At 47.1% G+C, this 105,566-nt stretch overlaps 6 protein-coding genes across 11 annotated transcripts; 3 read left to right on the plus strand and 3 right to left on the minus strand.

Moving 5' to 3' along the window:
- The first annotated feature begins 5,053 nt into the window (after nt 1-5,053).
- Nucleotides 5,054-17,146, plus strand: IL2RB (interleukin 2 receptor subunit beta). The gene is made up of 9 exons (XM_054167940.1): nt 5,054-5,171; nt 5,503-5,625; nt 7,087-7,196; nt 9,390-9,498; nt 10,103-10,251; nt 10,603-10,774; nt 12,864-12,960; nt 14,760-14,844; nt 16,160-17,146. The coding sequence occupies exons 1-9, from the start codon at nt 5,090-5,092 to the stop codon at nt 16,985-16,987; spliced, it is 1,755 nt and encodes a 584-aa protein (XP_054023915.1). The 5' UTR covers nt 5,054-5,089; the 3' UTR covers nt 16,988-17,146.
- Nucleotides 17,147-21,940: 4,794 nt separating this feature from the next.
- On the plus strand, nt 21,941-42,873 carry TMPRSS6 (transmembrane serine protease 6). The gene is made up of 18 exons (XM_054167638.1): nt 21,941-22,061; nt 23,638-23,794; nt 24,374-24,516; nt 24,711-24,778; nt 26,229-26,413; nt 29,707-29,748; nt 30,675-30,879; nt 31,200-31,336; nt 31,917-32,029; nt 32,467-32,576; nt 33,232-33,377; nt 34,570-34,668; nt 37,268-37,381; nt 37,636-37,752; nt 38,515-38,683; nt 39,048-39,319; nt 40,490-40,626; nt 41,464-42,873. The coding sequence occupies exons 2-18, from the start codon at nt 23,638-23,640 to the stop codon at nt 41,620-41,622; spliced, it is 2,373 nt and encodes a 790-aa protein (XP_054023613.1). The 5' UTR covers nt 21,941-22,061; the 3' UTR covers nt 41,623-42,873.
- KCTD17 (potassium channel tetramerization domain containing 17) lies at nt 42,865-51,650 on the minus strand. Of its 5 annotated transcripts, XM_054167634.1 has the most exons (8): nt 51,418-51,650; nt 50,696-50,804; nt 48,476-48,567; nt 47,482-47,577; nt 46,994-47,119; nt 45,239-45,305; nt 44,701-44,773; nt 42,865-43,744 (listed from the first exon to the last, which is right to left on the minus strand). In XM_054167634.1, exons 1-8 carry the CDS (start codon nt 51,622-51,624, stop codon nt 43,723-43,725), a joined length of 792 nt encoding a protein of 263 aa, XP_054023609.1. In that variant the 5' UTR covers nt 51,625-51,650; the 3' UTR covers nt 42,865-43,722. The 5 variants fall into 5 exon arrangements, 3 of the variants coding, with proteins under 3 accessions (XP_054023609.1, XP_054023611.1, XP_054023610.1); XR_008462604.1 differs by lacking the exon at nt 44,701-44,773 and having other exon boundaries at nt 45,167-45,305; XM_054167635.1 differs by lacking the exon at nt 45,239-45,305 and having other exon boundaries at nt 43,646-43,744.
- A 5,429-nt stretch (nt 51,651-57,079) lies between these two features.
- Nucleotides 57,080-61,415, minus strand: MPST (mercaptopyruvate sulfurtransferase). 2 transcript variants are annotated; one of them, XM_054167632.1, is made up of 3 exons: nt 60,867-61,415; nt 58,720-59,372; nt 57,080-58,130 (listed from the first exon to the last, which is right to left on the minus strand). In XM_054167632.1, the coding sequence occupies exons 1-3, from the start codon at nt 60,878-60,880 to the stop codon at nt 57,832-57,834; spliced, it is 966 nt and encodes a 321-aa protein (XP_054023607.1). In that variant the 5' UTR covers nt 60,881-61,415; the 3' UTR covers nt 57,080-57,831. The 2 variants fall into 2 exon arrangements, with proteins under 2 accessions (XP_054023607.1, XP_054023608.1); XM_054167633.1 differs by lacking the exon at nt 60,867-61,415 and adding an exon at nt 59,907-60,036.
- Nucleotides 60,093-70,200, plus strand: LOC104302113 (thiosulfate sulfurtransferase). Its single transcript, XM_009902588.2, has 2 exons — nt 60,093-60,727; nt 69,831-70,200. The coding sequence occupies exons 1-2, from the start codon at nt 60,142-60,144 to the stop codon at nt 70,127-70,129; spliced, it is 885 nt and encodes a 294-aa protein (XP_009900890.2). The 5' UTR covers nt 60,093-60,141; the 3' UTR covers nt 70,130-70,200.
- Nucleotides 70,201-90,507: 20,307 nt separating this feature from the next.
- Nucleotides 90,508-103,145, minus strand: CSF2RB (colony stimulating factor 2 receptor subunit beta). The gene is made up of 13 exons (XM_009902589.2): nt 103,071-103,145; nt 101,288-101,417; nt 97,785-97,972; nt 97,318-97,466; nt 96,687-96,858; nt 96,458-96,590; nt 96,194-96,354; nt 95,151-95,293; nt 94,873-95,047; nt 93,675-93,765; nt 93,325-93,394; nt 92,128-92,231; nt 90,508-91,844 (listed from the first exon to the last, which is right to left on the minus strand). Exons 1-13 carry the CDS (start codon nt 103,132-103,134, stop codon nt 90,653-90,655), a joined length of 2,772 nt encoding a protein of 923 aa, XP_009900891.2. The 5' UTR covers nt 103,135-103,145; the 3' UTR covers nt 90,508-90,652.
- Nucleotides 103,146-105,566: the final 2,421 nt, after the last annotated feature.

The following is a 105,566-nucleotide window of genomic DNA, read 5'->3' on the forward strand; positions in this document are numbered from 1 at the left end:
AACAGCTTTAACCAAACCTCCAGCACCACACATTTGCTGCTTTGACACTGAACAGCAATGGTGACCAGCGAGCTTGTCTCAGTCACCAGTATGGGGACAGGAAGGTAATCACAAGAGCACTTCGCATGTGTTGCTGACGATGTGGTTTTGTTTGGCTTCTCACATTACCAGTGGCACCATTCCTAACAATGGCAGTGTGAAGGAGATAAGAAGTGCCAAATTCTCAGTAGTATGACATCTCTGACAGACAAGGCTGAATCTTGTGCTGCTGGCCATTGTGTTTAGAATCATAGACTCAGAGCCATGGAGTCACAGAATCTTAGAACGATTTGGGTTGGAAGAGATTTTTAAAGGTCATCTAGCCCACACCCCTTGCAGTCCCCTTGCAGGGATATCTTTACCTAGAGCAGGTTGCTCAGAGCCCCATCCAGACTAACCTTGAATGTTTCCAGATGGGACATCTACTACCTCTCTGGGCAGCATGTGCAGTGTTTCACCACCCCCAGGATAAAAAAATTTCTTCCTTATATCTAGTCTCAATCTACCCTTTTCTAGTTTTAAACCATTACCCCTTGTCCTGTCACAACATGCCCCCTGCTATGACAGATCACAGCTGTCTTTGTTACAGGCCCCTTTAAGGCTGCAGGAAGAGCTCCTTGGAGCCTTCTCTTCTCCAGGCTAAACTAGCCCAAATCTCTCAGCATTTCTTCAAAGGAGAGGTGTTTCAGCTACTATTTGCCTCTATCAGATGGGGTCTGGATACAATCATTGTATCAAGAGGGGATTGGACATGGCATTTTGTGCCATGGTCTAGTAGTCATGAGGTCTTGGGTAACAGGTTGGACTTGATGATCTTTGAGGTCTTTTCCAGCCTTGCTGATTCTATGATTCTATGATCATGACTGTATAGGAAAGCCTTTTTTATTGATGCCACACAGTTGTTGCTTTTGTAAACTTTAAACTGTTTCCAGTGGAAATTGAGCCTGCTCAGGCAGTCTGTGTCTCCATGCATCAATGTCTGCCTGTCTGTCAGCTGATCAGACCACTCCCTCTGCCTCCACAACTTTGGAAAAGTCAACCAGTTCCAGTCACAAAGAAGTATATCCCTTCCTTCTGTCAAGCAAAGGAGACCTAGCTCTCCATTAGGACCTTCACTGGGAAAGCCTTCAATGCAGCATTAGTCTTTAATAGATATCTAATAAACCTACCTGAGAATTTATTGTAGAGACCCAGATCTAGAGGGGAAAAAATCACCACCACCACCAAAACAAACAAAACCCACCAAAACAGCCTCTGGTGAATTGCTGACCAGATAACTCAGTGGTTTTAACTACAGCAGATGCTCTTCTTCTCTAGGGGCTAACTCCATGTTAAGTTTTTCCTCTTACACTATTTCAGATACCACAGTGTGCAACCAACCTCTCCTGAGTCTTACACATTAAAAAAGAGATAGATAAAAAGGGGGAGGGGGGGGGAGAGGGAAGCAGGGAGAAAGGGAAAAGAAAGAGAAATGAAAAGAAGAAGAAGAAAAGAATCAGTGGGGTTTGTTTTCCTTGATAAGCTGAACAATATAAAATGAGTGCTTTGTGCTCCTGCTTTCCCAAAGCGTTCTCTGGTCTGATGGAAGGTGCAGATTTCTCAGCCTGAAAGACAAGCAGGAAAAATTATAGCTGTCAGGAGTTGCATTGCAACTGCAGAGCTGTGATACCAAGAACTTGCTCACAGAGCACTTCATTGCTTCAGCTGAGGACTTCTGTGCCAGAGTATGCTGCACCTGGGAAAGGTGGTCCATGCCCGCATGATACATGCTATTACAGCTCCACCCTGGTGGGAACCTTCAAAGTGCAACTATCACAGCCAGTGATTACCACAGCAGGAGAGCACGCAGCCCATCACCTCCCCTGCTTCAGTTCAACAGAGGCTGGCTGGTCGGATTCCCCAGTTTCCTTCACAAAGGGTGGCTACAATAGAAGTCTTCAGATGGCTACCAATAACAGCCCTCAGACTCCTCCTGATCCATGTCATACATGGTGAAGAAAGAGGTGCTGCACTCCAGGCTGCCAGCTAAGTGAGTGTTTGATGCTGGATCAGCTGCAATGCTCTCACAAAAATGGCCATGAAGATCCACAATTGCAACCTTCTCCACAATTGCTCCACCCATGCCTCCAGATCACTGTTTTGCTCCAATGTTAATTCTTTTTGAGGTCCATATCTTCTGAAATCCAGTTCCTGGGCTGGGCTGACTTTGACTTAAACTTCATCCTCCTTTTACACTCTTTTCCACTACCTGAAACTGAGATCTCTTCGTTGTTAGAGAAGGGCCAGTCCCCTGGAGTCCTCTAAAAGAAGCTGCCTGGAATGTTGAGATTAACCTCCGGCAAATTTTGGTCAACAAAATCTGTTTGCCAGACCTGATCTTGGACTTTGAGCTGCTGTAGGAGAGAAAGAACACAGAGCATGGTGACCACTGTGTAAAAAGAGATTCTCATCATCTGGCCCCACACCAGCGGCCATCTTCGTGCAGCCCCTACCAGACAGGAAGCACAATGTACTGCACTTCAGAGAATTGTATTTGTGTATGGAAAAAGAGAGGTGTGTGGGCACATGCATGCATGTGCCTGCCTGTCTGTGGACCAGGCAACCACCAGGCTGTGGATTTGTGTCTGTGTGTCTGGCTTGGCTTGGGACGTGAAGGCAAAGTGTGCTGGGGAATACATTTGCCCTTGTTGAAAGGACCTTCTGAAACGAAGGGTCCTCTGCAGGACCTGTGAGAGGTTATCCATCTGTGAAGGTGAAGGCATATGAAGCGTTGGGAGAAGCTGAACCTGTTTTTTGTATCATTGCCTGGCCTTTTGCATGGACAAGCTATGCCAAACGGGCACTGCAACTGCTGCAGGGTGGTGTTGCCTGTCTGAAATAGATGTAAGGTTTAGCTCAGAGTGGGTGATTCTGTCTTCTGCAGAGCAAGTGGGGTGCTTGTCTGGGTAGATAGGCCATGGGATGGGTGTTCCTGTGGTGTCACTCCATTTCCAAGCATGAGGGTTGTGCCTCAAGCTTGCTCACGCTCGGCACTGCCCTCATTCCACTCCCGCTCTAACCCAGAATGGATCCTCTGAAACTGGGGCACTGATGAGGAGGCTGGTTTCATTCTGGTGGTGCTTAGGTCAATGACCTGAGTTATTCTGCACAAAGTGGTCCACAGTATTTCCACTGCAGACTGACTCCTACCCCTAGTTTCAAAGTAATCTGAGCACAAGTGCAGACCCTGAGAACAATATAAATGATCTGTGTGGGTGTACAGAAGAGAAGACTATGGACCCACTGTCCTAAGAGGACAGGTCCTTCTCTCTCTCTCTTTTGCTTCCAAGCAATAGCCACAAACTGATCCCAGTATATCTGAGCACTGCAAGATAACACCTGATCCCTCCACCCTTGTTTCTGCACCTATTGCTTTACCAGCAGGAAGTAGGACGTGGTTTGGGGCTTTTTATTCTCGGCCTCGCTAGCCCTTTCGATACTTCTGGGCCTCGTCTCAGTCTGACAAGGCAAGCAAGCAGCAGCTTCCTGTGCAAAGGTGAGAGGGAGAAGACAGAGACCAAGCACGTAGGAGAGGAACGGCTCCACAGCAGAACTGTTGGGCTGGAGGCACCTTTCTTCTTGTGCCAGCAGCGCTGGCTGACACTTGGACATGCTCTGAGCCGGGATATCCACCTCCAGCCCTCTCCCTTTCTCCCTTCCCCATCCAGCACCTGCTTCTATCCAGCCCCTCAACCTGGTCTCCAGGGACTCCCTTCATCTGGACCATTCAGTGCCTGGAGCTGGAAGGTAAAGTGGTGATGCCAGCTCTCTCCTGCACGGGGGTGGCTGATCTGAAAAGCATACTGGAAGGAGTTTCAGTCTGACAAACTGAATCTCACCGCTGGGAAGGGCTGAGCATGTATTTATCTCTCTGTCTCTCCACAGTCCTCTCAAATCATACTCCACATCTCACAACCACACCGCCTGCTTTCTTTCCCTTTCTCTCTCCTCTTTGTCTGTTAATGCATTGTCGTCATGTTTTCCTTCATCTGAACCTAATCTTTTATCACAACGGGAACTGACAATATGCCTCATGCCAGCCCTTTCTAAAGCTTCTCTTCTTGCACCCCTGGCAGTCTCAGCAAGGTCCACTGGGACTTTGCCTCGTTTTGCTCAGCCCTGCCTGTGCTCCAGACTTGCTAAGAGGTGAGGATGATCCCTTCTACTGTTGCCAGAGGCACACCTCAAGGTACAGGCATCTAGGTGGAGAGGGGGGAGAGGGGGAGGCTTGGATGAGAAGCCCACAAGCCCACTCTGTCTAATGTGGAGCATGGCTCTTCGGGCTTAATATGATAAGGAGTCTCCCTGGGTGCCACAGGTAGATAAGGGGTGCTGCAGAATTTCCTAGTTACAAAGTCTAAATTTTCTGCTACATCTAAAAGCAGAGCAGGCTGTAGTTGTTGAGGGTGGTGCATGGTTTGTGTGATATTTTGTGATATAGTAAATTCTCGACTTTCCAGAACCTGGGAAACTCCTTCTCCCTGGTTTCCCCTTCTGTCCCATACAAGCCACTCAAAATCTACCTCCTAAGCCATGAGCTCTGCAACTGCCTTTTGTTAGTTGCAGACAGAAACCCCCCTTACTCAGCAAGCGCCTAGTTATTTCAGCCCTAAGGCTTACCAAAAGAAGAAGCTCTTCAAAGCACAAGAGACCAAGGCAGCACTCTCTACCTGAGTCAGCAAGCAGCCTGAACCAACACACACACGATGCTGTGCACCCATACATCCACTTCCAGAAGGCATTACTCCTGCAAACAGACGATCCGTGCTGCACAGAGAATGGTTTCAGTGCTGAGCAAAGCACACAAGGCAGAAAAGCAGTGAAGTGCTGAGGGGCAAGCACAGACCCTGGAGTGGAAGCGGGATGAACTTCTGAGCCTGGAAGATTGTCACTGCCTTTGAGCTCTGCCCTAGGACAGCGGATACCTCCCCTGAGATGACACCTTCCTAATTTGCATTGCTGAGTTATATTGGGGGGGCTTCTTCTCTTTTTCAGTGTGCCACCAGCACAGATGAAGCCTTCTTTGCTGTCTCTGTGTTACCTCTGGCTGTTCAGCATCACACCTCTCTCACAAGCATCAGACTCAGCACAAGGTAAGAAATTATTCCCTTCACCAATGCCACCTGGGTGAGCAGGGAGAGGAGTTCAGATAAAAGACTCTGTGTGCCATGGTGCACTGCTGTGCAGTGTTCATGTTGTAACATACAGCCAGAGGACACTGCAATAGCTACAGATCTCTTATGAGCACATCGATCTCCAAGGACATAGAGAAGTGAGTGTCTCTGCCTTTCCACTTGGAGGAAATGACTCCAAGAGGAGTCTATCTGTAATTTGTGATGAGGCAGAACTGTTCAGGGTGGTGGCTGATGGCAAGTATCATTATTAATTCAGCCACACTGTTGTCCATCTCTTCTCTTCTGGCAGGTGTCTCCAGCCTGACTTGCTGGTATGACTCACGGGCAGCTCTGTTCTGTGACTGGAAGCCAAGCAGGGACCTGGTTGAAGCACCATGTCAACTGGAGATTGTATCCAAGTTCAATTTATGTGGCAGGTGGGTGACTGGAGAGGTTGAGGAATGCCAATGCTTTGAATAAAAACTGTCCTGGAAAGTTTGCCACCTAACAAAGATGCAGGTGTTCCCTCCCCAGGCCAGATGTACAGCAGTCACAGAGCCGAAGGTCTTTGCCTTGTATGCTGTCTCTGACCCCGTGTTGGCTGAGATGCTGGCCACTGTTTCAATCTGTCATCTGACAGTTTCAAAGTGCCTAGCACAGCTCATCTTCCAGCTCTAAGGCTTTGCCTTAATTTTAAAAAAAAAAAAAATCTCTTCCTTGGTAGCCACCCTCTGGACTGAGATATTTGCAATGGAAAAGGAGGATGCTTAGAGGTGGGGGTGGAGGAAGGTGGAATTAAAGTTATACAGAGGCTAGGATCAGCTGGGATGTTGCACCCTGCACGACCATAAATGAAGGAAAGTATTGTTTGTCTTATGTTCCCTGGACATTTAATCTCTCTTAGTTCATGACGCTTGCCTTTCCCACACATCTCCCAGCAGAGGGGTAGGTGCGTGGCTGGCACTGCAGTGAGGACTGACTAAGTCTCTGTGGTCTCTGTGTGTGACATCCCCAGCTAACAGTTACCACCCTAACCCAGGGCTTCCCTGGGTGCCTGTCACAAGAAGAAGGGGTGGGTTGCTTGTGACTGCCATAGAGACACCTCCAAGGGGGGGTCAGATGGGCAAACAGGTTCAGAGGCCTGGTGCGTGGACCTAGGGAGCCAAAACATATATGTTGCTTCATGGATGTAAATCACAGAGCCTGGGGCTTGAATTTGGTGTGAGTTTGGAACTGTGCCTTTGTCTGTCCAGGGGTCTAGGACATCACCTCTCAAGGCTGGAGCAGACAGCTCAGTCTGAAACACCCTCACCTACAACCCCATGGATACTCTCTCACACTGTCACCCCTGTGCCATAGTCCAGCTTCTGCTGTCCAGCCACCCTTGTCAGAGTAGAAGAGGTCTTGGCACAGTGCTGCCAAGTGTAACATATGGTCTTGGTTGACTGGGATGTGACCTGGTTCAGAATACACATCCCTCTCAGTATCTGAGATCTTACAGGACTGTCAGAGGCTTGAAGGAAACTTGTAAAACCCAGAGGGGCTGAAAGAGACACCTGTCTTCCAGGCTCATGTTGGTGCACTTGTGGGCAGCAGGTGTGCTTGGGCTCTGCACAACCCTCTGATATCAACAGGAAGAAGAGGTAGCAAGAGGGTTTTGTGAAGACTTGAAAACTGGAAACCTACTGTTATCTTTGGCTTGAAATTACTGGGATGCATTGACTCTCCACTTATGAGCACATCCCATTTGGAGAGAAAGTGAGATTACATCCTTCTTGTAACCTGCTCAGCAAATCTGTTAGGATGCAAAATACTTTGAAAGGCCTTTGGTGGTGTATAAATTATGACTAAATACAAAACAGCCTCCCCAGCTCACTGAGTTCTCCTGCTTAAGACAGGTTTTCTCCCTTACTTGAAGAACTCAAGGAGCACTGTGAATTACCCAAGGCAGAACGCACAACAGGACTGAGGAGATGCATCAAGACCTTCAGCAAAAACAGTAACGTGAGTAAATCATCTGGAATGTTCTGGCTAGTGACAAGGTGGTAAGGATTTGTATGTGGATTTTGGGGGTACAAACAGCATGACGCTCAGGAGCAGGATAAAAACCCCAACCTTAACCCCTGACTCCAGTTACAGAGCTGGGCTTGATGTTGTGTGTTGTTGATACACATCACCTCTGTGGGTTCCCCTGCAGGGAGGACTTGCTTCGTTGTGGTCTGGGCCATGTTGACCAGACACACGTAAAAGGGGTGCAGGTCAGATGGATCATATGCAGTATCCCATAACTCAGTTACCTGTATTTGGCCTTAATCCCTTCCTCTGAGGAGGGATGGACATCACCACCAGCTCTGAGATCACCTCTTGGCTTCATTTTTCTTGAAGAGAGCAGTACCATTTTCCAGATCATTAACTACTGTGAGGTTTGGTTAGATGTGTCAAATGCAAGATGCAACAGCAACACAACCCTGGAGCTAATGGTGATACAAACCCTTTAGCTATGATTCTTTATTTGAATCATTCCTTGTATAGACTCACTACATATTTCACAGAATTGTAGAATCATTCAGGTTGGAAAAGACCCTTGAGATCACCAGGTCCAATCATTAACCCTACCCCACCAAGTTCACCGCTAAACTATGTTGATAAATGCCACATCTAGAAGACCTTTAAACACATTCAGAGATGTTGGAAGGGACCCTTCATGGTCATCTTGTCCAACCCTCCTGCAGTGAGCAGGGACATCCCCAACTAGATCAGGCTGCTCAGGGATTCATCAAGTTTAATCTGGACTGTCTCCAGGGGTAGGGCCTCCACTACCTCCCTGGGCAGCCTGTTCCATTGCTTGACTATTCTTTCAGACAAAGAAAATTTCTTAATATCTAGTCTAAACCTCCCCTGGTGCAGCTTGAGGCTGTTCCCTCTTATTATATCACTAATTAGAATTATAGAATCATAGAATTGTTAGAGTTGGAAGGCACCTCAAGGATCATCTAGTTCCAACCCCTCTGCCATGGGCAGGGGCACCTCACACTAGATCAGGTTGCTCAGGGCCACATCCAGCCTGGCTGCAAAAACCGCCAGGGATGAGGCTTCCACCACCTCCCTGGGCAACCTGTTCCAGTGAGAACTACCTGTGAGAAGAGACCAGCACCTACCTATTTTGTTTGTTCAGGTAGTTGTAGAAGGTGATAAAGTCTCTCCTCAGCCTCCTCTTCCTCAAATGAGACAGCCCCAATTCCCTCAGCTGCTCTTCATAGGACTTATTCTCTAGGTCTTTCACTAGCTTAGTTGTTTAGTCCTTTGGTCATATCCAGGGTTACTACAGTCCTTGTGCTTCCAGAAAAAAAAACCCTCACCCAAATATGAGCTAATTCTCCTTATTGATTAAGTCACAACCAGCTCTAATGACAGAAAAGCTTTCTTACATTTGCACATCAAGTGCAGAGACAAATTGCAGGGTTGGTAAATGGCTCCGATGTCTTTTCATTCTAATCAGGCTAATTTCCCTATTGCATATTTAATACTGCATGATGCAGGTGTCCTTTTAATAGCATTGCATTTCAAGAGTTGCATTTAATACTATCATCATCTCAGTCTTGCTAGTGAACACAGAGTACTTTGGTAGAAAGGGTTTGACTCAACAAATGTCACCCATAGAAAGCATGGGTAATACTTTCCTGCTTAGACAGCACATACAGCAATCCTAGAAAGCAAGCAAGCATGTCACAATATTTTGTGTCCTTCTTGCCAATGAACAACCATTCCAAGCACATGAAGTGTAAATCTAGAGCAGGGTAGATTTAGGATGGGCATTAGGAGGAAGTTCTTTATAATGACAATGGTGAAATACTAGAACAGGGTGCCAAGAGAGGTGGTAAAGGCTCCATCACTGAAGATGTGAAAGATTAGACTTGATGGAGCCCTGAGCAACCTGATCTAGTTGGGGAGCTAGCTGCTCACTGCAGGGGGTTTGGACAAGATGACCTTCAAGTGTGCCTTCCAACGTGATACATTCTATGATTCTATGAAATCTTTGGTTCCTCGCTCACCAGTGAGGCCTCTGCTTTTCAGCCACAAACGTTACCCATCCTTATTTTCATGTATTCTTGAACCTCTTATACATAGGCAATGTTTAGAAATCTGAATGTTTACTGATGGGGCTGCAGTGTCACTGATGGTAAACTTTCCTTGCAGACTCAATGCTTCACTGCCGCCGACCGTCTTACCATGTCTGTCCACTGCCAGACAGGAGAGGATCAGTCTATAGCTGTGCAAATAGAAGATTTCAGACCACTTGCAAACAGTGAGTACTCAGCTGGCTTGAAGTCTCTGAAGCTTCCCCACAAAAGATAGGTCATTTTTCCTCCCCACACAGTCTGTGTAACTCTGTCCCTTGTGGCTGTAGCTCTCTGAAAGAGCAGTTGGGAAGCAGCTGTCTCCCACAAATGCTCCATTCCTGTCCCTAGAATTGCCTTGTGGATCACCCCTATGAGACAGGATGCATGGACATGTTTGATTGCACTGATTGTGGAAGCCATTCTCACAGGCTCACAGCAGGGGCTGCCTTTAATGTAGAGTGGAGACAATAGGCCTTTTGCTGTCAGCAACAGTGGGGAAGAAGGAGGAACAGTGACAGGGAGCTCACAACCATCTTGTGTGGCTGTGGCTGACTGGAATCCGAGAGCACAGTCAGGACACCACTGCTGCAGTGAGCTTTGCAGTGGAGTCCTGTGATGGACAGACATCCCTGGAGGTGTTCAAGAGGGGACTGGACATGGCACTTGGCTCCATGGTTTAGTCATGAGGTCTGTGACAGGTTGGACTTGATGATCTTTGAGGTCTCTTCCAACCTTGGTGATTCTGTGACACTGCGGAGAGTACCAGTCCCGCTCCTTCTCTCTTTCCAGTAAAACTGAGGCCTCCAGGAAATCTTCATCTGGTTAGCAGAAATGAAAACACCTACAACCTAACATGGAGCCTGAACATTTCTTCTCACTATTTGGAGGGGGAGAGGGAATATCAAGTGCGGTACCGAACCACGAGTCAGTCCTGGGAGGTGAGTACAGAGGTTGGTATTGGGACCTGTCACCATATGAACCTGGTCTTCTTTACCTCACCCAGAACTTTTGCTTTCACAAAGAAACCCACATAGCTCCAAGACAGACCTGAAAGGGATAAAGTAAAATAAAATGAAATAAAATCATTTTAAAAAATTACTAAAACCAAACCAACACCAAAAAAAACCCCAACAAAGCAAAGAAGAGTTTTCCACCAGGGTGGACGAGCAGTGCACGAGCTGTAAGAATCTGAGTAAAGTCCTCTCTTAGGACAAGAACCTTGGGAGAGATGGGTATGTGTGGCTGTAAGCCAGGTTATTGACGATGCTTTAATTGTGCCTTACTCCCAGGAGGCCAGGAACTTCACCATTTTACAGGACCAGATGTGGGTGGTGTTTGAGAGCCTCTCACCCAACTCCAAATATGAGGCAGCTGTTCGTGCAAGGCCAAGTGCCTCAAGTACCTGCAAAGGCGTCTGGAGTGACTGGAGTGAGACAATACTGTGGAGCACGCATGCTGAAGGTAAACATCAAAGTCGGGCAGTTTGACTTGGAGGGGAGGGAAAACAGCATAACAGAGCCACAGCAGGCTGAGAAGCTGGAGTAAGATGGGTAGAGAGGATTATGCTGACCAAAGAGCAATAGAAAGGCTGGAAACAACCCGTCCTTCCTAATACATTAGGTCAGGCTAGCTCATCATGGCTTAAGGGCAAAGGCTCCTGACCTTAACGCAGGCTTTCTCACTTCAAGAAGTCAGGCAAAATCCACAAGATGTAAATCAGGGACTGCTTTCCCGGAGCAGTAAGGCCAAGTGTTTGGCCTGCCGAAGCAGTGGCCAGGACTGGCATTTTGCCAGGTGTTAATGTGACCCATTAAGGAACTTAAATCCAGCTTTCTAAAATGACCCAGTCCATCCAAGTCATTGATCGGTGAAATGTAGTGAAACAGAGTACTCAGCTCCTGAACCAAAGGACACCTGAGCCTAGGAAGCAAAGTCTCACTGAGAATGGAAAAGACTTACATGCATGTTAAGTCCTTCCCAAAAGGGTCTGCTGAGACTTCCATCAGTCATTGCTGTGAAGCACAGCGTGGGGGACTCCTCCAGCCTTGAAAGATGGGCGCCCTGAGCAAGTCTGTTCAGTGAGTCATTGGTTGTGGCCCCTGTCATTTCTTTTCTGAAAAATAAGCAGATAGAGGTTGTTCCTTCTTGTGTCACCCCCTCTCTGCCCCTGCTCAGCCCCTCCCTGTTGTGCCTGGTGCTGGTATAAACAGAGGAGCTATGTTTAGAAAGGGCACTGTGTTGCTGTGGCGATCAAATTTTGACAGCATGTGATGTCAATGAATAGGATACAGCCGCAACCAGTTGTCATAGCAACCAAGGCCCAAAGATAACCAGGGTACCAGAGGCAGAAGAGACAAACTGATCTGAGCAGCCTCTCAAGGACAGGCAAAGAAAGAATGTCCTAAAAATGTATCCTCTGTCTTTTATTTCATTCTGCTCCCTCACAACTACTCCAAAGAGGCTCTGCAGGCCCAGACCAAGGGACGCTAGGGAGGGAGGGAGGTGAAGGAGCAGGCAGAGGAGACAAGACCAAGCAAATGAATGCTAGGGAGATGTATATGAAAGAGACTAAGAAAAGTTTGAGATGATGCCAGACAAGCCTGAGGAGTACTGGCAGCACTGGCAATGTGGAAAGTCAGTCTTTTTTCCCTGACCCTACCTTCCAAGTACTTCAATATGGTAGAAAGCTGTTACTCTCCTAGCCTCTTAAAACTTCCCTACACCTCTCCAAAGAAAGAAGCCAGCCCCTTGATTCCTAACCTTCTCCATCCTTGGTCCTCCTCAGAGACCCAGGAATCCTATGTCTCTCCAGATGACTCATAATGCTGTTTCAAGCCCCCCAGTTCCACTTAAGCTGAATTTAGGACTCCTTGCTTTCCTTCGCAACAAGACAGGTTGCTAAACACTTTAACCAGTAGGCTGTGGTACTTCATCTGTGGCAACCTCCAGCTGTGGTGCAGTTGTGAACAGGGAGTTCAAGCTGTTCAGCACAAAACATCTACTGAGCAATGTCAAGTAGACTCTGAAACTTGTATCGTCTCAAAGGCATCCTAAGCGACACAGCAGAACAAGAGGACACAGTCTCAAGCTGCACCAAGGGAGGATTAGGCTGGATGTTAGGAAGAAGTTCTTCACAGAAAGAGTGATTGGCCGTTGGGCTGCCTGGGGAGGTGGTGGAGTCACCATCACTGGAGGTGTTTAGGAAGAGACTGGATGGGGCTCTTGGTGCCATGGTTTAGTTGATTAGATAGTGTTGGGTGATGGTAGGTTGGACTCGATGGTCTTTTCCAACCTGGTTAATTCTATTCTATTCCATTCCATTCCATTCCATTCCCTGACCTGTATGATTAATAACAATAAAATACAATTATCTTGTGCTATGTTCTCTGTTTGTAATATATCATTGCATTATAATACTGCAATATCATATAAAATTATAATAAAGGCCCATTTTGCTCACCTTTAACAGCCATGGAAGGGCTGCAGCTCCTGCCTACAGAACCCTGGCTAAATTTTCACAGCAACTCCCTTGTTCTCTTTCATCTTGTAGAAACATCCAGGACAGTCCTGCCAGTTCTTGTAGTGAGCACCTGCATCTTTGTGGTCATTGGGACTGCCTTCCTCATTAACTTACGGACCCTGAAATGGTAAATGAGAATCAAGTTTTCCTTCCTTTTCCTCTCCTGTATCCTGTGTGTCTTCTCAAACCTGGGTAATTTTTTGCTTGGCATTATTCAGGGTAAAAAGTCACTTTAAAACATGATTTATAGCTCAATCTCTTGACATTTTTCTGGGGGGACATATCACCCCCCCAAGATGATGTGGTTTCACCACCATCATCACATTGTGCCTTGCTCCTGTGACCTGGGGCCATACCTTGGCTGAATTAAAACCAGCTGCCTCAATAGTTCTGTTGCCCAGGGGTTAAATTGGTGTTCCCTGGCACGGATGCACCAAAATTTCCTCTCCAGCAGCATGCCACTGGGTTGAGCACTCTCTCAGTAGAGAGGAACAAGGAAGCCTAGGTACCACTATGTTCTCATTTAAACACTTCAGCAAGGGCTCAGATGATATTTGGTCTGTAGGCAAAATTCCTGAGTGAGAAGCACAATTCTTCCTCTCCCTGGTCTGTGCACTCCTAAAGTGTCTCATCACATGCTGGTAAACATCTATATGATGCTTTAAAGACCTCTTCACCAGCTTTTCTACCCAGACACTACTTCTACTCAGGACTAAAAGTGTCTCACAATGTTACCCTGTGCAGTAATAGAGGGTGACCTTCCATCATGGCAAGGTTAGGAATGGCCACAGGTTTTCTCATCTCAGGACAGGAAGAAGGAGGCAGAGTGCTGAGGTTTGTGACAGGGGGCCAGGAGAGATATTCTCAGGAAAGAGGCAGCAGAGGCTGGATGGCTTCTCTGTAAGCAAAGAAGGAGAAGTATGTTGAAGATAGATACCAGAGAGGTACTGAGAAAGTCACTGGTCACTGTTTTTTACCTTGAGTCATAACCTAAAGGTAAGGAAGTGCTAGCTATGTGGCACAGAGAGAGATGAAAAAGACTCCTTTCTCCATGGAGTATAATTAACCTAGGGGAACTGGATGGAGGATAATGCTGAGGTAAGATCCAAGGAAGGATTAGACATGCATGAATAAAAATAGCATCTGCAGTGAGGTAAGGTAGTTTATATGCAAGAACTAGCAAATTCTGATGCTTCAGAGAGTACATGCATTGCCTCCAGAGGTCATGAGGGTCTTTCCTCAGAGCATCCCACAGCAAAGCTTCAGAAAAGAGCTGACAGGATCAGCCAATGTCTCTGAGGGACTGAGAAGCAGGTTAGATAACTTCATTCTGCCTCAGGATGACAACACACTGGTTCCAGTTAAGTGAAGGCCTCAAGACTGCAAGGCATACTTGGGTGCCTTGCACAGCCAGTGTGTCCTAGCTATACCATGCAGCATCTTGCTAACAGGGCAGCCTTGCCAGTGATGATCCCACTCAGGCCATGTGGTCCTCTGAGTCCCCATGGTGGCAACAAAAAAAGCTTGGACAGCTCACAGCAGCTGCAGCTTAGAAGCAAGGGAGACCTGCCCAGCTTGCCATCAGGACAGGGGCTTAAGGAGGTAGGTGGAGAGGTTGAGGTGACCAGCCAAGGCAGGGAAGAAACCAGTGAGCTGTTGATTGTGCTTCCCTAGGGAAGAAGCTGAGGGCAGTGTGTTTTCCAATGCCACAGTTAACCACTTAATCTCTCTGTGTCTCATCCCTCAGTGACTGTATTTCAGTAGCTCACTTAAGAGCAAGGAGATGGCTCAGACTTGTTCCTATTTTACCTTTCCCCCACATCAGGGTAGCATAAGCTGTGGTGCTCTTTCCTACCTCCACCACAGTTACAGAGGGGTCAAGATCAGGTCCTGCTTTATTCCTCCTTCTTGTTCTCTTTTCTCAAGGTTTAAGAAGATCCTGAAAATTCACATCCCAGACCCTGAGAAGTTCTTTCCCCCACTCATTTCGGTTCATGGAGGTGACATTCAGGTATGGGACTGGGGATGGGGCCATGCAATTCTGAGGGAGAAATGAGGGGAGGCAGAGTCTGGCTGCACATGTGTGGGATGGACAGCCAGTTGTCAGACCAACATGTGCCTGTAGCATCAGCTGCTCAGTTTTTCTCTGTTCAAGTTTTATTTTCTGACCTTCTAAAGCCTGGCACTCGGCTAAGAGTTCTCTAATTACAGAACTGAGAAATGGCAAACCACTAAAACCTCAGCACCCTGCTTCCCTGATGGGAAGCCTGAGAGAAAAGAAGGGACTTCTGAGAGAGAGCTTGACCTCTCAGATCCCCTTTCTACACTACCTTGGTCCCTACCAGGCTTCCCTGGGCTGCTCAGCATTTCCTTTGATTCCCTATTGCACTCCCATCCTCCTGGCTGCGAGCCTTTCCTCCCCTCCTAATGTGAATTGTCATTACGCTGGATGGTACTTATCTGTCTTCTGCATTCCTGTTGTCTCTTTCCCTTCTTTCTCCACCCTCACTCTCTCCCTTCTCCTAATCTCTCTGTGCATATGGGTAGCTGCAAGGAGACAATTACCATTCTGTGCAGTATTAAAGGCAGTGTCAAATCCAAGCCGTGGGAGGTGATGCCAAGGGGCAAAAAAACTGCAGAGGGTCCAGAGGACGGCAAAGCTTTGGAAAATCCCGAGTGTAAAAAGCCTCAGAAAGCTTATAATTACAGGGAGAGAGTGCAGAATAAGGGGGCAGGGGGGTGCAGCAGACACTGAAGATACTTTCTCAGTGCAGAAATAGAAAAAGAAGTTGCTTTAGTGGCCATAAAGGCAATTGACTGTTATCAAAACCAGGTTGCTTCAATGGATAATAATGCACTGCAGCATGTCAGTCAGAGAGAGCAAGGAAATCTAGGCTCAAGGGGGCTGGAAGAGCACTTTAGATGAGAAATCTGCTGAGGGCCATGTACCAGATACTGGTTCAGCACCTAGGAATAGATTGCATGAGACACATCTCAGTACTGCTTTCAACGTTTCCACCTTCACTTCATCTTACAGTCTTCCAATACTTTGCTTCCTTTCACTTTATCCCTCCATCTTCCATTCCACCCCCAAAAAATCTCAAAGCATAGGTTTGCAAGATCTGCTCCTTATTTCAAAGTGACAGAAAGACACAGTCTCTCTGAAAATCCTGCAGATGAGACATCATGAATGTGAGTTTTCCTCCCCACAGTCTCCAGGAGCTCTTGCTTGGAGAGAGAAAAGGTCACACAACTGCCGTGAGTGCCCAGGAGAAGAAACCTTTGGTTCCTCACTGAGTCTCTGTCCTGTGTTTCTTCCCCATCAGAAATGGCTCTCCTCCCCATTCTCCACATCTTCCTACTGTGTGAACAGCACAACCCCAGAGATCTCCATGCTGGAGGTGATACAGAAGACTGACCAGGAATCCCAGTTTCTACTTTGCAAGGGAACCTTGGCTCCTGATCCTCCCAAAGAAACCAGTGGGCACTCTGTATCCAGCTGCTTCACCAACCAAGGCTACTTCTTCTTCCATCTTCCCAACTCCTTTGAGATTGAGCCCTGTCAGGTCTACTTCACCTATGAGCCTTTCACCCAGGAGGGTAGTGGCAGCGAGGATGGCCAGTCTTACCGTGCTCTCCCCTCCCCAGACCTCTGCACACTGGCAGAGGACATGCCTGTGTTGTCCCAAGACTTTCTTCACTGTATCAAGGCAAGCCAGGGCTTCCAAAACAGCTCCTTTGTGAATGAGACAGAAGGTGAAGCCCAGGGGGACACGGTTATGTCTGTAGCTCTCCGTTCAAGTGAAGGCACCTTACCAACAGCAGCTCTGAAACAGGATGAGGTGGTGATGGACAAAGCAGCTTTACAACCTGATGAGTCCCTGTGCCAGCTGGACACTGAATTTCCTGACCCACCAGACCTGCAGGACAGTGATACTATTGACGTAGCAGAGAGGAGTAGGGAGGCAGGCCCTCCAGCTGACTCCTGTACACCAGCAGCACATGCTACCTCTTCTTTCTCTCAGCCTCAACCTCTAAAGCAAAGCCAGGATGAGGATCCATGCAGAACAACCGTCTCTAGCCAAGTCCCAAACACTGGTGCCTACCTTTCTCTGAGGGACCTCCAAAGCCAGTACAGCCATCACTCTGTCTAGGATTCCCCTGGAGGAAACCCACAGGTAGAAAAGGCCTTCTCTGCAGGGTCAGTTAGATGGAGAGATTTTCTATTCAGGACATGAATGACTTCTGCATCAAAGCCATTGGGATTGTTCTTAAATGAGGCTGAAGAACGTGGTGACTGTAGAGGGCTGCAAAACCAGCAAAGCTATAGGAGGGACAAGGTATAAATTCATGGATGGATACATGGGTAGCAGTAGTTCCCAAGGTAAAGAGCTGGTGAAACAGATCACTGGAAATGAGAAGATATTTTGCATAGATAACCAGGCTAGTAGAAAGTAAAGCAACACATGGAGAATGATAAAGCCACATTAAGGATGTTCAGTGGCTACACAGCTAATGGAGACATAGAAGCCTGGCATACAGGCCAGCAAGAACTCACCTTCCCACCTGAACTTGTTTCTTCTATTACTGTATATATGATGGCACAGAAACCACTTCCCACACTGCTCAAGTGCCATCCCAAACCTCACCAGCATTTTCTTTCCTCTCCAGCTCCCAGCAGGAACTGGTGCAAGCACTTCCATGCTCTGCATCTTGGTGCAAAATAGCACTCAGCTTTGAGGCTCAGCAGGCACATGATCCATTTGCCTCATCCCAGCCTGAAAACCTCTAGTGGGAGGGAGAAATGCATGAAGAAGTGGCTATGAGATTTTGTACAAGACACAGGAACACTGCCAGGGCCAGTAATGAAATGGACAAAAAAGATCTCCTTCTGACTGACCAAGGGTGTAATTTTTTTCTGTGATGTCTCCACTTCATGTTTTAATCAGAGATTACACTCTAGGCTTCTTGGTCCAGCTTTAAACCCAAGCCTCTAAGGTCAGCTCAGAGCCACAAGTGTGTCAGCTGTATAAGCAGTGAGGAGTCAAAAAGAAATCCCCATTACCAGGTTAAAAATACTGGGGAAATCCCCTCCCCTCCCCCTTTTCTCCTCCAGGTCTGATGATGGCAGTGAACAGCAGCCACACAATTTCCCATTCTTGCTGCAATATTTTTCATGAAATCGAAAGTCTCTCTCTGCCCTGCTGGCAAAACACAGCTCTCTGACTATGATAAGATAAGTTCATCCCACATCCTCTATTAGAGGAAAACACCTCAACTGTGCTGCCCATTCCTTCCATTGCTCAAGGGAAACCATTGCCTAATTAGTGGCAAAGATGTGGTGAACGAGCCCAGAAACCTAACCTACGAACCAGCAGCTGTCCTGAAGGGAAACCCTCAATCCATTCACAAAGAATGGGGATAGCAAAGACAACTTATTTTGGGGTGGTGTTTTTTCCTCCTTTTCCCTCTGCATTTGCTGATCTGGGTTGAGAAAGAGCAACAGACCACAGAAGAAAAGTGGCGAGGCTGAGGATGAGCTGTTCTGGTTACAGCCAGCCCTGCATTCGACATCTGTACTGTCTGTCTGCTCTCTTGCTATGTTTCTGGGCTATTCAGCAGTGGGGAAATACCAGCCCTGTGTTAAAGATCTTTCCTCTAAGAGTTTTTATATCAAGGATATCAAGCTTGTAGGCATTTCTTTCACCCCTGTATCACCCAGAACGAATTCTTCTCTACCTCTGTCTGTACATGCATTGAGCTTCCCCTGTGTCCCCATCCCAGCCTATCACCTGACCTCACACTATGAAGCCTGAATGTTGTTATGGATCTCAGCTAGGGAGTCACCCATGGGCTTGGATTTCACCTCAAAAGAGCTGCTCAAAGGACTTGAGCCTGCCTGCAGCTGAGATGTCTGGGCAAGGTATACCTCTTCTCTCATCGGCTTCTTCACCATCTACACCAAACACAGACTGCTGTGTTGTCTCCAGGAGACAGCAGCTGAAGAAGATGCTAGCTTCCCAGATAAGGAAGCACAAGGCTTGCCCAGCTGTTTGCAGTACTTTGACAATCTTCCTGGATGAGCTTCAAAAAGAGACACTGAATCCCTTGCCACTGATGGGCAATTTGCTCTCACATGGGCCAAGGAACCTGGCTGTACTGGTGGCTCTCCTGACCCAATGTAGATCATCATAAGCTTTTCAATTATTCTTGCTGCTAACATCAGTACAAAGGAAAAACTTTGCCTCTCTGTAAATAAAAGAAGTAGTAAAGAACCCACAGATTTTTTTCTGTTCTTTTGGGTGGAGGGGAAGGATTAATAGCTTTTATATACACAGTACATGGCAAATCTTTTCTCAGACCAATATACCTTCAGCTTCCATTCCTATTCCCTTACCCAAAGGGATTCAGCCACCTAAACCAGAAAACAGAGCTGGAGGTGATCCTGCTGCATGGCCCTGAAGCCCATCTTGCTGGCTCAGTATTTTCCCTCCTTTTGGTGAAAATGCTGACAGCTTTCAAGCTGGCAAGCTGAGAGCAGTGAGAGCTATGCTGGGTGTGAATGTGTGACACAGTGTGGCAGGAAGTGCTCAACATCAGATCTGCTGATAACTGGACCTTTCTTCCAGGAAGGCAAGAACATGTGGTCTCATACGTGAGTAACCCAGGTTGTGAATGGGTCCTGGGTCCTCAAGAGCTCTCTGGAAATGCAACATGTGGACCAGCCCCTTCTCAAGCCAGTGTGAAGGCAGGGTGTGTGGTTTGCAAAACCACAGAAAGATGCTATGAGAGAGTCCATCAGTACCAGAGGTAAACTGATGCTGAACATCAGCACCGTATGGAAAATACTGAGCTAACAGATGCAAGTCCTCCCTTTATCTTAACCCCAAAGACAGCAAAGATAGCTGTCACATCTCTCATCTCCCTCCTTAAAAGATAACCTTGTTCATTATAGGAAACATCACACTCAGTCCCCTCTCACACCCCTTCCTATTTGCTTTTTTCACTGCAGAGAAGCAGTAAGTAAAGGGTACTTGCAGTAAAGGAATTCCTCTGAAGTAAAATCTGATCAAGGTTTTGGCTCCTTGGTTGGTTCAAAAGCCTGTGGTGATAGATGTGGTATGCTTACTTAGATAGATCAGATTGAGATTCTGTACTTTTTATTCTGCTGTAAACATCAGAGAGTGGGGATGCTTCTTTCCAGAAAAGTTGGATGCTAAAAAAGTAAGGTCTCTGGCCCTGGGAAATACCCTCAGCTGAGTTCTGACCCACAGTGGCAAGCCCTTGGAAAAGCCTTAGACAAACACATATATCATAGAATCATAGAATCAATAAGGTTGGAAGAGACCTCAAAGATCATCAAGTCCAAAGATCACCACAGACCTCATGACTACTAAACCATGGCACCAAGTGCCACATCCAATCCCTTTTTGAACACCTCCAGGGACGGTGACTCCACCACCTCCCTGGGCAGCACATTCCAACAGCTAACAACTCTCTCTGTGAAGAACTTTCTCCTCACCTCGAGTCTAAACCTCCCCTGGCACAGTTTGAGACTGTGTCCTCTTGTTCTGGTGCTGATTGCCTGGGAGAAGAGACCAACCCCCTCCTGGCTACAACCTCCCTTCACGTAGTTGTAGAGAGCAATAAGGTCTCCCCTGAGCCTCCTCTTCTCCAGGCTAAACAACCCCAGCTCTCCTCATAGGGCTGTGCTCAAGGCCTCTCCCCAGCCTCGTTGCCCTTCTCTGGACACATTCAAGTCTCTCAATGTCTTTCTTAAACTGAGGGGCTCAGAACTGGACACAGTACTCAAGGTGTGGCCTAACCAGTGCTGAGTACAGGGCACAATGACTTCCCTGCTCCTGTTGCCCACACTATTCCTGATGCAGGCCAGGATGCCATTGGCCTTTTTGGCCACCTGGGCACACTGCTGGCTCACGTTCATCTGGCTGTCAATCAGTACCCCCAGGCCCCTCTCTATCTGGCTGCTCTCCAGCCACTCTGACCCCAGCCCGTAGCGCTGCATGGGAATGTTGTGGCCAAAGTGCCTAAAGATGCAGCTAGTCCCCAGTTACCTGGGGGAAAGTTTGGAGGAAAGTAGCTTTTAAAAGTGAAATCTGATCTCTTAAATCTTTCAAGCAGTTCTGAAAGCATTTCTTGTTGTCATTGCATGCCTCAGTTTCTCACATCTACAGTAATGTGTTAGGTGGGATAACAGCCCTGACACATTCCCAAACACCGCAGCTTTTCATCCACACCCGACATTTATCCACTGGAATCCACCATGAGACAACTACAGCAATGGCTTTTGGTCTTCATAGAGTCCAAGACTAAATCTGAACCAGAGGTAGAGCTGAAAACAGCCATCCCTGCCCAGCTGCCAAAATGAGCCCAAAAAAGCTCCAGGCCAAATAAGCTCCACCCCAGGTGAATGTCACTGGCTGGAGCTCAGTCCCAGGTCAAGAGTCGTTCATGTTGCCACCCTCTCCACCCATTTATTGACAGAATAACTCTGTTTGCTCTGCTCTAGCTGGAGTGTGGCTGCTTTTTGTGGAAAACAAAGGGGCACATACAGAGCTGGGGGGCTGTAAGCTGAAGATGGTGGAAGCAAGGTAGGTGAGGAGGACCTGGGCCCAGAAGAAAAGCAGATGCTGCAGGGAGGAGAGAGTGGTGATGCAACAGAGTACAGGGAGCCCAGTGTCACTAGCAAGAAGTTCAAGAAGACCAGAGGGAGTCTTGCAGACTGGGACTGAGGGACACTCTGCTTTGCTTTTATCTGCATGACTACGGTAGCAACTGGAACTGCTGTTTACTGCCCTTCCCACCTTCAAGCAATCTACCTCTGCCAGCCAACATCTGCTCCATCCCTGTGCTGAGGAGCACACACTCTGTGTTTTGCCTCTTCCTCCAATGGGACCAAGGAAGGTAGCTAAGAAATACAGCAGTTGCTCAGCAACTCCCCTTTCCCTGAGGAGGACAACGTAAGCTATCTGCACCAGCTTCCTGTGTGTGTTGCTCTTCTCTGCACAGATGGAGGTGCACCTTCTATGACTTTTCCAGGCTCCTCCACTCAGCCTGTGGATCTTCTGCCCCTGCAAGCATCTGAAACCTCCATTTCAGAAAAGAACAGGGTGAGCTGACCCATTGCAGCAGGACACTGCAGGACAAAGGCCAAGCTGAAGGGAGATGGCAGCAGGTTATTGATTGCTGAGGAGACCTTGAGCTTGGGTAAATAGATGTCCTCCTCTCTACCCCCTCCATGTACGTGTGAGCTGGCTTGCCTAGGGGGGTGTGGGCCAGGCCTCACAGGCATCAGCAGGCTTCAAAGGTAGGTCTGCAGCCCTAGGGGAGATGCTGGTGCCTACCATCAAAACTTCTAACAAAGTGGCTCTTCTGCATCTGCTTTGTGCCCTCTTCCACCCATTCCTGTGTCTGCAGTTCTTTGCTTGTGCTTGCTGTTTCAGAAGGGATGTTGTGATAGCAGAGAGGTGCCATTGCTCTCCTGAACTGCCCAGCTTGGGCTGCTGGAGAGGACATCCTCCCCAGGATTTGCAAAAGAAGGTGATCCAGGAGAAGCAAGGGAGAGCAGTTTGTGCTGAGCCTGTTTGTGCCACATACCTCTCTGGAGGGGTGAATTAGAGCAAGCAATTGTATGGTCCAAGTGTTGATGTTCACAAAGATGAATTCGATTTCCAGAGCCAGTTACCTCATGCTCTGTTCTGCAAAGTTGTTTCCATGTTGCAGGGCAGCCTGGAGGGCTTGGGGCTCAGTAACTAGGGGAAAGCAAGGAGACCTCTGTTGTGTGAACACTCCATGGCATTCATGCAGGCTAAAATATGCATGAGGCCAGCCATCTCTTCCCATATCTGCAGCAAGTCCCTCACACATGTTCATGCCCTCACAAGCATATGCACCACTGGGGCTGAAGATGCCTCACAGAGACATGGCATGGGCATTCCCCAAGACCTCTGTGGCCTCCCAGATGCATTCACATCCCTTTCCTCTCCAGTCACAGAAACACAGAGAGAGTTTGGGGGCAGCCATGCACTAGAGGATGGCAGAGAAAAAGAGAAGGAAGGTGGGTGAGATAACTAAGGTTAATGTGTCTCTTTGGGGCAGTGGCATTTCTTGCCCACAGAGTCTGGGGCTGACAGAAGAGAAGCAGTCAGGAGGAAGCAAAAGAAACAGCCTGGGGAAGACAAGGGTTGAAGGAAGACAGAAGGTGTCCCTTGGCACAAAGCAAAGGATGGCAGAGGGCTGAACATTATTCAGGTGCTCCTTCCTCACTAGCTCAGTTAGTGAGTCAGTGCCAGCATGAGCTTAGCCCAGGAACATATGGTCTCAGGGGAATGGCAAGGTTTTCCCACTTTTAGGGACCTCAGGTGCGGTGCAACTTCACACTCGCAGGCTGTGGCTGGTTTGTGCAACTTCTGTGTGTATTTGAGGTCATTTGCATTGATTTCTAGGTCAATAAAATACCAGTTTAAAAGCTGTTCCCAGCCTGGGAGAACAACCAGATAAATTAATTATTGTACTCACTTGGGGGTTTGGTAGAAGCAAAACCCAGGGAATGGTTTTGAAAACTGAGGGGTTGCCAGGAGGCATAGACAGGACAGCGTCCTGGAAGCATGTCTCACATTGCAGTAGGGGTTTTACTCACATGTGCACTGAGCAAAGTCTTTGGTGGTGAGCAGACGGACCTGTAGATCTTGGGAGAGGAGCACAGAGATGGCAGAACACCTCCAGAGCCAGATGTAAAAGGGTGCAGAAATCCCAGCCTGACCATGGTGTGCTATATCACTAGATGCCCCTGATGGAGGCCGAGGAACAGGAGGAAGATTCCAGCTCCCTCTCAAAGGACGGATCAGAGACTAACTCACGAGACTGCCTCCGCTATGTGTCCCTTGGGATAGCCTTTCTGTTGCTGGCTGGAGCTGCTGCAGCAACCTGGTATTTCCTAGGTAAAAATTCAACAGCTTTAGACCCCATGCAGGAGATAGATGTGTGTGCTCAAAGCACAATTACCAACTCTGAGTGATCTTTCCAGACTCGTTCATAGGTGTAAACCCCTCTCTCTCTGTCAGCAAGGTGATCCAGAGAAGGGCAACAAAGCTGGGGAGGGGTTTGGAGCACAATGAGGAGAGACTGAGGGAGCTGGGGTTGCTTAGCCTGGAGAAGAGGAAGCTCAGAGGAGACCTTATTGCTCTCTACAACTACCTGAAGGGAGGTTGTAGCCAGGTCGGGGTTGGGCTCTTCTTCCGGGCGGCCAGCACCAGAACAAGAGGACACAGTCTCAAGCTGCACCAGGGAAGGTTTAGGCTGGATGTTAGGAAGAAGTTCTTCATAGAAAGAGTGATTGGCCATTGGAATGGGCTGCCCAGGGAGGTGGTGGAGTCACTGTCACTGGAGGTGTTTAGGAAGAGATTGGATGGGGTTCTTGGTGCTATGGTTTAGTTGATTAGATGGTGTTGGGTGATAGGTTGGACTTGATCTCGAAGGTCTTTTCCAACCTGGTTACTTCTATTCTATTCTGTTGGCAGACTACAGACCATGGCACCTGGAACCAGCCATCCTGCAGTTTTACTGTGGCAGCCTCCAGGTCCTTAACCGCCGATACTTCCCGGACCTTGGGCGGCTGGAGTCCAGAGCCTTCTGGTTGGAGTCAGCGAAGCTCCAGAACATGGTGAGGGCAATTTCATGACCAGAGCTGGCCTTGAGGCAGTTCAGTCAGTAGAAAGAACATGAGGTTAGTTACCCCCATCCAAGTGACAGACTTGATGGGGCTGTACAGCAAAAGGGATGAAAAATAAGGGTGGCCATAGGTCCTTTGCCACTGTAACAGTACACAATAGTTATTGGATGACGTTCTCGTTGCAGCTGAAGGAACTGATTCGTGCCACAGAGCTGGGTCGATACTACAACTCGAGCACAGTGTATGCCTTTGGGTGAGTAGCACCCACAGCATATTTGCTTGTTTGTGTGTGAAAGCTTCCAGTCAATTGTACTCTGGCTTCACTGAAATCTGGCCATAACAAGCTGCTGGGCAGACCAGATCTAGAATGGTTCCATCATAGGATAGGGTAGGATAGGATAGGATTAACCAGGTTGGAAAAGACCTTTGAGATCATTGAGTCCAACCTATCATCCAACACCATCTAATCAACTAAACCATGGCACCAAGCACCCCATCCAGTCTCTTCCTAAACACCTCCAGTGATGGTGACTCCATCACCTCCCTGGTCAGCCTATTCCAATGGCCAATCACTCTTTCTATGTTCCTAACATCCAGCCTAAACCTCCCCTGGCACAGCCTGAGACTGTGTCCTCTTGTTCTGGTGACAGATCTGAGGAATATTTTGACATTCATCTTTACCTATGGTCATGATGAAAAGCCAAAACTGAGACATTTTTCAGACAAGCTAAAGTTTAAGAAAGGAGGGGGCGGGGGGGGTGGGGGGGGGGAAGGAATCACTGGGAAGAATGAGGAAAGAAAAAAGTCTTGGCATTCTCAGTAGAAACTAAGCAGCTGGACATTAATTTCTCTAATTCAAGAAAGTCATTTTATGGACTGATATTCTAGGCACCAGAAGGGAGAGGCCAGAATACATCATGGAAAAGGTATTCCAGCCCAGCGGCACGGTCCATCTGGGAACAGGGCAACAGTATGGGACAGATGGACTGCAGCTTGGCAGGGCAATACACTAGATCAAGGAAGCAGGAAAAACTTCCAAACTAACATCTACATTTTCTTCTGATTTATTTATCATTTTTAATGGGAAACTACACCCCTACATTTGTCCTAAGCTAAGGAAAATCCCAATTTTCAACTGGGGAGAGAGAAGTTTCACTTGCAATTCTTCCTCCAGCCTGTAACTGAACAAAGGTTTGTTTCAACATCTCTTCCCCCTCCCTCAGCCAATTTTCTCTGCCAGCTGGTTGGACAGAGCTTGCCCAGTCACAGCCTCCTGCAGCTTGAGCCTGCCCAGCATTAATGGCTTGTGGTAAGGTACTGAGTCATAAATCATTGAGTTGTCACCACTGGGAGGTGAGACAATGAAGTCTTGAGGGTTTCTTTTCAGCCCTGGGTCAGTAGTAACTAAAGGTCATTTCTACCTGAAATAAGACTGCTCATTAGACCAGTCTTGATTAATTATCACATTAATGTGACTACATATGGCCATCACTGAAACCAGATGGTATAAAATGGCTTCCTTCCCCCCCCAAAGACTGAGCATTCACTAGCAGCATGGACACAGCAGCTCTCCTACCCCTCTTAGAGCAATTCCTCCAGCTCACAGCAGCGAGCTGAAAAGTCCACACAGATATGCTTGTGGAAGAATAGTGTGGGGTTAATCTCTGGGGTTTGCTAGGTTTAACATGCTATTTCTCTGCTAGGGAGGGAGCTCTGACCTTCTTCTTCTGGTTTGCCCTCCAAATCCCTGAGAGCCAGCAGAAGGAGGTGACTGCTGAGAGGGTAAACACAACGCTCCACCAAGAGCTCTCCACCAGATTTAACAGCTCAGGCAGCCTGTCCTACCAGACGGAGTACAGAGTCAACCCAGACTCACTGATCCTGCTGGGTAAGTACCAGCTGCTCACCTCTGGCCTAAGCAGTCTGAAATACTCCAAGATTCACAAGGTGATGAAGGGAAGTTAGGAAAAAATGTCAGAAGTCACTACTGAGGGGGATAGGAGAAACCTGAAGAGACTGGGGGGAAAGTGAGGACCAGGGGATACAATGAGATATATTTCTACCTGATAGAGGAGAACAGAGGTCTGGTTGACAAAACAAAGCATCCTTCCTTCGAAAAAGTAAAGATTATTTTGATATCTAGCTGACAATAACCACCAAGGTAACTTTTTTTTCTCCCATCAGCTTTGGCTCTGTGGAGTAAGATCTTACACAAGTCATGACTTTGATCAGCTCAGCTCAAAAATAGCAAGCAATCAGGTTTCCTACTTTCCTTTGGGAGATTACACCAGGCTACTTGATTGAGAGAAGAACAAAGGCAGCATACCTGGGTCACCACTAGTCTTCCTCTGAGACAAGGCAACTGAAGTAGCCACTTGAGTTCTTGATATAGGATTTCAAAGATGATTAATTTTTGTCCACAGCAAAGATCCCAGCCTGTTTAAAAAGCCACCCCTACAGAACTGCTCTGGAAAAATCTGTGAATCTGTAAGCCAGACTTTAGATGAAGGGCTTGGGATATGTCTCTATTCAATAGAATAGAATAGAATAGAATAGAATAGAATAGAATAGAATAGAATAGAATAGAAGAGTAGACCAGGTTGGAAGAGACCTTCAAGATCATCACATCCAACCCATCATCCAACACCACCTAACTAAACCAAGCACCCTATCAAGTCTCCTCCTAAACACCTCCAATGATGGTGACTCCACCACCTCCCTGGGCAGCACATTCCAATGGCCAATCACTCTCTCTATGAAGAATTTCTTCCTAACCTCCAATCTAAACCTCCCCTGGCACAGCTTGAGACTGTGTCCTCTTGTTCTGGTGCTGGTTGCCTGGGAGAAGAGACCAGCCCCCTCCTGGCTGCAACCTCCCTTCAGGTAGTTGTAAAGAGCAATAAGGTCTCCCCTGAGCCTCCTCTTCTCCAGGCTAAGCAACCCCAGCTCCCTCAGCCTCTCCTCATAGGGCTGTGCTCCAAGCCCCTCCCCAGCTTTGTTGTCTTTCTCTGGACATATTCCAGCAACTCAACATCTTTCCTAAACTGAGAGGCCCAGAACTGGGCACAGGACTCAAGGTGTGGCCTAACCAGTGCAGTGTACAGGGGCAGAATGACCTCCCTGCATCCAAGTCCAATGGAACTGGTATTTGGTCTTTATGAGACTTAAGTTCTCAGCCAGATCTGATCCCTCTTACAGAGCCCCCAAACCTCACAGGTTTTCAGAACACATTGTGTTTCTTCTCTTCCCTTGGGCCTCTCATTTCCAAGTTTCTTCTTCCCAGGAAAAGTTACATCCGCAAGGCTTTTTTTCCCCAGACACATTATCTTGCATTTTTCCAGGGTGAAATATTTTAATTCTTTTAATCTTTTCCCTCCACATCTCTTTGGTTTTGAGGTTCATTTTTGGGAGTCTCTGAAGAAAATTTGATCTCCCTTTTTTTCCCCACTCCCTCATCCAGACCCTCATGTTAAGATCTTATTTCTGGAGCATCTCTTGAAGACATCTCTTCCCACGATTGCCATTAGTCACTTACTTCTACTTATGATTTGTTTCCAGCATAGCAAACATTTTGCTGAGCCAATTTATGTTAACTTTCTTAAGATATCATAAGATAATGTGTGAAATGCTTCCAAGTCAGCCCATCCAGCATTTTTCCTTCATTTATTCATTTCATAACATAACTCATAAACAAATCAAACCGACGGTGCCATTCTTTTCGCCGGTCCCAGTTCACTCTTACTCCCTTCGCATCTGTTTCACTGTTTTATTCATTTCAGCAGACCACATTTCTTTCTATTTTGGAATTAGCATACCAATCATAGTCTCTCCAGCTCCTGCTTTCCCTAGTCCTTTCCTCTCCAGTCAGAAGCATGGCCCTAGCAACTCAGGCAAAAGCCAAAAATCTCTTACGCTGTTTGGCCAGGGTGACCGCAAGGCAGTCACTTAACCTCTGGCTTCATTTGCTCTGTAAAATTGGAGTAGAAACTTAGCTAGCTAATAGCAGGTAATTAGCACTTCATTGCTTTCTGGCAGACTCATTTGCTGACCTCCTTAGCTCTAAAGCTCTAGGTTTCCCTGCCACCTGCTTTAAGACACAGAGTTGGAAACCCTTGACTAGCACAGGAACCTCTCCAACCTCTCCAGCACTTGATTTCTGCTAACAGCTGCTCTCACACAAAGACACTAGAGTCCCCTTACCCCCAAAGTGTTTAAAGACTTCCCTCTCCTTACAAGAACTCAGGTCTAGTACTTCAGAGAAAACATTACTTGATGGGAGCTCAGCATACATCCTTCCCTACAGCACAAACTTCTTCAGGAGCCTGCCTTATGCCTGCAGGATCATCTTTTCCACATCTGTTTTTGCCATGACAAAATTGCTCAGCTCTCCCCACAGAATTGCAGGCTCTGCTTAGGATCTACAAAAGACCAAAGCCCTGACCTAGGCAAGCCCCCAACAGCAATTCTCACACCCAACTGACCTCAGGGTGCCTTTTGTTTTGGCAGTTATTCCCAGTAGCACCTGATCTCTGGCCGCTTCCAGTTCAGCTGGGAGGCTGGAGCAAAGCCCAGCTCTCCTATTGTCCACCCTGTGACTCTGTTTTGCACAGATTTGTAGTCCTTGCATTCTCTGCATCTCCCTTCTCCACAGGTGAACTCTATTAGGATGTTTAGTAGCTCATCAACCAGTGGTCATCAAGAAGCCGTTCTCCACCCTCAGTAACTCACTTTTCAGTGAGAGAGAGAAGGGGAGGGGTGAGGACTCCTAGAAGTGGGGTTGTGCCCTGTGGTGTGGCTGGCAGAGGAGCAAGATGGCTGCCTGGAGCAATGCCCAGCCCTCCTGGAAAGGAGAAGTGGTCCTGGAATAGCACACACACACAAAAAAAATGAGCAACAGGAAAAAATTAAAAGGCACAAAAGCCTGTGGTGGGCTGGAAGGCAAGAACTTGGGCTCTTGTATTTGGAGTGGAGACCAGAGAAATTTCTCAGGCTGATGGGGTGCAGAAGGCATGGCTGAAACAAGTCCCTGGGGACAGTCAAAGTACCTGGAGTATGCCCTACAGTGAAGCTGTGAGCCATTTGTGAAGGAAATAAGGGAGTCCCCCCCCTGCCAAGCTAGCTCTCAGGCACTATCAGTTTATCTTTTTGTTTATCTTCCTTTATATATTTTCTTTCTAACAGAATCCAGTGTGAAAGACATAGTAGTGCTGAAATCCACTCTGGGTAGGCTATCTTTTCCTTTCCTTTTGAGTTTATGACTTTGTGGGAGGGATTTTTACAGGGGGCAGAAAGCTTGTTGGTTTCCTGGAGTGGAAGTTGCTGGGAAAGGCAGATGAGAAGAGCAGCAAGGGAAGACCAGAGCTGCTGCTTGGCCAGATCCGAACTACGTGATCCAGTTACATGCTGGATGGCTCTGAGCATCTTCACCCCTCTGGCCCAGCAGCACAGCACTGTGCAGAGATACCAGCTCCCAGGGGCAGTGCAGCCATGGTAGTCTTCCCCCTGACCTAATGAATCCTGTGGAACAGCTCTGTGTGCTGGCACAATGGTGCTAGTTCCAGGCCCCATTCAATTCTTCTGAGTGGGGTGGGGGGTTCCCTGCTTGGCTCTGCACTGGATGTGCCGTCAGTCATTTGGGAGTCTGTTGCCTTGGCAATGTTTGAAGATGCTTTTAGTTATTTCAGGCAGTGTTACAGCTTGCATTAGATATACTATTAGAAACTCACAATTAAGCTTTTACTCTGGGAGCCTGCTGAAACTTGGAAATCAAACGAGGAGGATGTAAAGCCAGGACGAATATGGAAGTGAGAGGAGAAAGAGGTGAAAAAGAAAATAAAGCCAATGGAAGATAGCTGTGCTGTGCTGATATTTTAAGGCTGAAGTAGTATTAGCTTAACCAAGGAAGAGGGAACAGCTCTTACAGAGAGAAACTGGGGTGATGGTATGAGGGGACTGGTGCCACCACAACATACATGGAAGTGAACTGAGATCACTGGGATGAGTCAGTCTTACTCTGAAATAGGACTCCACTGATGTCCCAAGTGACAATCCTATATCTTAATTTCCCTTACAACCACCCCTAAGCCTCCCTCTGCCTCCACTTACATCACCCTGAGGTTTAAATTCCTTTTTCTGTCCTCTGGATTCAGGTTGCTACAGGTACAGCTATGTCCAGGAGGATGACGTCCTAAGGTTGGAGGGTCCTGACTACCTGGCATCCAGTTGTCTTTGGCACCTGCACAGCCCGGAGGGCTACATGATCAAGCTGCACCTGGAGTGGACTCTCACAGACTGCAGGGATCGCCTGGCTATGTATGACACAGCCGGGCCCCTGGAGAAACACCTCATCACCTCGTAAGTAGCTCCTGAGCAGAGCAAGCATGGCAGGGAAGCTGGGCAGGATGGCACAGCACACCACAGCAGGGGAAGGTGTTAGACTACACCAGAGGAAATTCTCTTTGATGCACAACCTGCCTCTTAGCTGAAGTCACTGATGTGGGACATCACATGGGCAGCTGTGCAGTCTGAGACTACAGCAGCAAGAGCTGTCTCTGATGCATTTGATTCAGCAGGCGTGTGCTGTGGATAACAGAGATTTCCACTGTCTTTTTTTTTCCTCCTTCTCTTTTGTTTGCTCATTTCTTACTTCACTCACATCCTTTTGTCTCCCCAAGGGTCTACGGCTGCAGCCGGCAGGAACCTGTTGTGGAAGTGCTTTCCTCTGGCCCTGTCATGTCTGTTGTGTGGAAGAAAGCCATGTACAGCTACTATGACCCCTTCATCCTCTCAGTGCAAGCAGTGCCCCTCAAAGGTGAGGAAAGCTGTTTGTGGGTTGCCATGGATACAGGAAAAAGATAGGTTATCTCCTACAACATCACATCTCCTAGAGGTGCTCCACCCACAGCAGGGGCAGAATTCACTCTCGATTGCAAGGGCAGAGATGGTCAGTAAAAACAGATTGGATGTTGCTCCCTCACCTGTGCATCTGGCTCAAGTCTTTACAGTCTTCTCAGTTTGGAGAGCAGAGCATGAATGACCACAATATTTTAAGAGAAGACCACAGTACTTTAAGAGAAGACCAAACTTTCACATAAGGACAGACCAGATATGGCCTGGACATCACATCCAGATGCACTTGCAGACATATTCAATTCAAGACTCTGAGGCAGCAATATACATTAGCACTGCCCTTCTCCAGACAAGAGGAAAAGGCTAAAAGTCTTGCCAGATTAAAATGGCCCCATGAAGAGGGATGGTGGAACATCCCAGTTACCTTCAACATAAGGTCTTAGACCCCCTTTTTCCCTCTCTTACAACAGGATGAGCACATGTCATGCCCAGGCTGAGGTTGAGCTGACAGGTAGCAGGGCTTTCAATGTCTCTATTTACAGCCTGTGAAGTGAACATAACTCTGCAGGAGAGGCTGGAGATGCAGGGGAAGATTGGCACCCCACACTACCCCAGTTACTACTCACCCAATACACAGTGCACCTGGCACATGACGGTAAGGACCAGCTCCCACAAGAGCATCCACCCCGTCCCTGAAACCCCTGTGGTGCTCCCCACATCAGGAAGGGGTGCAGCCAGTGCTCTCAGTCAGATCACTGTGAGCAGCAAGCTCAGGGTGGCAGCCTGCCTAGCCTCCACATAATGTGTGTTTCTGAAGGAGAAGGAGTCTAATATTGCATGCTGGCACAGAGGTGCCATAGCTGAAGATGAACCTGAAATCTGATCTTCAGGGAATTTCTTCAAGGCAGAACCAGATTGCTTGAAATTGCCAGGACACCCTGGGCTGCAGCATGGCCCAGTTTATGGGCTGCTTCCTTCTGGCCTGCAATGAGTTAATTGTCAGCTCTATCCTGAACATTTCATGCCATACTGAGTGGGCTGCAGCACTCATAGGAGTCATCTACACTCTGCTCTGGACCTCCTTGCCTGCAGGTCCCATCCCTCAGCTATGGGGTCACCCTGTGGTTCGATGCCTACTCACTCAGCAGACAGAAACAGGACCTGCCCTGTACCCAAGGCCAGTGGATAATTCAGAACAGAAGGTGTGTGCCAGGGTCCTGTTTCTGTCTCTCACTTTTCACATTGGATTAAACTGGGATTAAACCTCTGTGAATTCCCCACTGACTTCAGACACCTGGTCTGAGGAAGAAGAGCTTATCACCACCCTCAGTGGCCACTGTTTATGCTGGTGCCTCAGGCTTTTCTACTTCTTTTCAGCCTCTCTTGCTCATAGGCTCCCCAGTGTGTCTATTTCTTACAGGTTTGCTCTGAGCTACCAGCCTGCCTTCTCTGTCTTGCTGTCTGTATCATTCTTCCTAGTTTCCTCCTGTGTGTGTAACCTTGGTGTCCTCCCACGTCTCCTGGGTTTGCAAACCTGCCTGTCACAACCTCTGCAATATTACCTCTGTGAGCCTTTGCCTCGCATACACCTCCGTACAGATCTTCCACCTAGCTCCATATCTCCTGCTTTGACTTCAGCTATTTCCTACTGTGAGACTTCCCAAAATTAGCCATTCACATGTAGCTAGGTCTGCTGCCCACCCCTGCCCTGGTGCTGTTGCCATTTTGCCCTCCCAGCCTCCCCCCCAACACCTAGTTTGTGTGGCTCACTTCCCAGCCAGCCCCACTGAGCCTCCTTGTCCCACTTTGCTGTCCTCCTTCCCTGCCTAAGAAATCCTGCCTGGGTTTGCTTCTCAGGTTGTGTGGCCTCCGGACCCTGCAAGACTACGCTGAGCGGATCCCAGTCACATCCTCTGCTGACATCACCATCACCTTCACCTCACAGATCTCCTTAACTGGCCCTGGTGTTCAGGCAGCTTACAGCCTGTACAACCAATCTGACCGTAAGTTCAGGCTTCTCCCTGCTCCTTAGCAGAGTGGTGGCTACCAGCAGACCCCATGTTTGTGTTAGGAGAAACACCAGACATCCTGTGAGCCCTGTGCCGTCTGCCCATGAGGCACATTCTCACAACCCAGTGATGCACACACCACTGGTGTCCCAAAAAGAAGAGGCACTTTATAGAATTATAGAATGGGACCTCCAAAGGTCATCTAGTCAAACTCCCCTGAAGTCAGCAGGGAGATCCTCTACTAGAACAGGCTGCTCAGAGCCCTGTTGAGCCTGACCTTGAATATCTGCAGGGATAGGGCCTCAACTACCTCCCTGGGCAACCTGTTGCAGCGCTCCACCACCCTCATTGTGCAGAACTTGTTCCTAACATCCAATCTGAATCTAGTCTGCTCTCATTTCAAACCATTGCCCCTCATCCTGTCACTGCAGGTCTTTGCAAACAGTCCCTCTCCAGCCTTCTCGCAGGCTCCCTTCAGGTACCAGAAGGCTGCTATTAAGGCTCCCTGGAGCCTTCTCTTCTCACTTTCCTGCAAAGTCACTTCTGTATATGTGGCCCTGCCTCATATTGCCAGAGTATCCACACCTCAAAAATTAAGGTCAGAGAGCTGTCTACACTCTCACCCCCATCATGGACTGGCCTTGGGAATTCAGCAAGAGAACATCTCCAGCTTGAAGTGCCTTTTATTTTGGTTATAAGAGCTCTTGCAGAGAGCTGTTTCCTGCTCACCTCAGCATCCGTGCAAGTGAGAGACAACCAAAACCACACAGAAATGCACCTATGCAAATGCATGCCCACAGTCTGTCTTTCCAAGGTTTCTCCCTCTCCCTCCTATAGGGTGCCTGTAACACACCAGTCCCTGAATGCCTGCACCTGACAGCATGTCTCTAGCACCAAACCCTTCAAGGCCCTGACCAAGGCTTAATAACTCCAAAGCTTTCCCACAGAATTCAGCAGCCATGAAACTGTGCTGGTATAGCATGCTAGGTGGGTGGTTGTCCTGCCTCTTGCCCATGGGTACAAGAGGAAGCAGGGGGAAGAGCCCTCTCCTTGCCTGGCTCCCTTTGCTGCAGCACCCATGGTCAGGAAGGTGTGCAGCTCCACACTCCACTTTCAAGCCACAGTACTCCTCTGCAAGGAGGTTTCCAAGTCGTTGAGGACTAACTACTCCCTGGTGTTTTCACAGCTTGCCCTGGGGAGTTCCTGTGTTCTGTAAATGGTTTGTGTGTTCCAGCCTGTGATGGGATCAAAGATTGCCCCAATGGACTGGATGAGAGAAATTGTGGTGAGTGATTTCTTCTCCGTGCTGGTCCCTGGACTCAGCAGGACACAGCCCCTTGCTTATTCAAAGGTAGGGCGCAATGGAGAGGATTCAGTTGGCCTAGGTACTACCTTGTACCTGTTTAGAGCCTAAACCTCTGCATCCTTAAAAGACTTATACCATTGTCATTTGGTTTTAGCCTGCTTTGAATGGAGCAGAGCACTTCTTGTTCCTGACAGCACAGTCTTATTAGGGGAATCCCTACTACACTGGCACCAAGCATTGCAGGCATCCTCAAACAAGTCCCCTGCCCAGCCTGTTCCCCATCTTGCCCTGCTTTCCCCCCACCCAGGCCCGATGGCCAGCCTCAGCCCTGGCCTACAGCCCCCTCTGCTGTTATACCATCCAGCATCCCCCTCCCTCCCCACACTTGCCTGAGCACACCCCTTGCTCTGGTCTCTCTCCTTCCCCCCTGTCCCCCCGACCATTTCTGACACTTGATCTGTAGAGATCCTCACCCATACATTGCACCACATTTTTGGAGCATGGAAATCCTTGATCAGCCATCAGGTCTTTATGCCAACGGCAGTTAGTGCTGATGCAGACACCATTTCTGGCATCCCAGAGCTCCTGAAAAGCCCCATTCTCAGGCTCAGGCATGGCAACTAATTAATCTGTTCTCCCATTCCTAGTGTGAGTAGGGGGCTCATCACATTGCTGTCACCACTGACTTTTCATTAGTTGTCCCCTACAGCTGTTTTTTCACAGACAGAAAGATCCCTCAAGCACTGGGGACAGTAGCCAGTTCTGAAAGATTCAGAGGAAGGTATGGCAAAGTCTAAGTAAAAGAAGGAGAAATCTTTCTCAAGGAAGGTTTAATACAGTGTAGAAACGTGAGAGCTCTCACAGGATTGGTAAGGTTGGGGTTTGTATTCATAGAATCATAGAATCATTTAGATTGGAAAAGACTCCTGGGATCATCAGGTCCAATTATTAACCCTACTCTACAAAGTTCACTCCTAAACTATATCCCTGAGCACCACATCTATCACAGTATCACTAAGGTTGGAAGAGACCTTGAGGATCATAGAGCCCAACCTGTCACCACGGACCTCATCTAAATGACCTCTAAACACATCCAGGGATGACAACTCAACCACTTCCCTGGGCAGCCTCTCCAATGTCTGACTACTCTTTCTGTGATTTTTGTTTCCTAATGTCCAGTCTAAACCTACCCTGTTGCAGTTTGAGGTCATTCCCTCTTGTTCTATTGCTAACTACCTGTGAGAAGAGACCACCACCAGCCTCTCTACACCGTCCTTCCAGGCAGTTGTTGACAGCAATGAGGTCTCCCCTCAGCCTCCTCCTTTTCAAACTAAACAGCCCCAGCTCCTTCAGTCATTCCTCATAAGATTTTGCTGTCCAGGCCCTTCACCAGTTTGTTGCCCTCCTCTGCACTCTCTCCAGCACCTCCACATCTCTCTCGTACTGAGGTGACCAAACCTGGGCACAATACTTGAGGTGTGGCCTCACCAGTGCCAAGTACAGGGGGACAAGGTCTTGCTGACTGTGTGCTCTGTCCCATCACCCAGCTGTCTGACCTGAGGGCTTGCTTGCTTCCCTCATGCAGTCATGGCCACATAAGCATCTTTATGAATATTTCATCCTTTCTTGCATCTTGTTAGCTTCTTGGTCCTGGATGTATCTTGTGTTCCACAGGTTAGCACAGACCAAGACTAAACAAAAGAAATATTTGTTTCAAACACCCCTCTAGGCTTGACAAATAAAATAGAAACATCATTATTTCCTTCCTTTCTTGTCTTCTTGCTACTGTTGCATCTCTGCTTATTCATTCCATGTCTGAATGGAACAGTCCCTGTCCCATAGCATGTGTTCCACATCCAAAATCAGCTTTCACAGGGTCTCAGAGCTTCATGTGCCTTAGTCATCTGGAAGCCTCATGCTTACTAAGAAATTACAGTTGTTGCAGTAAGAAAATGCCCAGGAGGTACTGGCCCACCATGTTTGGTGCTGGACATAGGTAAACACAAACACAGACAAAGTTCCTGTTGTGAAAATGTGTAACCAGAAGTTAGACTGTGTGATGGGTAGGCACCTTAGGCCCCTCACGAGCAGCTCTCAGAGCTAAAGGACACTGAGAAATCCATTGCTCTTCAGGACTCGCCTATCAGAGACCAAGAGAAGAGCTACTCTACATGGGAACACGACCCATGAGCTGAGGGTGACAGCAAGGCAGGAGGAACAGCAACCTCACAGGACAGGATGCTGAACAAGGCAAGCTGGCCAGGTCTGCTGACAGGAACCCAAGGTCTGCCAAGGGTCCAGTGATCTCGAGGCAAGTCTACAGCCATGAGGCAGATCAGAGGTCAAGCCAAGAAGTCAAGGAAAGCTAGGTCAGCATCAACAAAGTATAAGACAGGGTGCAGGCATACCCACAACACAAATCAGGCAGAGACTACACAGCTGCACCATACCAGAGCTGGGCTTGAGCACAACTTATGAGATGGGGGAAGAGGTTACAGCTGGCACCCCTAGAACCTTCCCCCCACACCTATTGCCTTGTCTTCCCTGCCTAATTCCTGGGTGCTTCCCTCCCATGCAGTGTGCCCTGCGAAGTTCCAGTGCCATGAGGACAGCACTTGCATCGAGTTCAGCAGGGTCTGCAACCAGCAGCTGGACTGTGTCAATGGGAGTGATGAGGAGCAGTGCAGTGAAGGTAGAGAGGGGACAGGGCTGGGCTGCAAATACCTTCCCCGGTGCCTGAGCCAAGGCTGCCAGCAGCATACTTCCCTCTGGGTGCCTGACCTGCTCACAACATTTTGGTTGGTTTGCAGATGTCAAAGCTTGCTCAGGGAATTCCCTGTAATCATTTATGGAGTTCCCCCCAAGCTCCCTGTTGCCTTTTCCCCCACCCTACTCAAAGGACTTCAGGCAACAACTGCAACCTACTGCTTCCTTCCCTCTTTGCAGTGGTGCCCTGTGGTCCTTTCACCTACCGCTGTGAAGATGGCACTTGTGTGAAGAAACCCAACCCCCTGTGTGACACCACGGCAGACTGCAAGGACCTGTCCGACGAGAAGTACTGTGGTGAGGAAATGCTGGGCTGCACCTCAGCCAGGCAGGTTCAGGATGCCACATAGCTGCAAGTCATACCTTTTCCTCCTTGCCACCCCAGCCTAAGCACCCACCCTCCCTTGTTTCACCACCCTAACCCAGCCTCTCAGCAGCAGTGACACTGATCCATCCTGCAGAGGCAGCAGCAGCGAGCCCCCTCTCTGTGCTGAGCCATGAGCAGGCATTTGCTCTTTGGACAGCTGCTCCCCATCTCCTTCAGGCAGAGGCATGAGGCCAGATACCATCTCACAGGCCAGGTCCCACACACAGGCTGCCTGTCAGATCACTCTGTTGGCTTATGTGAAGTAATGCCATTCTACAAGGCTCCAGCCAGGGAAATCACTTGTGCCTGTGCGGTCACTGGCAGGGAGAGAGCTTGTGGTTTGATTTTCCTGCTTGGCTTTTCTGGAACCTCAGCGGGCAGTGAAAGGGAATGACTGTGAGGGTTCCCTGACATAGCAGCAGGTAACACAGACAGCAGGCTGCCCCAAAGCCATCCCCAGGCTGCAGCTGGAGGTGGGGTAAGGCTGTGCAGGCATCAGCAGGGAAGCGTGGTGGGAGGAAACCCTCACTAGACCTGCCCGGGACAGCACCTAAAGCATCTGCTGACTGGGTAAAGCAGTCAGGGATTAGAGGTCAAAGTCTTCAGCCAATTAAATAGGAAAGGAAGGGCAGGCACAGTATATCATGTTCTCTTCCTCCCTTGAAGTTCCTGCTGTGTCTGCTCCTCCTCAGACTGCGGGCTGCAAGCCCCTCTCAGCAGGATCGTGGGCGGTGCCAATTCTGTGGAAGGGGAATGGCCGTGGCAGGCCAGCCTGCAGGTCCGGGGGCGCCACATCTGCGGGGGCACGCTCGTTGCTGACCGCTGGGTGGTCTCAGCCGCACACTGCTTCCAGGATGACAGGTAAAGGGAGAGGGGAGGCAGATTTGCATTGCTGTCCGTGTTATTCGTGATGGGAGGATCACGGAGGGCAGCAGCATCTGGAGAGGGCAGCTCTGCCGTTCTTCTCTGTGGCAGGAAGCTGGAAAGAGGGGTATGGACACATGCATGAGTATTTGGGTGCACCTGTGGGGGAAAAGAGGCACCCAAGAGCCATCCCACCTAATTTCTTGACATCAGTAGCCAAATAAAGAGAGAGGCCCCTTCAAGGGAGATTGTCACCCATACCTGAATACTGAATACCAGAGACCTCTCAAAAGACTGCAACAGAAACAGGCTTTACCCACCTGGCCATGTGATGAGCTGTCTTCTCTGGTGTGTGCTACAGGCTGGCCTCTGCCTCTATCTGGACTGTGTACTTGGGCAAATACTTTCAGAATGCCACCAGCCACACAGAGGTGTCCTTCAAGGTGATCCGCCTCTTCCTTCACCCTTATTACGAGGAGGACAGCCATGATTACGACGTGGCGCTGCTCCAGCTGGACCATCCTGTGATCATCTCACCCTTAATCCAGCCCATCTGCTTGCCTGCTCCGTCTCATCTCTTCGAGCCTGGCCTTCACTGCTGGATCACTGGCTGGGGAGCCCTCAAGGAAGGCGGTAGGTGCAAGGTCTTTGCTGGTGGCCTGCTGTAGCAGAGCCAAGGCAGAAACATATGTTCAGAGGTGGGGTAGGCAGAATAGGTTTCTATTCACCCCAATGCATTGTGCTTCCTCTGCTCCCTTTGATTTTGGTTCACAGTTTGGCCAAAGCTACCTGTTGAGTGCCTTGAAGCCTCATTTGGAGAGGCAGGCATGGAAGTCTGGCAATCTATATGAGGACAGCATTTGTTCCTTCATCCAGAGACTAGAATAGCCCTTCAGGAGTTAGAGGTCTGTCTAGTGGCTATTTGCCCATGATAACAGTGTGGAGCAGCCACAGCCCCAAAGCCCAGCTGCATGCTTACAAGATATGTGGGATCCTGTGAGGTCATTTCACTGAACAGAAAAAGGGGAGATCAAAAACCTGCTCTTCATCAAACCGAGAATGGACCTCCTGGAGACACCTATTAGTGATCCCTCCAGGAACATTTTCCCTATGTCAAAGAACCTAGGACCTGGGGCCCCCAGAAACACCTGTATTATTAAATTCAGTGAGAGCAGTGCAGGGTCACCTGAGGATCACACTGTGTAATTGTTGGCATGCACTCTGGTACCACTTAACCATTTTGACCACATACCTCCCATGTACTGCTGGGGGACAGCACAGGCCAAGACCTGCTCCCACGGGGTAGCATGGATGAGTCCATTATGTTTTGTGAGGAAGAATCTAGCTGCATGTTCCTTTGTGTTCCCTCCCCATAAGGACAGCAACATGGATCCAAGCTGGTAGTGCCTGTGACAGGAATATGGATGTGCTCATCCATGTCAGCTTAGTTGCCTTCACTAATGAAAACAGACACTCCTTGTTTGCATACTTAAGTAGAAGACCTTAATGTTCATTTCAGTCAGGAGTAAACCCAAAACTCTGACATCCCAGAGGTTTCCCTAAATCACAATCCCCCATGATATACCCCTGGAGGGAAAGGGACAGAAAGGGAAAGTTACTTCTTCCATGCAGATGAAGACTCTGCTGAAAGCCAGAGACTGTGATGCCAGTGAAGAGCAGAACAGACATTCAGATACCAGCTTTCAGCATGTAGCAAGATGGGCATGGTCCAGGGGATCATGGTAAATGATGGGAAGCTTCACCATTGCTCACCTGCACTACTTTTGGTGCTCTACCCCTCAGGGCACATCAGCAACATTCTGCAGAAGGTGGATGTGCAGCTCATCCAGCAAGACATCTGCAACGAGGCCTATCACTACATGATTTCTCCCAGGATGCTGTGTGCTGGGTACCAAATGGGCAAGAAAGATGCCTGCCAGGTGACAGAGGAGTTGTGGGATCAGGGCTGACTACCAGAGGTGGGGTGTGTCCTAGTTTCCCAGATGAACTATAGGCTGACACAAGGGTGAAAAGACCATAAAATGCTTAACTCCCTTAACAATTCTTCTGCTAACAGCAGCTCTCAGGACTATTTCTTCACAGTGTTTTTGCCTTAAACAGCATCCAACTACATTTAAAGCTCTCCTATTCTCATGTCAGTCCATTCTCCACTCTACCTCCCTCTTTCAAGTCACATGTTTACATTAGTCTCTTACCCCCTCAGCCTCTTCAGCATCTGTCACAGACAACAACCTGCTTATTTCCTTATTACTATCAGTCTCAAGGAATTCCTCTGTCTCCCATCCCTCCAAGTATCCCGTTAAATTTCACCAGCTTTCTTGCCCTCCACATATTTGGAAAGGCCACACTGAGAGGAAGAAAGTAGTAAAGCTGTCAGCTTCTTGGGACCTGATTAAGGGGGAGGAGTTTGCATGATGAAGGAATGCAACAATGGGTCAGATGTTTTTGCTGGAAATGGGTTTTGACATCTGCCTAAGGAAAAAAGAATGCCCCAGGAATGAGTCGAGGGGATACAGGAATCCTCATACAGAGGGACTAAAAGCCAGTGTGATCCAACAAGAGAAGCTGGTGGATCATCAATGCATTTGTGCTTTTATTGCTTGAGCCTCTTGATGCAAGTTGCTAAGCAACTTCAGTTCCTGTAAATTCAGTGGATGTCTGCCGGGTTGGACTAGATGACCTTTAAAGGTTCCTTCCAACACACAGCATTCTGTGATTATGTGATCATCACCCCTTTTCTCTCTCCTTTTCTCTAGGGCGATTCTGGAGGTCCTCTGGCCTGCAAGGAGCCCAGTGGCAGGTGGTTTCTGGCAGGTTTGGTCAGCTGGGGAATGGGATGTGCACGTCCCAATCACTATGGAGTATACACCAGGATCACTCAAGTGCTGGGCTGGATGAACCAAACCATGAGCTGAGAAAAGTGCATCTCTGCCTCTCCCCATCAGACCTACACTCACATGGCACTCATTCCTCATCTTGCTCACTTGCCTCTCAGAGACAAGAGTTTCTGTGTGGGATGTTACCAGACTCAAGATGCTCTTCTGAGCATGGTAAAACAAAACAAAACCAAACCAACCCAGAAATCTACAAAGGTGCTGTGGGGATTACAGAGAGAAGCAGGCAGACCCTCTTCCTCCTCAGTGCTTTCCAGGGAGCATCCCAAGGTGGTTTTAGGCCATCCATCCATCCAAAAGAGGTGTTGAAGGGGGCAGGGAATGGACAATAACATAATACCCAACAATGGTCCCAAGTTGATGGTTTCTGAGAAAAGGAATGAGGGGACTTGAACTTTCCATGAACCATGTGATTCAGCCACAATCCTGCGCTGGAACATTTGCTGAAAGAAAATGTGACTGATGTAGTTAGAGATTCCAGTAACTGCGAAATCAATCTGCCTCCCTCTTCCTTCCTGCTGCTCGTCCTTCTTCCCCCTTCCCCTCCCATCACTCCTCCTCTTCCATCTCCCTAATTGCTTTTCTTAGCTGGCTTGTGCTGCTCAGTGTGCTGCTCAGCTCAGCCAGGCAACTCTTCACGTCTCACTGACTCCCAGGCATGAGTCCAGCATCACACCCCCAGGCGCGTGTCCTGCCTCCCAGCTGCAGCAGCACCCAGCCTCCACTGAGCCCAGCCTCCACTGCTGCACTTTCCTCAGGGAAAGGCCCCAGCCCTCAATATAAACATCTGAGCAGCCTCCCATCCCCTTCCTTCAGCCCTTCTAAATACCTTTAGTATGAGTGTGTCTCAATTGCTTACATCTCCTAACTCAGATGATCCAGGAGGTGGAAGAGAAGGCTTGAGGGCACAGTGCTTAAACAGTGACTGCTCTGGGTCTGGTTGTTTTTTACTGAAGACATCCATGTATGTATATACCATGGGCCACTCTTTGGAATTAGAAATAAAATTAATCTGAAAGGGGTTTTGGCTCTAGTTTGCCTTTCTCTGTGAAAAATTATCTGGGAGTTTTTATCATTTTGACCAAACAAAAGTTTCCACAGCCCTGCCCCACCTCTCAGCTGGCCCTCAGGAGCAATGGGGTCAACAGATTACCTAGATAGGTCCTCACTTATTGTTATCATTTAGGAATGCAGATACCAGTAAGCAAACCTGCTCTGTAGCCCAGCTGCCTGCAGTGGAGATGCAGCACAGCTGCAGAAAGAAGTTCCTCAAGCCTCTAAAAGACAGGCACAACACAAGCAGCTACTGGTGGCTCCACGTGATGAATCCAAACTCCTCTTCAGCTCCCACCCCCTTCTACCAGCACCAAATTTCTGCCACTTGAAATGAGAGGCTGCAAGGAGGAACAGACTGTGAATTTTATTGAGAAGTTACAACCCAGTGTCCTCAGACACAGCAGTGAAGCAAGTGCCCTGCTCCCCAAGACAAGGGTCTTCTGCTGGTACCTGACACGACAGCAGGTGCCAGCATGTTCCTGGTACCAGGGCTGCATTTGTGTGTCCTCCTCACCCTGCCGACGCAGGGCTGCTCAGGGGGACAAGAAGGCTGGCACCAAGGAGCATGATAGCCAGCACAGGGACACCTCACCAGCAGTGCAGGCTGCCCAGAAGTGGGCAGAGGCTCTGCACTTCCCCTCTGACCACAAGACCAGACCAGCTGCCTCCAACAGCCGAAGGGCCAAGGACTGTTCCTTCCGCAGCAGGCGCTGCCTGCCAGGGCCCCAGTCGCACCCAGGGCGCTGAGGAAGGGACCGCAGGCTGCAGTGGCTGATCACAGATGTCCCCAGCAGGGGCCACTGTGACATTAAGGAAAGCCAGCGTGCTAGGAACGGGAAGGGCCTGTCAGCTCCAGCACCTGCGGTAGCTTAGGGACTCCACGGAGCATCTGCTCTCCTCCAGACCTCCGAGGTGGGTCTGTTAAAAAACAGTGGCTGCATCTGAAAAGTGAGGGGGGGCTGGAGGGTGCTACTGTGGTGCAAGGGGCTGCCATACACTGCAGTACAAAAATAAAGATATAAAGAAGAAACAAAAAGGCTGAAGCAGAGTGTCACAAGCACATCCTCAGACCTCTGGCTTGCAACAGCTGGAGAAGGAAAGAGAAAAATAAAATGAGCAGCAGGGGGGGAAATAGTGATTGAGCATAGAGGGGAGAGTGAGAAATGACAGAGGAAATGAGAACTTAAGAAAAATAAGAGGGATGAGGAGTAGGGGTGGGACAAAAGAGAAAAGAGAAGGAAAAGTCCACATGATTAACATACATTGACTTTTAAGAGAATAACACTCAAGCTCCACAGCCATGGACAAGGAGACTCTCAAGCAGAGGGAGAGAGAAATGTCAGCCAGCTAACAAGTGCCCTCCACCAGGACAGAGGGTTGCACTGAGCATCTCTGGTTTAACAAAGCCCCACAGTTTTCCAGTATGAGAGAGGAAGCTTCCTTCTAAAGCTTCCTGTAGGAAAAAGCCCCCCAGCCTCCTGCAGGATGACCAGGCACTCTCTCTGAGCAGTAAGCAGAGCACGGTGGCTCATTTCACACACAGCTGTGAGGACATCTGGAGCAGGCACCAGCCACTTCTGCTTTCAGTGACTTCACCACCCTCTTCTGCTTTCAGTGACTTCACCACCCTCTCCCATTGTGCTCTCACCTTGGCAGAGGCAGTGGGAGAAAAGCCCAGGGAAGAGAGAGCAAGAATGCAAAAATAACAGGCTGCCTTCTGCAACCTGCTCCCAGGATGACAGGCAAAAGAGCTGTGGACACCAGTCTGGAGAAGGGATGTGGTATGTGTGTCAGGCAGACACGTGGCAGACGCCCCCTCCTTCCCCATGCCACCCCTGCCTACTTTGCATTCATTTTCACCCCTCTTCATTTCTCCCAGCTGCACTCTCCCTTCTGCTGCCAGAGCCTCTGGTCCAGAGCCATAGGGCCTGCTTGGCAGGTAAAGGCACACACACAGGATGAGAATTGGAAAAGCCACCTCAGGGATGAGTCAACCTCCCCCTCCCTCTTCCCCTGCCCAAGCTCTACAAACCAAGACCATACCCACAAGAGGAAAGTGAGTCACTCATGCAGAGCTCAGGCTGGCAGGAGCTGAGAGTGCAGACAGGTAACATACCTGCAGAGGAGGAAAAGTGAGGAGTGCAGAGAGACAGGGACCATTCTGAGCCCTGATGGGCAGAGCAGAGGAAAGGGTGCTGGAAGCTGGGGTGTGGGGCAGGGTGGGAGGGAGGCGACAGTGCTGGAGGGAGGTGGCAGCGCTGGGATGGACATGGAGGGGAGCAGGAGGGAGGGTCTGGAGGAAGAAAGATTTTAGTGCAACCCCAAGCAGACAAACCGTCTGCAAATAAAAACATAACCATAAATAAACCAAACCGTTTAAATACAAAGCGGCAGCCATGGCAACAGCTCTCCCCTGTTGGATTTATCTCCAGAGAGACTCCTGCAGAGGACTGCCCCCACATCCCACACCTGTCCTAGTCCTTCCCTGCTGCTAACTGGGAGCTCTCACCAGAAAGGTGGTTGGGTCTATGCTTGGGGGGGACGAGGTATTTTTATCATTTTCCTCAAGGATTTGCTGCACCTTTCTCCTCCGCTTCTGCTTCGTCCTCCACCTCCTGCTCTTCCTCCTCCAGGTCCTCCTCTGTGCTCTGTGGCCCAGCATGCAGGACAAAGGGAAGAAAGAGTGGAGATACTTGCAAGATGAGTGTGGTAGTTTTAGGCTATGCCTTTAAAATTTAGCTGCAGATTTCGAGCAGGAAAGTAGAAAAATAGAAATCAATCAATCACTGCTGGGTGTAGAAAGGAAAACAAAAAGATTATTCCAAACAAATTCATTGGATAAATGTCTGGGATAAGAGAAGCTGTATCATAACAATTCTTCACATTCCCATTTCCTTTTCTCTTCTCTTCTGATCTTGGCTGGTTTGCTTTGCTCAGGAGAGGGTAGCATGCTTCTGGCTGGCCTTGGGATAAGTCTAACCCACTGCTTTCTCTCAACTCCTTTCTCTCTCTTGGGGCAGGGGGGTTTGGAGTGGGGCAGTGGAACAAGCTTCTCTGGTCTTCTGACCAGGGGATTTTCTTGCTGTTTGCTAATTGTAAATATCTGTATAATATTGTAAATACTGTGTATTTTGTACCTATTCATTGCATTCCATTGTAGAGTGTAGGTTTTGCTTGTAAAGACAGCTACATCTGCTTCTGAGTTGTTCTGGGCCACTCAATTTAAGATGGACATTGAGACTCTTGAACATGTCCAGAGAAGGGCAACGAGGCTGGGGAGAGGCCTTGAGCACAAGCCCTACGAGGAGAGGCTGAGGGAGCTGGGGTTGCTTAGCCTGGAGAAGAGGAGGCTCAGGGGAGACTTTGTTGCTCTCTACAACTACCTGAAGGGAGGTTGTAGTCAGGAGGGGGTTGGTCTCTTCTTCCAGGCAATCAGCACCAGAACAAGAGGACACAGATTCAAGCTGCACCAGGAGAAGTTTAGGCTTGACGTGAGGAGAAAGTTCTTCCCAGAGAGAGTTGTCAGCCATTGGAATGTGCTGCCCAGGGAGGTGGTGGAGTCACCATCCCTGGAGGTGTTCAAGAGGGGATTGGACATGGCACTTGGTGCCACAGTTTAGTAGTCATGAGGTCTGTGGTGCCAGGTTGGACTTGATGATCTTTGAGGTCTCTTCCAACCTTATTGATTCTATGAAAAGTTAATGCTGGGGGGAAACTTCAACCACCACATTACAATGAGCCATGGAAGTTCTTTCTGACACACAAAAGAATAAAGCAATGGTCATGACATTGGAATAAAAAAGGACCTTTCCCCATGGCCAAGACAGCTCTGGTTAAGGAGCAATGAAAGTTGTCTTCCTCTGGAGCATCACTCAGGCCTATCTAACCCACTTACAAGTGCTGTGATCCCACTGCCCAACAACTGCATTCAGTCACTAGTGCTCCTCCCACATATTTCTGTCCTTAGCTCAAAAGGGGAGCAGATTATCTCCTGCCCCTTAGGCTGGGACTCAGGAGAACACTGTAAAACCTTAAGGGAAATCACACCCTAGAGGCACAGCATGGTCAGGGGGAGGCATGAGGGGGAATAGTAGAGCTGCATGAGAAATGCCAGGGTGACTTGTTAAAGCCATTTGCCACACAGCCAGACACCACCACTCACAACACACACAGTCCTCCTTTTGGGCAATGGGTACAATGCCACAGTGCTGAACATCAGGACATTCCACCACTGAGGTGCCCCACAGGTGTGGTGGAGAGGAAGGAAAGAGGAAGCAAATAAGAGCAAAGGATTTCATATGCAACAGGATCAGAGCCACAGCAAAATTAGTCTCACCTTGGCTTTCTGGCTGGGCTCCGAGCTCAGGCCATTGGGGGAATTGTACAGCTCTTTGGAGACCACACACAGGAACTCTGTTTGATCCTCATTCCCATAGTTATAGGATGAGCCAATGTTCACAAGCTGGGAAAAAATGAGAGCAAGAATCACAAGTATAAGTTATTTCAAGTATCCACAGCACCTACAGAGTGAGACAGAGCAGCATGGAGTCCAGTCTACACCCACAACAGAAAGGCTTCGTAACTAAGCTGAGGAGGCAGCACGGAGAACCAGGTGAGGAGTCAACCAGGATGCAAACCAGCTTAATATCCTCACAAATATTTTCTAAACCTCTAGAGAAGGGATAGGAGAAAGCTGGTGTGATAACTCCACAACTTGATCTCATATTCTCAAAGAGGGAAGGTGCCTTGCCTGGGGTCTGTAAGATAACCACGATCTTTTCCCCGGTAGGAAACTCCTTCCCACCCTCTATACCTCCTCCATACCTGCTCAAAACTCCATCCATCTGACATAGTGGACACCATCTGAGTGAGCTCCTCTTCCTGGCACTGTAGCACACGGTAGACATGCTTAGGAGGCACCTGATAGCAAAATTGTAGAGCAGGATGACAACAGCTGGGTGCTACAGATGTCCTCCCGAAGAACGAAGTGGTAGCATCCCTTCTGGACAGACCTGGCCTTTTCTCCAAGTCCCAGGTTAAAGGGGAGTGGGAACCACAACCCACCTTTCTGCTCTGCTGTTGTGGGCAGCAAGAACAACAGTATCTGCTCTGGAGAGGGGGTAATGAGCTGAGTGCTTCCTGCATTGTCCCCAGAAGATGCTGGGCTCTTCTGATGGGGAGTTTGCATTTGTTGTTACAAAGCCATTTATGCAAATGCCACAAATGCTGATGGGGTTTTGCAAAGGCAAAGTGACTGTGTTGCTGGAGGCTTACAAGCTGAGGCAAACACAGTGAAAAGTGAGGTATCAGCCAACACTCCCAGAAGAGAGATTTTTAAAAGGTTATTGGCCAAGAACAAGGTGTGATTGTGCCACAGGACAGATTCTTTGTGCTTCACTGGCTGCATTTGACTCTTCCACAGACACCTTTCCACCTGTTCTCTCCAGGTTTCTCTACAGGCATCCCCATGCTCTTCACTGTGATTGCACTCCCAGGACTCCCCACACCAGCATCCTCCTCTCCATAAAACCTTCACTCCATTCTTCCATAACCCACAAAAACCAGCTGCTTTCTTCCAAAAGCTAGAGAAGCAGATTTGGTTTCAGGGACTGCATCCAACATCATTCTATGCAGACGCAAAACAAGTCTGTAACTTGTTTATTGTAACTAGATGGGTGGCAGTCTGTCATAGCAAGATGTTGCAGGGGACATGAGCACATAAACTCAAATTAGTTGCTCCACTAGACTAATCTCTCCCTTTTGACATCCCCTCTTTTACCCACCCCACTGCATCTTTCCTTGCCATTTCTCTCCATACCTGAGTTATGGTGTAGTCCTTCTCCTCCAGCCGGTCCTTGATTATTCGGATTAAAGGACCAATGTTATAGAACTCAGCTTCTTCTAGAACCCCTGAGAAAGAGAGGCAGAAGGACCACAAAGACAGAACATTAATAGCCTGTCTTTGGGTTTTGACTTGCAAAAGATCACTTCTGAGCTTCCTAAGGTCCATAGGGAGCTTCACTTTTTAACGGGTTTCTGTTGACTTGAAACTCCTACTGCAGAAAGAGGACTCCTGGTTCTCTGCATTGCATCCCTAATGCTCACCCCAATTTCCTTATGCTGCCTGCTACTGCGAGGAGAGGCTGAGGGAGCTGCGATTGTTTAGCCTGGAGAAGAGAAGGCTCAGGGGAGACCTTATTGCTCTCTACAACTACCTGAAGGGAGAGTGTAGCCAGGAGGGGGCTGGTCTCTTCAACCAGGCAATCAGCACCAGAACAAGAGGACACAGTCTCAAGCTGCACCAATGGGAAGTTTGGACTCCAGGTGAGGAGAAAGTTCTTCACAGAGAGAGTCGTTCGCCATTGGAATGTGCTGCCCAGGGAGGTGGTGGAGTCACCGTCCCTGGAGGTGTTCAAGAGGAGATTGGTTGTGGCACTTGATGCCATGGTTTAGTAGTCGTGAGGTCTTGGGTGACAGGTTGGACTTGATGACCTTTGAGGTCTTTTCCAAACATTGATTCTATTCTATTCTATTCTATTCTATTCTATTCTATTCTATTCTATTCTATTCTATTCTATTCTATTCTATTCTATATTCTATTCTATGAGACAGGCAGTGTAAGTGAAGGCTTGTGCTGAGGACTGTGAATACTTTTCTCAGGTAACTGGCCAAGGAGAGTAAATGTAGGCACCAGCCTCTCCTAGAAAATCCCAACTTTTTTCCTAGGCCAGCTGGAGTGGCACCCACATTACAGTCCTATATGACCTCAAGAAATCTTTGGCTCTGTTCCCTGTGCTTCACCTCAAAGCAGGTAAACAGAGAAGTGGGTTAGATATGTTTCTGTGGTGTACCACATCTCCATCACATCTCCTGAGACTCGTGTGTTTGCTAACAAGCCTTCAGGGAATGGCAAGTGGGTTCCCAGACTGTTGGTGAGAGAAAGGCAGCTAGGAGCCAACATTCAGATGTCTCTAGGGCAGTATACAGACAGTGGGGGGCGGGGAGACGGATCCTTCCCTACCTGACACACTCAGATTCCTTTCAAGTCCCTCAAGCAGCCATGAATTGCCTAACAGATTAGTTTTAAGTGTCTGCAGCAGGAACAAAATGCAATGCTAAGCTACAAACAGGACTCCTGTTTATGCTTTGGATTTGATTTAAAACCTGTGGATGAACTTTTTCTGACTTCAGTATTATAAGAGATGTCAAGCAGGAAACACCTCAGAACTGTGTATTATTATAATTCTGTACCATTACTTAGATCTATTTTTGGAACGAGAACTTGTGAGATGATTCTAAAGAAAACTTTCCTTGCATTAGTGAGAGAGGCAAGAACAACAATGAACATGTTGAAACTGCACTTGGCAAGGGCTAGCCAGCACAGCCTGTCTTCAAAACTGGCTACTTGTTAGATTCCAGCACTCAAAATACAATGAGGTACTGGGGACTGCTGGCTGGTAATGCCATGATGCTACTGAGTTATCCTATTGGACCTCCTTTCAGCTTCAAATGAGGGTTTGGGTTGGCTGGCTTGCTCCACTGGAATTGCTGCTGTCCACAGTCCGTCAGAGCTTTACTAGCATACATTGCATGTCACTGATTAATGATGGTCTTTACTGCAGTCAGTAGAAGAGATGAGCTTGGTTTTGTTCAGTCTTCTGGGATTTTAGTTCTAATTAGAAACATTCAGTCATTAACAGAAAACAGTCACAGAGCCTTGTTAAAAGTAGATCAGGAACAAGCAAAAATGGCTTATTGAGGCTGAGAGATCTTGTCACTTCCATCTTGGTGACCTCTATGCTGAATGAACAGTCAAGAAGCCACAATACCTGTATGATGCCATCCTCACCCACTCCAAGCCCCTTTAGTAAAGGAAAGAACAGTATGCTTTCCAACAACTGAAGGGACAGCCCTCTCATATCCCCCCACACCAGTCCCTAGATGCAGAATGAGGAACAATAAGGCTGACAACAAGTCCTGCTGCACCCTGCCTGCAGCAGCAACGTTAAGCAGAAAGTTCCTGAGCTCCAAGACTCACCCTCTTCAGCCATATCTTTATCCAGGACCAGCTTTCCATGACGGAGGAAGTTCAGAATGGGTCCAAAGTAAGTGGGGTCCCGGTCTATTAGGTATGCGCCAGTCTCATCCTAGCAACAGAGACAGACCCCATGGAAACCTGTGACCCACCCACAAATACTCTAGAATATAATAAAGTGCAAAGCTAAGCAAACATAACCACTATTTCTAACACTCCTTGGAAACCATAAGCCCCTGGGAGTCCTTTACTGAGTCAGCCCAGCTCAGGTTTTAACTCCTGTATTAGTATGCTCTGCACGTCCACCTCAGCGTGGACCAGCCCAGCTGAGAAAGGCAAAAGCATAGGCCTGAGCCTCCTTCTGCAACTGTGCCTGCAGGCCTGGTGTGAGAGAGCAGAGAGCCCCTTTAGAGCAGACAAGGCTGAGTCAGGCAGACAGAGCTGTGAAGCAGCCCCAGAGGAGGGGGGGGGATAGACAAGGAGTACAACAGGGGTGTAGGGGAGGTGGCCTCTCTTTTTCCCAGTTGGAAAGACAAGTGTCAGGCTACAAGACATCAAAGGTGACATCTGGCAAGGGGAAATCCTTCCCGGGAGAGGGGAGAAAGAGCAGGCGTTTCTCACTCGGTTGCTCCGGCGGCTGTCGGGGTCCGGCTCCGTCCCTGCATCCCTCCAGCCCTCCCCACGCTCGCCGGGGCACGGTGCGGGAGGCAACCCAGCTGCCTTACCCGGTCCGACTGCAGCTCCTCGCCCTGGCACAAGCGACACAGGAAAGATTTCTGCTCCCGACACAGGGTCTGCCTGGTGGTGAGGAAGACGGTGCCCCCCACATTGAGCCTCACCCACTTGGCCGGGGTGCCAGCGGGTGGCGCGATGTCCCAGGCGCGGCGCAGCCCCACGGCGCCCTGCATCTCCTCCCCACCTTCCATCCTCATCCTCAACCCCCACCCCTCCCCCGGTGTGCAGGGACTGCCGCAGGTGCTGTGGAGTCTCCTGTGGAGAATGCTGGGATCTGTAGTTTCTCTGCCTCTCCCCCCGCAGCAGCCGTGTTCCCCGGGAGCCAGGGTCCTGCCTGCGACCGCCAAGGGAGGCCCGAGGGAAGAAAGGATGCTCTGTGCTAGAGGATACCGCTGTGGATATTAGGGTGGACAAAACAGTTCCACATCGGTGATGCTCCCTGGTTTTCCCCCTGTTCCTGTTTTCACTAACCAAGGGCTAGCCAGCACTTCGAGGGTGCAGGGTGTTATGCAAAGATGATTATTTATGTCCACAGACATCTTCTCTGGCTCATTACAGTTCTGGGAACTGTAGTCTGCAGGGGCACGCACAAAAGCGTGCTGGGATCTGTAGTTTTCCCAGCCTGCTGCCCCTGCAATGAGGTTGCTTTAATAAAGGGGGCTGCAGTGTACTACATGACCTCAGCTCTGAGGCAGGTAGCCTGCTTGCTGCCAGTCCTAGGTCCTGCCTGCAAGCACCCTCGGAGTCGGGGAGAGCAGCCTGCAGTCAGCAGATTAAAGCTGCGAGCGCTGTACTCCACAGCTTTCCCTTCAGGAGGTTCATTACCGCAGGCTTACAGCTCAAGGCTGCACCAGTTGCCTCGATGTTCCTGCTGTAAAACGTGCAGACACTTGCCTTCTTGCTAACATGCCTTCTGAGAACTGTATCCTGGACCTGCATGAAGTGTTGGCAGGGGGCAGGAACAATTTTTCTTCCAGCTTGGAAGAGTCGTTGGCTCAGCAAACTCCCCATCCCCCGCCCCATGCTGTCCTTCAGCACAAACCAGGCCAGACTCCCTGCATCCTTCCCTTGTGCTTCTGCCATCCCTGTTTGTGTCTGGGCAACAGAGAGCTGAGATTTTAACTTAGCTCTGTGAGGCGTTTCACCTCTGCCCCAGGCACATATCACCCACAGAGGCTGCTGTGCCTTTCCTGCCGTACCAAATCTAGCCCTGCCTCTGCTGCTTGCTCCTGCCAGGCCAAGCCTGGAGCTCAGCAGCTCATGGCCCATGGGACTCTGTTGAAATACACTCCTTGGCACAGATGCAACCTGAACAAGCTTTCTCTCCAGCAGATCTGTTTTTCCCACTCCCATCTAAGTACGGTGGTGCTTGCCAGCATCTTAGGCATATTAGGAATAGAAAAGCAAGGCTGATGCTTCACCTGAATGTGGCCCAAAGCCTTCCTTCACCTAAGCTGCTTTCTGGCCCTTCCTTGCCAGGGCAATGCAGCACTGCAGAGACACAGCCATGCCTTGCAGACACTTTATTACTCTTGCACCTAGATGTTTGGGTCTTTTGGGGTGGGGGGTGGTCATCGGGTAAGGAGGGTGGATAAAGAGGAACATTATATTTTATGCATGCTCCTTTTTCTTCTTGTCCTTCCCTCTTCCTTCATTTACAAATCACTTCCTTTTATCACTACAGGACAAGGAGGCAGTGTCACCCTTTCACCAAATCACCTGGGACTTCCTTCACAAGGAAGGTGTGTGTACTTTGCTCCTTCTGTGGAGGAGTGCAAAGCAGAGAAGGGGAGGAGAGTAATACAGAAAACATTTCAAGATTGTGGACCTCAAGCTAATTTAAGCACAGAATCAATTCAGCTGCTGTAAGGTGTAAACCCAAATAACTCTGGATCTTCTTGAGTTTGTACCAGAAGCTGGCCAGCACTAGAGTGACCAGGAGCAGGGAGAGGATGAAAAATTGGTTTTGCCTACCTATATGGAGCAGATTTTGGCTCAAATTAGTGCTCAGCCCTCGGATCAGTCTCCACCGAGCAGTGACATCTATCAAAGATGCTCTTACTAACACTGACCTGAGGTGAAGCAACACAGCTCTGGGCTATGGGACTGATGTGCTCCTACTTCTGCCTCTGAGTCTAACCATGGCTCTGCCCTGCACTCTGGTGTACAAGGAATACTGTTCTGGCTGCAGCTCCAGCAAAGAATTAGGGGGAGGGCTGTGGCTCTCTGATATGAATGCAGTAGTTGGGTGGCTGTCTACAACTCCTTATCTCCCGCTCCAAGAAATCTGCCCTGCCTCAGTTTTCTTCTCTTCTATCAAGTGTTCACCCTGTCTGCCCTTCCACCTCTCACAGCCCCTCAGCCTCCTGCTTCATTTTAGGTCCATCTCTTGTTCTCAATGCCTTTTCCCCCAACCTCTCCTATGCCAATACTGCTCATGGGCCAGGCGTGGTCTGTGTTCAGAGCACACCTTCTTCCATCAACACCAGCCTCCACCAGTGGCCAGCACTTCAAGCTTTGCTCATCCCACGGCCTGGTTTGAAAGGTTAGTTGGTTAATCTATAGAGGTATACCATGAGTAAGGAAAGAGGTCAAGGCATACCACTCCCATCCCCAGAACCCTTTTTTCTGCAACACAGAGCACAAAACTTACTGGAAACCCCCTGGGCAGGGCATTCCCCACGCCACATGAAAAGCTTCTTTAGGAAGAAGCCAGCCCAGGGTGAGTTACCAACAGAAATGATGCAATGAGTCAGTGGCGTGGGCTAAATACAGGCTGGATTTGCACACCATCGCCGGGCATAGCTCTGAGAGGCAACTACCAGGCTCTTGTTAAGGTCCACTAATATAATCCAGTGACTGTTCCCCCTGCTTTGATGATAACTGTATATAAAAACATGTAAAACAAAGGGACAGAAGCAAGCAAGAGCTTACAATGGGCAGTGTGACGCTGTACAGCCCTGCTGGGTACCCAGTTAAATCACAGGGTCAATTGCACAGACAAGACGAGGAGCAAGAAAAACTGGACAGGCACTGGGTGGCAAAGTGATGGAGCTGAGCAAGAGTTGAGGAAAACAAAGCAGAAGGTAAAATGGGAGCTTCTTGGTTCAGCATCCAGCAAGCTTGCAATGCAAACGTGCAGAAAACCACACACTGCAGCACTGCCTGCATCTGCTGCAGCCTGACAAGTCAACTGGGTACACCCAGCTGATGCATCGCTGATACCACAGGGCTGCTCCTGGAGAACTGTTGAGCTGTGCATCAAGGGTGGCACAGACAGTGTCACCACTCTGGCAAGGTGGGAACACAATGGGGTTTAAACCTGTGCAATCATTTAGTTAACGAACACACTGTGGTGTGAAGCACCAGAGAAAACATCTCCTCTGTCTACAGCAAGTGAGGAAGGGAGGACAAGCAATGCTCTGACGTTTTGCCAATAAACCAGCACTGAACTGGGCAAAGGAAACTCTCTACACTGGACTTTGGGATGGGAGAAAGACAGTTCACTGGTAGCCAACAGAGCCTGGCTTCACTGCCAGCAGACCCAGGCATATTGGCGCAGAAAGAGAAAGGTACAGTGGTGTGCAGGAAAGCCAATCTTTCTCCAGCAACTTGTGCTTCATGCCACCTGTGAACAATAGACCTGCACACAAAACAGTGTGAAGTCTGTGTGATGTGCATTGCTTGGCACCTCTGCTGTAAGAGTGCCGAGAGAATAACGAAGCCGTGTGGCACCCAGTTGTGAGCTGGCACCAGGAGAGATGGGAGAACAAGAACAGCCTCTGCAGGTAGTAGCAATTACCTTTGCTGATGCAGTGGTTGTTAGTGCAAAGGAACAGCTGCCAGAAGGGCTGCTTTGGGATTTGGGAGTATTTGCAAGGGAACAAATTTTGCTAGGAAGTGTGAAATTGTGCAACTTGACTGCTAGGCAATAGTAGGGAAGGAAGAGAAAGGCAGAGGACAAGGAAGACATGAGGAGGAACGAGGGACTATGGGATTACCTTTGGAGAACCATTGTCTAGATTGTTTTCATGGAGCCCAAAACTGCTTCAGGAGTACTGCAGACAGTAAAATACATCAATAAACCAATACAGACTTTACATGCCAGCCTGGGACTCTCAAATTTACATAGAGACCTGTAAAAGCTCCAGGCTCAAGTGAGCCACAGGTCAATGAGACCCTCTTCCTACATCAGAACTGCATTCAGGCTACTTTTTGGCCACCACCATCCCTATTCCAGCCAAGATATGCTATTCCCCTTTCCCTGTGGCAGATTTTCCATGGCAGAGTTATGAACATTAGTGATTTTCATTCATACTCACTTCTCCCCAGCTTCCAGTTCCCACGGGAGACCCACCCACCGAGTCAGGGACATAAAGATCTGCACAACATTTTTAGTCCTGGTGCAAGTCCCCTCAGCTATTCCATATGTCCAGTAGCATCTGTTGTGGCTCAAAATAGGCTTTTGCAGTCTCCAGGCTCTGAAAACATTGTCTCAGTCCCCACAACATTCCCAGTGCTTTGCCAGCAGTGTGAGAACAAATCTCAGCTAAAAGGAGGGAGAGCATCAGAAGACATTCTTGGACAGATTGTTGCTGTGTGATGTAACAGGGCATACCCCAGAAACACTAACTATCTCCTTGTGGGGAGGAACTTCTCAGTTTCTCTGCTGTGGGGAAAATCAAGGCAAAAACAAGCATCTGGTAAAATATTTGCCAAAAGCTGGGAAACAGAAGAGCTGCTGAGATTTTTGTGGCTCAAAACCCAGCCAGGAGAAAGGTAGTTGAGCACAGACAACCTTGGCACACTTACCAGGAAGGAGGAAGGGCCCTGCTAGGTCTGAACCACAGGGTAGAGGTAAATCTTTCACCTTATTTGTGATCTCCAGGTGGATGGATGGCCTGTTGCAGACACCTCTCTGCAACACACTGGGCAGAGAAAAGCAGCTCAGTCTCAAAAGGAAGCAGAGAGATGCCCACTGAACAGGGACTGCTGGGGTCAATGGGAAAAAAGGAAACACAGTGCTTCAGTAGTATTGCCAACTGTTCTGGAAGGACAAAATCAAGAGCCATCCCCTTTCATCCTGTGCAAATTATTAACAAAGCCTTGAAAGAGTATGTTGGTTTTCTCTAGTAACTAAACTTTCCTGGAAAAGCAGAGGAGGCACAGCACTGTTTGTCCATAGGTTGGCCTGGCCACATAGTCACAAAGTCAGCCCCACACAGGGCATTAAACCTTAATGACCTGCCACAACCTGCCTCAGGTTGGCTAGTGGCAGGAGAAGGAAGAAATCCTGAACTGAAAAGATGTCACAAGCCAGATCCTGCTATAAGACCCCAATCTAGACAACACTGTAGAAGTGTTTTAGAGTTACATGGTAGGTCTCATGGAAATGGAAACATCCATGCAGTCCAATTCTCACCATGTGAGCTGCCATCCAATCTTTGAAAACAGAGCTGTAACTGACAAACGTGGAGTTTCAGGCCAAAAAGCAAATGCACAAGGACTGAAAGGAGGAAGATGGTGAAAAGTCCCAAGAGAGAGACATGCCACTGTCTGTCCTGGAACAAAGAGCTTGTTGAGGGTAAGAAAAGTAGTTCTACTCACGGAGAGAAGGAACCATCTCATTTTAATCAAGACAAAATGATCCCATGAAAGTAGAGCTCCTGAAAAGATATCACCCAAGTAAAACTCACATAAGTTCCATTCAGCAGAAGGACCTTGGAACACATTTATTGACCCAATCCCAGAATATTTTCTTTTTTTTACAAGGGGAATATTGGACCATGGGAGTACAAAACTGGCTAAATACACATTGCAGTTAAGAATCTGAGCACAAGAAGTAATCCAAACTCTCTAACCTAAGTGCCAACCTGGAAGCCATATTTGCTCCTTTCACAGCTATATCTTTCCCCAAAGTCTGCACTCAAAATGGCCATAAAGTGCATGGATGACTTCCAGGACAGATGCAGAGAGCAGGATCATGAGGCACAGTTATACAAATTTGATCATCCTGTGAGTGAACACGGTGGAATTTCCTGATTCATGACCTTAGCTTGACTCAGTTACTTCCCCATGCTACCACCAGCATCCTCTCTTTTCCACCTGATACAGTGGACACAGAAGCACAGAAAGGCTGAGGCTTGAAGTGATCCTGGGGGGATATCTGGTTCACCCCACCTGTTTTGGCAGGGTCACCTACAACTATCTGCCCAGGTCATCTTTATGCTCCTAAGCAGCAACAGTAGTGTAAGAGGGAAATGGCAAAGCACCATGTCCCCACACGTGTCACCCAATACTTTCACCTCCAGGCACTTAACCAAGAATGCTAAAGCCATCTTTTCCAAATCCTGTTTCAAGGCAAATTATTTGCACAGCTGGGAGACAAAGCACAAAGCAACTCACTACACCGACTTCCCCTTGCCCTCAGAAATGACATTTTCAGGCTGTGCCCGCATGTACCATTCCACCCAGGCCCCATCGTACACAGCAACGTCTGCTTTGCCACAGAGGTAGGCCCCCAGAGCCACGTGGCAGGCAGTGACTCCAGAGCCACACGTGGCCACCACCGGCTTTAAGAGGTCCACCTTCTTCTCCTGGAACAGACTGCGGATCTGCTCAGGGGTCTTCTCTAAGCCAGACTCTGTGAGGAAATCAGTGAAGGGGATGTTCGTCGACCCGGGGACGTGACCAGGCTCAATTCCTGGGGAGCAATAAGGATAAGAATTAACCCCCACTCCCTGGGACAAACCCATCTTAAAATGCATTGTCTGTTCCACTGGATGGAATAGTGTTTTGTGTATTTTGCTAAACAAATGGGTTCTTTTTCATGAAACTTTGCTTCACTAGATAGCTCTAACCTTCAGGCTACCACATGGATGCAATCCTGTAAAGTTCTACCCTTCCTCCTAGCTCCTTCTGGATCTTCCCTACATCAGAGCAACCCATTCTGACAAGGCATTGATGTAAGCACCTCCAAAGATGTTTCTGAGGGGAAAACACATGAAGAAACCAAGGAATATCTTTGAGGTGCATGAAAGCTACATTCCTCACCCCAGCCCCTGAGGAGGAAAAAACAACAAAAAACCAACATGCAGTTTCTCCACTCCTGAATTGTCAAAGAGCATCCCTTGCTCATCAAAGGAGACGAGGACAGGTGGATACACTGCTCCAAGTCCCATCCCATAACAGACAACATATTCCTCTTCACTACCTCTAAGGCACTCAAAGTGATGGGCACCTTAAATGAAGTCCCTTTTTATCATGCCAGTGAGTGTCACTAGGCACATTACCATCTCGTGGCTCTGGCTCCACTCCCCGGAACCGTCCTGCAGCACGTGCATCCACGAGTTGGAAGCGGCGGGAATCCAAGTTCTCTATGACGTCCTCATACGTTTTCACCAGGGACTTGTCCAAGGAGGCATGGAACTCAGCAGGAGCTACCTGGCTTTTCCCAGAGCTCACAGCATGCCCCTCTCTCTGCCAGTTCTTCAGGCCACCATCCAGAAGGGAGACAGCTTCATGTCCAAAGGCCCGGAACATCCACCACACCCGGGGCGCAGAGAAGAGACCTTGGTCGCTGCCATCATACACCACAACGTGGGAATCATTGCCCACACCCAGCTTCCCCACATACTCAGCAAAGTCATCAGCCTTGGGCAGCATGTGATCGTAAGGTGAAGTGCGATCGCTGCACTGGTCGATGTCAAAGAAAACTGCGCCAGGGATATGGCGCTCCTCGAATTCCCGCTTTGGGTCACGCTTCATTTTTGGCAGATACCAGGATGCATCCACGACTCTCAAGGCCAGACCAGCTTGCTTGGACTTGATGGCTTCTGAAAGCCATTTTGCAGACACCAGAGCACGGTAGAGGAGTTGTTGCGACATTGCTCCAGAGTCCTGGCCGAGGTTACCCGATTCCTGGGGTGTGCCTGAAGCCACCTGACTGCAAAAGGAAGAAAGTCACAAACTGGAGACCAGCCTTACAAATGGAAAGAGATGTATTTGGGGATCGAAATCCTTTATCTGTACCGAGCTGCTGGCTAAGCCTCCGAGTAAGGAGGCTGAAACGCTCCAGTCCAGTTCAGCCCAGATCCTGCCCCGAGTGGGACAGCTATGGCAACAGTCCTGCCCTGCACCCAGGCTCCCCAAGCACACCTGGCTTCTCCACCTCCAGCAAACACCTGTCAGTCCTGACAGCGTTCAAACGGGGAGGAGGAGGGCTGCCACAGGGACCTGAACGGAGAGGACCCAGTGCCCCGCGATGAGGCAACTACGACAGGGGCTCTGTCCCACTGCTCTCACCGCCTCGAAGCCGAGGCCTTACCGGGGGCGTGGCGCCCCCCGGGCTGGACCCCCGCCGACGCTGAGACCCCTTCCGCCCCGGACACCCCCAGCTCGGCGGTGCGGGGCCGAGGCTTCCCCCGCTCTGCAGCGCGGGAAGGAGCGGGGCCGGCCGGCCCACCACACCGCCCCGTACCTCCTTGCTGGGCCTCAGAGGAGCAGCACCCGCCCTCGGTCCCTGCCAGCCATGGCCGCCTCTGGGGGGGCGGGAGCCGGAGCCCTCCCAGCGGGCCGGACCCGGGCTGTGCCGCCCGCTCTCGCACCGCCTCCTCCGGCCGCGCCCCCCGGGCCGCGTCTTCCCCCCCCGGCCGCCGCCATTTCGTGTGTGTGTCCCCACCGGCGGCGCCCCCTTTCGGCCTCGGACCTCTGAGATGGCGTCGCAGGTGCTGAGCCGGCCGCTGGTGACGGCCAAATGGCTCTCGGAGGCCGTGCGGGCCGGGCGAGTGGGGGCGAGCCTGCGGATACTGGATGCCTCCTGGTACCCCCCGCAGGAGCGAAACGCGCGGCAGGAGTTCAAGGAGAGGCACATCCCCGGGGCATCCTTCTTCGACATCGAGGAGTGCCGGGACCAGTCCTCCCCCTATGACTTCATGCTGCCCAGCGAGTCCCACTTCGCTGATTACGTGGGGCGCCTGGGGGTCAGCAATGACACCCACGTGGTGGTGTACGACGGGGATGCGCTGGGGACCTTCTACGCCCCCCGCGCCTGGTGGATGTTCAGGGCCTTTGGGCACAAGGAGGTGTCTGTGCTGAACGGCGGCTTCAAGAACTGGGTGAAGGAGGGCCACCCCGTCACGGCGGAGGTCAGCCAGCCCACCCCGGCTGTGTTTAAAGCCAGGCTGAACAGGGCCTTGCTGAAGACCTTTGAGGAGATGATACAGAATGTGGGGTCCCTGAAGTTCCAGGTGGTGGATTCCCGCCCCGAGGGCCGGTTCCGGGGTACTGAGCTGGACCAAGGTAACGAGTTGGGAGCAGCGCCTGCCCCCTGCACCACAGTGGGATGAGTGTCAGTACTGGCCTGGGCCTAACAGCTCGTCCCAGCCAGCAAACAGGTTTTCCTAATGCACAGGCGTGCAGCAGCCTAACTCGGATTTACCTTAAGGGATCCATAGTTGATCATTGGGATCCTAAGTGCCCTCACGGAATGCTTTTCCTGTAGTTGGTTGTAAAGCTGCAGGAAGAAATACCAGTAAAGATCTGCAGTCAGTTTGCACCAGGATTCCCCATCCCACACCCTGCAGAAGTTAATCAGACAGAATGCAAACATAGGAGGTGAGTGCTCCCAGGGGGTTGTTCAGGGTCCTATCTAATGCTAGCAGACACACACAAACTCTCAGTATTCATACAGGCACTTCTCACCCTAATGAATGCACCAGCAGAAGCCCAGGCTTTAGTCAATGCAGTAACCCAAGAGACATTTTCCTCCTTCTTCTGATTTCCAGCAAATAGAGAACTTGCTTAAGCTGATCTTTGTCCTTTTGCTCTCCGCCATTAAATCTAACAAGCTTAAGTAAGAAAAGCCCCAGACCCTTCCCAAATGTATGGGCTGTCAGCCTGTCTCTTTTGGATGTAACAGAAACAAAAAATCGATTTTATTACCTCAATCAAACACCAGACACGCAAGCAGCAGGGGCGGGAGAGGTCCTGCGCCGTGGGGACAGCTGGTTCGGCAGTGTGCCTGGCATGAAATTCAAGTTGGTTGGTGTAGGATGCCCTTACAGTGTAATCTAAGCCTTGGCATATCCTAGAATAACCTCTCCAAAAGGGAATCACAGAAATGGTTTTAAAAGAAATGCAGAGTTTCGAAAGCAAAGCACAGAACGGCTGGGCAACAGTTGTTTGGGTCCGAGTTGAGCTACACGCTGCAGGAGCAGGTGTGCTGCAGGAGCATGTGTGCAGCAGGCTTCTGCTGCCCTGAGGCAGTGCTGCACTGCTACCTCTGCTGCCAGTTGTCATTCTGTTGTGACTGACTGCTTATGTGTGTCCTGCAGCACAGCACCACTGTGGAGTGTGATGCTGTCCTGAAATTAAATTTCAGCATCCAGACCTCAGGAGCCTTTGGCTGTAAATGCCTCTGTACACATGGTTCACATAAGTGCCTGCAGTGAGCCCCTCCAAGCACACCTGACCTGTGCAGAAGGTGGGAGAGGTTGTGGAAGTGACAGAAGAGACTGTTGCAGAGGGAGGGAGAGCTAGGCTTAACCACTTTGTTTCTTCATCTACTGCAGCACACCAAAGTGAAGGTTGAATTTTAACCTCAAGACATGAATAAAATGCTCATCCCTGGGAGTCGGGTGTATTTCTCATTCTCTTTCCCAAAGTGAGAGTTGTCACCAGGTGACAAATACTGCAGCCCCTGTCAGCATCTTGAAAACAGATTATTTTTTTTCCCCTTTGAAATGAGTCAGCATGGAACAGTTTATTTGTGGTGGTCCAGTTTTGCTTCTCACAGCAGATCCAGCAGTGTAAGCACTCCAGCTGCAGCTGCTTGTTCCACATGAGCTTGACAGCCTTCTGAACCAGGCTAGCCAGTAGCTGCAGCACAGCCAGCAGTGGGTGAAAGGCAGTGCTTACACCTCAAAGAGCAATTTGAAATCAATGCTGATTAATTACAGGGGCCAGCCAATCAGGGAGGAGAAACATTGCCTGCAATTTAGAGAAGAAGAATGGTCTTGAGGTTAAGGAACCTTCTGCTTTCTCAGGTGATTTCAGTTTAATTATTGCCTCAGCTCTTGACTTCCTAATTAAGTCAATTAATCTCTCCAGTTCCATGAACTCCATCTCTAGAAGAGGCTAATTTCAGCTGACTCTTTTGCCTCTTTAGTTTTTCAATTCCTTGTGGTAAGAATTAGTTGTCCCTGTTTTATTTTTGTGCAGCAGCTGCCTTGCTGAGTTTTAGGACTCTGCAGCATTTAAGATAAGCATGGCTAATTTTGAGTTGCTGGGAGAGATTTACCTAGGTTGCCAGGGTGGGAGAAAAATGGGCAATTTTTCTATATGCCAGATCTCATTGGTCTTAAATGCAGGGTATTGCTTTGGATGAAGAAGCTTGGATGTTCCTCCATGGTGTGCAGCATCAGCTCGTCATTTCTGGAGGAGCTAGCAGCTCAGGCCTGCTCACTAGCTGTGATTCAGCAGTGGCCCAACCAGGTCCTTTCCATACTGGGGTGCTGTAAAGTGCAGGTCTGTGGTACCAGCCTGAACTGAGACAATCCAGAGGCAGATGTTAATTAGATGATTACCAGTGCTGGCCCTTCTCTGAGTACTGAGCACTGAAAACTGAGCAGGAAGAATCATAGCTGAACAAATACAGACAAGTAGTGAATGTCTGGATTTTTCAGACACCTCAGAAAGGAGGAGAAAGTTGCCAGACAAGAAATTCATCATCCTAAAAACCAAACTTCAAAGTCCATTCATTTTCAGCCTTTGAGTAGCACATACACAGCTCTTTGCCTGTTTTCCCAGCTTCCAGTCTTCCCTGCCCCAAACATAAGGCTTTTGCTCATACTGAGTGGGCAGTGGGAGTGAGAATGAAATGTTGCTGCTTGTTCTTGCTCTCCTCCAACTGTAATTTGCAGCTATGAATGGACTGGCTCTGCTTTGACCATGAAATGATACTCCAGGCACAACATGGAGAATGAGAGGCTTTATCAAAGTCTGCTTCAACCCATACAGTCAAAAGCTGTCTGTTCATGTGCTGAGGCTGACAAGCATCAGCTGCCAGAATTGGCACGATGGCCCTGCTAGTTCTTAGAGTTGACTCTTCTGGCTGCACACACACAAGAGTATTTTGACACTGGGCTAACTGGGGACTCCCAGGGAGCTGGGTAGGACCAAGCTCAGAGTGTTCCTTCCAGTGAATTCACAGTAGGTTGGATGAGGTCACTAATGGTGATCATACCATTTGAATGGAAGAGAGAGATTAAAAAGGAGGCAACAGAGGAGGAAAGCTGTTCCATTTGGAAAGGAACAGCCATCTGCAGCTAGCCAATTCCAGGACCATGGGGAGTTAAAATGTGGGCAGGGCACATCTTTTATCTTCTTGACACTAAGAAATTGCACCTAGAGCTTTCATCACAGAGGGAAAGGCTAGGGAGAAGGGGCTGTAGTCTTAGATAAATAGCCAACAACAACAAAAAAGAAAATACTTAAGCAGAGAATTTTAACAGATGTGGAAAAGGGGATTAAATAGTAAGGAAGGTAACATATTACAGGTTACAGATTGTGGGGGAGGATTGCCAGGAGCCAAGCTGAGTGAGACTTGGCAAAAGGAATTAAAACAAATAACAAAAACTGCTGGAGCACAGTGAATAAGAAGAGAACAAGGAGAGAAGGAGTAAATAGGGTTGCTATGCAGTTAGCAGGGGTTCCAGATGAAAGATTATTTGTGTGCAGCCTCACAATTACCCTGAATCTGTGCTGCTGTTTTTTTCTCCTGAGGATAAGTCTGTAGAGTAGGGAGAGTGGTAGCAAGAAAAATAGAGAAGTGGAAATGATCATTTCTACAGAGGGAGTATAACCAGAAGGTGTCCATGTGTGTGCTCCAATCTGTGAGGCAGACAGTATCAGTCCCAAATATGTGTCAAAAATAAGTCATGACATTGCAACTTGATGAGGCAAGGATAGAATGAATTTAATCAAGAGTAGGGTTCTGTTGAACAGGAACGCTAGCAAAAGTTTGTGCTTGCTTCTAGGATGGGAGACACAGCACAACCTAGGTGGCTGTTGATCAGACTGGGCAGACTGGAAGGCTTTCAGAAAATTCTTCAAGAAAAATTGTTTGAACTAAAGATAGAATGGAGTAAAATACATTGGTAAACTTACACTGTAGCTAAGGGCTCTCTGTCCTTGCCAGCAGAATTGATTTGCCAGATGAAAGAATTGGTTCCTGTTTTTCATGTGTGCCTGGAAAGTATGCCTGAGCTTTTCACAGTATCACCAAGGGTGGAAGAGACCTCGAGGATCTTCGAGTCCAACCTGTCACCACAAACCTCATGACTAGACCATGGCACCAAGTGCCACATCCGGTCCCCTCTTGAACACCTCCAGGGATGGTGACTCCACCACCTCCCTGGGCAGCACATTCCAATGACAAATGACTCTCTCAGTGAAGAACTTTCTCCTCACCTTGAGCCTAAACTTCCCCTGTTGCAGCTTGAGACTGTGTCCTCTTGTTCTGGTGCTGGTTGCCTGGGAGAAGAGACTAACCCCTTCCTGGCTACAACCACCCTTCAGGTAGTTGTAGAGGGCAATGAGGTCACCCCTGAGCCTCTTCTCCAGGCTAAACAATCCCAGCTCCCTCAGCCTCTCCTCATAGGGCTTGTGCTCAAAGCCTCTCACCAGCCTTGTTACCCTTCCAATCACTGGAAGCACCTGTGAGGTGGGCTTGTTCCATTTGGACTTCATTAATGCTTTGGACATACTATTAGAGGGGCAATTATGAGTTCAAGGAGAGAAAAGGGCAACTAGCACAAGTACTGTTAGATTCCCAAAAGAGCTGACTGAAAGGGAGGTAAGAATAACTTGTGCTGAAAGCAGATCTGTGGGGCTGGAAGTTGCAGGCATGGTCCATCCTTATGCTTCTATGTCTTGTTTCATATTTTTCTGAATCCTCCAGGCACTGAAAATAGAGCATTGCTGCTGAAATGCACTGCTGGTACAGTCATGGGAAGGTTTAAATGCTCACTTGGGGAAGTGTTATGTGAGGTACCACCTGCAGTGATAGAAGTGACAAAGTACAATGCTACGGAGAGCAAAGCTGAATGCATAATAGTCTAAATGTTACTTGCTTGTGTTCCTCTTACAAGCTGAAGAGACACATTTGGAAGGAAGAGAAGAGGAGAAGGATGAATTATCCCAGAATTATCCCAGAATTAACCAGGTTGGAAAAGACCTTTGAGATCATCAAGTCCAACCTATCACCCAACACCATCTAATCAACTAAACCATGGCACCAAGTGCCTCATCCAGTCTCTTTTTAAACACTTCAGGGGTGGTGACTCCACCACCTCCCTGGGCAACACATTCCAATGGCCAATCACTCTTTCTGTGAAGAATTTCTTCCTAACATCCAGCCTAAACTGCAAAATTGTTTTAGAATCATAGAATTGTTGGGGTTGGAAGGGACCTCAAGGATCATCCAGTTCTAACTGCCCTGCCTTGGGCAGGGACACCTCACACTAGATCACACTAGATCAAGTTGCTCAGAGCCACATCCAGCCTGGCCTTAAAAACCTCCAGGGATGAGGCTTCTACCACCTCCTTGGGCAACCTGTTCCAGTGTGTAACCAACCTCATGGTGAAGAATTTCTTCCTAACATCTAGTCTGAATCTACCCATTTCTATTTTTTCTGCCATTCCCCTAGTCCTGTCATTACCTGACACCTTAATGTCCATCACCTGCCCCATTTCCACCCTTTTCCCCTCAAATCCCAGAGCACCTGGGCTCTATTGGAGTCTCCTCCCACCCCAGGTGTGGCCACTTGGCCCTCCCCACCCACTCCCCTATTTAATCCCCCCCAGGAAAGGCAGAAGCCCTAAGCTGAGCCCATCTGGGCTGAGGGATCCTCCTCTCATCACTGGTGAGTGCCCATGGTGCACACTGGGTGATGGTGGTGGTGACAACAAAGGCCGGGGGGCCTGGTGGCCCCCCGGTCAGTTAGGAAGAGAATTGATGGTTCCTCCAGTATCCTAGAATCACTGGATCATGGAATTGTTAGGGTTGGAAGGGACTTCAAATGACTTCAAATATTTCTGTAATAGAGTTCATTGTCCTGTCTAGAGTTATATATTATAAACTTATCTAGAGTAGTATCCTTAAATAACAGCCCTTAGGCTTTATGTACTGAGTCCACAGAAACAGTGTGATATTAAGCAGGATATTAGTAAAAGGTCTTCTAAAGCAAATGTTTCACTGGTATCTGAATCCATAAAGTGAAGTACATTGGCTTCAGTGGTAGATAATAATAAGGGGAGGATCACATTAGTCAGGTACAAGAACCTCAGATGCAATTTTACCTTGACAGCAGCAATTATAAACCTCCTCTGTCCACTAATTCAAATGCTAGGAAGTGCCACTTCTTATCTAGAAGGCTGCTGGTCACCTAGAACTGTTTCTAGGGTGTCTGAGGAAGTGAAAGGTTTATCTAACAATCTCTGAATGGTTACAGGCTAGGGCATGAGGCTGTTGGGAGGGTAGAGTGCTCACCATCAATATATTTGATCTGTAGCAGGAAGACAGAAAAGCCATTTCAGCCACAGGGCAATGTTAGCTCAAGGATAAATAATGTATGGACTGACTGTGATGAACTTAGGAGGAATATTCATTTCCAGTGTTCACATGAGCAAGGAGGTGCCTCAGCAGGGAGTTTAATGGCAAGAATCCAAACTGGCTCTGAAATGGATGTGCTTTTATGAGAGAGATCCCATAAAGTGACCACTGCAGCAGCTGGGAGCCAGGCTCTGTAAGCCTTAGGGTTTGTTCACAGAGTTTCTAAGGGCAACTGCATGAATCTGACATGGAGTATGCTTTGTGTGATGTGAAGCAGGAGCAGATGTGTCCTCTCCCCCGATCAGATCCCAGCTGTGTCCAGCTTTGCCTTTCAGTCCTCTCTTTTTCTGCTCTTGTCCTAGCAGAGAAAACTGATAAAACTTACTTGACCACTCAGGATTCTTAGAATCAATAAGGCTGGAAAAGACCTCAAAGATCATCAAGTCCAACCTGTCACCCAACACCTCATGACTACTAGACCATGGCACCAAGTGCCACATCTAGTCCCCTCTTGAACACCTCCAGGGATGGTGACTCCACCACCTCCCTGGGCAGCCCATTCCAATGGCTAACAGCTCTCTCTGTGAAGAACTTTCTCCTCACCTGGAGTCTAAACTTCCCCTGGTGCACCTTGAGACTGTGTCCTCTTGTTCTGGTGCTGGTTGCCTGGGAGAAGAGACCAACCCCCTCCTGGCTCCAACCACCCATCAGGTAGTTGTAGAGAGCAATGAGGTCTCCCCTGAGCCTCCTTAGGCAGTCCAAGGCATTGTGGCTGTGCAGTGTCAGCTCTCTCTTTCAGCTGAACACCTGCATGCCTGAGTATGGAATTTCCCACCTTTCACTCCCAGAGTGAAAGCACTGGTCTCTGATTCCCAACAGACTTCTCAATCTGTGGAGCAAAAAAACTCTCCCTAAAAATCAACATAGAAGATGCTCTAAAATGAGACTGTGTTCTATTCAGATCCGCTCAGCTCTGAACTGAAGAGTTGTGTAAGGGTGGCACGTGTGTGTCTTGGAAGTCTCCAATAGGTAGGTTCCTACCCCTCCCTTAAGATGTGTGAACAGTCTAGAAAAGTGGTTGTGACCACAGGGCCTAGGAACCAGAGAACTGAGAGTAGCCCTTTCTGTGCAGCCTCTGGGGATTTCTTAACCTCAGTATACTTCCTAATGCCCTAGGATGGTGTGGGAGCATTGTTCCTCAGATCTCACACTTGTCTGTATTGGACCATCACCTCTGCTGCAACAGAGCCTTGCAGAAGGGTCAGGACTATTTCCTTGGGAAAACAGTAGCTTAACCCAGGCATGAAACTCCAGTAAGAAGCTCTGTAGTCTGAGAGCTGCAAACAAGGTTTTCTCACACTCATTTTATAGTTCTTTTCATTTCTCCTCTGTCATACAGACACAATATTAATGAGGGGGTTTTGCATTTCTTTGTACTGAAGTGATGAAGTGTTGTTTTCTGGAACTGGGAAAAAACCATGATGAAAGTACCAGTTCAAAATAGTGTCTTTTCTTTCTTTCTTTCTTTCTTTTTTCCAATGTTAGCCCCTCCAGAAGTCAGCAGTTTTTCTCCCAACTTCTCTCTGAAATGCTAAATGCTTCTGCAGGATGCACAGGGTGACTAGTAGACAGCAGCACCAGATTTGTAAGGCACTCAGAGAGGATGAATCAAGAGACAAAGAGGGTACATCTGGAACCGGGAGAGATCTTGTGAAGCTGACTCAGGGCAGCTTTGGTTTATCTTTAGGCTCTCACTTTTTGTCAGCAGAGCAAAAATGCCCTCCTCAATACCCTGCCAAACCCCTTATGACATACCTCATCACATCATGGCATCACTCTGCATGAGTGATGAAAACTGCAGGGATGTGATGTGTGATGTCAGGCTCTCACTAGATATACCTCAGTTACTGTGACAAAGGTTCCCTGCCACAATCTCTGATGGTAATCTCTGCCTCTTTGCCTGAGATGAGTTACCCTGCTGGTAAGTGAAAAGCTGTCAGAGAAAGAGATTAATATTTATGTGATTTTTCCCAGGGCTGTCTTAGAAGTTCAAACCTAGCAAGGAACCATTCCCTGAAATACATTTTCAAAGCAATATGTAATGGTTCCTGCTCCAATGAGCCTTGCTCCAAAGCCTCTCGAAGTCGCTGGAAAAGGTTCCACTGAATGTAATGGACTTTGATTAAGCCTGCAGGGACAGAGTTTGAATTTCAAGGGCATGATGAAAATCTTGCCCATCATATTTTTACATCTGCTTCTCACTAAAGACCTTGCTCTGGAGATGCAACTTTGAGCTTTTGCAGTAGAAAAATAGAACGCGTGCCGGTCTCATCTGTGGAGTGGATGAAAAGTCCAAATTCTCACTTCTCTGACCCCACTGCCCTGGGATAGCTGCCTCAGCAGTGCTGGGGCTGACTCTAAGGTTGCTTAACTTTTCTGAAATAGGATTTTAAGGTGACACAGGAATAAACTGTGAACAGATCACTGCTTTTACAAATGCCACACTTAACTGCTTTCTGAAAGCTGTGTCGCTGCACGCTGCTGGCGTAGCTGGGGAAGGTCAGAAATGCACTGCTGCATTCCTCTTTACACAGATCCCCTTAATGCCTTTGTTAGAATCTTTTCTTTGGTGATTATTTGATTCTTACCATGTCTAGGGCTTTGAGTTCCTCCTTCTCATTGCTTTTGAGTGGGAAATAGTTTGCTAAACGTTCTGGGAGCTTTGACTTCATCCATCCCTGCGTTAACGTCTCCCTCTTCCTGTTCTCCTTGTCTTGTGCACCCTGGCAGGGCTGGAGTCCGGTCACATCCCTGGGGCCGTGAACATACCCTTCCAGTCCTTCCTAACAGAAGCTGGCCACGAGAAGAGTATTGAGGAGATCCAGGAAATCTTCCGTGAGAAGCAGGTGGACCTCTCCAAGCCGCTGACTGCCACGTGCCGCAAAGGCGTCACCGCCTGCCACATCGCCCTGGCAGCCTACCTGTGCGGCAAGCGCGACGTGGCTGTGTACGACGGCTCCTGGTCAGAGTGGTTCCACCGTGCCCCAGCTCGCTACAAGGTCTCCGAGCTGAAGCGTGGCAAAGCCTAGAGGAAAAGCTGCTTCATGGGCAATGAGATCTAGCAGCTGTCTCCAGCCCAGGGTACAGGGAAAGGGAGGTGGGGGAAAATCAAACAGCACCAAGATAAATGTATATGTTGCCTGCTTTTCTCAGATTGAGGAGTAGATTTCTATCCATCTTTGATCTTCCTACAATGAATAAAATCTAAGGTGATTTATCTGGATATTTCTGATTCTTCTCTGTTGCCTGTGATCTGCTTGTAGTGGGTGGGAAAAGCAGCTTTGCAACATGAAGGAAAGTTGCAGACTTCCTTGGAGACTTGCAGAAACTTCAGAGGCCTGGTGAGAGCTCAGGTCCATGGTGGAGCAGAATGAATTACAAGTCTGGGGCTGAAATGCAGTGCTGGGTGCTGGACACAGGAGGATCAAGTTGTAGTTCTGTCACTGACACAATGTCAAGTTGTTAGCCTTCTGCCAGCCCACCACCTTCCCTTTTCTAATCTTAAAAATGGGGACACTTTTACCTTCCTCTCTGATAGAGGTCAGTGAGCTCACATGCAGCAATTGGAAATGCTAGAAGATCCAGTTCTGCTGAATACAATCTTAGTGGTGGTTACCATGTCTGTGTTACAAGAGTCTCCAAGAAATCCTGTGCCTGTAATGGGAACTTCTGGGCACAGGTTTTTCATGAGGCACGAACCTTCTACTCTTCTCCTTTTTGTTTTGTCAGTTACCAGGGATCACTGTGATCTCTGCCATGCTTCTTGTTACCATGGAGACCACAGCTTGTAGATAGAGGAAGAGTTGTTCCCTTGCAGCTATCTTTTTCGCTTCAGCCTTCATCCCACTTTTATACCTGGACTTCAGCAGGACCTGCCTGCTTGTACAAATCACTGTGGCACCACATCAGGGATCATGGACCAGGTGAGGGGGAAGCAGTTGCAGAAGAGGCTTTGCCTCTTGGATTACTTTTTTTTAAGTCTCCTGTTTTGGAAACTTGGCCAGACACAGAAGGCACATGAGACCATTTTTTTCTCACATCTGGTGGCTGATGAGAGTGGCCAATTCCTCCACCTGTCTGAGGACATTAATTTTCTGCCTGGGAGAAACAGCTCCATGGCTGCTTATTGGCAGTGTAAGGCTATGCTAAACATCTTCTGTTGTTTTCTCATTCGTCCTGACAGATAATCATTTTTAGCTTTTTGATCAGCATAGGTCTTTTGTGATATGTTGTCTGTTGTCACTCACAGAGCTGGCATAGCAAAGAGACATCCTTCTTTGGCTTTTGTTATCCAGGAGTATGGTCAAATGGCCTTAAACTCCTTCTTGGCATCACAATGTAGCAGTCCGAGCCTGGTGCTTTGACTTTGGACCTTCCAGCTCAGAAGTAAAATGAGCAGTAATTATTAACATCATACACAGTTACAAACTAGGAGGTAGGAACAGTTGCAGGCTTTAGTGTCATGTTGCCCAGGAGGAGCTAGGAAAATGGAAGTTCTCAATGAATGGAGTTTGGGAAAGGAGCACATTGCATCATTACACAGACATTCAGCTTCTTTGGAAGGAATAAGGAATTTTTGCATTGTCAGGCTGGAAAGTTCTTTCCACTGGAGATAGTAATCATAAGAACCAGGCATGTTGTTGGTTTAGGTAGGAGGTGGGAGTTAACAGCAGTTTATTTAGCAGCAAAGAATCCTGCACTTTGATCATGTGTGTGTTTGGCTGCTCTTTAAAAAGACTGCAAAGCAATACAGAAAAGAAGCAGATTGTGCCAGACCTTGCACTTGGCTTTGTTAACTTCAGGAGGTTGGCACTGGCCTACCTCTCAAGCCTGTCAAGGTCCCTTGGATGGCAGCCCTTCTCTCCAGCATGTTGACTGTATCACACAGCTTAGTGCTGTCAGCAAACTTGCTGAGGGTGCACTCAGTCACACTCTCCATACTGTGAACAAAAATGTCAGCCAGCACTGGTCCCAGTAGTGACCCCTCCAGAACGTCACTTGCCACTTGTCTCCACTAAGACATCAAGCCATTGACTGTCATTCTTTGAATGCAATCATCAAGCCAATTCCTGATCTTCCAAGAAGTCCACCTATCATAACCATTTCAATTTAGAGAGCAGGATGTGGTGGGGGACAGTGACAAAAACTTTGCACGAGTCCATCCAGGTAAACATCATCAGTTGCTCTCCCCTTGTCCATCAATGCTGTTACCCTGTCATAGAAGGTCACCAGATTTGTCAGGTACAGTTTGCTCTTGGTGAAGACATTTTGCCTCCTACCAATCACCTCTTCATTTTTCATGTGCCTCAGCAGAGTTTCCTGGAGGATCTCTCCCATGATCTTGGTGGGCACAGGGATGAGACCAACTGACCTGTAGTTTCCAGGGTCTGCTTTTTCCTGTTTTGAAACTGAGTGTCCTGTTTCCCCTTTACCAGTCAGTGGGAACTTCACCAGGTTGCTGTTACTCCACACCAGATTGCTGTGACTGTGCTCTGTCACAAGCTAATTGGACAAATGCAAGCATACATCCCTGCCTCATCTATATCCCATGTGTTCTGCTGCTAGTGCAGGCTCTCGATGACCAGATTCACCACCATGGGCCTTGCATTCAGTTGTAACCCCTGATGGGTTTCACAGGGCCTAAGCCTGTAGGGCCCTGCTGAGATGAAGGACAAAGACTATCAGCAGGACATGACTGAGGGTTGCGCTGACATTCCCTCTGAAGGGCTGCCTCCTCTTGCAGGAGGCAGTTTGCAAAGGCTGGAACCTTGTGATTGATGGATCAATCACATCAGCAGGACTAGCAAAGCAGAGCAGGGGTTAGTCTGTGCCAGAACTGAGGAAGAAACTCAGTGTCCAGCCTGTTTCTCTTCCTCTGCATAGCCAGCACTGCACAGGCATTACATTTATCACCTCCTCCCCGATTTTTCTGGCTTTACTTCAAACTGCTGTACAGCACCTGACAAGTCTGACATCTCTAGGTGCTCCAAAGTAAAAAAAATTGCTTTTTCACTGAGGTTTTTCCCATTTTGGCTTGTGTCTGCACCACTACCTTTGAAAACCTGCAGATCAGCATTCAGGTTGACCATGCCCTAGGCAGGCTGTTCCCTGTCAACTGCTAATGTGAAATCCTGCAGGATTTCTTTGGTTTTGTTTTTTTAACCTAAGAGGATCATGAGTTGTAGGACCATGTAGGCAGGCAAAGGACAGCTCTTGATCTGGGAATGTGCAGAATACATTTGTGTGAGAATAATCTATCTAAAGATGAGCAGGCCTACTGTTCCCTTCCTTCCCATCCCTGGGTCTGACACAGCCTTTGTTTCTCTTCCAAGAGGGTGCTAGATGTTCCAACTTCCCCTACACCTGATGGGGCACAAAGTGACTCTGTGCTGGCCAACAGTATTTCAGGTAAACAAGATGGCAGAGGAGCTGTCCCTCCATTCCCTCCCTCTCTACATCATTCCCTCCCTCCCTACATCATTCCCTCCCTCCCTACATCATTCCCTCCCTCCCTACATCATTCCCTCCCTCCCTACATCATTCCCTCCCTCCCTACATCATTCCCTCCCTCCCTTCATGGCTATAGCTCTGTGAGTGATCTGTGCTAACAGCAGATATCAATTTGCCAGAGCAGGTGACCCCACCAGTGCTGGAGAGGTATTGGAGAAAGCTGTTTCATGTATCCTTTGTGGCAGGTTGAAGGGTGGTTTTATGGCATAGCAGAGGGCTGTGTGGGTGGGATATTAGCAGTTTCTAGGAGATATGTAGAAGGATGGATTTGGGCTTCACACTCCAGGACAGTGACACATTCCACAGACAGCCTTTCCTGTGTCTTTTATAAACTTGGTTTTCCATCACCCTTTAATCTGTAAGGTTTCTGTAGCCAGGCAGTCTCAACAGGCAAGGCGAAACAATGTGAGACCAGAACACAGTCCAGGGCCCAGTGTCATCACCCCTTTCTAATTCTCCACCTTTGGACCAGTCTGAGCTGTCCCATGCAATTACAGTTCCTTCAGAAGCCACTGAGGGAGAGTGACGGACAGCCCCAGGTCCCAGGGAGTAGCCAGAGCTCACAAACCTGTGCAGGGGTGGAGATGCCAGGACTTTGCTGCACTTCAGGAACATGCACTGACAGCGGCTCCTTGATGTTTGTATTTTCAGGAGCAGCGAGCTCTGTGCAAGGCAGCAGTGACCACAGGACAGAAGGGACTCACTGACAGTACTGAAATACTAAAGACCTCCTCAAACGCTGCATTGCTTAATGATTACAACGAGCTTGGGTTTAACCTGAGGTCAAATATCTTCCAAGGTGAGGAGACACAAATGCTTATGCCTGACCTCGAAGCTGCTTCCATCTACACATTGCTTGGGCTCAGGGCCGCCATACTGCTTTGGGCAGAGATCTGACTGCAGGTAACCCACACTGTTCCCTCTTCTATTCACAGTCACTGCTTTTCCAGACTGTGGTGCTTGAGGAGGCAAAAGCTAGAGCCTCACTTTTTATGTATTCTGTTCCTTTATTTTCTCTCTCACTCCCCCCCCCTTTCTTTTTTAGCTTTTTTTCCCAAAGGTGTAACATGACCCCTGTCCTCCATGGTCAGAGCTGTCCAAATAGACACTATTTGCAACTCAGTGTCATCTGTTATCTCCAGTCCCAGGTCACCTCCACTCTTCAAGATTTTGAGAGATATGGGGCTTTGAAATGTCTTCCCCCCAGATCTGTTTCCAAGGTCCCCAGGGATCCCTCCATCTAAACAAATACTGGAAGCTGAGCATTCATTCCATTATCATTACCATCATACCCAAGAAACTCTGAAATATTTGTCTCTGATTCCAGCATGAGACAGGATCCTTTTCCTTGTACAGTACATTCCATGACAAGACCCTGCTGGGTATTGAAGACTGCATTGTCCTGGGCTTGTGCAGGCACACAGGACATCTTTCCCCAAGGAGCTCAGAATCATTATTATCAAAGAAAGGATACAATAAAAGGGAAGGTGAAGGGTACAGGGTGAGATTAAAATAAAGCCCCCTCGAATGGCTAGAAGTCAAGAGGGGATAAAAAGAGAAAGCACAGCTGGGAGCTGTTTGTTAAGTATTGTGTTTCAGGAAGGCCTGGAGTGGTAAGATGGTGCTTTATGTGGAGCTGTGCTGCTGAATAGGGAGTTACATGAAAGAGGGACTTCAACAGGAGGCAAGTGGGCACTTGATTAAAGGGGCACTGGGATACAAATACAGATAATAACTTGCAGCAGCTTCTATGCATATCTCATCCTTGAGGATGAAAAGCAGATAAGTTGGCACGCAAAAGGTCCCTCCTGGGTGATGATGAAGCTGTTACTCAGCTCTTAGCCACGCACCTGATGTACTGCAGTCAACATATGCCTTTTCTTGAGCTCTTGAAACTGCTGGTGTTGCTCCCCTGCTCAATTCCAGGACTGCAGCAAGGTGATTTCTACATACAGCTCCTTATTTGCTGTTGCTTGCAGGTGGCCCACTGCAGAGCCGAAGCCTTATGAAAGATTCCTACACACCTGATGTAATTCAGAAGGCAACCAGGGATCCCAAGGATTGGCATGGAAGGAGGACTGATGAGCTAGGTATGGCTTCTGCCAGGAAAATTACTTTGCAGAATTCCTGAGATGAGTGTTGCTCCTGCCAAAGACAATGGATGGGCTTGTGCAAAGGTGTGAGGGAGCAGAAATTGGCATTTTCTCAAGAGAGGAGCTCTGCAGCTAGAAGAATCCTTGAGGGATAGCAGCAGTAGAAGGGAGGCTGTAACTGAGCTGTGATTTGCCCTCTTTACAGGAAAATGGCATAAGAAAAATGCTGCAAATCTTAATGTGCAGAAGGCACTGAAGGACAAACTTGGGAAGAAAACAGACAAGCCTTAGAAGAGGAAGGTTGAGAATTGGAGTGCATTCAGCAGGGAATCTTTTTCCTCAGCTATCTAATAAACCTCCATAGAAAGCACAAAGCCATTGTTTGCTAGTTGTCGACAGCAGGTTTGTTGCTAGTGCTCTTTCCACCTCTCCATTGGGGTGTCTCTGGGGAGAGCAATGCAAAATAAACCTGAATGCAAATACCAAGAAAATCACTTTGCTGGTCACTGGTAAGGTGGTCCTGATTAGAGTGTGAGGAGTGCACCCTTGCAGAGGGATGTGGTGGTGAGAGGAGACTGTGTAGAAATTCATTGTCTCAGCATATATAGTGAAGTAGAACCTGCAAGTGTTGTGAGAGGGAGATGCCAGGGGTGTGTGTGAGTGTGTGAGTGCAAACTCATGTTTGCCAGGAGATTCATAATGCTTCGACGGCTGCCAAAGCAGTCCAGAGAGAAGTACAGAGCTGATGCCCTGGGAATGAACCATGTTTGCCCAAGAACTTGAGTGCTGCTTACTTCTCCCTGTCCTGAAGATTAAAACTTCCACACAGAGAAGCTTCAGAGCTGTATGTACATAGCAGCTAGACACACCCACCAAGGAACCAGCTCCTCTTTGATGCTTCCAAGGTGAATTCAGGCACTTGCCAGAAGAACACCAAATGATAACCTGGGCACAACATTCTATGATTGGCACCAGATGCCTATGTGGAAGCTGTCCTCTGAGACCACTGCAGGTCCTAATCCACAAAACAGGAAACTGAACAGAAATCTACATCCAACCCTTACCATTCTGTGATCCTGTAACATTATTTGGCATACTGGAAGCAGGCAGTTCAGGGCACAGTTAGCTAATACACAGAACATAATATGTGGGCTGAATTGGGACATAGATTTACAGATCTGTTTCTAAGAGCTATTAAAAACAGACATTAGAAGTAGACATTAGGGCAGGCAGACTGCAGGACTATGGTACAGCTTGGAGCTAATGACCTTTGTTACCCATGAGTGGTTTGTGATCAGAAGGGAATCAGACTGAAAGGTCTTGGTGCACCACTGTGCTCTGTCACAAACTGTGTTGTTTGCTCCCTGCAGTGAAGTCCAAGTCACTTTCTACACTTGTTAGAAATGAAAATGTGTTTATAATTATACATTAATAATAGAACTCTAAAATATATAAATAATATATTTATTATTATTATTATTATTAGTTTTATGTGTAGTTAAATAGTACAAAATTGCTGGCATTGTGTAATGCAATGCAAATGGGTGGCAGCTCTTTGGTGCTGCCAGTCTTCCTTTGTCTTCTGTGTCTTGCCAAACATTACAGCTCAGCCAGGGGCTGATGGGTGACACACTGAAAGCTGCAGAGATAACTGAGATAGCTTTCAGTGAGACCACACAGCTACTGGCAGCAATCAATACCTGAAGGCTCTGAGAGCTGAACAGACTCTTTTAGCCAGAACCTTGCCAAGGAGCATTACCCTGTGTGGCACTCTGTGTTGACTGGAATACTTTGGGTACCCAAACATGCCTATCTAAAGCCAGCTTCTGGATCTCCAAGTAGCATGTCAGTTGCAGTTAGTCAAGAACAGGCCTAAAATAAGTTCTCACTGCAGCTGCAATCCCTCTTCTACCCATTTCTCTGCTCTCAGCAGTTCATTCCTTCTTGCCTGTTTTGTGCTGGTGCAGACACTTCCCTGCCCTCTCTCTGAACTGATTCAACTTGAGAAACCAGGAAAAAAATCAATACAGAAGCAAAAAGTGAACTTAACAGGTTGACAAATAAAATTTTCTAAGCAAAGGACCTTGTTGCAGGCAAGGCACTGAGTGATGGAAGTATACAGATGTTGGGGAAGAAGAGTGGAAATGGAGTAGAGGGAGAAATTATCTCTTACTGCCTTTTTTTACCCAGTGAACCATTAGCTGGCCTTTGCTATATTGCCTCACTGAACTGAGCATTTGCACCGTCAGTAGTCGGTATTTCAGTGGCTTTACAAGGTCTGATCATTGGGTGGCAGCTCTGAGCCAACGTTTTTATTGATGGGGAGGGCAGAACGTGGGGGAAGGTGGTGGGGGAGCAGTTCTTCCCTGTTTTAGCTAAACCAGTCGCCAAAACAACTGTTTAAGAATTGTTTCAGCCATCTATAAACTGCTAATGCACTTGAAATGTGCATTTCAAATGAAAAGGCTGTTTGCATCCAAGCTTCTGCATCACTCTCCTCATACCTTCTAGTTTCTCTTGCAGCAATGGTTATTTCCCACTTTAGGCTTATGCATCCCTGCAGCTGAGGCACAGATCACTTTGCAGGATATCAGTTTAATAAAGGTTTCATCTTCTCCAGCCAGTCTTTTTTATTATTATTCTTTGTCATTTCAGCCAATCAATTTAACCCTCTGACTTCTGCCTATCTCATGGTCTCCTGAATGATTCCAACCTTTAGTATCTCCACTGCAAAGTTTGGATGGCTTAGTAAAGAAATAGTGACAACTGTAAGAATAGGAGATAGCCTCTGCAAGAACTCTTGTTGGAGTCTTCAACCTGCTATTAAAGTCTTTATGCTGTAAAGCTTTCAGTGAAATAAACTCTAAATTCAGAGGTGCAGCTATCCTGAAGTAAGCCAAATATTCCTGAAAGAGCAGAGTACTTAGTGCTGATCCTGCCTATAAATGGATAAAAAAGAAATCCAGGGCTGCTTGAAGTGGCTCACAAGCTCACAACAAAGAGGGAGAGAGTGAATTGACTTCACTGGATTTCACTCTTGGGCACTGGAGTTGAAATGCAATTGTGTCTTAAGTTTAAAGGTATTTAAAATAGATATCCATCAAGAGAGAATGGTGTTTTAAAGTTTAGGAGTTATCTGTGATGTTCCCCCTTGATAGTGTTAGAGCAAAGCAGCCATGGAGCAAGAAAGTAAAAAACCAAACCAGAACAGAATAAAAAACCCCAGATGCTATGTCCCTCAGAGTTCTCTTTGGATTTTGTTTGCCACTGACTCTTCTCTGAAGATCTGTGTGGTGGGTTGAAAATTACCACCACCACCACCAACAACAACAACATTAAATTCGCCAGACCAGCTCAGTTGGAAGCAAATGAAAGCTGTGTTTACAAGCAAAACTACAGTCTACAATGGAGTGCAATGAATATGTACAAAATATACAGCATTTACAAACATTTGCAGGTATTTACAATCGATAAACAGCACAAGGACAAAGGTCAAAGCACAAGGTCAAAGACCAGGGGAGCTGCTAATAGCTTCTCCCTCCCTGCCCGCCCTTACCGCTCTTGTACACAAAAGGGACAAGAGAGAGACAGAGAGGTTAATACCAGTCACAACAAAAGCGATGCAGCCAAGGTCAGTAAAGCCAGTTAGTATCTCCCAGCCAGATGAAGCAAGGAGAGAGAGAAATTATTTACCAAACTCTTGGGGTAGGTAACTCTCCAGTGGGTTGTTTACAACTATCGTTATTTTCCTGCTTACACCCAATAGTGATTTATTTACATTCTGCCACTTTCTGTTCAAGAGCTGTGAACAATTTTTAAAGGCATAGCCTAAAACCACCACAATGTAAAACACTGCTGCCCGGGGAGGTGGTGGAGTCACCGTCCCTGGAGGTGTTCAAGAAGGGACTGGACGTGGCACTTGGAGCCATGGTTTAGTTAGTCATGAGGTGTAGGGTGACAGGTTGGATTTGAAGATCTCTGAGGTTTTTTCCAACCTTATTGATTCTATGATTCTATGACAGTGTGAGACTGCAGACAGAACCAAGGTCTGTTGTGACAGACTGAAGCTGCCAAGGGCAGTGACCTAGTGTCAGAAGTGGAACCACTGGACTTGTAAACAGTAGGAGAGTTTAAGAGCAACATCTCCTTGCAGATGGACAATGGACTCAATCAGCTCTGGGCGAAACACGAAAATGGGCTACATTACCAAGAAACTCTGAGGTTTTGTTGCTGATTTTAGTAAACAAGCCTACCAGTGTTTATATGAAGTTGTCATTTTATCCCTTTAGCAAAATTCCTTTTCTTTAAGACCCTTAAATTCATTGCCCTTGAGCAGGAAAACTGATTATCCAAGCTCATTATGTGCCCAAGCAAAATCGTTTTCCTTTCCTACAGGCTGAGAAGTTTGAACTGAAATTGATTCCCTATTTTTAGAAAGGAGCCCTAGCTAAATCTGAATTCTTCACCTGCTACTCACACCCATCAAGGGAATGTGAAGCAAGCCTAGCTAAATGCAGGTGCATGGGAATTATAGTCTGTCCCTTTTACCAAGCACATTAATGTAGCTAAGAAAGAGGCAAGGCTGCTTGAGACCTTTCCCCACATTGGACTAGAAGCTGGAGATGAGAGGTAACATTTGTGGAAAGAAAATGAGATTATAATCACAGAATCACCAAGGTTGGAAGAGACCTCAAAGATCATCAAGTCCAACCCATCACCACAGACCTCATGACTAAACCACAGCACCAAGTGCCACATCCAATCCCCCCTTGAACACCTCCAGGGATGGTGACTCCACCACTTCCCTGGGCAGCACATCCCAATGGCTAACAACTCTCTCAGTGAAGAATGGTGTCTTCTTGGCACACTCTTCTGGATGCTTCTAGGAATATGGATACAACTTTTCACTAATATCTAGTTTTTAAATCAAAATGAGCCTGCAAGAAAAGTAAGATTCTGGTCTAGAATCTGTGAAGAAAAGCTGGAATTGTTCTGTAATAGGTAAAGTTACTTTTCCAGAAATATTCTAATTCAAAATGTAAGTCCCAAGCATTAAGCTTGGTGTTTTTAAGCCTCATTGGACTTCAATCCTTTGAAGCAAAAGGCCCTCGTAACAGTAGTTAAAACTTCAAAGACATCATCCCCTTCCTGTTCCTCACCCCAGACAGAAATTGCAGCCATTCTGATACAAGGAACTATGATCAATGACTCCAGATTGCACCTCTGTTTCTCTTCTTGAACTGTAGAGGCCTGATGCTGCTTGAAATTCCAGCACAGATAGAAAGCTGGTGAAACAAATGTGAGTGTAGCACAGAAAGCCTAAAAGAGAAGCCTGTTGTCTCCTATGAATGATCTTTTAACGTTCACAGTAGGAGGAAATGAGAGTACAGAGTGGACAATGCTGAACAATGACTTATTTAGCTGAGCACTCCCATCAGCATCAATGTCCTAGGATCAGCATAATTCTCAGTCCTGAACCATACAGAGTACACCCTGCTGTTCCATTGAGTCATGAACCTGTCCAAAAAGAAACACTTTCCTGCCTCTCTTGCCACTCCTACTCAAAAAATGTTCTTCTGGGGGACTGAGACATCCTATTTCTTCACATTAAAATCTGATTTGCAGGGCTTCTATGTCCTTGTGTTCTAGGGAGAGGGCTCCTTGCCAATTCCTTCCCCACAGTAACAACGCATTTGCCTTACCCAAATGCTGAGTGGTCTTCAAGGCAGGTGGTTCACAGCAAGTGATTATTTGTCTTTCTCATCTATCACTCACATAGAGTTGGTGCAAATGCAACTGCCAGTGGGACTCCCACAGCTCTACCCCTTCAAATGAGCCTTTCAGTTGTGCTGTTGCAGTCTTTAGCACCAGAGGCATGTTTGGTTTGTTCTCTCTGACCTTCCTGTTTATAGCACAGGTCCAGCATCTAGATTCCTGACCTGATGGCACATGATTATGAGGAAGAGTGAAGGGAGCAATTTTCACCATTATGTTTTGATTAAATAATTTCCAAGAAATTGCAACTCATTATTCCACAAATAAGATTTAATGACCTCTTAACAGAGGCTGAACTTCACTGTTTGTTCTCTTCACTGTTGATCTGCACTCAAATACGCCCATCAAGTCATCATTCTCCTTGTGTACAAGGTTCTCTGACAGGAAAATTCATTGTCATGGAGTTTAACTATCAATAAATAAAACATCAGTTTTGTCTTAAAGACACCTTGCTGCTGCTAAGCCTGACCTGTCCCCTTCCCAACAATAGCTCTTGAAGAGTGAATTCTGCTTACACCAAACCCACACTGTTGAGGGATTAAAATTCAAGCCACGCTCTGATTATGTATTTTAATTTCAGTGATAATATCACTCTGCATCAGTAGAAGTGAGGCAAATGCACTCAAATGGAGCCACTGTAATTTAAGATCTATTTAGATCTTCTTTTTAATCTTGGGGAGGGGAGGGAGGGCGGGAAGGAGGAGAGTAGTGGCATCTAAAGAAGCAAAAGGTTGTGATGCTTCTTGCTGCTTTCTCTAGCCTAGACTTCAGTCTCTGTGAAAATACTGCTATAATTTGGGGAAATAGATCTATTAATTGAAAGTGCCAGGGCTCAAGCAACTTTGGATTGCATCCTCTGCAACATACACAGTCTCTTATGAAACAGTGGCAGCTGGAAGTGCATTAGAAAATGAAATGAAATGAAAGAAAAGAAAAGAAAACAGTAAAATAAATAAAATTAAATTTTAAAAAAATAAAATGAAATAAATGAAAGCAGAGTAAGCCAAAGGCAACAAGAAGAGAAGGCTACTTGGTAATAATTCTCAGGGTATGCTGTAAAAGTGAACATTGCACAGGGTGTATGGACATGGGTTCAAGAATGAAAGCTTTTTGTCTTCTCAGTCCCTGAAGGACACATGTGCACTCTCCTCTTCTTGCTTCTTTCACAGCTAAAAGAGATGTAAGCTTATCCCTTCAGTTTCTTCCTAACAGGCAGAGGAGTTATCCCGCTTACATGCAGAGACCACAGTGGAGAAAAATGTGGATTGGGAGTGAATATCCATGCACAATGTCTCTTGAATCGTCAGTCATTTGTAAGTAATTGCTTTTTCTTCTCTTCATGCTTGTTAAGCACACTCACACTGTGTATGATTCCAAGCAATACTTTGTTACTCTTCTCACTTAATTTACTCCAATTAGGTTTTGGCATCCCTGGACACAAAGAATCTGCCTATCAGATAGAGTGTTTCGGCAACCAAGCAATGCTTGGTGAATGTGATATGAAAGCTCCCTTGGATGGAACTGAGGCATGCCTGCTCAGCAAAGCTGCTACAGTAACTTGGGCTGGATTGTGACCAGATCAGTGGCAGAGAATTAATCATCTAGTCTGATAGCAGAATCATAGAATCAATAAGGTTGGAAAAGACCTCAAAGATCATCAAGTCCAACCTGTCACCCAACACCTCATGACTACTAGACCATGGCACCAAGTTCCACGTCCAATCCCATCTTGAACACCTCCAGGGATGGTGACTCCACCACCTCCCTGGGCAGCACATTCCAATGCCTCACAACTCTCTCTGATGAATCTGACACCTTGATAGTCTGCACAGAAATCACTGCGCCAAGACGTACCTATGCTACAAAAGGACTGAAGAGCTTTGGCTTGGGAAAGTTGAAAGGCAGCTTCCTCTCTACCATCAGACTGAAGTGGTGCCTTGCTTTTAAAGGCCCCTCACAAAGGGAGTTTACTGGCTTGTTAATTCCTGATTCATTGAAGTGAAACGCAGTAACAAACTGTAGAAGCCATTTTGGAGAGCGGTTCAAGAAAACTCTTCTGATACAAAGACCAGGTAGGAGAGATGAGTCTGAATCCTTGGATTTGTCCTGCTCTGTGTGCTAAGCTGTGGTGAAAGCAACTTTCATGAGTATATACAAAAAGCAGTCAGCAAATTGCCATAAATTCAGGGGTAATTTCTTCAGAACTACTGGGATGGGCTCTTTGACCAGGAAGACTTTAATTAACCCTTTCAGAAAGCACAGAACTGTGAACTGACAAATTCAATTTATCAAAAGGATATTTGTTAGTCAGTTAAAATCTTTTATCCCTAAGTGACATGAGGATGAAGCCAAATCATCCTTTAGACATTGTGTGGGTCTTGTCATATCTGCATAGGCCCTCCATAGGCTCTCTTGCACTCATTGGAAGCTCAGGCATGTGATGCCACAGATCAATATCATAGTAGCCAGGTATTCCTAGGTGTGCTGAGTGGACCTCTTCTGCTGGATATGGTCTTCACCTCCACGAGGAGGTCAGATCCCGAAAAGTGGTCCTGAGTGACATGAATTCTAGCCAACGTCATACCATGGGTTATTCAAGAGGTACCATGTGCAGCAAAGGCTGGCAAGGCTCTCAAGCAGGATGGGCTTCCTTCAAGAGCAGGAAAAAAGGAAAACATCTCCTCCTTTTCTAACCAAATTAAGATCACAACCAAGTAAGTAAGACCATGGACAAATATTTTGCTGGAAAAGATGCATGCAGCTGAAAAGATGGCACATGCCATGAGGAATCTTGATATTGTCTTAGTAATTATTAAGGAAGACCCAATGGTTATGGCCCATACACACACAAGCAACAAACAGACAGCAGGTGAGAGGTCCTGAAAGCACAGTTTAAAGCAGGAGGCTAAAAATGTGTCACACAATAGCATTCTTCAGTGGTCCTGGTTTTATATACTGTGACAGATAACAGAGGCTCAGTGGATGATTGATTAAACTGTGTGAGGGAAAGGAGATTATATTTATTAGTAGCTGGTAAATTTTTGAGGCAGATTAAGTTTATATAAAATGGGTTTCACCTAATCCAAACAGAATCAGTGCTGTTGACATTTAAGATTAAAAACACTGTGAGGCAATTTCAGAAATGAAAACCAAGGAAATCAGGCCAGATCTGAAGAGTAAATCGCTAAGACTGATACATCTGGGTGGTCTTAAATCACAGAAAGCCCATAACTTAGAAAAATGGGTGCAACAGAAGGTAAGTAAAAATGAAAACAAAACAAAACCAACCAACAATAGCAACAAAAAAGCCAAGTAGGCAGAGCACACAAAACTATGAGACCAAATCAAGACAAGTGCCCAAATATTCCTATACAACTAATTCCATTTAAAAAACGTGGTTTCAGTGGCAGAACCATGGTCAAATGCCTTTAAAAACAATAGAATAGAATAGAATAGAATAGAATAGAATAGAATAGAATAGAATAGAATAGAATAGAATAGAATAGACCAGACCAGGCTGGAAGAGACCTTCAAGATCACCGCGTCCAACCCATCATTCAACACCACCTAATCAACTAAACCAAGCACCCTATCAAGTCTCCTCCTAAACACCTCCAATGATGGTGACTCCACCACCTCCCTGGGCAGCACATTCCAATGGCCAATCACTCTCTCTGTGTAGAATTTCCTCCTAATATCCAGTCTGAACCTCCCCTGGTGCAGCTTGAGACTGTGTCCTCTTGTTCTGGTGCTGATTGCCTGGGAGAAGAGACCAGCCCCCTCCTGTCTACAACCTCCCTTCAGGTAGTTATAGACAGCAATAAGGTCTGCCCTGAGCCTCCACTTCTCCAGGCTAAGCAACCCCAGCTCCCTCAGCCTCTCCTCACAGGGCTTGTGTTCCAAACCCCTCACCAGCTTTGTTGCCCATCTCTGGACACGTTCCAGCAAGTCAACATCTTTCCTAAACTGAGGGGCCCAGAACTGGACACAGTACTCAAGGTGTGGCCTAATCAGTGCAGTGTACAGGGACAGAATGACCTCCCTGCTCCTGCTGGCCACACTGTTCCTGATAGGCATTATGGAAGCTTGGTGAGAAGCTATTTGATAGAACACTAGTACATAAACTGTGTGCAAGGAGAATAGTTTGCATTTATTAGTGCTGAAGAAAGTCTAGCATTGAACACAGCATTGTGGCCATGATTGTGCTGCACTACATAATTTCAGTGGCTGCAGAATTTCCTTCCATGCTGAAATCATAGAATCATAGAATCAATAAGGTTGGAAAAGACCTCAAGGATCATCAAGTCCAACCTGTCACCCAAGACCTCATGACTACTCAACCATGGCACCAAATATGTTGTTAGTTCTATGTTGTCTCTCACCTGAGCAATATGAGGTGAGTTGACCAGAAATGCTGAAGGACCAGCACCCTGGCAGCCACTTGGAAGGACTTAAAAAGGGCCAAACCAGGCATGAAATCACTGTGCTACTTACTGCCCAAGTATAGAACATGACATGTGGGGTTTATTTACATGGATATTTCATCTCTGTTGTGAGAGGAGAGGGAGCATGTAGGGAGTGAGGAAAAGAGGCAGAGATCATTAATTTGATTTACATGGGAATTAGATTGCATGTACAAATGTATTTGACTGAACAAGAAACTACACAGGGAATGGTAGGATAGGTTGGGTTTGTTTCCCACTACCCTGCAGAGATGCAGGACTCTCAGAAATTTTCCAGCTATTGTTCCTTGAGGTCTTGGAGGGCTTTCTGCTACAGGCTTCCTTTTCTAACAAACCATTCAGCCTCATTTTCCTTCCTTACATAAAAGACAACCCCTAGGCTAGCAAAAACAGAACAACAGACTAGTTCAATACAGATCCTAATTAGAACTATTGAGGGCACAATACATTTACTACCCTAATCTTATGCAAATTCAGGTAACGTATCTCTGGCTGAGGAAAATTATGATAAGGGAATTATAAACTCATTACTTCAGAGCAATGCAGAGAAAAAGGCAGAGGAGACAGGCAGAACCTTTGATGTTTGAGCATACAGTAAGGAAAAGGTTGTGATGACTTCATAACTATATTTCATTCAGTGTAACTAGTTGTTAAATGTGACTTACAGCATCAACTGAGATGCCTACCTCTCTTTTTTGACTGTCTAAGAAACATTGGTGACTCATCACTTAGATACACAAGCTGAGGGGCTGGAACTACTTACTAGGGAGCCCCACAGAGAGGCTGGCACCTAAGCAATGCACAGCTACTTGCTCACTTCCCCCTGCTCAGTGAGATGAAGGACAGAATCGTTCAAAACAAAAAAGGCAACCAAAAACCAAAGTGAAATTCCTGAGTGGAGATAAAGACAGTTCAATAGGGCAGAAAATGAAGAGAATCATTATGATAAAATACAACCATTTTTCAAATGACATCAACAATAAAAAATAATTAGAATACAGAAAAGAAGTGACACACAAGGCAGTTGCCCAACACTCACCAACTAATGCTGAGTCAATTCCTGAGCAGCTGCCCCCAGCCAGCCTCTGTCCCAGTTTATATACTAGGCATGATATTATGTGGTATGGAATATTCCTTTGGGTGAGCTGTCCTGGCTGTATCTCCTTCCAAGTTCTTGGGTCCCTCCAGCCTTCCAACCTGGTCTATTCTATTCTATTCTATTCTATTCTATTCCATTCCATTCCATTCCATTCCATTCCATTCTATTCTATTCTATTCTATTCTATTCTATTCTATTCTATTCTCACTGGCAGAGCATGAGAAGCTGAAGAATCTTTGACTTAGTATAAACACTGCTTAGCAACAGCTCAGAACATCAGTGTGTTATTGACATTGTTCTCATACTAAATCCTACCACAGCACTATACCACCTACCAGGAAAATAAAATAACTCTACCCCAGTCAAAACTAGAACAGTATCCACCCTCTACACAGTACCATTTATGTCATGCCCAGGTCCCACACGTCTCAATAAATCCCAACTAGCAACAGGTCCCCAGAGCAGAAACTTGTTCTGCCCTAAAGCAATCATTGAAGGTGCAGAAGAAAGCCAACTTCCCTGGCCTGGCAATGACTGGTTAATCTGCAAGTTCCTGGCTCCTAAAGCGATCTTCAGATCATAGTATCTGCCCTGTGGGGTCACATCAAATGTTTAATAAATCCTAGCTCCTATAGTGGCCTCTGTAAGTGCCCAGTGTAGTGCAGAAGGACAGGAGGAACAGATAGCTCTTGGAGTACTGATCACTGTGTCAGTGGGCTTCAGCCAAAAGCCACTGAGCTAAATAGAATTTCTCCCACTCACTATTCCTGGTTATTAAAACCACAGCCATTCAAAGCCCAGCAGGATTGTGGATATCTAAGATGTGAATCCAGATACAAAATCTGCATATAAATTTGAATATCTCCTTTTAGTACATGCCTGGGTAGAGCATGATCACACAGCCTGGAAATTGTTTGCATTGCTCATAAAAGACTAAAGAAGAGACTAACCAAAAACCTCCTGTTGATTAGGAGAGGACTCCATTAAAAATCCCTTAAAGTGTTCAGCAATACTCTCTATCAGAGCCTACAGCTACCTGCCTTTTGCTGTCAAGAACACCAAACCAAATGTGCAGACCTTTCAGGTTTTAAATGGCCTTGGTAAGGATTAAAATTCTGGGGAGGGGTAGGGGTGGGAAACCAACCATACTTTTCACTATTCATTCTGAATCAGCACTGTGCCATTGACCCAGCAGCAGGAATCAGCTGGCACAAACACAAAACTCCTTCTCATTATCTCAGTTAAATAATATAGCCAAGTCAGGAGAAAACATCCTGCTTCACAGGTGACGTAGCTGAGCCTACACAATTTTTTTGAGGTCAGACCTGACCAGCAAATATGGATGTTACTGTGACCACAAAGCTCATAAGACATAAAAGGCTTTGAAGAAGAGAGAATATTAGTACACATTTCATTAGCACAAATGTAAATTATTTTTGTTTCATGTATTCTTTTTATTTTGCTTGTTATTTTTATGTATTCTTTTTATGTATTATTTTATTTATTAGTTATTATTTTTATATTATTTATACTTTATTTTTATTTATTATTTTTATTTTAGTTTTATTTATTATTTTTATTTTTTTTTATTATTCCCTTTTATTTCATTTTTGAAGCAAGCCCACCTTCAGGTCTAAAACCAAAGCCCGTTTCTGATCACAGAGTGGCAGCTCTGGACAAATCCCCTTACTTTGCACCATTTTCTTCACAGCAGAACTGGGGGGGGGGGGGGAAATCTCCTCTCTCAACACAGCTTGTTACTCAGAGAAAAAAAAGAAAGAAAAAAGTCAGCTAAGACTCAATCCCATAGTGAAGATTAATTATATTATAAATATATAAACAGCCACTGAGCATAAAAGAAAATCATATTGTATTGCAACATGTAGAAATGGAAAAACTCCAGCAGATATAAGCTTGTGCACCTTCACAACACTTACTGCCTGTCATTTTCTCTTGCCTACCCCACTCCCTTCCTCTCACTGCACATTACAAGTCCCTGGGTTTTCTTTCAGTAATGGATCTTCTTCCCTGTGGTTCTCTACAGCCTACTTGTTTATCCCAGTGTGTTTCCTTCTTATCCTTAGACTACACTGAGATACACTGAATCTTAACATTAAGAAGGGTTTATAGAATCTAGAATAGAATAGAATAGAATAGAATAGAATAGAATAGAATAGAATAGAATTAACCAGGTTGGAAGAGACCTTTGAGATCATCGAGTCCAGCCTATCACCCAACACCATCTAATCAACTAAACCATGGCATCAAGCGCCCCATCCAGTCTCCTCTTAAACACCTCCAGTGATGGTGACTCCACCACCTCCCTGGGCAGCACATTCCAATGGCAAATCACTCTTTCTATGAAGAACTTCTTCCTAACATCCAGCCTAAAACTCCCCTGGTACAGCTTGAGACTGTGTCCTCTTGTTCTGGTGCTGGTTGCTTGGGAGAAGAGACCAACCCCCACCTGTCTACAATCTCCTTCAGGTAGCTGTAGAGAGCAATAAGGTCTCCTCTGAGCCTTCTCTTCTCATAGAATGGTCCAGGCCAGAAGGGACCTCCAAAGCTCATCCAGTCCAACCTCCAGCTAGATCAGGCTGCCCAAGGTCTAATCAAGCCTTGCCTTGAATATCTCCAGGGAAGGGGCCTCAACCACCTTCCTGAGCAACCTGTTCCAGTGTTCCACCACCCTCATGGTGAAGAACTTTTTCCTGATATCCAATCTAAATCTGCCCCTCTCTAGTTTGAAGCCATTGCCCCTCATCCTGCCACTGCAGGCCTTTGCAATCCCCATCCTTCCTGTAGGCTCTCTTCAGGCACTGGAAGGCTGCTATTAGGTCTCCCTGGTGCCTCCTCTTCTCCAGGCTGAACAGCTCCTCGACTCCAATATCTTTTTCTCATTTTGCATTTACTTTTCTGTCTGGGCTTTTTTTTTTTTCACCTTGGACACTACCTATTTTATGCCATTAGGGGGAAAGTAGAGACATAAAAGCTCCTTGGTAACTCTTTGTGTGTATTTTACACACACACAAAAGTTCAGTGAAATTGTTCTTAAGAATATAGGGGCTTTCTTCCCACGGTTTCCAAGCTTGTCTTCTTCTGATAGTATTTCATGCAGTTAAGACTGCATTTCTTGCCATGAGTTCACCTCAGGCAATTTGATATTCATAGATTCATAGAATACCAGGTTGGAAGGGACCTCAAGGATCCTCTAGTCCAACCTTTCAGGGTAAGAATATAGTTTAAATGAGATGGGCCAGCACCCTGTCAAGCTGGGCGTTTGAAACTGTCTAATGTTTTATTGCAAGATGACTGTGATCTGTCACAGGATCATGAAGAGGCTAAATGCTTCATTGTGGATAAGACAAAAAGGTTGAAAAACACCAAAGGGCAATGTTTGGATTGTCTTTCATGCCAAATCTGTTAAGTCCATTGAGAAAGATTTTGGACTACTTTAAGTCTCTCAATACATTGGGCTGGAAGCTGGAAAAGGGAACTGCCATTTATTTGTCTGGGGTTTGAGGGCTCCTAGCTTTGAGGCTTCATTTTGATCAGATAGTTGCAACCTCTTTCAGTTACCTGTAGCTTTGGCAGTCCTTAATACTTGTCCATTTAACTGATTTCTGTGATCCTCAAAGATTGCTGCCAGGAAAAGTAGTCATCTGATTTCAAGTTTTTGAAAAGCTGAATAGCCTGCATTTTTGATACATGCTTTTCCTTGCCAGTGATGGATTCATCACTAGATACAGGCTTCTCAGGTGTCTTGGCTTCAGGAGGTCTCTTGTCTTGGCAGTCTTCCTGACTAATATCCATCTTCACATCAGATTTTAGGCTGTGGAAGCAATAGTCACCAACCTGGCAAAGGAAAACTGGCTCAGTGCTGTGAGGGTTTAAGACCACCAAGTCACCCTCTGACAAAGGCTGCTTCCTAGGAAGATCGTTTCCCTTTAGCAAGACAGGCAAGTAAGGCTTTGTGGGTTCTGAATGTCCATGGAGACCTGAAGGGACAGTAAGATACTCTCCAAATGTATGCAGATGCAGTTCAGAAGAGGTTAGTGCTCGACCTGAAGCTGGGACCATGATGCCAGTTTTCAGAGGAGGAAACTCATGGGAAGAGTGGTCACTGGGGGGCTGGGGCTCCTCTGAGTCACAAGGTAACTCCCTGGCAGTGACAAGTGGTGGATGTGGAGAGTCACTGGCAGATGGCAGTAACAGGCTCTCTGTGGTGATGTAATCCAAGGGGTATTGATGAGAAGATGTAATACAGTTTAGAGTCTTTGGAGATTGCTGCTCTCCGGTTCTCATGTCCATGTCTTTCCCACAGGCTGGTGGGGCTGATGAGGCTTCCTCCTCAATGTCTTGGTGCTGCATCGTTTCCTTCTGATCTGAGAGCAGGAAGCATTGTGGAGGACCTGCATCTGGCTGCTCTGGCTTCTGTGGAGACTGGGGACAGTCTTGCTTTGGGAGGGTCACATACTGAATGGAAACAGATTTCTCACAGACTTCTGGTGGGTCCACTTCCAGGGTCTGATGCACGTCAGACTGGGAGGACATCACTGGGCTGTACAAGTATGGACCATTGAAAGCAAAGCAAGGGGTTGCTGTCTGTGAAGCAACAAGTGCATCAGCACTGTGTTTCCTCGAAGCAGGAATGGTATGACCAGCAATCTGACTTGAGCAGACAAGTGGGGCATGCTCTGGCTCAGTTAAAGTGTGGTATGGGTTCTGTAGGTCCAGTGCAGTAGGGGAAGCATCTGTCTGTTTGGCCTGCCCTTCAGGGCACTCTGCCAAAGTCTTCCTCTGCCTGAATGTAGGAAAGTTAAAAGTTGCCAATGAGAGATACTTTTTGTGGTAAACATTAAACACAAACCAAGCTTAGTTGGAAACACACAAAGCTACACACAGGGTTAGAAAAACTCTTTCTTGGAGAAGGCAGCTAACCCAGATAGGGAAAAATTTAATCCCTTCCTGAAAAGCCACTTGTCCAAGCTCTTTAGTGGCAGAATATTTGACCATACCCTGCTGTGACTTAGGGAGATCCTTGAGACTGTCATCCATGGTGTCGCTGTAAAGTGCTGTTCACTCACCTGTCCACCACTTGAAGGAAGCTAGCCTGTTCCATCTTCTCTGAAAGGTTGTATTTGTTGAAGTCCAGCTGACTGTTTGATGACCAGTTTGCTAAATGTGCTTTCTGAAAATGAAAAACCACACATGGCAAAAGATGTCTCAGTGGCAGTAGAATCAAGAACTCTGCATTCCCTTCTGGACAAGGAAAACAACCAGGAGAGCCTATAGCATCTGGCAATATGGATACAACTTCAGTAACATGATTAGAAAGTGTGTTCTGTTCTCCAGGAGATAGTTACTTCAAATCCAAATCCAGGGAGGTGGTGAAGTCACCATCCCTGGAGGTGTTTAGGAAGAGACTGGATGGGGTGCTTGGTGCCATGGTTTAGTTGATCAGATGGTGTTGGGTGATAGGTTGGACTTGATGATCTCAAAGGTCTTTTCCAACCTGGTTCATTCAATTCAATTCAATTCAATTCAATTCAATTCAATTCAATTCAATTCAATTCAATTCAATTCAATTCAATTCAAATTGCCTTGCCACAGAACTAACTACAAGTGCTCAGGGAGCAAACCAGGAAAGGTGCCCTCCTAGACTTGTTTTTTGTGAAGAGAGAAAGATATGTGAGAGACTTCATGGTAGCTCCTGTCTTGGCTACAGTGATCACAAAATGATTGAGTTTAAAACTTTCAGAGAAATGAGGAAAAGTGACAGCAGAGTTGCTATCCTGGATTTCAAGAAAGCAAAACTGAAGTTATTCAGGGAAATACTTAGCAGTGCCCTGAGCTTTTGAGAGTCTAGGAGTCCCTGAGCGCAGGTCAGTGTTAAAGAACCACCTTTCAAAAGCACAGGAGAAGCCAGTTCCATTGTATCATAAGTTAAGCAGGAGGGACAAGCAACCAGCTTGTCTCAACAGAGCTCAACAAGAGAATCTCTGGAAGCAAGGTCAGGCTTTGCAGGAAGGTTAGAGAGCTGTGGTTTGTGTATGCAGTGAGAAGATAAGAAGGGCCAAAGCTTGATTACAATTGAAACTGGCTAGTGTTGTATCAGACATCAAGAAGGGCATTTTAAAGTACGTTAACAGCAAGAGAAGGTCTAAAGAAAACATGGTAACTGTTCACTGTGGACTAGGAGACAACAAGAGTTCTTAAGATTGTTGGAAGTCATGAAGAAGAGTGAGAAATAATGAGCCCTTCAAAGTGCAGTTGCCTCTTACCCCCAGGTAGCTCTGGATCAGGATACTCTTGCTGGGGTTTGGAATCTTTTCCTCCCACATTTTCTTCTTTCTGCAACAACACCACAGAGTTGTCAAGATATGCTTCTCACGATGGCTACAACCAGGAAAGACCTCACCACACACACTGTGCTGCTCTGCACAGCAAAGCACCACCAAGGCCCTGGCGTGCCAGCTCCTACCCTCACATACGTGCACTGGGCTGCCCATTGCACACCAAGGCTCATCTCCACATAGACCTCTCTCTTATGTGGGACAAAAAGTGCCTTAGCTTTTATGCCACTTATATGGCAAGCATACCACTAAATGACCCAGTCACAATGCAAGCCTACCTGAGTAAATACTTGGAGCTGCAATAAGCAGCTATTAACAAAATGATGATGAGACCTGGGAGCATCACTGGGAGAAGCAGTGGTGGCAGAACTGAAAAAGAGAGAAGAAAAAGAGGTTTTCACCTGCTGGGTGGCTGCTACTCCTAACAGGTTTTTCACTCTTCATGTTGGTGGCATGTCAAAGGGTAGGATCATGAGGCTTTCAGACTGTTGGAATGGATGCTCTCCAAAGTGGGCCACGCCAAATGTGACCTCAACAGCTTCCTGACCAAAGGAGTTCATCATTTCCCTTACTGATTCTTCCTTTTTTACCAACAACAGAGTAAGCAATAGACACTAACACAAATATGGTTAGGTACCTTGCTCCACCAGGAACAAAAGGAATGTCTTTAGGCATCTTATGTCTTACTCTGTACTGTCCTGAAGACATAGGGGTCTCAGAAAGTTTCTAATAAAGGGCATCCTCTGCTAATGGCCATAATGGATAATCAACAACACACTCATTGCTTCCTGAATACACTCATCAGAATTTGCCTGCTGTTTTACCACTACAAACTTTCTCAGGACAAATGGTGTAAGACCGTACTGCTTTGGGTACAAAACCATATGACAGCAGACATTCTGCCTCTGTGTCCAGATCCAGCAAAACATGTGAAGGTTTGATCTCCAACAGACTCTACCGTGTGTTGGACTTGATGATCTCAAAGGTATTTTCCAACCTGGTCAATTCAATTCAATTCAATTCAAGTCAAGTCAAGTCAAGTCAAGTCAAGTCTAGTCTAGTCTAGTCTAGTCTATTCTCACTCTCCAAATGTTAAAGACTGATAGCTTCTATTTTATCTTCACAATTTAGGGATCTTCAGCCACTGGTAGCAGGAAGAATCATTTAAATCAGTAAATGAAGATGATACTTTGTGTAGGACCTTTGTTTGATTCTCCATGTGGAAAGCTTTATGGTTGGTTGTACTCACCTTATGAAGGGAAGTAGGAAAGAAGCTTAAAAGGTCATTCCTGCTCACCTTCTTGATTAGCATTGTTCCTGTATTGGAAGGGCAGCTGTACAGACAGGACAGCTACCTTGTTAAATAATGCTAGGGAGCTCATGGCTGGACCTAACTTCAACCCCATCTGAGAGAATGGCATTTCAGCCATTAACAAGGCCACAAAACCTTACAGAAGTAGCCTACATGAAATGTACCATTCTCAGTCCTCCAAGTGAACTCCTCACTCCATTCACTCCAAGGCCCCTCATAGACTGGAGGCGTATTCACCCTTGCACGCATTTTCCCCCTGTATTCTGTAGATGGTGCCAGCATCTGCAGGGTGAAGATGAAGGGAGGTTCATCGTTGCTGATATTTAACCTCTGGACAGTCTGGGGAGAAGAAAGAAGCACAAATGGTGGTGGTGTGAGGAAATGCCATTCCTATTTACTCAGCAAAGAGAAACCCAGAACTCCTGCACTTTCTAGGGGTTACCTTTTCATATTTGTTGTTTTTCCAGTACTCGACTTGATATCTCTGTTTTACGTTATAATTCAGAGTGTGTTTTATCCAGCTCAGTTCATACTCTTGGTTCTCCAGCACTGTTACTGACACATTTGCAGGTGGCAGCACCTTAACTAGAACACATGGAAAGTCTCAGAGTACTCATAAACATACTGGTCCAGAACTCCCTTTCACCACTATGAATGATTTCCAGAACCCAAACCTAATGTTCTTTTCTGCAGCAGCAGAAGTCTCAGCTTTTTAACACTTCCTAATTCTCCTCATCTTCATTTTCTAGTCAAATGCAATAAGCCACTAGTCCATTAAACAACAGAAAGTCCACATCCAATATTGACAGCACTGCCTGTGTACAGAACAGCAGCACAGCTACATGTGAAACATCTGTGCTAGTCCACCACATCTCCAGAGATTTTCAGCTCTCTTGGCGTTACCAGCTGGTATTTTCATCCACTTCAGGAGCTCTCCCAGCTTTAGTCTGTGAAAAGTAGCACCAGTACTTCTGGATACACAGAGGCAGAGGTGATCCACCTGGCACAGGTGGATTCAGCAAAGGAGCTCTACCTCACCCAGTGCTCCAGGGGTCAGTGCACAAACCCACAAGAGCTCCAGTGGCTTCTTGAGAAAACACACAATGCCACAAACCCCTCTCACCACAGCTCCCTGTCACCTGGCACACCCATGAAGATCAATCACAGAGGAGTTTGTAGGGTGACATTCACTCACTGAGGAGCTCTGGGTCACAATCTAAGTTTCTGCACATCATTTTAATGCCACCTTCCTCAAAGTAACAAGTGCCACCGAGTAGCTCCACATCTACAAATCACCTTCCCAGACCTCTGACCCGACACAGCATGAAGTTCCTTTTTCCATCTGTTCTGGTGCCTTCTTCTCCCCACCCACTTTTCCTCTCCAACACTGTCCTCAGCCCCATTTGCCCAGCCAAGCATCTGTCTGAAACAACCAGAGGAAGCAAGAATCAACCAGGAGAAGCAAGAAATGGCACAGCAACTCACTGTTCTTGTAGGCCATAATCCTTTTCTCCTCTGTCTTGGCTCGGACAGACACATGGTACTGGCTCTGACTGCTGGAGTTGTTAACAGGGATCTCACAGCTCTGGATCACATATGGCACCTGGTGCAAAGCCTTCTCATGCACAGGTGAGCACTCCTCTTCTCTGAGGGGAAAATAAAGAGGTTGAGCTGAGATCAGGAAGAATGGGACAGAGCATAAACTCTATGGGAGAGGGACAGGCATGCTGCCGTGGGCAAAGCACATACGCTGATGCCGGAGTGGCCCTGAAGAACAAGCCAAAGAGGACAGAAGTGGTGATTGCTTTCTTCACTTCCCAGCTGCACCTCAGACGATCCACACCATTGAAGAGGCAGCGAAGGTTCCTGGGCTGAAGGCCACCTTCAGAAAAGATGAGAGCAAGCTAAGTGACAGGAAAGCTCTGCATTCTTAGCTAGAGCTTCCAGCCCTGCACAGCCCTGTTTTGTCCCACGCTACCTTCAGGGGTCTCCCATGACGCCTCTGTGCTCCACTCGCTGAACTGCCCAGAGAAGCCGCTGGCCTGCCCTGGTCTGGCTCTCACACGAGCAACATAGCTGCTCCCTGGGACAAGGTCCTTGTGGCTGAGATGGCAGTGTGTGTTGTTGGAGAGCAAGAGTGAGATGGCTTTCTATTGTTGGGGAAAGGAGGGAGAGAGGAGAGGGAAAAATTTGGGAGTTGGGGAATGGAGAAGAGGGGTGGAGGGAAGACACAGGAAGAGTGAGGGGAGGTGGCTGACAGGCTGCATCTCCCAACATTCCCACACATAGCTGATGCACACGCTGCCATGCACATGCTTCAGTATAGCACAGGAAGGATGAGGCACAGGTACTGTCAGACACAGGTGAATCAGCTCTAGCAGCATGCAGAGCCCCAGTTGTCTTCAGCACCAGCTACACAAGTTCACTGGGCAAGTCACACACAAACAGAAAGAGAGCCCCTTCCACCCAACCTGAAACAACATTTGTTGCCTCTCCTCAGAGTGCCTAAGAATGGAATGGCTATTCATGTGCACAACTTTGACCACAGACTCCCAATGACCCAAAAGAGAGTGGCCCAAACCAGGACAGCTTGGCCTCTCTGCTCTTACCTCCCAGGACTCCCACTCCTGCTTGTAAGAGACTTCATAGTCGAGTGCATCGCCCAGCCCTTGGCTTCCATCAGATGTTTGCCATGTCAGCAAGAAGTCTCCTGATCTCATCAAGCTGACTGAGAGGTTTTGAGGTGGGAGGGTCTGAACTGAAAGGTGAAGTTACATGTCATGAGATGATACAGCAAGCACAGGGACATGAAATGGGAAGAAAATGCCTAGGTAAACCTCCCTATTTCCAGAGTATCTTATCACTGCCACACCAAGTAGCTCCTTCTTGAGTCCCCCCTCCAGGTCCAGCTGCTCCCAGAAACTTGCCCTCTCCCCTCCCTGCTCCATCCTTTCAATGTGGAATGCTTTGGCAGTTTTCACAATGGAATTGGAAATCACTTCCTCACAGAATGGCAAATGCATTGAGAGGTCACCAGTACTCATTGGAAAAGGAGAATTTCGCCTATTATCCTTACCATTTTGGAAGAGCTCGATGTCCAGTTCTGCTTGAAGCACCTGGTCTGGTTTGAAGCTGTAAACATACTCTGTCGCTATTCCAAGAATGTCTGTGGTGTTCTGACAAACCCAGTGCACAAAGGATTCTGGAGCCTCCTGTAGCCCACTTGCTCTCTGGCGTTTGCAGAGCATCTTGTTGTATTCCTCCCTGCGTAGAGAGAAACTGATCTATAAAGAGCTGCAAAATTAAACATCTGAAACCAGTTCCAACCCATTAGAATCAGAGAATGCAGTGGGTGGGAAGGGACAAGGTTAAAGTTTGGAACTAAAGTGTAGTTGTAAGCAGAATTTTCCTGATGTTTTGGGCAGTTCAAGAGGGGTGGACTCCTCAGAGTTTACACTATAATAATGGTATGTCAATTGGCCTGAAGATTAATAACAACAGGTAGGTCAAAATCATTCCAATGGAGTATGGAAAACCTTACATCTTGAAGCAGAGTTGCCCATTGGAATGGGCTGCCTGGGGAGGTGGTGGAGTCACCATCATTGGAGGTGTTTAGGAAGAGACTTGATAGGGTGCTTGGCTGCATGGTTTAGTTGATTAGGTAGTGTTGGATGATGAGTTGGACGTGATGATCTTGAAGGTCTCTTCCAACCTGGTCTGGTCTGGTCTGGTCTGGTCTATTCTATTCTATTCTATTCTATTCTATTCTATTCTATTCTATTTTGTAGAGGTCCAACCTATCTCCAGTAAGCAGAGACATCCCCAGCTAGATCAGGTTGCTTTATCATGTCAAAGCTGTGCAGCAGAATGTTGTATTTTGGCACAAATCTATTTTAGTGAGTTTTTAGCCTAACTGTACCTGGTCTCATCTTTTTTTCTTGGTGGTTTTGTGGTGTTTATTTTAATGTGAGAAATAGTATGATGAAAAAAATAACATCTTGGAAATGCAGCTTCTACTTAGAGTGAAAGACAGCAGCATTTCTGATGAGCCTTATCTTCTTGAAGACGTTCATTCAGCAGCCCTAAAAAGACACTTGAAAAAAACCACCGAACCAAAAGCCTCTCCACCAAAATGTACTTCTGTATCTTTGGTAGTTCAGTTCTGCCAAGGGACCTTACATATTCATTAAAAATTTTATACAGAATGTTAATCACTCTCTTAGATAGCCTTTCTCCTGGCCAAGGAGCATCATGAAAATTAGAAGCAATATTTTAAACTCGACAGGAGCGAATAAGCTTTGTGTGCTTCCAGTAGCCTGAGCTGCTGCAATGATGGCTTGCTTCTTTTTGTCCCCTCTGGAGTTTTGTTTGTGCTTATGGCTTCGTGCCCGGTGTATTATATTGTTCCACTTCAGAAGAGAAATATTAAGTTGTGAATATCTGAGGCCAAACGCTGTCTTCCAGGATAGGATGGAGTCTTCTAGCCAAATATGTGTCAGCAGGCATTATTCAGCACTATTGCTATTTTTAAAAGCTGAGCATGAGCAAGAGAGGAGTAGGTTCTCCTTGCCCTCCACTCTGCCCTGGTGAGGCCACATCTGGAATATTGTGTCCAGTTCTGGGCCTCTCAGCTCAAGAAGGACAGGGACTGCCTGAAAGAGTCCAGCAAAGAGTCCACAAAGGAGTGGGACATATCCTTTATGAAGAAAGGCTGAGGGAGCTGGGGCTCTTTAGCTTGGACAAGAGGACACTTCATTAATGCTTATAAACACGTGAAGGGCGAGTGTCAGGAGAACAGAGCCAGGATCTTCTCAGAGATGCCCAGTGATAGGACAAGGGGCAATGGGTGCAAGCTGGAGCATAGAAGGTTCCATGTGAACATAAGGAAAAACCTTTACACTTGTGAGGGTGACAAAACACTGGAAAAGGCTGCCCAGAGAGGTTGTGAAGTCCTCTTCTCTAGAGGCATTCGAAACCTACCTGGATGCATTTCTGTGTGACCTGCTCTAGGTGATCCTGCCCTGGCAGGGGGAGGTTGGACTCTATGATCTTTTGAGGTCCCTTGAAACCATTAATGTTCTGTGATTCTGTGAAACCAGGGATATTCCAGCAGTATGGATGCAACAGACCATATGTGTGCATACCCTTAAACAAAAGAGCCCAAGGACTGTAAAGTCCTGAGGATATTTCTATGTGCTCACTGGCGTTACCTTACTGTTTGGGATTTAGTCAGCTATTCTTCATCTGTAAGTTGACCTTGTTTAATCATTGGCCAGTTTGAATTCAGCTGTGTGACTGTCCACACCTTTTTCTCTAATTAGTTCACTTCAGTCATACTTCCCATGTGATCCACACACTGCATCGTGTAACAATGTTCCAGAGAATCCTCCAAAAGTCCCTGTAATGTTATATAATCTTTCCTCAGAACTATTGGTTTCAAGGTCCTGTCCAAGGACCTTTCACTGATATCAGCTTCCTTCAGGTCTATTAATTCTCTCTTCTTTACCATAAGATCAAAAGTCCTTCTCTTTCCTTTCTTTCCTGTCTTTCTAGATTCTAATTAATTTTCTTCTTAGCTTTTCCATCTTCCTCTCTCCCTTCACTATTCCTCCCTCTCTGTCCTTTCTTACCCTCACAACTGATCCAGTCTGGTGATTCAGCTCCCTTTTCATAAGGAAAGAGATGTTAACAGAGAGATACCACCATGAATAGACCGGTATCTCTGGGAGGAAAAGTGATAGCACAGATGAACTCACCAGTCTTCCCTGCCTCACAAATGCAGAGTCTGTGCATGTGCCTCAGAACTGAACAAAGCCATGCTCTCAGTGATGCTCCTAAATGGGCAAAATAACTGGGAATATCTCCTCCCTTTTAGGTCTATAAATAACACTCAGGTTTACACTGGTTCTGACACCATCTTCTCCACCCCATTAATAGCAAACTCTATGCCCCATCTTCCTTCCTATCTATGATCTCACAGTAGAATTATAGGCAAATAACTGTAAAGGCAATAAAAAAACTTTACTGGCACACTTCACTCATGGAATTGTAGATTCAGAATGCATCAGGTTGGAAGGGACCCTCAAAGGTCATCTTGTCCAACCCCCCCTGAAGTGAGCAGGGACATCATTAACTAGATCAGGTTGCTCAGACCCCCATCAAGTTTGACCTTGAATGTCTCCAGGGATAGTGCTTCCACCACATCTCTGGGCAACTTATTCCAGTATTCCACTACCCTCACTGTGAAGAACTTCCTCCTAATGTCCAACCTAAATCTACCCTGCTCTAGTTTAAAACCATTGGCCCTCATCCAATCTCTATGAGCCCTTCTAAACAGTCCCTCCCCAGCCTTCCTGTAGGTCCCCTTCAGATGTCAGAATGTCTCCCCAGAGCCTGCTCTTCTCCAGGCTCATTCCTCTTTTCCTAGAAGAGGCCTCAGAAGCAGGCACAACCTTTGACCCAATGACAGAAAGAGTTGGCCACGTTTTCTGAAAACCTGACTGCTGGGCCCCAAGATTTCAAGTTGTGACCAATTTCCCTTTGGGCTTTGATTCAGCACAGCACACTCCAGGTACTTACATTAGAATATTATCCTTTTGGTAAAGAATCACACCAACAAGAGCATGAGCCTCTGAATGCTCCATCCATGTGCAGGTCACCTGTGAGTTGTAGTCATTGTGGCAGCTCAAGCTCTTCATAGGGATACTCTCTGAGAAAGGAATTGGGGGTGGGGGAAATGTAGTGATTATGAATGTAAATAGTGAGAGACAGCAGGAGGTACAGGGATTCTGCCAGCAGAATGGGGAAGGCACTCATAACAGTACTCTCCTCATGGCACCAATTTACTGGAACTAGACTTATGACACAGAAATGACCAGACCTCTCAGGGATAACATTTTTTTTAACCTCACAGCTGGAAAGTGTGAAAATACACACCACCCTTGGAATGTGCACTATGAAGCAAGTTGCTTTCTTCTCCTCTATTTTCTCTGAAAGTAATAGCTGTGCTGCACCATTAGGATATGACCTTCAGATGACAGAGAAGGCAGTTATGAAAACAGGGATGTGCTCTCTCAAGTAATTTTTCTTCATGAGAACTGCTATCAGATTGGTTGAGGGGCTTTTCACAGGAAAATAATAATAAAATAGAAAAGTATGATGATGTCCTAACTAGCAGGCTTAAGAGGGACCTCACTTTGATCTTCTACTGAAAATCAGCACAAAGTAAATTCTACTGCAATCCTTGTGTAAACAGAAAATGGAGCATCCTGCATAGAAAGGCATGGTCTGAATGTAAGGATAAGGCTTGGATTGCCAAGAGAACAGTCTGACTTACACTGTGACACATTTTCCTGCAGAGATCTCAAAGGGAGGTGCCCTGCAACTGGCACTGCACCAGGCAGTGTAACTCCCACAGCAACCTGGATGTTGCTATTGGTAGCCTACACAGATATCCCTGTCTTGTGTCTGTTCACTTGTCTCTACCCCTGTACAGTATCACATTTTTCTTTCTTTCTTTCTTTTTATCTATCTATCAATCATCTATCTATCTCTTCATTTTTCTATGTATCCATCTGTGTATCTATCTATCCCTTCACTTTCTATCTATCTATCTATCCATCCATCTATCTATCTATCCATCTATCTGGCTATCAAGGTCTATTCACTAGCTGTCAGGGTCTATTCTTTCTTCCTATTCATACTCATTAGCAGGTTAGCTTCTTCATCTCATCCATTCATCCAGTATTTCACCTGTTCATATCACCAACATAAAACTGATTCCTCTGCACATTTATCTGCTACACACTGGGTTTTGATCAAGATGTCTGTTAGAATTAGAATGAATTAGAATTAGAATTAGGATTAGGATTAGAATTAGAATTAGAATTAGAATTAGAATTAGAATTAGAATTAACCAGGTTGGAAAAGACCTTTGAGATCATCGAGTCCAACCTATCATCCAACACTATTTAATCAACTAAACCATGGCATCAAGTGCCCCACCCAGTCTCCTCTTAGACACCTCCAGTGATGGTGACTCAACCACCTCCCTGGGCAGCCCATTCCAATGGCAAATGACTCTTTCTATGAAGATTCTTCCTAAAATCCAGCCTAAACCTCCCCTGGTGCAGCTTGAGACTGTGTCCTCTTGTTCTGGTGCTGGTTGCCTGGGAGAAGAGACCAACTCCGACCTGGCTACAACGTCCCTTCGGGTAGCTGTCCTGCAGCTTAGAATATGGTGGAGAAAAAAAGCGGAAAATCAAGCAGAAAATGAGGGAGACCATTAGCTGAAAGAAGAAGATAGGGAATATACTACTAATAATAATAATAATAAGAAGAAGAATATCAATTTAAAACTCACCTCGAATGGCTTGGGCACTGCAGACTAAATACAAACTCAGCAGAAAGATGAAAATTTCTTCCATGTTCGTATGGTCCTTTGCACACAAAGCTTGATCCTGGTTCAGAAGATAATTGAGTTCATTGCTCAGTACCTACTTTCTTGCTCTGCTTGTTGTGGAGCTTCTTGTTTTCGTTTCAAGTAAAGAGAAGTAAAACCAATTTAGGGAACTTCTGCAGGCCTTGTGTTAGAGTGACGTTCGGAAAGGGTTTCTACCAAGCGTGTATTGCAGAACAAAATCTGTCTTCTTCTTCTCCTTGTGTGAGTTTGCAGCAAGAAGGAAGAAACAAATGGATTCTTGCAGCTGAGTAGCAACAAGAAAAAAACCCAAACAAACCCTGATCTGTGAAGAGAAGACGGCTTTCAAATTCATTCATCCTTCTGCTCAAAGCTTCCCCAATGAACTACAATGGGGTTATGCTTTTTACCTTTCCTTAACAATATGGTCCCCAACCACATAACACCTGGGAACTGTAGGGATGGAATTTCCATATTCCTTCACTTTCAGATTTTTCTTCAGCATGCTACTTATCATAGAATGGTTTGGGTTAGAAGGGACCTGAAAGATCAGGTTGCTCAAGGCCTCATCCAACCTGGCCTTGGACACCTCCAGGGAGGACTCACGCATGACCTCCCTGGGCAACCTGTTCCAGTCTCTCACCATTCCTGCTGTTATGAATTTCTTCCCAGTATGCAGTCCAGTATCTACAGTCAGTCTGCTTTTCCAGCAGCTCCCCTAACAATTGCAAATTGTAGAAATAATACCAAAGAAACTATTTTTTTTTAATGATTATTGAGACTGAGAGTAGATGGAGAGGTTCAAGGACCAGGAACTGTGTTGCTCAGTACTGGAATCCAAGTCATTTTGGCCATCTCTCATTGCTCTCTCAGAAGTCTAATAAACTCACCTATAGAGCTGAAACTCTTTTTACATTAAGAGAGCATGGAAGAAACTCCTTTAAAAGTCCTATTGACTTTCAGGTGCTTGCATATCACTTCCTTTCACCAGAAACAGCTGGCTGAGATCTGGAATAAACACTAAAGCTAAGCAATCCCTTAATAACTCCCAAACCCTTGTAGGAGACCAGACTGTCTGTCCTTGTGCTTTCCCAGGAGAGAACACAGTAACCTTACCTGGATCCAGAGCTGGATGTGAGGCAGATGATTCAACCTGATGAGTGACTCTCCCTTGCTAGCCTCACCCACATCATCAGAATCCTTTGATGCAGAAGCTAGCAAAACCACACTTCCCTAGAACTGGAGACAGAAAGTCAAAACCAACCACAGGATTGTCCAAAATAACTGCTCTATCTTCTAGGCACCTTAAATGCCACTTTAAAAGAAGCAGACCACGCCCTTTCAAGGAAAGGCTGTGCAATTGTCTGTAACATAGGAAGTCTCTACTTCCTATTTCAGCTGCTAAAGTGCTTACTTAGATGGAACTGTTTAACTGGAAAGAGAGGGGAAGGAAGTTTGCCGCTGTCAATCTGCATGTCAACAATTACCAGATCATGGGACTAATGAATTTTCAGACGAAAAGAAAAGAGGACTCACTTCAACAGAAGTGAGGAAGATTAAGAAAGAATTCACTGGGCTTTGCTCTAGTGTTGTTTCTTGCTAGACAATGGGATCACTGTGTATTTTATGTTTATTTGTACACATATATTGAGGGGGAGAACCACCTTTGGCTCTGTCTTTAATTTGAGTAATGTTTTTTAAAGTTAAGTTTGACCTAGTTGTATAATTAATAACAAATTTTAAGCATCATAGTACCTAGAAGAAACAAAACAAGCAAACAAACAAAACTATGAGAGGAGTTCATCTGAAGTTATTCTAAATCTAAGGGAGCCATACTATTTTAAATACAGCTTTAAGACTTAGTCCTCCAATAATAAGGACACTGAGTGGCTGGAGCATGTGTAGAGAAGGGAAACAAAGTTGGTGAAGGGTCTGGAGAACAGGTCTTAGGAGGAGCATCCAACCAGCACTGAACCAGCTCCTGTATCTTCAAACAGACTTGCTGATTTGCCAGTTATATCTCAGACTCTCCCTGTCAGTGAAAGTCTGCTCTGTGGAACTCCAGGTAACCCTGAACAGCAGATTTGCAGGACATGCATGTCAATTAGGATTCACACTTACAGTGCATTATCATGTGTATCAGAATGTGTAAGCTCACTGATGTTGTAATTGTATATTGCTTCATCTCTTTCCTAAACCAAGTTGTTACCTTGCCATTGTCATGGGAAAGTTTATCAATATTATCACAATACTGTCAACTAAAACCTTCCATCACTGGAAAAAAAAGGAAGGCATAATTTGTGGCTCTTCTTTATCCTAAACTTCTGAAATTTAATGTGCATGGATTCCCCAGGTGGAACCTCTGAGCCTGGAAAGCAGATGTGGTGGTGAGAGCAGACATAGCCTGTAGACCACGCTGCAAGTCTTTGGAGAGTGCAT

This window comes from Dryobates pubescens, chromosome 15 (assembly GCF_014839835.1).
Source record: "Dryobates pubescens isolate bDryPub1 chromosome 15, bDryPub1.pri, whole genome shotgun sequence".
Classification (NCBI taxonomy): Eukaryota; Metazoa; Chordata; class Aves; order Piciformes; family Picidae; genus Dryobates; species Dryobates pubescens.

What these genes read in the sequence shown, in the direction of transcription:
- IL2RB (XM_054167940.1), top strand. Translation starts at nt 5,090, where the DNA reads ATGAAGCCTTCTTTGCTGTCTCTGTGTTACCTCTGGCTGTTCAGCATC. An exon ending in CCTTCAGCAAAAACAGTAAC is followed by an intron (nt 7,197 to 9,389) that starts GTGAGTAAATCA and finishes CTTTCCTTGCAG; the next exon opens with ACTCAATGCTTCACTGCCGC. An exon ending in GTGGAGCACGCATGCTGAAG is followed by an intron (nt 10,775 to 12,863) that starts GTAAACATCAAA and finishes TTCATCTTGTAG; the next exon opens with AAACATCCAGGACAGTCCTG.
- TMPRSS6 (XM_054167638.1), top strand. Translation starts at nt 23,638, where the DNA reads ATGCCCCTGATGGAGGCCGAGGAACAGGAGGAAGATTCCAGCTCCCTC. An exon ending in CCTGTACAACCAATCTGACC is followed by an intron (nt 33,378 to 34,569) that starts GTAAGTTCAGGC and finishes GTGTTTTCACAG; the next exon opens with CTTGCCCTGGGGAGTTCCTG. An exon ending in GCAAGAAAGATGCCTGCCAG is followed by an intron (nt 40,627 to 41,463) that starts GTGACAGAGGAG and finishes CCTTTTCTCTAG; the next exon opens with GGCGATTCTGGAGGTCCTCT.
- KCTD17 (XM_054167634.1), bottom strand. Translation starts at nt 51,624, where the DNA reads ATGAGGATGGAAGGTGGGGAGGAGATGCAGGGCGCCGTGGGGCTGCGC. An exon ending in AGGAGCTGCAGTCGGACCGG is followed by an intron (nt 50,805 to 51,417) that starts GTAAGGCAGCTG and finishes CTCTGTTGCTAG; the next exon opens with GATGAGACTGGCGCATACCT. An exon ending in TAAAGATATGGCTGAAGAGG is followed by an intron (nt 48,568 to 50,695) that starts GTGAGTCTTGGA and finishes TCTCTTTCTCAG; the next exon opens with GGGTTCTAGAAGAAGCTGAG.
- LOC104302113 (XM_009902588.2), top strand. Translation starts at nt 60,142, where the DNA reads ATGGCGTCGCAGGTGCTGAGCCGGCCGCTGGTGACGGCCAAATGGCTC. An exon ending in GGGTACTGAGCTGGACCAAG is followed by an intron (nt 60,728 to 69,830) that starts GTAACGAGTTGG and finishes GCACCCTGGCAG; the next exon opens with GGCTGGAGTCCGGTCACATC.
- MPST (XM_054167632.1), bottom strand. An exon ending in GGAGCCAGAGCCACGAGATG is followed by an intron (nt 58,131 to 58,719) that starts GTAATGTGCCTA and finishes ATTGCTCCCCAG; the next exon opens with GAATTGAGCCTGGTCACGTC.
- CSF2RB (XM_009902589.2), bottom strand. Translation starts at nt 103,134, where the DNA reads ATGGAAGAAATTTTCATCTTTCTGCTGAGTTTGTATTTAGTCTGCAGT. An exon ending in AGGGCCACTCCGGCATCAGC is followed by an intron (nt 96,355 to 96,457) that starts GTATGTGCTTTG and finishes TTTTCCCCTCAG; the next exon opens with AGAAGAGGAGTGCTCACCTG. An exon ending in GATTATGGCCTACAAGAACA is followed by an intron (nt 95,294 to 96,193) that starts GTGAGTTGCTGT and finishes CATGTGTTCTAG; the next exon opens with TTAAGGTGCTGCCACCTGCA.